The 136,566-nt window shown below is 49.0% G+C and overlaps 10 protein-coding genes and 1 pseudogene across 27 annotated transcripts in view; 4 read left to right on the forward strand and 7 right to left on the reverse strand.

Moving 5' to 3' along the window:
- Positions 1–1,066, forward strand: part of guca1g (guanylate cyclase activator 1g) — a 1,695-nt gene extending 629 nt beyond the window's left edge. The window contains exons 3-4 of the mRNA XM_068313097.1: positions 708–804; positions 939–1,066. Of these exons, the coding sequence (XP_068169198.1) occupies positions 708–804; positions 939–1,060 (219 nt within the window). The 3' untranslated portion in view covers positions 1,061–1,066. The remainder of the gene's footprint in view (positions 1–707; positions 805–938) is intronic.
- A 2,277-nt stretch (positions 1,067–3,343) lies between these two features.
- On the forward strand, positions 3,344–4,895 carry LOC137593946 (guanylyl cyclase-activating protein 2-like). Of its 2 annotated transcripts, none has more exons than XM_068313085.1 (4): positions 3,344–3,782; positions 3,877–4,026; positions 4,269–4,394; positions 4,496–4,895. In XM_068313085.1, exons 1-4 carry the CDS (start codon positions 3,582–3,584, stop codon positions 4,547–4,549), a joined length of 531 nt encoding a protein of 176 aa, XP_068169186.1. In that variant the 5' UTR covers positions 3,344–3,581; the 3' UTR covers positions 4,550–4,895. The 2 variants fall into 2 exon arrangements, with proteins under 2 accessions (XP_068169186.1, XP_068169176.1); XM_068313075.1 differs by having other exon boundaries at positions 4,269–4,368.
- Positions 4,896–5,497: 602 nt separating this feature from the next.
- LOC137593962 (golgin subfamily B member 1-like) lies at positions 5,498–31,027 on the forward strand. Its single transcript, XM_068313112.1, has 31 exons — positions 5,498–5,630; positions 6,510–6,568; positions 7,071–7,217; positions 7,337–7,471; positions 7,550–7,663; positions 7,749–7,901; positions 8,620–8,796; positions 8,878–9,000; positions 9,075–9,188; positions 12,092–12,371; positions 12,474–12,589; positions 12,910–13,027; positions 13,111–13,202; positions 13,278–13,419; positions 15,290–15,396; positions 16,228–16,339; positions 17,446–17,579; positions 17,736–17,783; positions 18,009–18,118; positions 18,494–18,662; positions 18,753–18,857; positions 18,941–25,447; positions 25,490–29,281; positions 29,445–29,497; positions 29,597–29,624; positions 29,708–29,836; positions 29,910–30,020; positions 30,114–30,199; positions 30,524–30,604; positions 30,685–30,790; positions 30,869–31,027. Exons 2-31 carry the CDS (start codon positions 6,524–6,526, stop codon positions 31,025–31,027), a joined length of 13,593 nt encoding a protein of 4,530 aa, XP_068169213.1. The 5' UTR covers positions 5,498–5,630; positions 6,510–6,523.
- Positions 31,028–32,174: 1,147 nt separating this feature from the next.
- On the reverse strand, positions 32,175–36,557 carry LOC137593931 (ras association domain-containing protein 8-like). 2 transcript variants are annotated; one of them, XM_068313063.1, is made up of 5 exons: positions 36,467–36,557; positions 35,709–35,828; positions 34,250–34,894; positions 33,906–34,174; positions 32,175–32,313 (listed from the first exon to the last, which is right to left on the reverse strand). In XM_068313063.1, the coding sequence occupies exons 2-5, from the start codon at positions 35,809–35,811 to the stop codon at positions 32,293–32,295; spliced, it is 1,038 nt and encodes a 345-aa protein (XP_068169164.1). In that variant the 5' UTR covers positions 35,812–35,828; positions 36,467–36,557; the 3' UTR covers positions 32,175–32,292. The 2 variants fall into 2 exon arrangements, with proteins under 2 accessions (XP_068169164.1, XP_068169155.1); XM_068313054.1 differs by lacking the exon at positions 32,175–32,313 and adding an exon at positions 32,871–33,102.
- Positions 36,558–40,021: 3,464 nt separating this feature from the next.
- LOC137599347 (serine/threonine-protein kinase BRSK2-like) lies at positions 40,022–66,832 on the forward strand. 8 transcript variants are annotated; one of them, XM_068320214.1, is made up of 20 exons: positions 40,022–40,239; positions 47,615–47,709; positions 50,369–50,454; positions 50,808–50,948; positions 51,160–51,276; positions 51,988–52,021; positions 52,316–52,384; positions 52,470–52,616; positions 52,844–52,875; positions 53,812–53,976; positions 54,053–54,150; positions 54,250–54,403; positions 57,133–57,193; positions 58,768–59,434; positions 60,265–60,313; positions 60,398–60,521; positions 60,597–60,777; positions 60,853–60,945; positions 61,987–62,034; positions 63,751–66,832. In XM_068320214.1, the coding sequence occupies exons 1-20, from the start codon at positions 40,146–40,148 to the stop codon at positions 63,975–63,977; spliced, it is 2,682 nt and encodes an 893-aa protein (XP_068176315.1). In that variant the 5' UTR covers positions 40,022–40,145; the 3' UTR covers positions 63,978–66,832. The 8 variants fall into 8 exon arrangements, with proteins under 8 accessions (XP_068176315.1, XP_068176358.1, XP_068176324.1 ...); XM_068320257.1 differs by lacking the exon at positions 61,987–62,034 and adding an exon at positions 62,653–62,735 and having other exon boundaries at positions 64,219–66,832; XM_068320223.1 differs by having other exon boundaries at positions 54,253–54,403.
- Positions 66,833–67,286: 454 nt separating this feature from the next.
- On the reverse strand, positions 67,287–72,780 carry LOC137600241 (ankyrin repeat and BTB/POZ domain-containing protein 2-like). Its single transcript, XM_068321760.1, has 17 exons — positions 72,324–72,780; positions 71,616–71,726; positions 71,305–71,485; positions 70,852–71,004; positions 70,609–70,774; positions 70,339–70,428; positions 70,167–70,268; positions 69,933–70,029; positions 69,725–69,860; positions 69,357–69,589; positions 69,108–69,289; positions 68,735–68,837; positions 68,552–68,654; positions 68,355–68,427; positions 68,221–68,289; positions 67,699–67,812; positions 67,287–67,608 (listed from the first exon to the last, which is right to left on the reverse strand). Exons 1-17 carry the CDS (start codon positions 72,664–72,666, stop codon positions 67,402–67,404), a joined length of 2,463 nt encoding a protein of 820 aa, XP_068177861.1. The 5' UTR covers positions 72,667–72,780; the 3' UTR covers positions 67,287–67,401.
- A 573-nt stretch (positions 72,781–73,353) lies between these two features.
- On the reverse strand, positions 73,354–79,329 carry LOC137600251 (USP6 N-terminal-like protein). Of its 7 annotated transcripts, none has more exons than XM_068321771.1 (13): positions 79,177–79,329; positions 78,683–78,756; positions 77,437–77,522; positions 77,300–77,339; positions 76,885–77,226; positions 76,483–76,592; positions 76,146–76,194; positions 75,919–76,039; positions 75,739–75,833; positions 75,599–75,664; positions 75,377–75,476; positions 74,855–75,007; positions 73,354–74,759 (listed from the first exon to the last, which is right to left on the reverse strand). In XM_068321771.1, the coding sequence occupies exons 2-13, from the start codon at positions 78,746–78,748 to the stop codon at positions 74,302–74,304; spliced, it is 1,686 nt and encodes a 561-aa protein (XP_068177872.1). In that variant the 5' UTR covers positions 78,749–78,756; positions 79,177–79,329; the 3' UTR covers positions 73,354–74,301. The 7 variants fall into 7 exon arrangements, with proteins under 7 accessions (XP_068177872.1, XP_068177881.1, XP_068177900.1 ...); XM_068321780.1 differs by having other exon boundaries at positions 79,245–79,328; XM_068321799.1 differs by lacking the exon at positions 79,177–79,329 and adding an exon at positions 78,926–79,118.
- A 256-nt stretch (positions 79,330–79,585) lies between these two features.
- LOC137596086 (para-nitrobenzyl esterase-like) lies at positions 79,586–87,338 on the reverse strand. Of its 3 annotated transcripts, none has more exons than XM_068316463.1 (11): positions 87,231–87,338; positions 86,428–86,641; positions 85,920–86,340; positions 85,701–85,808; positions 83,484–83,680; positions 83,214–83,413; positions 83,074–83,132; positions 82,826–82,993; positions 82,515–82,742; positions 82,245–82,445; positions 79,586–79,734 (listed from the first exon to the last, which is right to left on the reverse strand). In XM_068316463.1, the coding sequence occupies exons 2-10, from the start codon at positions 86,632–86,634 to the stop codon at positions 82,303–82,305; spliced, it is 1,731 nt and encodes a 576-aa protein (XP_068172564.1). In that variant the 5' UTR covers positions 86,635–86,641; positions 87,231–87,338; the 3' UTR covers positions 79,586–79,734; positions 82,245–82,302. The 3 variants fall into 3 exon arrangements, with proteins under 3 accessions (XP_068172564.1, XP_068172563.1, XP_068172562.1); XM_068316462.1 differs by having other exon boundaries at positions 82,222–82,445; XM_068316461.1 differs by having other exon boundaries at positions 79,586–80,013; positions 82,222–82,445.
- Positions 87,339–90,436: 3,098 nt separating this feature from the next.
- On the reverse strand, positions 90,437–93,728 carry LOC137596122 (para-nitrobenzyl esterase-like). The gene is made up of 10 exons (XM_068316465.1): positions 93,718–93,728; positions 92,935–93,148; positions 92,427–92,847; positions 92,207–92,314; positions 91,639–91,835; positions 91,369–91,568; positions 91,229–91,287; positions 90,981–91,148; positions 90,670–90,897; positions 90,437–90,600 (listed from the first exon to the last, which is right to left on the reverse strand). Exons 2-10 carry the CDS (start codon positions 93,139–93,141, stop codon positions 90,458–90,460), a joined length of 1,731 nt encoding a protein of 576 aa, XP_068172566.1. The 5' UTR covers positions 93,142–93,148; positions 93,718–93,728; the 3' UTR covers positions 90,437–90,457.
- A 2,139-nt stretch (positions 93,729–95,867) lies between these two features.
- LOC137599532 (para-nitrobenzyl esterase-like) lies at positions 95,868–100,375 on the reverse strand (annotated as a pseudogene).
- Positions 100,376–103,113: 2,738 nt separating this feature from the next.
- Positions 103,114–112,112, reverse strand: LOC137592349 (para-nitrobenzyl esterase-like). Its single transcript, XM_068310475.1, has 10 exons — positions 111,964–112,112; positions 109,558–109,828; positions 109,062–109,482; positions 108,859–108,966; positions 108,520–108,716; positions 108,250–108,449; positions 108,113–108,171; positions 104,198–104,365; positions 103,888–104,115; positions 103,114–103,811 (listed from the first exon to the last, which is right to left on the reverse strand). The coding sequence occupies exons 2-10, from the start codon at positions 109,819–109,821 to the stop codon at positions 103,669–103,671; spliced, it is 1,788 nt and encodes a 595-aa protein (XP_068166576.1). The 5' UTR covers positions 109,822–109,828; positions 111,964–112,112; the 3' UTR covers positions 103,114–103,668.
- Positions 112,113–136,566: the final 24,454 nt, after the last annotated feature.

Raw genomic sequence — 136,566 nt, forward strand, 5'->3', positions numbered from 1 at the left:
CTGACAGGAATGAGGTAATAATCTTACACATAGTTCAACAGTCATGTGACTTAAAACTGACAAAAACACTTTGTCATTCCGTTTAAAGTCATTGCAGTTTGTCATTACGGGTTAATTTGTGTGACAGGTCAGTCCACTTGGTAATTATATATTCTAATAATCTTTTGCTGTTTTCCCACAGTTATCAAGAAGTTGTACATAGAACCAATCCGTCTGCTCTTTTTACCACTTTTGTTAAAGAGACTCAATATTTCAGGACTTGTTTCCTAAGCCAGTTCAAAATTGCGACTAATCCCGTTTTTTTTTGCATCTATACTGAAATAATTCTGCGTCTGTTAAGTTATGTTTATTTTTAATTTGCTGAAAGGTTTCTGAATTTATAGCGTCTGAGAACTTCTGAATCCCTAGTTAAGTTCTTTCTTGATGGAGAATGTTTTTATTTTATTCCAGGATTTTAATGTATTATAACAAAATTAGTAGATTTGACATTTACCTTTGAAAAAAGTACTAACGATAAACTGTTGCCGTCTGATTGGTTGTTTTCTACGTTTATCCATGGATCCTGGTATAAAGGTAAATCTTGGCCTACGTCATTCTCGATGATACGCAGAAAAGCAAAAATCAAGTTTACGTCATTTTAGTCAACTTCTATCTATGATGATGATCATGAACGTTTCTTTAACGTCTTTTCTTTGCGTGCCACACAGATCCTTCATAAAATCAAGATCCAGACCAGCGACGTGAACATGACACCGACTGAAATCTGTGACCGGATCTTTGAGCTGGTCGATCAGAATCACGACGGTAAGTCAGCGGAACGCAGTTACCACCGGTGGAGTGATGTTCTCCAGTAGGACCAGGCTCTGCTGATAATCTGCTTTTATTTCGGTGGGACAGGAAAGAAGTTCAACTCTTCTTTGACTTTCTGTTGAACGCAGGTCAGATCACCTTATCTGAGTTCATGGAAGGAGCTCAGAAGGACGAGTGGGTCATGAACCTCCTGAAGCTGGACATCAACGTCACCGGGTGGGTCATCCAGAACTGTGGGAAATCTACGTGATCCGTCATTGGTGGGCTTCTCCGCCCAAGGGTTTTGGTTTGAGGCTGGCGCCGAGGCGTGGTCAACACACCTCAGGTCTTCATGTCGAGCTTCTTCTTGCTTGGAGGTGGAGCTCCAGCTGGTTCTGATGTTCTCTGAAGTGGTTTTTGACTGGGAACCCAATGTTCACAGAGAATACTTGAAGCTCCGTGAAGAACATTTTTTGCTATTGCATATTTATGAGTGAAGAAGTTGTAAATAGTCGACTTTATCAATTCCTACTTCACCAAAGAGATGTTTTTGTCCCGTTTTGACTGACCCAACTTTTTTTCTAATGCATCTCACGAACATGATGTGCAGAGGCGACGTTTTGAAGAGATGCGTCAAATTTCCCTCAGGAAGACAAAACAGATTTCAAGGGCAAAGCCATAATCTGGGATTCTACAACCTTCACCTGAGGAGCAGCAAACAAATGTCTTCAGGGGTGGAGAGGCTACGGATTTTCTGAGGCACTCTGAACACAACGTTCTGATACATCACGTTAGGATGTTGTTGTAATTTCCATTCGAGGAACCTTCACAGGTCATTATTGGAGACACAGCATTCAGGTTAAGCTTCGCTAATAGTGGGATAACTCCATTTATTCAATAGCAATCCAGTCTCTCAGGTGGTTTTGCTACTTTGAATTAGCTGCTAGCAGCTAACAGCTAACCTTTTCACCCCTCACCTGAGTCCACATGTAACCCATCGTCTGATGAGGCTCAGTGTTTTAATCCACTTTGTGTTGGTTTACAGGTGCAGATTGGAACAGAAAGTCTCATAAAGCTGCTTAGTAATTCAGAATGATTAACCTGATCAGGCGTCAAACTGGCATCAAACTCTAAAATGTTGTGCTGCTCGAAAATAGAATCATTGTGAGCGTAAAATGCTTTAGGACACAAGTAATACTTCAAGGATACTCCCTGTTTGCGAATGACGTCAACATCCGTTCAGTCGGACTCATGAATGTAGCTGACATCATAAAAAAGCTACAGATTCCGGTGGTTCCTGAAGAGCGCTGGAGAAGGAAAGACGATAAACCGTCCAGATTATAGACGGATGAAGCAGTGGCGGCGAAGCTCAGCCAGGAGATTACACAACCGTCCGACGACCGGTAACAACAATCAAATCAAATAATCGTAATAAAGTGATAAAATAATGGTTCAGCCCATTTCAGGAGAGTTTGTGCACCTAGACATAAAAGTAACATCAGAGGAGACGTGAATGTTCTTGACATTTGTCCCACCCACACGTTCCTTCCGTTCTGCAATGTGGAAGAATTTATGAAAATTAGTTTGTCTTTGTCAAAAAAAGAAATTCTGTATTTTTTTACATCTCTGACGATTTTGTTATAAAATAAAGATTTTTGTAAACATTATCATTTGTATTTTCATGAATCTGCCACTTGATGTCACCCAAGACCTATCTATCTATGTATCTATCTATCTATCTATCTATCTATCTATCTATCTATCTATCTATCTATCTATCTATCTATCTATCTATCTATCTATCTATCTATCTATCTGTCTGTCTGTCTGTCTGTCTATCTATCTATCTATCTATCTATCTATCTATCTATCTATCTATCTATCTATCTATCTATCTATCTATCTATCTATCTATCTATCTATCTATCTATCTATCTATCTATCTATCTATCTATCTACCTACCTACCTACCTATCTACCTATCTATCTATCTATCTATCTATCTATCTATCTATCTATCTATCTATCTATCTATCTATCTATCTCTATCTACCTGTCTGTCTGTCTCTGTACCTGCTTGTCTACCCTTTCCTATATCCTATCCTACCTTATGTTACCCTATCCTTCCCTACCCTACCATACCTTACCCTATCCTTCCCCATCCTACCCTATCCTACCCAACCCTATGCTACCCTACCTTACCCTATCCTACACTACCCTATCCTATCCTACCCTACTTTACCCAACCATAACCCTACCCTATCCTTCCGTATCCTACCCTATTCTACCCAACCTTACCCAACCATGACCCTATCCTATCCTATCCTATCCTATCCTATCCTATCCTATCCTATCCTATCCTATCCTTTTATTCTGGATTTGATTCAATCCAGAATCAAAGAGAACAGGACACCTTCTGTCCTGGTCTTCAGGGAGGCTTCATTGGATAAACAGTTTAAGTTGAACCCAGTTGAAGGTCATGTGACATCTAATCTCTGTGGCGCCTGGCTAAGAGTTCTGTTGTTGTCTTTCTCTCTGCTGGTAGCGACCCGTGAAAGCCCAGCAGTGAGTTCAGCGGCATTTTTCATCATTCTGGGGAAACACAAACACTGGACAGATAATTATCGCGAGGGATTTGGAGAAACTAACGGCGTCCATTGGATCTGGGCCAGCAGGTTATGTAGAAATAGGCCTGCTGTAGCCGGAGCCATGATCTCAGGGATGATAGCGCTCGACGACGTCTCTCCGCGTTTGTCATTATTTCAGCCGTTAGATTTATCTGTCTGGTGATTATGGGTCAAATGCAGAGCGACGCGGAGAAGGAGGTGGCTCTAAAAAACATCCAGCTACTCTACAGGAAGTTCACGAGCGAATGCCCGAGTGGAAACCTGCACCTACACGAATTCAAGAAGATCTTTGGAATCAACAGAAACTCCACAGAGGAAGAGTCGGCCTACACAGAAAACGTGTTTCGCTCCTTCGACACTAATAAGGTGATGTAACAGGAATGATTGGGTGAATGCGTGGGTGAGTGTCGGCCTCGTTCTCGTACTTTCCACTGGTTCCAACAACATGTCTGCCTCCCAGGACGGTCAGATGGACTTCATGGAATACGTGGCCGCCGTTCATCTGGTGCTTCGAGGGAAACTGGAGGATAAGCTGAGATGGTCCTTTAAAGTTTACGACCGCGACGGAAACGGCTGCCTGGACAAAGAGGAAGTGACTCTCATCCTCGCTGTACGTTCCTTTAAAATCATTTGTGATTTTATAAAGTTAAAAGAAGACATGATCTCAACTGATGTTGTATACATCCACCAACTAACAAGTCTCTGATTTTTTGCTCATGTTGTAAACAAAAACGTGAACAGATCGAAGGCTCGTATCTCGAAAAACTCGTATCTCGAGGTTCTACTGTTCCAGAAAATTGGTGCAGAGATGCCAGAAGTCGTGTGTTTTCTCTGTCTTTCCTTTCTTCTCAGATCATCCACAAGATAAGGACAAAAAATGACCCCAGCATCTCTGGAAACGTCAAAGACATCTGTGACCGCATATTTGAATTAGTGGACAAGAACAATGACTGTAGGCACATCACTCATGGCATTCAAGTAAATTCAGGACATGACATTTCTGGAACCTGATTAAATAGTTTATTAATGCTGAGCTGGCAGGTGGAGTCAGGCTGCGTTCCTCTTCTCTTCTTGTCCAGGTCAAATTTCTCTGGAGGAATTCGTGGAAGGGGCTAAAAAGGACCCGTGGGTGATGGACCAGCTCAAACTGGACATTGGACCTTGTGAGTGGTTCATTGAAAGCCAGAAGGAACCATCATGATGGGGCTGGGCTGTCCTCAGTGATGAACCCTGTTGACAAAGAACACCTCCAGGTCATCATCTGCCTTGTGTTTTCTATTTCGGAACACGGTGAAGGTTCTTTTCCAAGAGGAACAACCCCAGAGACGTCGTTCGTCCCTCGTCGTTTGGTTTATTTGAAAATTTTGGGTTTTAAAAGTGAATCTGAAAGTTTAACTGTCCAGATTTACTCCTGTGGGTTTTCCTTTGTCTCATATTCGACATGCCAGGAGATTGTTAGCCTAGCATAGCCTATAGCATACCGACATGACACAAAAGGGAAAGAATTAGCCTGTTTAAATAAAAAAGAAAAGAAAGAAAGAGCACTGGGAATGTTTCAGATTTTCTCTGACTTAAACACGTTGGTGTGATAAATAAATAAATAAATAATAAATAAACAAACAAAAAAATAAATAAATGAATGAATAAATCAAAAAACGAATAAATAATAAATAGATAAATGTTTTACATTTTTATTTGTTAAAAAATCGTGATCTTAAGTGACATGCAATTTAATTAATTTGTAAATGACAGATTTATACTGTTTTGGGTGGTTTGGGGGGCTGAAGCACCAAAATTAATATTAATTTTAATAGAAGTTCTCTAAAACTAAAGACAACTTTTTTTAACCTTTAAAACGACTAATAATAATAATAATAATAATAATAATAATAATAATAACAATAATAATGATAATAATAATCTAGGATATTTTTATTCTATTTTATTATTATTGTTCTTGTTATTATTATTATTATTATTAATAGTGTTATTACGTTATAAAAGATAATTACAAGGTGAAGAAAATGATTAAAAGTCATCGACGATCTACTTCCGGTATTCGTCATGAGCTCACTGCTGCGCATGCGCGTCTTATCTCAGTTGTGTGTTGACAAATGTGACCCGTCTATGGTCCCGTGGAAAATAGTGTGAGTTCTGGGGGTCCGGAGGGGGTCGCGGGTTTCCAGGTGGACTCTTCATGACGTCGTGATCACGGTAAGCACGTGAACGGTCAGTTTGAGTGACGTCACTCCATCCCGGTGAAGTTATTCCTGGTGCTAGCCGTGTTAGCATGTAGCCGCACACCTGACACGGCTGGACTAATGTTAGCTTGTGACTCGCATTAGAATGGAGTTCCGGACCCCCCCCCGCCCCCAAATCCCACCCCCCCCTCCGGATTCCGAGGCCTTCTGTTGGGTCAACCCTGTAGCTTTAAGCTAATGCTAGCTAACGTTTATAAGGGAGCTAAACCCAACTTTTAGCGAAGTTAGCCTGTTAGCATGACTTTATGTTTCTTTAATGGGACCGCCTGTGAAGTTAGCTTCACGTTGGCGGTGCAGGAACCGGTCTGAGCCGGTTTCCGGTTCATTTAACGTGACCTCAGGCCGCCGCTGTCGTTCCCCCAGACAGGGTTGGGTTTATTCCGAGTCTGCTGCGGAGCAAACATTTCCGGACAGGCTCGTGAATGATTGATCACGTGTCACGTGACCACCCGGGACCCGGATGTTCCACCTCAGGTGATCCAGTGTCACCACCGTGAGATGACGGATAATGAAGACCCAGACTGACCTGGGATCAGATTGTAGCTCAGGGGGATTGGATCCAGTTTCCTGTAGGTTCTCTGCCCCCCCACCCCCCCACCCAACCTGACCTACCCCCCCAGGATCAAGACGCATCATCAGACGCCGGTATTCCTGGAATGCCGCCTCGTTATTTTTCTAAGCGTTCCTCCAGGGTCACGAAGACCCGGATACTCAAAATTAACGCTGATCCCAATTAGAAGGGATGCGATTGGTCCGTTTGTGTCACATGACCCCAGAGAACCTCGGCCCGACAGAATTCTTGAATGTGTGTGTGTGTGTGTGTGTGTTCCAGGCTGAAGAGACACCATGCTGAAGTGGTTCTCCGGTGACGAGGGGCAGGCGGGCGCTTTAGTGAGTACTCACGTTTTGTTGTTGTTGTTGTTGTTGTTGTTTGTGTCGAGTGTTGCCGTCGGCAACAGAAGCGTATTCTTCATAGCTGATATGTGTGTGTGTGTCGGAATCCACGCTCACACACTCTGTCAGTCAATACCAAACGACCGCAAAGCCTCAGGAGGACGGTTGAGCCAATCAGCAGCCGGATGCGTGGCCATTGGATCGTTAGCTGTTAGCGCTTTGTGGCTATCGATCCATCGCTTTCCTTTATGTTCTCGATCAATCCCATGATGCTTCACTTTGTGGCTTTGACTTTGTGGCTTCGCTGTCGTCATGACACCAAATTCCACGATTGAAAAACCTGTTTGTCACCGACAAGCTCCGCCCAGTTTGAAACACGTCATCGGCGTCCGGCGAGTCCACGTCGCCACGGCGACAGACGTACCGGAACGCCGATGCTGCTCCGTCACCTCGACGTGATCTCAAACGCTTCCTGTGTTTCTGCCCCCCCCCCCATCAGGCTCCTGGGGGTCCCGTCGTCGGGGGCGGGGCTCCCGGGGACGAGGCGGCGGAGCGGCTCGTCCAATCGGAGCAGCTGGTCTCTCAGCTGAAGGAGCTGATCCGCGAGAAGGACGCGGCGCTCCGCGCGCAGGAGGAGCAGCTGAAGGTGAGGACGGTTTGGCCGCCGCCGCCACCAGTCAGGAGCTGATCATACGAGTGTGTGTGTGTGTGTGTGTGTGTGTGTGTGTGTGTGTGTGTGTGTGTGTGTGTGTGTGTGTGTGTCAGATGGAGAAGGAGACATGTGAGGCCAAACTCTCAAAGCTGCGTCTCCAGAACAAGGCCAAGGTGACGTCCCTCAACGCTCAGCTGGAGGAGCTGAAGAAGCAGCCGGGAGGGGCGACCCCGACGCACCACAAGAAGGTACACACACACACACACACACACACACGCACACACGCTGCTCCTCGAGGCGCTGCTTCATCCGTGTTGTGTGTGTAGGGCTCCTCAGAAGGAGGAGATCAGGCGAGTCGAGGGAAGATCGTCCTGCTGAAGAAGAAGAGCGAGGAGCTGGAGCAGCAGCTGGCGCTGAGAACCGAGGAGCTGGAGCAGCAGGTGAAGCACGATCACGGCGTCACGGCGTCCTCAGTCGCCCTTCATCTTCATCATTTCACGCTTTTATTCTGGAAACCTTTGTCAGAGGAAGGAAGTGGAGCGGCAGCGACGGCGAGGCGAGGAGATGGACGCCATGCTGACGGAGAGAGACAGGAAGCTGGCGGAGAAGGAAGCTTACATCGTCCACCTGCAGACGGCGCTGGCAGGAGATCAGCCAATCGCTGCCGCTCCTCAGCAGGTCTCGTTGTTTTCACCGTGATGCGTTTAAGAGCTCCTCAGACCGCCAGGATTTTGGGGCGTTTTGGCTGATTTTTTTTTAAAGTTTAGGCTTTTTTCATCAGGAGAAAAAGATTTATTTTGGATATTTAGTAGAACATCAGGTGGTTTATGTGCAACAAACAAAGATTTTGATGCTAATATTTTAGCTTCAGTGACGCCTTAAACATCTAAACCAGGGGGTTTTAATGGCAAAATAATTTATGAATAGAAAAGTACAGTATGTTCAACGTCTAGATTTGATTTTTTTAAATTTAAATTAAAATTTAATTTAATTTAAATTTAAAATATAATTAAAATTATGAAATTAAAACAAAAATAAAGTATGTTCAATGTCTTGATTTGATTTTTACATTTTAAAAAAATTTTAAATTAAAATTTAATTTCTAATTTAATTTAAAATTAAATTAAAATAAAAAAAGTATATCCAATGTCTAGATTTGATTTTTTTAAATTTAAAATAAAAATTTAATTTTAATTTAATTTCAATATAATTAAAATTTTTAAAAAAAAGAGAAAAAAAAGTATGTCTAATGTCTAGATTTGACAACAACGAATGATTTTCTTTTAGCTAATTTCACTGAAGCAGCTCTCGGGGATGAGATCCGAACCTCCTCCCATTCGTCCTTTCCATCATCTTTCCTCACGATCGTGACTCTTTCTGTTCTGTGTCTCCCCAGCTGGAGGACGGGGGAACCCCCCAGGAGCTACAGCTGCTGGTTCAGGGTCTGACCAGGAAGGTGGGCGAGTCGGAGGAGCGTTCCAGTTTGCTGCAGGAGCAGGTAGAGAGCCTGAAGGCGCTGCTGCTGACGGAGAAGGAGCAGTTCATCCAGAAGGAGAACATGTACAAACAGAATGTAGGTTTTTTTGAAACGGCGCCGCTCCGGAACGCCGGCTCTTGTCCGACGCCCGCTGAGGAATCCTCTGTTTGTCTTCAGATCCAGACGTTCAAAGACATCATCATCCAGAAGGACAACCAGCTGACGGAGATCAGTCAGATGCACGAGCAGGAGCTCTTCAGGCTAGCGGCTAAGTCCGACGCTAGCGCCGATTTGGAGCAGGTTAGCGTCTGCGGCGCGGAGGAACGTTGGTGTTTTATAACGTCGTCACACACACGTGTGTTTGTCCTCCTCAGCTTCTGAAAGCTCTGAAGCAGAAGCTCCATGAGAAGGAGGAGGTGCTGCTGGGTAAATCCCAGGTCATCGACGTTCTCCAGGGGGAGGTGGACGGCCGGGACCAGCAGATAACGGTCAGGGAAATGTTAAGAACTAAACGAAATGTTGAAGTTAGTTTAATGTTTTTTCTGTTGGGACCAATCAGGGATCAGCTCTGAGCCACTTCCTGTTTGCAGTGTGGTCTGCAGGAGCAGGTGGAGGAACATTTAGGAAGGTGGGGACATGAGGAATCAAGATTAGCCAAAGTCAGAGTATTTGTAGATAAATTAGAGGAAAAGGAAGAGAAGGTGAAGAAACACGGATTAGAGACAGTGGTGATGGATTTGAGACAGTGGTGAGGACAGCCATGATGGATGGATTAGAGACAGTAGTGATGGATTAGAAACACTAGTGATGGATTAGAGACAGTGGTGTTGGATGAATTAGAGACAGTGGTGATGGATTACAAGCAGTGGTGATGGATTACAAGCAGTGGTGATGGATTACAGACAGTGTTGACAGATGGATTAGAGATGGTGATGGATGGATTACAGACAGTGGTGATGGATTAGAGACAGTGGTGATGGATTAGACACGGTTGTGATGGATTAGAGACAGTGGTGATGAATTCCAAGCAGTGGTGAGGGATGGATTAGAGATAGTGGTGATTGATGGATTAGAGACAGTGTTAATGGACAGATTAGAGACAGTGGTGATGGACGGATTAGAGACAGTGGTGATGGACGGATTAGAGACAGTGGTGATTGATGGATTAGAGACAGTGGTGATGGACAGATTAGAGACTGGTGGTTGATGGATTAGAGACAGTGTCAATGGACAGATTAGAGACAGTGGTGATTGATGGATTAGAGACAGTGTTGATGGACAGATTAGAGACAGTGGTGATTGATGGATTAGAGACAGTGGTGATGGACAGATTAGAGACAGTGGTGATTGATGGATTAGAGATAGTGTTGATGGACAGATTAGAGACAGTGGTGATTGATGGATTAGAGACAGTGGTGATGGACAGATTAGAGACAGTGGTGATTGATGGATTAGAGACAGCGGTGATGGACAGATTAGAGACAGTGGTGATTGATGGATTAGAGACAGTGGTGATGGACAGATTAGAGACAGTGGTGATTGATGGATTAGAGACAGTGTTAATGGACAGATTAGAGACAGTGGTGATGGACAGATTAGAGACTGGTGATTGATGGATAACAGACAGTGGTGATTGATGGATTAGAGACAGTGGTGATTGATGGATTAGAGGCAGTGGTGATTGATGGATTAGAGACAGTGGTGGTTGATGGATTAGAGACAGTGGTGATGGACAGATTAGAGACGGTGGTGATTGATGGATTAAAGACAGTGTTGATGGACGGATTAGAGACAGTGGTGATGGACAGATTAGAGACTGGGTGATGGACGGATAAGAGACAGTGGTGATTGATGGATTAGAGACAGTGGTGATGGACAGATTAGAGACAGTGGTGATTGATGAATTAGAGACAGTGGTGATGGACAGATTAGAGACAGTGGTGATTGATGGATTAGAGACAGTGGTGATGGACAGATTAGAGACAGTGGTGATGGACAGATTAGAGACAGTGGTGATGGACAGATTAGAGACAGTGGTGATGGACAGATTAGAGACAGTGGTGATTGATGGATTAGAGACAGTGGTGATGGACAGATTAGAGACAGTGGTGATGCTCAGATTAGAGACAGTGGTGATGGACAGATTAGAGACAGTGGTGATGGACAGATTAGAGACAGTGGTGATGAATTACAAGCAGTGGTGATGGATGGATTAGAGACAGTGGTGATTGATGGATTAGAGACAGTGGTGATGGACAGATTAGAGACAGTGGTGATGGACAGATTAGAGACAGTGGTGATGGACAGATTAGAGACAGTGGTGATGGACAGATTAGAGACAGTGGTGATTGATGGATTAGAGACAGTGGTGATGGACAGATTAGAGACAGTGGTGATGAATTACAAGCAGTGGTGATGGATGGATTAGAGACAGTGGTGATTGATGGATTAGAGACAGTGGTGATGGACAGATTAGAGACAGTGGTGATGCTCAGATTAGAGACAGTGGTGATGGACAGATTAGAGACAGTGGTGATGGACAGATTAGAGACAGTGGTGATGAATTACAAGCAGTGGTGATGGATGGATTAGAGACAGTGGTGATTGATGGATTAGAGACAGTGGTGATGGACAGATTAGAGACAGTGGTGATGGACAGATTAGAGACAGTGGTGATGGACAGATTAGAGACAGTGGTGATTGATGGATTAGAGACAGTGGTGATGGACAGATTAGAGACAGTGGTGATGATCAGATTAGAGACAGTGGTGATGGACAGATTAGAGACAGTGGTGATGAATTACAAGCAGTGGTGATGGATGGATTAGAGACAGTGGTGATTGATGGATTAGAGACAGTGGTGATGGACAGATTAGAGACAGTGGTGATGGACAGATTAGAGACAGTGGTGATGGACAGATTAGAGACAGTGGTGATTGATGGATTAGAGACAGTGGTGATGGACAGATTAGAGACAGTGGTGATGCTCAGATTAGAGACAGTGGTGATGGACAGATTAGAGACAGTGGTGATGGACAGATTAGAGACAGTGGTGATGAATTACAAGCAGTGGTGATGGATGGATTAGAGACAGTGGTGATTGATGGATTAGACAGTGGTGATGGACAGATTAGAGACAGTGGTGATGGACAGATTAGAGACAGTGGTGATTGATGGATTAGAGACAGTGGTGATGGACAGATTAGAGACACTGGTGATGCTCAGATTAGAGACAGTGGTGATGGACAGATTAGAGACAGTGGTGATGGACAGATTAGAGACAGTGGTGATGGACAGATTAGAGACAGTGGTGATGGACAGATTAGAGACAGTGGTGATGGACGGATTAGAGACAGTGGTGATGGACACAGCGTCTCCCTCCTCCCTGCAGGAGCTGGCGGAGCGGCTGCGCCGGCTGCAGGTGGAAAGGGAGAGCCTGGAGTCCAGGATGGAGGCGGAGAAGCACGTGATGCGAGCGCAGCTCCGCGACCTGATGGACAAACAGCAGGGGGAGGTGCAGCGGCTGAAGGAACAGCATCAGCAGCAGACGGTCCTGATGCGGGAGGAGCTCCTGGACGAGCTGAGGAGGTCGCCGCCGTCGGCTCAGCAGGAGGCGCCAGGGAGCGGGAAGGCGTCGGCAGAGCCGGTCCAACGGATCGCTGAGCTGGAAGGTGGAGTGAAGCTGAGCTCAGTTTGAACCAATCAGAGATGATCACATGATCATCGATTTTTTTAACGCCGGTCGTTCACCCGGATCTATCGTTTATTAACAGCCCAAGTGAAGCAGAAGTCCAACGATGCGGAACGATCAGAGGCCAAGTTCCTGAAGATGAAGGCGTGGTCCAAGACCCGGATCAGACAGCTGGAGGAGGAGCTGAGGAGAAGTCAGGTGACGAAGGTTTCCCATGATTCCTCACGTTTTGTTTAGTCCGCCAAACGTAATTCAATTCATCCCTGTTGTCCTGTCAGAGGAGGAAGAGATGTTGAAGTCATGGAGGTGTTTTAGTGGGTTTGTGTCCACCTGGGGGGGGGGGGGGGGGCTTATTTAGAAAGGAGAAACGAGTAGGGAGTAGGGGATAGGGGGTAGGGGATAGGGAATAGAGGATAGGTAATAGGGGATAGGGGAAAAGGACTAGGGAGTAGGGGTAGGATAATCATGCATTCTGGTGCAGATTCCTGTCATATCTTGAACTTCTTGTCCCCCTCCAGGCGGGAGCTGCCCCCCCTGACCTGACTGCCCTGCGGTCTAGAATCACCGCCTTGGAGGAGGAGCGAGAGGAGAATCAGTGGAAAGTGGAACAATACGAGGAGCTGCAAGCTAAGAACGGTAAACTGGACCGCCAGGGGGGTGGTGAGGGGGTGGGGTCGGTTTGGCCAGAGGGGGCGTAACTGACTGTCTGGTTCCTGCAGAGATGCTGGAGGTGAAGCTGGTTCTTTACGAGGAGCAGCAGCGCAGCCTGCAGGCCGACTTGGAGACGTTCACCAAGAGGGCCGCCTCCCAGGTCAGAACCGCCCCCGAACAAACGGGTTCGCAGCCCCGCCCTCCCCCGTAACCCTACGCCCCCCCTTCCCATCAGGCCAGCGAATCAGGCAGCACCGACGACACCCAGAGCAAGGTGCTGGAGTGGCAGGTGATGGCGGCCGATGAACGCGACCGGGCGAAAGAGGAGAAGGCGGCGCTGAGCCTCCGGATCGGCCACCTGGAGGAGGAGCGAGAGGGTAAGGCGGGCGGGCGGCGCCGGCAGAAGGTTTCGTGTTCTCACCCCGCCTACAAATGACGCGGTTCGAACGGGTCGAGTAGAACGATCCGGTTTGAGCGCTTCACTGGCGTCACGTAGTTCCACCCGTCACGCCGGCGTCTCCATTTCCACCCGTTCCCATTCTTTGTCCTCCATCATGTTCTGTTCTCTCCTCTGATGTCTGAATGAACTCCTTTCCTTTATCATCTCTTCCTGTTACCGGGGGAGGCGACCAGCACCTACCTCCTCCTTTTTAAGCTCCGCCTCCAGGCTGCGTTCCAGGGATGGGAGCAGCCACACAGAAAACAGCGTCCCATCAGTTTTGTGCACGCAGGCTCGGCGCAGCTCGTCCTCGCTGTACTGCTCGCAGCTCGCCTCTATTTTGACTTCCTGTTGGAGGAGCTGCAGGCAGTGCAGCAGCAGGCTCCGCCTCCTCTTCCTCCCGTCTCGCCCCTCTTCATCACTCCTTCCTGTCTGTCCTCGTCTTCTTCCGTCCCTTTTTTTCAATTCATCTGATTTGCATCATTGTGTTTTGTGTATTCGCCGCTGAGCCTGACGGATTGCTCCGCCTCCAGCATGCCGAGGGGGCGTGGCCAGGTCCAGCAGGAGTCATTACCTCCATAGTCTTCGTCACGTTTTATCAGAGAACGTCGGAAAATTGGGGTTATTCTTGCAAATTGGATCTCTAGAACGAGTGGCGAATTTTTAAACGTGGATGGATAGCACAAAACAGAGACGTAAACCCCGCCCACTTAAAAATAAAAGGTTGTTTGGGTTTTTTTCTGTCACAACTTGGTTATATGTAGAGTTGATGGAGGAGACAACACTGTAAAAAATGCAGTGAAGCCTGGACAGGATATGTTTTTGCTCCTCCAGCCATCGGTCAGCTTAGCGGCTAAGCCGATTAGCTTAGCGCCGAAGGCTGTTTATTTATAATCTGGCTGTTTATTTATGTTCAGTTTGTTATTTATGTTCGGTTTGTTTATGTTTAGAGTCGTATTGGTTGTAGAAATCAACACGTCTGCTATGAAGAGTTTATATAATCAATCACTTGAGCGAAACGATCAATAGACAGCATTTACATTTACCTAACGTGGCGTGGGAAGGGGAAGTGGGCGGGGTTTATCTCTTGTCCATCTTGACCCATCCTCTAGGCGTTCTGGTTCTGTTCTGCTTTGACTCTTCTCTTCCTGTTATTAACCAGACCTGCCTGTTCTGGAGCCCTGGCTCCGCCCTCAATCTGACCACTCCTTCCGCCTGATAAACCCCTCCTCTTTTTGTTGCCCCACCTGCTTCCCCCTCCCCCACTAAAAATCAGCCTGTTGTCGCAAAACGGATGGGAACACGTTCTCACCCTAATCCTTTTGCTGCTAGATGAGACGCCAAGTAGAGATTGAACGCCACATGAATCTGCCCCGCCCCTTTAACTGCCCACTCCCCTTTTACTGGTGAAACTGGGCCACCTCCCCCCTCTCCATCACCTCTTCCATTGCCTCCCTCACTGGTGAATGCTGTTTCCCTCTGTCAGGTGTGAACAGCTTTGACCGGAATGTGAAGTCAAACCAGTTTATCACCTCTTCTATCCATCGGCCGCCGTCTCCACGCTTCCTTAAGTCTGTGGCTTTTTGTCCAAACTGTCGCGTTTAGAAGCTCATTTGTTCTTTTCAAAGTGCCTCATTTTCCACTCCATCACCCCTTCTCCTCCATCCTGTCCTCCATCACTCCATCCTTCCTGTTTTCATCCCTCCTTCCATCCATACGTCCATCCAAATCCAACCAACATCCCCCTTACCCCTGTGGCACAAAACTGATTGAGGATGACTGGTTCTTTCCTGGCTGCTCCGATCCAGCACTGGAAACCCGGCAGCAAGAGTTGGAGGAGGAACTGGCTCAAGCTGGGCGGCTCGGCCAGCGCAGGACCAGGAAGCTGGCGGTTCCAGCCCAGAGAAGCCTGCAGGTAGGTGGACGCGAAGAAGCCACGCCCACATATCGACCCAAAGAACACCATAATCTCAAAATGTACGAGCTGCTCAGTTTTTATTTAAAACTGGGGGAAAAAAATATATTTCACTGAAGTACAGGAAGTCCTCAACATATGAACACAACTGGTTCTGAAAGGATGTTTGTAAGTTGAATTGTTTGTAAATTGAATTGTTTGTAAGTCATTATTAAATTTCAATCTTTTGAGGTCATTTAAATGTCATTTACTACAATAAATACTAAAGTAATGTCATTACTGCTCTAAATACTAAAGTAATGTCATTACTGCTCTAAATACTAATGTAATGTCATTACTACTCTACTAAAGTAATGTCGTTACTACTCTAAATACTACAGTAATGTCATTACTACTCTACTAAAGTAATGTCGTTACTACTCTAAATACTACAGTAATGTCATTACTACTCTACATACTAACGTTCTATTCCCTCAGACTGACCAGAAACAATTACAGGACGTGTAGTTCCAGTATTTACCGTTTAGCGTCACTAGTGATTCACATGATCGTTTTAATCCAGATTAGTTTGCGGAAACTTTAATCCTGATAATGTAATCCGTGAGAAGAAGAAGAAGAAAACACTTCCAGGAACTCTCCACCAGTTTTTAAAGATCATCAACAACAACAGAGTCACTGTTGATGATCTACTGTAGCATGTAGCATGTAGCTTAGCTTGAGAACAAAGGAAGAGGAGGAGGGAGGAGTTACTGTGGGTCAGAGTCAGAGGTGTCATCACAGATATGGTCACCACTACCACTACCTTTAAACGTTTTTTTCTTCCACCTGCAGGAGGACTTTGAGTTTGACGCTTCGGACCAGAAGATCCACTCCGGGGGCGTGGAACCCATGGAGGGGGAGAACATGGGAGGTTGGTGGCCCGAGTTCAGTGCTCCCGGCACAGGTGTGAGACCCGCTGGACAGTTTCTGCTAGCATGCACGTTCCTGTTGGAAGCTGCCGTTCGTCGTGACGCTGCACTGGGTTCTGTTTTTATTTCACCCCCCCCCTGTTTGGTTCCCGATCGGGTTCTCGTGACCCCGGTGCCCCCCGGAGGCAGTTGCTCGTTCCTCCGTTTCCATCCCATCGGTTTGCAGTGTTTCTGTGGACGTGTGCATGCTGGTTGAGCTGGCTAGTGTATGTGTGTGTGTATGAGTGTGTGTGTGTGTGTGTGATAACGTCGAGATCAGGTGACGTGAGTGTGGGCGGAGCCACTTCGTCTGGGTAAGTTCCTGTTCTCATGGTTTGCATGTTCTGCACCCCTTTAATTTCCTCTCATCTGGTCTTGTCTGCTGCTTGAAACCACAAGATCCATCAGAGAGAACTGGAATAATAATCTCAGAGTAATAGATTAATAATGTAGAAGTAATAGAATAATAATCTGAAAACTAGAAATAATCCTGTATGGTTGGTAATTTTTTTTGATACTCCAGGATGGATGATAGTCCACTACTAATCCTGAAAAGATGATAATTCACTACGGATGATAAACCAGTATGGACTTTAATCCAGTATGAATAATAATCCACTGTGGATGATAATCCAGTTTCAATGATAATTGAGTGTGGCTGATAATCCATTATAGATGATAATCCAATATAGATGATAAACCAGTCTGGATGTTAATCCAGTATGGATAATAATCCACTGTGGATGATAATCCAGTATGGATGATAATCCATGATGGATGATAATCCAGTATAGATGATAATCCAGTATAGATAATCCAATGTGGATGATAATCCAGTATGGATGATAATCCACTATGGATGATAATGCAGTATGTATGATCATCTAGTATAGATGATAAACCAGTATAGATAATCCAATATGGATGATAATCTGATATGGATGATAATCCAGTGTTTCATGTGTTTCATAACTATCTCTTCCCCTTTCCTATCAAGCTTTGGATAATCTATCAACTCTGTGAATTTAATCTAATAATTCCCACCTGTCGTGGTGGGCGTGGCCGGTCTCCGCCCCCTCTAACCCCCCCCTGTTGGTTCCAGACGGGCTGCGGTCGGTGGTGGAGGAGCTGGAGCTGGAGAGGAATCAGCTGCAGGAGCAGATCCTGAGTCTGGAGGAGCGCTGCCAGGAGCTGGGGGACCGTCTGCAGCTGCAGGCCCGCATAGAGACGCTACAGGTAACCCCGCCCCCTGCCTCGACAGGCCCCGCCCACCATCACCTCCATGCTCCCAGCCAATCAGCCTTCTGACATCCTGTAACCTCATGACGGACGCGTGAACTGCATGTTCCTCCCCCCTCAGGAGTAGTTTTGTAACCCAGCCTTCTAACACAGGTGACGTTTGATGTAGATGAAGATGAGGAGCCGCTTTGGGCCCCCCAGGTCTGGTGTGTGTTTGTGTGTGTGTGTGTGTGTGTGCGCTGGAGAGCACCTCTGGCGGTGGCGGCTAACGGTGTGGAGTGTTTGTTTAATCTCATTCTCACCAGGTGTGTTCAGTCACGTTCACCTGTACCGATAAACTTTCCCACAATCCCTCTCTGCCGCTGTGTGCCGTGAGTTTCCATCTGTCACTTCCTGTTTGCACGACTGTCTTTCCTTCTGCCGCAGAACGAGTCGGAGAAACTGCAGAGCCAGCTCGCCGGCGCCCGGAGTCAGCAAAGCCGAGACGCGGAGAAGCATCAGCTGCTGGTTAACAGCCTGAACGAGCAGCTCAGAGGGTAACCAGTCGCTAACTAGTCCTGAAAGCGTTAGCATCCTCAGCTACAAGTGCTAAAATTCGCTTAAACACCAACGGGAACTGTTAGCATCCTCCTAAATTTGAACCAAAAAACCTCACAATCCCAAATCGATCGCGTTTTCGGCTGAGATTTTAGGTCAAGCGTTTATTTTAGTCGTATTATTTTCTTATTTTCAAGTGGATGTTTGTTTTTTTTAGCCTCAGAGGAAGTATTTGCTTTGAGGATGTTGATAGAGAAGTAAAGAGAAGGCCAGAGGGAGCTGCATTGTGTTTTTGTAGATCTGGAGAAAGCTGATGACAGGGTGTCCAGAGAGGAACTGTGGTATTGTATGAGGAAGTTGTTGTTTTTTTTTAGCCTCAGCGACACGCAGGAGTGTCTGGAAATCTCCCTCATCGAGAAGGAAAACACGTTAGCCAAGACGTCCGAGAAGCTGGAGTTCATCGGAAGCCTCCGTGAATCTCTGAGCGAAAAAGAAACGCAGCTGAAAGAGGCGTCGGACAAACTCCTCCAGACGGAGCTCACTGTGAGAACTCTGGTTCCTTTTCCTGGGTTTCTTCCTGTCTGTTGCTTGCTAAGCTAGCGTTAGCTGACGCTCCTGTTCTTTCTCCTGCAGCTCGAGAACGTTTCCAAGAGGTGCAGCAGCGCCGAGAAAACGTGCGGCGAGGTGAAAACGGAGGTGGACGACCTCACGCTGAAGCTGTCGGCGCTGAAAGAGAAGGTGTGATGGAATTTTGTGCTTCTGTACGGATGAAGACTGTCCGAATTTGCTCAATTCGTATCTGTTTGTTTTTCTCGTTTCAGTCACAAAAGCAGGAAGTAACCATAGAAACGTTGCAAACAGATCTGGATCAGACCACGGAGGAACTGGACAAACTAAACTCCACTTATTTGGAGGAGCGAGCGCAACTCATTCACGATCTTCAAAGCTGCGAACGGGAGATCGACAGTCTTAAAGATACGCTGTCGGAAAAGGACAAGGAGATATCGACGCTGTCCGGAAACGTGATGGAATACACAGAACAGGTGACGGCGCTGAAGCAGGAGCTCAGGATGAAAGAAGACAACCTGGTTCAGGTGGAGAACGCGCTGAGTAAGGCGGAACGCGAGGCCAAGATCATCAGGGAGTCGCAGAACGCCGATCGACAAGACCTGGACAAGGTGATCTCCGAGCTGGTGGGAAACCTCAAGGATGCTGAGACGAAGTTGGTCAAAGCAGAAGAGGAAAGAGAAGCCGGAGTAAACGAGGTGGAACTTCTGGTGAAGCAGGCCGAAGATGACAAGAAAAGCATCCTGGAGCTCCGAGGGAAGATCCAGAAACAAATCGTGAGCAATCGGAGTCACGTGTCCGAGAGCGAATCGCAGATCACGTCGCTAAAGGAGCAGCTGGCTTCAACCAATCAGAGACTGCGGGAGTCAGAAGAGCGTCTCAGGGAGGAGATGGAGCGACAGCTTCAAGGTAAAGAACGGAAGCACCAGGAAGAACTACGATCCGCGAAAGACAAGTATGAAGACGAAGTGACGGCGTTGTCCAGACGTTTGGAGGAGCAGGAGAAGAGCGAGGAGATCATCAGGAAGCAACTGGAAGCCGCTGGCGAACAGCGGGAGAAGTTCATGTCCGGAAATGAGAAACTAAGCCACGAACTTCAGGAAAAGTCTGAAGAAATCTGCAAACTCAACGAACTTCTGAAAGATGTCGACGCCGAGAAGAAGCGGCTGCGAGAAGAAGTCGCAGCGCTGATGGAGGAGATGGAGCTGCAGAAGCAGAACGAGCGTCGGCTTCAGGAAGGGCAGAGCAGTTTGGACGGACAAATAAATGACCTCACGAGTCAGAGAGAGAAGCTCGAACTGGAGTTAAAAGGGCGCGAGAAAACACTTTCAGATGTTGAAAAGCAAAAAGAATCGTTGGAATCCCAAATATCCGCAAACAACGCGATAATCAGCGGACTTCAGAGGGATAAAGAGGAGCTAACGCTACAGGCTAACGAGCTACAGCGAGTCCTGGAGCGGAGCACACACTCGAACTCCGAGATCCTGCTGGAGAAAACCAACGAGTGCGATCGTCTCAACGTCCTCCTGAGGGAACGGGAGGAGAACGACGCGCGACAGCAGGAACGAGCGCTGGAGATGACGTCTACGATAGAAGGGCTGCGGCACGACGCGGCGGAACAGGAACACCGTCTGAGGTCGGAGCTGGAGGTGAAGGAGGAGGTCCTTAGAGAGAACGGCGGTTTGAAGGAGGAAGTGACGCGGAAAGAAGAAACGGTTTTGAAGCTACGGGAAGAAGTGGAAGCCCTTCGTGGAGAACGATCGCAGGTTCAGCGGCAAATCGAAGACGGAGAAGATGCGTTGAAAGACGTGAAGCAGCAGTGTCTGAAACACAAAGACGAGCTGGATGAAGCAAACAAGACGATTCAGCGTCTGAGCGAACAGATCGGCGTCATGTCTGGCCTTGAAATACAAATCTCGGAGAAGGAGATGAAGATCGACGGCCTGTTGAAGGAGAAGGAGACGCTCACGACGGAAGCTGACGACTTGAAGAAGGTCTTAATGGAAAAAGAACTTTCCAGCTCAGCAGGTTTGCTGGAGAAAACAAACCAATGCATGAAACTCTCGGAAACTGTGGAGGAAAGAGAAGAAGAACTCAAAAATCTGCAGGAACAAGTGGAGAACTTGAAGAACGAAGTCAATCTTCTCAACATCTCCTTGAAGGAGAAAGAACAAGCTCAGCAAAACCAAGTGCTTCAACTCCAAGACACCGTTTCCATCCTTCAGGAACAGACGTCTGTCCTGGTGTCTGATCTAAAGGAGAAGGACAGACGGATCCAAGAGAAGGTGGAAGAATGCGAGGCGTATCAGAAGGAAGTTACGCAACAGAAAACGGTCTTATCGCAGATGCAGGAAGAGGCGGAGTCTCTCAGGCAGGAAGTGAAGCGACTGATGGATCAAACCGCTGCAGAAATCACCGACCTGAAGATGACGGTGCAGAAACTCACGACGGAAAACCTGCGGCTGACGCAAGAGGAGAGCAAAAGGACGGCAGAGGCGACAGATTTCAAAGATGACATTCAAGCGTTGAAGGAGCAGAGCGGAAAATTAAAGGCCGAGCTTCAGAAGACTCTGGTGGAGCTTTCCAAGGAACGCCAGGAGGCCGAAACGGCGTCCGCGGAGAAGGAGAGGCTCCGATCGAACCTGGAAGCGAAAGATGAGTCGCTGGAAGGACAGCAGACGTTGATTCAACAGGTCAACCGTCGGGTGGTTGAGCTGGAGGAGAAGCTGGAGCAGAAAGCGAACGACAACGATCGTTTAAACGCTCAAGTTTCCGAGCTGAGAGCTCAAATCGACAGTTTGGCGTTGGAGGCGTCCGTCCTGAGGAATAACTTGGAGGATAAAGAACGGTCGAGCTCGGATTACGAAAGTTTATCCAAAACTGCCGTCGAAAATCTCAACTCGGATCTAAAAGCGAAAGATGCCGAGTGTGAGAGCCTAAAGGAGAAGATTTCACACCTGGAGGAAACGGTAGCCAAGCTGGACAACGCCCTGCATGTACGGATATCCGAGGCGGAACATCTGAACAAGTCCTTGCAGGAAAAAGATGCGGCCATTTCCGAGCAGGCGAAGCGTCTTCAGGACGTTCAGAGATCGGCCGACGAGGCGTTCCTCTTCAAGACTCAGTTCATGGAAAGTACGGAGTTGGTGACGCAGCTTCACAATCAGATTCAGTTGCTTTCCGCTGAGTGCGGAAACCTCAGAGCGTCAGCAGACGAAACGCAAAGTGCCTTCAACAACCTGCAAGAGAAGTTTGTAACCAACTCAGAAGAGCTGCAAGATTTTAAGAAGCAACTGTCGGAAAAGTCCGACGAGGTATCGCAACTTCGGAAGTTGCTGGACGACACGGATGATGAACATCAAATGGCAAAGAACACGATAGAAACGCTGAAGGAGGAGTTAAATAAGATTCAGCTTCAGCTGACGGAAGCAGAAGACCGGAACTCCAGTCTCTCGAAAGAAAAGGACGAATCTTTAGCTTCGCATGAAGCTAGCGTGTCGCTGCTGACCGTGGAAATAGAAAGACTGAAGTCTCAACATCTTCAAGTCGTCGGACAAATGAACGCCCTGACAGAAAACCTGGAGCAGAGGGAAATGGCTCTGCACGCGATCAATAATCAATACTCGTCCCAAGCCAAACAAGCGTCTCAGCTCGTTTCGGAAATCCAGAAGCTGGAAGAGCAAAATAAGAGACTCGGCGAGGATTTGGTTTCGTCTAAGGATGAGCACCAGGAAGCCGTTACTCATTTACGAGACGAAGTCCGAAAAGTACTGGCGGAGAAGGAAGAATTGGAAAAGAGGAATCGTCAGATTCAGGCGTCGCAGGAGGAGCTGTGGATTAAAATGCAGCAGGAAGTGACGTCCGAGAAGGAGGGGCTTCAATCTAAGGTTAGTGCCAAAGACGAAGAGCTTTCTCGATTAAAAGAAAATGTGCAAAAGGTAGAGCAAATTCTGCAAGACTCTGAGAAAGAGTGGCTTTTGGTTCTGGATAAAGAGAAGCAGGAGAAGAATCTGCTGGTAGAACAGTTGATAAGCTTTGAGAATGAATTGAAATCCAAAGACGTTAAAGTTGATGCTTTGAAGCAAGACTTGGACAGTCTTCAGGACAAGCTAGTGGCGGCGTCTTCTGCTATTAGACAGGGTTCCGATCAGCTGAACGCCAAACAGCTGGAGGTGTCGGCGTCTAGGATTCAACTCGAGAAAGTGTTAGCGTCTGTCCAGGAGAAGGAACGCGACAACGACGATTTGAAAGAAGTTTTAAAAGCAGCAGAACTCGAGTTAGAAAGACTGTTAGCGAGAAAAGACGACTCCGATAGCGAGTCGTCCGTTTCAACGCAGAGATCGGCTTCTTTACATGACATGCTAAAGCATTTACAAGAAAGACATCAGTCTGAGGTAGAGGCCTTGAGCAACGAGTTGAACGCAATCGTCCCCCAGTTGCAAAGAACGCAGAAAACTCTTTCTGAAAGAGAGAGAAGTAACGAGGAGAACGCCCAACAAGTCATCCTTTTGAAGGAGATGGTGGAGCATCTGCAAACTCGACTCAGCGTCGAGTCCGATCACGTGAAAGACGCGACCGCAAGACAGTCGTCGTTACTCAGAGAGTCGCAAGCAAAGGACGATCAAGTCAACTGCATGAGCATTCAGATAATTCAGCAGAAGGAGCTACTGGCTGGGCTGAGTCAGCAGTTGAAAGACAAAGACGCTTCCATCGCCCAAATCGTGGAATCTGCCTCCAATGAAAGGATGAAATTTATCGAGGAGAAAGAATCTCTGGTTGTTCAGTTGGACAACTTGGAGCAAGACTATAGAACCTCCCTAAAAAGAATGAAAGAGATCTCTGAGACCAAGAACTCAGAGAATCTTCAGCTAATTCAAGAGAAGGATGCGTTGAAGAGTGAACTAGCTGTAGCATGCAAAGAAAAAGACGCAATAAAGAAGAAGCTTCAAGCAGCTCTCATTTTAAGAAAGGAGCTCTCCAAAAAAATTCAGCAATATGAAAAGGAAAAAGAAGAGAGTACTATCAATAACACGGAGGTTTCACTTCTACAAGACAAGATACAGGAAGCTGAAACCGCTGCCAAGGTGTCCGGAGAGAGTCTTTCTCTCCTTGAAACGAAAATTCAGGAAAAAGAAGGAGAGATTCTCACTCAGAAAACAGAGTATGAAAGTCAACTGGAACAATTGGAGTCTGAAAAGCAAATTTTAGAAGCCACCATTAATGAAAAAGAGGTCAGTTTGAGTCAAACCTTGCAAACACTAACGGAGAAGAGCACCATTTTATCGCAGGTGCAAACCGGAGTCATAAAAAAAGAAGCAGCATTCGAGCAGGAACGAAACGACTGGATGCAGAAATTAGACCAACTTGAAAATGAAATCAAGACATGTAAAGAGGAGCTGAAGGATAAAACTTCCTCCGCTGCCGATTTGGAAAAAGAGGTCGCACAATTGAAGCAAGAAAAGGCAACGTTACAGAAGAAGACCCAGGCTGCCCTGTTGGCTCGGAAGGAGACAATGAGGAAAGCTCAAGAACAGGAAAAGAAGTTAACTGAAGAACTGACCGAGCTGAAAGAAAAGTACGAGACCCAACTGTGTCAGCACACAGATGAGATCAGCGCTGTCCAACAGAACCTGGACAAGAAGATCTTGGAACTGGAGGAGCTCGAGAGAACCTCTGTGTCTGATGGAGGTGAACTGGACGGTTTAAGACGGCTGGTTGAAGAAAGGAATCAAATGGTTGAGGATTTGATGACGTCTGTGGCCGAGAAAGAGAATCAATGTCAAAGTCTCTCGAACGTACAAACGGAGTTAGAAAACGTAAAAGCCAAATTCGAGAACGTGTCCATTGAGTTGGCGAATAAAGACCAGGCTCTTGTGGTGGTGGAGCGTAGAGCAGAAGCTTTGAAATCCAAACTTGATGTGGTGGAGGATGACTTGGAGAAAGCTTACATGGAACTAAAAGACAAAATGGAAGACGTCCAGAGGTATCTGGTCGCGATTGAAGCTGTTGAGCTGAAGGTCCAAGCCTTGCAAGATGAAAACGTTCAGCTGGAGACTCGACTGAGAACATCTGAGTCTGCGCTCCAAGCAAAGGAGGAAGAACAGCGACTCTTGCTGGAGAAAAACAAAGAACTTCTGAAGCAAAGCCAATGGATGAAAGCGGAACTGGAGACTACCGTCGGTTTGGTTTCCCAGAATTCTCTAGAGGTTTTAAACATTCAGAAGACTTTGGAGGAAACCCAACAGCGGCTCTCCAAGGAGCTCCAACAATCACAACTGGATGGAAATGAGAAACAAAAGAGTTTGGATTTGTTGAAGCAAGAAAAAGAAAATGCTTCATCGCTAATCGATGAGCTTCAAGGTAAACTAACAACCCTGACGAAGCAATTAAAGGATGTGGAGAAAGAAAAGGCCGACAATCTAAAGGAAGACGGCTGTTTGTCTTGCAAATGTGCAGAAAACTTTAAAGCAAAGCAAAAGCAGTTGGATGAAGCTTTGTTGGCTTCCCAGGCTCAAGTTTCAGAAAAGGAAGAACTGATTGCTGCACTTGAGGTTCAATTAAAACAGCAAGTTAAGATACAGGAAGTTGCCATTGAAAGGTTGAGAACCGAGGCTGCTGAGCTCCAGAAAACTGTAGAAGAAGGCACAAAGGAGAACGACCAGGACAACAAAAGCAAAATTTCTCTCTTGACTCGGAAGCTTCAAGCAGCTTTGGTTTCCAGAAAAGAACTGATGAAGGAAGTTGTGTCCCTGAAAGAAGAAGTGGAAAAGCTGACAGCTGAGCATGATGCTAAAGAGGAGGAGAAGTTGGTTCTGGAATCGTCTGTGGTGACGCTGAAACAAGAAAAGACGGACCTGGACAGGTTGGTTTTGTCTTTGAATGTGGAGAAGGAGAAGCTCAACACCCAGGTCGATGGCGTCCTCGTTGACAACCGCAGCCTGACCGCCGCCTGCGAGAGCCTGAAGCTCACCATCGAGAACATCACCCAGCAGAAACAAGCCTTTTCCTGCCAGCTGGAGTCTCTGAAGGACTCTCAAACGGACGAGTTGTCCAAGTGGAAGCTGAAGCACGCCGAGCTGAAGCAAGAGTATGAGTCGCTCCTGCAGGCTTACGAAAATGTCAGCAGCGAGATGGATAAGATGAGGCAGCTTCTGGAGGGGTCCAAGAGGGACCGACAGGAGGCCCTCAGGAAGATCCACAAACTTGAAGCGGAGATGGAGATTATGGAGAAGAAAGCAAGAGAGACGGAGGAGGAGAGTTGGAGATTTAAAGAGAGGATGGAGGAAGTTTTCAAAGAGAAACAGCAGAAGATCGAAGAGCTGGAGAAAGAGAACGAGAAAACCAAGAAGGAACTGATTGAGCTTGAAGGAAACCATAAAACGATGACGTGCAACTTGACCGATAGAAATCAACAACTGGAGGACGAGATTTCCAAACTCAAAGTGTCAACGGACAATCTCAAGGCGATGAATGGATTAGATGGACAACCTCCAGAGACGTTCGAAGGCTCTTTGGTGGAAAAGAAGCACCTGGAATCAAATCCATACGCCAACAACATGCAGCTGAAACTGGACGAATCTCTCAGTTTGAATAATTCCTTAACCGCCCAGATTGAAGCCCAAAAAACTGAGATCGGTGCTCAACTGGAAATCACCGTCTTGTTGGAAAAGGAGAAGCAAAGTCTTTCTGAGAGGATTGAAAGTTTGCAAAGTGAACACGAAGTCCACCTGGGAAAGAAAGAGGACGCCATTAAAGAGCTGAAAGACCTGATGAACAGAAACAGCCAAGAGACTATCAGCCTCAATGAGAAGGTGAGAATCCTGGAGGATGACAAGTCCCTCCTCCAGGAAGAGCTTGAAAACGTCCAAGAGATTTCAGACAAGGTGAAAAACGAGAACGAATATTTGGAGACTGTCATCCTCAAAAACGCAGAAAAGATCGACGAATTGACCGAATCCGTCAAACTTCTGCAAACCCAGAAGTCTCAGCTGTCCTCACAGCTGGTGGCTTGCGAAGAGATGAGCAACAGAGTCCGTCAAGAAAAAGAAGATGAGCAGATCAAGTTGGTAAAAGAGTTTGAGGAGAAGTTCAAGACGGTGAAGCGCGGCAGCGAGGGCTCCAAGAATGTCAATAAAGAGCTGCAGGAGTTACTGAAGGAGAAGCATCAGGAGACAAATCAGCTGCAGCAAAACTGCATCAAATACCAGGAAGTCATCTTAGATTTAGGGAGCTCTCTGAAGTCTACCCAGGCAACCGTGGAACGCTTGGAGAAAGAGGTGGGTAAAGCCTCAGAGAAGGTTTCTCTTTTGGAGGAGAGAAGGAACCGTGTCGAAGAGGAGCTGACCGTCCAGAAGAATCTCCTGAAGCAGGCAGAAGAAAAGATTCTGAGCATCGAGTCGGAGAGAGACCAGCTGGCGACGAGTCTGGGGAATATAAAGTCTGAGGAGAAGACGAAATCCCCGCCATCAACACACGAGAAACAGTTGCGTTCCTACATGGAGAACCAGTTGGCGTTGCAGCAACAGATAGACGACCTTCAGGTCTCGAAGGACAGCGAAAGCCGTAAAGTCGGCAAACTCGTTCGGCAATTGGACGCTCAAGAGCTGCAGCTGACGAATGTGAAAAGAGCAGCCGAGACTAACGAGGCCAAGCTAGTTGCTTTATCCGCCGCACCTGAAGGCGCGGAGGCGACCGAGCTCTGGAACGGGTTGTACCAGAAGACGTTACACGAGAAGGACAGCCAGCTTGTGGAACAGGGTTTCGTCATCAAACGGTTTCTCGAAGACACCAGAGTCCGGGAGAAAGAGTTGAGCGAACTACGAGCGGCCAAGTCGCGACTAGAGAGATCACTGGGCGACTACTCCGTCGCCGCTGCCGCGCAGCAGAGGCAGCTGTTCGTTTTGAGCGCCAACAACACGGAACTGTCGGAGAAGGTGGAGCTTCTGGGCGCTCAAGTGAAGGAGCTCGGCACTCGGGCCGAAAGATTAGAACAAGATAAAAATGCGCTGAAGCGACAAGTTGCCGACAAAGACGACGCCATTTCTCTAACGCAGTTGAGTCTCCAGCAAGTGGAGGAGATCAACGCCGACGCCGATGCTCAGCTGCTTCTCCTACGGTCTCAAAACGACAAACTTGACGCCGACTTTGAGAAGCAGGAGGGAATTTCTTTACAGTTGAAAACACTCTTGCAGAATAAAGATGCTGAGATCTCCTCCTTGCTGTCCTGCAGAGACGGACAGATGTCAGGATATCTGGAGCAACTCCAGGCTAATTATCGCTCCCAGTCAGCAGTGTATGAGGATCGGTTAGCGTCGATGCGCTACAAGCGAGAAAAGGCCGATGGAGAGCTGAGAACGCTGGAAGCCAAGGTCAAAAGTCTGCAGATCCAAGTCGGTAGATCCAACCAGGACAAAGAGCAGATGGTTGCCAAGATGGAGTCCTTCAAGAACTCAATGGTGTCCCTGCAGAGCGAACGGGAGCGGCTGATATCGGAATACCGAACGCTGGAGGCAAAGAGCCAGTTGGGGTTGGCGGGAAAAGATGGCGGCGCCGATGGGGAAGGCGGCGCCTCCAAAGGCCTGAAAAATGAGATCAGGAAACTGTTGCATCAAATGGACGATCTCAACTCTGAGAACGCGATGCTGAGGGCGCAGTTGGTTCGTTACCGAGAAGATCTGAATCAGGTTTTATCCCTGAAGGACAACCAGCTTAAGGTGCTGCTGAAGAAGCAGCAAGACGTGATCAAAACCCTGGAAACCCAAAAAGTGTCGGCCGAAAAGCAGCTGAAGGAGTCGCGGTTGGACCTCCAGAAGGAACAGGAAGTGAGAGAAGCTTTAAGGGTGGAGATTGTCCGTCTCAGCGCTGAGTTTTCTGAGAAGGAAAGATCGACGGCAAACGAAGGAAGAAAAATGGGCGATCTTCACGAAACGGGCAGGAAGCTAGCTGAAGCAGAGGATAAATACAAGAATGAGTCGAACACCTTGGAGCGCCCGGTGGAGCTCGAACAGGAAGTGACCAATCGGAGGATGGCCGAGCTGGTAGACGATCAATACGTGTTGGAGCAGCAGTTAGCCGAGGCAAGAAGGCAACATAAGGACGCCAAGACTCAAAACGAGTCGTTGTGCAAAGCGATGGCGGCGCTTCAGGACAACCGCGACCAGCTGATCGAAGACTTCAAGACCCTGAGGAGCCGGTACGACGAGGAACTCCGTGCGAGCCAGCGAGCCTTGAACAAGGTCGAGCGCCGCCTGGAGGACGCCGCCGCTGCCTTGGCCGCGTTTGACCACGAAAGGGACATCTTAGTTCGGAAACTGAAGGCGTTGGAGAGCAAAGATTCCAACGCGGAGTTGAACAAGTTGTTGGACGAACTGACGAAGGGCTTGTCGGAGAAAGAGCGGGAACTGAAGCGGGCGGCGGTGGAGAATCAGGCGTACGGCAGGCAGCTGTCGGCGTTCTCCAGGTCCATGGCGAGTCTCCAAAACGATCGCGACCGCTTGATGGACGAGTTGAGCGGCGCCAAACGATGGGTTGAATCCAGGCAAGGTTCAAGCCCGGTGGCGCCCAATGGGAGCGGCGTCCAGGTTGAGGACGGGCCGGTGAGTCTTGCTTGAGTTGTGATTGGTGAACAGCATGCCGGGTGGGCGTGTCCTTGCCGTGCAGTTGCTTTGACTCGCATGCGGTTTTGTTTGGTGTCACGTTTTTAGCGTTAAATCTTTCGTCCGTTGGTTCTTCCTGACGTTTCTTGGGGTTTTGTTTCAGGAGGCGAGGCAGAGGAGCGAAAACACCAACGAAGAAGAAAAGGACGTCCTGAGGTAAGAGCGGTCACGCGCACGTGGGCATACCGTCGGATTCCTCTTTGTTGCCATGGAAACAATTCAGAACCTCCTGGTCTTACCTGTTGTGTTTCGTAGGTGCGACACAGGGAGGAAGGACACACCGGTGAGTCACATGACCAGAAGTCTTCCTGTGTGTGGTTGGTGGTTCTAATGTTCTGTGCGTGTTTGTGACTCGCCGTGTGACAGGAAACGGTCCAATCGGACGAGGCGCTGCGCCGGTCGGAATCCGAGAACATCCGACTCCACCATGATCTCCAGCGCTGCGCGGACGAGATCCGACGGCGAGACCACGCCTTCCAGAAAACCAGCGCGATGGTGAGAACCCAAAGGGGCGTGGCCTTTGAAGGAACAAATGTGTGAATTGAATGTAACTCCGCCCCCCCTCCAGCTGCAGCAGGCGGTGGAGGAGAAAGGTTCCGTGGCGGCGCAGCTGAGGAGCGTCTCCCAGACCCTGAGGGACACCCAGAACCGCTGCCAGTGGCTGGAGCCTCAGCTCCAGGTAGGTGACCCCGCCCCCTGGTGGCGGCCTGCGGTAACGCATCAAAGCCCAGCGGCGCCTGATTTACGTGTACCGCTGCGTTTTCACCAACAGGGGTCAGCGTACGCTGAGGTCGCACCCGGAGCCCCACATGAGAGGAGCGACGCCCCCACGGCAGAGAGCGCCCCCTTAAGGGAGAGGTGTGTGTCTGTATGTGTGTCAACGTGTGTGTGTTAACGTGTGTGTGTGTTCACGTGTGTGTGTGTTCACGTGTGTGTGTTTTAACGTGTGTGTTAATGTGTGTGTGTTAAGGTCTATGTGTTAACATCTGTATGTGTGTGTGTGTTCACATGTGTGTGTGTGTGTGTGTGTGTGTGTGTGTCTTAACGTGTGTGTCTGTGTGTGTGTGTGTGTGTCTTAACGTGTGTGTCTGTGTGTGTGTGTGTGTGTGTTCACATGTGTGTGTGTTTGTTAACGCGTGTGTGTTAACGTGTGTGTGTGTCTTAATGTGTGTGTGTGTTCAGGCTGCTGGAGCTGGAGCTCAGTCTGGCCAATGAGAGGGCGAGGAGAGAAACCGCTGAGTCGGCGCTGCGTCTGTCTGACAGGTGAGGCCCCGCCCTCCAGACGATGTCAGCTCCACGCAGCGTTGTACGTTTAACCGTGTGTGTGTGTGTGTGTGTTCCAGCGTGTCCAGGGACCCCCAGAGGGACGTCAGCATCGAGGTGGACCTGGAGGAGGGGGGGTGGGACGCCGTGGGCCTCGACCCCGCCCAGCCCCTCATCACCAGAAAGGTATTGTCTGGCTCCGCCTCTGTCCGCGGCGCAGTGGGCGGAGCCGTATTTCTCTTACCTGGCTGTTCCTCCCTCCAGGTGAAGGGGGGGGCGGTGGCGTGCCGGAGGTGGCTGCGTGGGCGGAGCCTGTACTTCTCCAAGCTGCTGACGGGCCGCGCCCGCTCCCGGTACTTCTTCCTGGCCTACCTGTTCTCGCTCCACGTCCTCGTTCTCCTATGCCTCACCGGCGTCCTGTAGCGGGGGCGGAGCATCATCAGGCTCCTCCTCCCACGGCTTCTCTTCCTGTAGCCTATCAGGTGACGGCGTTGGGGCATCGCCTTCGATCTCAGGTTATCCTCCCGGAAGCCCCTCCCACCGGTCCGCCAGTGCGCGGCGAGCTCCTCCTTCAACGCCGGCGACGACGCGGAACGTCTGAGCTTCACTTCTGTCCAATCAGCACGGAGCTTTTTCCTAAGGGGGTGGGGTCAGTCAGGACTCTAAGAGCGAATCGCATCGACTCGCTGCTGTTTGAGCGGGAGACTCCGCCCCCGCCCAGGTGTTGGGAACTGTTCTGGTTTCTCTTGAAGGACATTTGTGTTCGTATTGACTACTGACCATTTATTGATAACTGATCATTTATTGATAATTGATCATTCATTGATAACTGATAAATTATTTAAAATTGATCAATTATTGATAACTGATTATTGATAATTGATCGTTTATTGATAACTGATTTTTTTATTGATAACTGATCAGTTATTTATAAGTGATCAGTTATTGATAATTGATCATTCATTGATAACTGATCATTTCTTTTTTATTGTTTGATTAAAGTTTGAAAGTCAATCAGCACGCCTAAGTAAAAAGTAAAGTTTAAGAAATGAGATTTGTTGATGTTTTCTGGCGTCGGCTGATCTTCTGATTGTTGCTGCTGTCGCCATGGCGACCTGTACATAAAGGTGTGACATAATGAGTTGAATCTATTTATGAAAACTTCCTATTTTCTGTCCTGGCTCGGTTTCCAGGACGATGGACGAGTCGGTGCAATAAAGTGTCAGAGGTGAACTTTATTTAAACGGGTCGGACGTCGTTCTTTATATTCAAACAGGCAGCAGGAGGACGGCTAAAACAAATTTAATTAATAGCATTTAATCTTTACAGCGACAATTATTAAAAAATGAGAGGAGTTTAAACTCCACACCGGGTTCAACAGCAGGTTGGAATCCGGTTCGAACCGGATTCCTTCAAGTATTGTCATGAGGACCCCCCCCCAAACACACACACACACACACACACACACAGGCACATATGGACACAGGTGTGTTAAATGTCTCTGAATGAAGCTCTGGCGCCGCCTGGTGAACGAGATGAACTACAGCCAAGACCACGTGATTAAAGTTCCTTTAAAGCCCATCCGTCTGCCAGAGTTCATCTGCATCAAAGTCGGTTGACGTCGGTTGACGTCGGTTGATGTCGGTTGAAACACGCCGCGTCCGTCTGGACGTCCCGGGGGCGGAGCTTCACACGAAGTCCACGAAGTTCTGCAGCAGAAGCAGAACCAGAATCAGACGGGGTTCAGTTCAGAACCTGGTTCTGTTCACACACACCCCCCCACACACACACTCACACACACACGCGCGAGCATCACTGACTTCATTGGCGACGCCCTCACCATCCCTAACCACGCCCCCGCTCTGATTTGTGGGCGGGGCCCGGCCGCAGGTTTCTGTCCCATCAGTGGTCGAACCTGTGTCCACCTGGAACAGGGAGGGCGTGGCTCCGCCTGGGGGAGCTGTGATTGGTGGAAATCCGGTGATTGCACAAAAGCAACTGGGTAAAGACGACTTTGGAGGAAGGACGTCTGCTGCCGACCAATCAGAAGCCAGAAACAGTTGCAACAGCTTCACATTTCGTTGACATGGCTGAAACGTCCACGTATTGATTAACTTCATGCAATTTCCTCCGGGATTACTAAAGTATCTATCTATCTATCTTAGAGGTAATAATTAAATGTTCATGGAAATATTGATTGATTGATTGATTGATTGATTGATTGATTGATTGATTGATTGAAGATGGACGATAAACAGCGTTCTTCCTCATCTTCAGGAATAAAAGCTCCGAACTTCCTGGTTTGGGCGTGGCCAACGAGCCGCTGCTGGAGCTTCAGTATCGCTCTCCGACAGCGACAAGCGTTCTGATGAGGGATGGCGGCTTGGATGCGGAGCCTCCTTGATGCCGGCGTTGCTAAGGTAACGGTCCGGACCGGCGGTCAGGACCCGACACTGCTTCAGCTCCTCGTTCAGGGCCGCAATCACCTCCCATTTGTCCTGGAGGATACAGGGAACGTTAGAGGGACACGCCCACCGCCTCCTCAGGGTGTCTCGTCCTCCATCAGCCAGTGGGAGGGTGGGGGTTCTACGCCCAATTTCAATATTAGCAATAAGGCCCAACGATATCATCATCAGTCCCACCGTGACCCGCTAGCCACGCTCTGTTAGCACGAGGAGGCGGGATCCTCAGGTTTTTTCATGTTGATTTACCAACTTAATGTCCGTTAGAACTCGCATCCATCCTTCATCCATCCTTCATCCATCCTTCATCCATCCGTCATCCATCCTTCATCCATCCTTCATTCATCCATCCGCTACTTTTCTTCCAAATTCATAAAAACTTTGAAGTTACTGTTGTTAAAAGAATCAGATGAACCAACAGCAAGCTGGTGACACACGAGTGAACCTGGACTGTTTCACTGTGTGAACCTGGACCGTTTCACTGTGTGAACCTGGACTGTTTCACTGCGTGAACCTGGACTGTTTCACTGCGTGAACCTGGACCGTTTCACTGTGTGAACCTGGACTGTTTCACTGCGTGAACCTGGACTGTTTCACTGCGTGAACCTGGACTGTTTCACTGTGTGAACCTGGACTGTTTCACTGCGTGAACCTGGACTGTTTCACTGCGTGAACCTGGACTGTTTCACTGCGTGAACCTGGACTGTTTCACTGTGTGAACCTGAACCTGGACTGTTTCACTGCGTGAACCTGGACTGTTTCACTGCGTGAACCTGGACTGTTTCACTGTGTGAACCTGGAGTGTTTCAATGTGTGAACCTGGACTGGCGATGCCTCACCTGGACCGTCTCCTCCGCCGCCTGCAGCTCCTCCTCCGTCTCTGACAGCTCCGCCTCCAGCTGCGCCCCCTGCTGGCGGCGGTGCTGCAGCTCCTGCTTCAGGGGCCTCAGCACCTGGTCCGGCTGCAGGCTGGAGGCCTCGGAGTTTCTTCTGTGGACTCGGGGCTGGAGATCTTCTTCTAGACGTGCCGACTGGTCCTGGAGCTCCTGGATCTGCCGGTCGTGGTCTTCCACCCTCGATCGGATCTGATCCAGATGTCTCAGCATGTCTGTGGACCAGAACCTCATCAACAACGACGCCCGACCCCTGAATGTAGAACCTACGAGAAGATCTGACCACCCACCTCGCTCCCGGTCCACCTCCGTCTGGAGCTGCTCCTCCCACGTCTGCCTCTTGAGAAGCTCCGTCTGGTTCTGGATCAGCTGCTGCTCCAGTTCCTCCAGTTCCCCTTCAGAAACCGGACTGGGAACCGGGTCGGAGAACTTGAGCTCCCAGACCTCCGTCTCCCACTCCAGAGCCTCCAACTGGAGCTCCAGGTCCTGTAACCTCGTCTGCTGCAGGAGAACCCGTCTGAAGACGTTCTCCTTGGCGGGGGAGTACCGCCCTGACTTCACAGGAGGAAGAGAGTCCCAGGAAAGGGCAGGGGAGACTTGAGGTTCTGGGGAGGCAGTGGGCGAGGGGGACCAGTCCGTTGGGGGTCTAGTTTTTCTGGGACTCGCTGAGGGACCCAGGTTGAAGGTGAGGGCTTTGCGTAGCTCCCCGTGTTTGAGCGGCGGCGGTTCTGAAGGTTGTTGAAGTTGAAGACGCCTCTCTGTGGTCGGGGTCCCTGAACTGAAGTCAAGGCTGGGACCGGTCCGCCGCAGGACGAACTGCACCTCCGTCCCCAGCTGCCCCATCTGAGCCACGTACTGGAGGGGGCAGTCGTCAGCGACCAGCGCTCGCTCCGCCCCCCGTAGCCTTGCGATGAGGACGTAGCGACCCGTCCGACCTGCAACCAGGATGAGTGAGACGCCGCGGAAACGCCGGAAGCTTCAAAACTACATCAGTGTTAGAACATGCTATTTAAACACAGGAAGTCCTCAACATATAAACAAAACTGGTTCCTAGAGGTTGTTTGTAAGTTGAATTGTACTGAAGTTAATTCGTTTTTAAGATCATTAACAACAACAGCCAGAGTCAGCTGTTGATGTTGATGATCCACTGTAAGCTACTGTAGCATGTAGCCTATAGTCAGCTGTTGATGTTGGTTCACTGTTCACTACTTTAGCTTGTAGCATGTAGCTATATGAGACGCCGCGGAAACGCAGGCAGCTTCAAAACTACATCAACTTTAGAAAACACTATTTTAATGCAGGAAGTCCTCAACATATGAACGCAACTGGTTCCTAGAGGTTGTTTGTAAGTTGAATTGTTCGTAAGTTGTTATTTAATTTTTAAGATCATCAACAACAACAGTTAGTGTCAGCTGTTGACGTTAATGATCCACGGTTTGATACTTTAGCACGTAGCATGTAGCATGCAGCCTAGAGTTTGCTGTTGATGTTGATCCACTTTAAGCTACTGTAGCATGTAGCATGTAGTCTAGGGTCAGCTGTTGATGTTGATGATCTACTGCAGGTACTGTAGCATGTAGTATGTGCTTAAAGTCAGCTGCTGATGTTGATGATCCATTGTATGATACTTTAGCATGTAGCATTTGGCTACATGTTAAAGAACTGCAGTAGTTGGATATGGTGAAGCACGTTTGTTCGTATCTTGAGGACTTCCTGTTTATGTAAACATTTTCACACCGAGCGACTCACCGATGGCTTGTGCAAGAGCGATGACGACGTCCTGACACGGCGTGTCGAGGGACAGCCCACACACCACCCTGACCACGCCCTCCACCCACACCCTCAGCTCCATCGCCGTCACAGCGCCACCTGCAGGAAGACAAACAGCAACGGGTTCAAAGGTCAGTCATCCTCGGAGCCACCAAACCGGTGAGTCGACGAGGGGCGGTGTGTGTGTGTGTGTGTGTGTGTGTGTAGACACACAGGTTTACTGGCAGCAGGAATGCGGTCAAACACGCCGACATTCCTGCAGCACTCAGACCCCGCCCACCAGAACCTCAGGCTCCGCCCACAGATACCTCCACCTGACTGCCTCCACTTTCAGTGTTGTTTAAAAATAAAAAGAAAGAACGCGTCGATCGTTCTTCAATTAAATAAATCTGAGTGTGTGTAAAATATTTATACTTTTTTAATTAATCTTTAAATATTCCTTTTGTTTTTTTTCTTTCCTTTGATGAAAATTTGCCACAAACGTAATAAAATCTTATCGTCATCGAGCAGAAATATTTTGAACACCATTAAAGAATCCAAAAAAAATCAAACAAGGAAGTTCTGATCCCGTCATGAACACTTTTAAAAAAGATAAAAATAAAAGCTTGAAAGTCAAGTTTGCATCAAAAACGAAGCAAATTTAAATTTCGAGGCTGGAATTCAAGTTTTTTTTTCATCTTTTAACAGGAATTAATTTGGGTTTAAATCGAACCAGGAGAGGAAGTGAAGACGCTCACCTGCCGGTCGGTTAATCCCACTTTCACTGATGGTCGTTTTCCTCGTCGGCGTCGTTTCTGAGCGGGAAACAAACTGTGGCCTCCAGTCAGAGCCGAGGAAGAGGAGGAGGAAGAAGAGGAGGAGGAGGAAGAGGAGGAGGAGGAGGAGGAGGAGGAGGAGGAATGAAGCTGTGGAATGCAGCTCGTCTGGATAAAACCTGACGTCACTCCTGAAGCTGTGATTTACTTCTTCCTCTTCCTCTTCCTTTTCCTCTTCCTCTTCCTCCTCGGAGGAAAACCTTCACTGCCTAGAATGGTTTTGAACTTTGATGCTAATGCTACGCTAGCCATGTCCCCCACCCCCACCCTCATCTCTGCCTTTTCAGTGATGTCATGTGACCCAGCTCTCCCTGTGAATACCCAGCATTCCAATCTGCACCTGAGCTGAAGTGTTTATACTTTTGCCCCACCCCTCTCAGGTGAGCCCCCGTCCCACCCCCACCTGATGTTTTCTACCACCTACCAGAGTGACCTCTGCCCCCATGGACGATAAGTTCCGCCCTCACACACAGCTGGTAGCTTCCTGTCAGATGACCTGAACCCCTAAGGGGCGACGACGCCCCCTGGTGTCACAGAAATACACGACATCCGTAGCGGCTAAAAATTAGCCTGTTGTAGATTATAGATTATAGCTTCCAAATTCAGTTAAATGAATGAATGAATAATGAATGAATGAATGAATGAATGAATGAATGAATGAATGAATGAATGAATGAATGAATGAATGAATGAATGAATGAATGAATGCCATCTGCAAGTTTAAACATACAAAAATGTTTTTTTGCACTTTTAACATGTGACTAAACGTGATTTAAACGTGTTAAAAAACATGTAGAACAAAAGCATTAGAATGATACAACCGCCAACGCTAGTTAGCATACATTAGCTCAATGGTTAGCATACATTTGCTCAGTGGTTAGCATACATTAACTCAGTTGTTTGCATACGTTACCTCAGTTGTTAGCATGCATTAGCTCAGGGGATTAGCATACATTAACTCAGTGGTTAGCATACATTAACTAGTTGTTAGCATGCATTAGCTCAGGGGATTAGCATACATTAACTCAGTGGTTAGCATACATTAACTCAGTGGTTAGCATGCATTAACTAGTTGTTAGCATGCATTAGCTCAGGGGATTAGCATATGTGATTCAGTAGTTAGCATACAATAGCCCAGTGGTTAGCATACATTAACTCAGTTGTTTGCATACGTTACCTCAGTTATTAGCATGCATTAACTCAGTGGTTAGCATATGTGATTCAGTAGTTAGCATACAATAGCTCAGTGGTTAGCATACATTAACTCAGCAGTTAGCATACTCAGTAGTTAGCATACATTAGCTCAGTGATTAGCATACGTTAACTCAGTGGTTAGCATACGTTGCTAAGTAGTTAGCCTCATCACTTTTCTGCTGGTGTTTTCACTGAGATCTGATGTTTTCTTGATTACTGATGATTGATCAGTGATCAGTGATCAGTAATCAGTGATCGATGACATCACAAACATTTAAAAATTTAAATCTGTTCCCGTCTCCTCTCAGTTATCCATAGCGGTCCTGTGTGTGTGTGTGTGTGTGTGTGTGTGTGTGTGTGTGTGTGTGTGTGTGTGTGTGTGTGTGTGTGTGTGTGTGTGTGTGTGTGTGTGTGTGTGTGTTGGCCACAATAGCGCTGACTAACGCAGAAACATCCTGCAGGCGAAGCCTCTTTCTACAGAAACCTTTCTATCTCCACCTAAGGAAACGCTCACAACCCCACCGTCAGGGTGAACGAATGAAACACCTCCATCATCGACTGATGTGTGTGTGTGTGTGTGTGTGTGTGTGTGTGTGTGTGTGTGTGTGTGTGTGTGTGTGTGTGTGTGTGTGCCTTCATAGGATAGCAGCAAATAAGCAGGTGGCACAAATCTGGGAGAAATCTAATTATTGATCTGTGGATGGGTCAGAACCTCCCCCATTGTTTATGCAGGAGGGGGGCGGGGGTGGGGTGGGTGGGGCATTAATTAACAGGAAGTAATTTGGGGGAACGCCGTCCCGTGGAGAGCAGGGCTCCAGTCCCCCCTCTTTGTTCGGGAGGTAGATACGGATGGGGGATTTGGCGGATGGTTGATGGAGGAGGGGGGGTGAGGGGGTATTTGGATGAGTGGGGGGGGGTGACATCTGCTGCTCAGTCTGAAGGCTTTTGTTGTGGAGTGAGGACAGATATGACTGTCCACCGATTTAATCAGGTGAAGGTGTCCCAGTGGCCCCGCCCCCTCAACCCCCCCCCATCGTCCCCCTCAGATCCCCCCACCCACACTGATCCATATCTGATCGATCTTATTGATGTAAAAAAAAAAACTGGATTCATGACTGCAGTTAAAAATAGTGCCGAGACTCTCCCAGAGCATGCTGGGATATTTCTGACTCGGCACGTGCTCTCATTGTTCAATCAGTTCGATCTTTTTTTAGATTCTCAGAGTCGCGCACTCCCGATCGATGACGTCATCCAGTCTCATTTAGAAATCTTCAACCTGCCGCTGGGCGTGGCCTCCTCGTTATCACCCACCTGCAGGGAGCTGCGGGGGCGTGGCCTCCCACCATGTCAACAACCCCCCCCCCCCGCTGGACTCTCCGGAAGAGAAGGTCGCGAGCCCACCGGATGAAGGAAGCAACGGAGCAACCGGTAAACAACTGTAAACAAAGACCCCTGTTTATTCATTTTTGTTTTTTATTTTTATTTATTTTATTTATTTACATTTTATTTATTCTTAACACTTCATCTGACTTGTTTACGTGTTTGGACAAATAAATCCACTCTGACGAGTTTAACGGCGCTTTAGCTGTGACGTCATCGTGTTCGTGGAAATTCGCACATTTTTTTTCCTCTGCGGATAAATAAGCACATTTACGCACATTACCCCCCCCCCCCGCTACGCAACTTTTTTTTTTTTTTTGTGCGTAACATCCTTCATAACGAGGCCGCTGGGAGCCCCGTTCAATCAACCGACAGCCAGGCGTGTGATTTGCGCATGCGCGGTCCTGATTGAAGCGAGAGGCATCCCGGAAGTCTGACTGGCACCTTCAAAATAAAAGCTGAGCTAAAACTTTTGAACAAAAAAAACAACAACGCAATTTTACAACATATCCGGCGCTTTGCTGCTATTTTTACACAATCGTGGAATAAAACCGGAACCGCGCAACACAAATTCGCTTCAGTTTTCTTCTTAAAAGTGACTTGTTTTGTGCGCGTTTGTGGCTTTGCTAGCTTTGACGTCCAACTCTAGCGTCGCTTTTACTTCGAAGGGGCCAACCGGAAATGGGGACGCGCACCTCCATCCCGTGCTGACGCACTGCTGGAGCGGCAGGCGTGCGGCAGTAGCTGCTGTCCCATCGTCAGATCACGCCCAACGGGGGCTGCAGCGCACCGCCTCTCCGGCTCCAGCACCATGACGCCCGGATCCTGAACCGCAGCCTGAGTCGGTAACCCCCCCCTCACCCCCACCCCCCAACGGAGAACCGGGACCGGGACGCACAGGCACACGCACTGGAAGACGCGGCGTTTGCAGCCTATAAAAAAAATTAATAAATAAAGAGGGGGGGACGCCGAACCGACGCGAACTCTGCGGCGGAAGACAACCAATCGACCCCCCCACCGCAAAAAGATGTCATCGTCGGGGAAGGACGCAAACAGCGGGCATTACGCCAACTACGTGGGACCGTACCGCCTGGAGAAGACGCTGGGGAAGGGACAGACAGGTGAGTGGAAGCCCCAGGACCCCCCCATCCCACACGCACACCCCCCACCGGCACGTCGGGCTGCAGCTTTTGCGTGATGAATGCGGGGACAGCCGCTGAGGGAGGGGGCGGTGGTGGTGGGGGGGTCACGGTGGTGCTGATGCTGGGATGATGGCGGTGGAGGGTCTTTAATCCTTGTTGTCAGGCAGACGGGGCTCGCGGGCTGATGGGCCCGCGTGATAGAATTCGCCAGCACCCCCCCCGCGCGTGCCGGCCCGGCCACGCACGCGAGTGTCAAGCGGCAAGCCGCAACGTGACGCGCGTGTTTGCTGAGGTCACAGCGGGTGGAAGGTGTAGGTCAGCCTCACGTGATCTCCCTCTGTGTTGGTGTGACGTCACGTTTGAGTCAGCTGCTTTAGTGTGGGGTTGTACAGCTGGGGGGGCATCAGGTGCGACCCCCCCCCCCCTTCAGTATGGAACCATGCAGACCATATTTGTGCTGCAGGTTAAAGGTCACAGGAAGCTGGAGGCGGGCCTTCTTCAGGTCCTGACTGCCAATGCGAACGCGGAGGTGACGTCAGGTGACCGATGGTTGCTATGGCAACGTCCGACAGGAAACAACAACCATATTTCAGGCTGTTGCTGTTTACGCCGCCACACACTCGCGCAAAGCTTCACCTGGAACCCGATTGGTCGATTTCTGTCGGGACGTTCTGCCGGAGGTGTTTAGGCCCCGCCCCGACGGGATCTGGGGTACCTTGAAGGCATTCCTGATGGCCCGCCCAGCCGGAACGCGATCACGCCGTCGGATGAGGCTCGCCGCCGCCGCGTGAATAATTCATTAGCATCCAATTAGCTTCCTGCTAGCTAGACCGGAACAGCTGCTGTGTTAATTAAACCACACGTCTGTTTAGCGACGGGAACGCGCTTCGACTCGCCACGGCGATCCGTTCCCTTCGTTTTAAACCGGATAGGAGAACGTGAGGTGGAGCTCCGCCTCCGACTCCGCCCCTCCCGGCAGCACCAATCATTGCCTGTATGGTAATCATCGCCCCTGGCGCTCCGTCCGCTTCGGGGGCGAGGTGGAGCTTTTCTGGATGTATTCTCCTGGATGCCCCGCCCACAGAGGGACGATGATGATGATGATGATGATGATGATGATGATGATGATGATGATGTCACATCCCACTGAGAACACCTGTGATAGACGTCAATTTCTGAGGTGTAGATCGTCATGGTGACGGCGTATCAGTGTGGATTACTGTGTGTGTGCACTTCTAGCCATTATCCTTAATTGTTAGCTTTAGCTGTTAGCCGTTTTGTTGTCTTGTGCTCTGACTGTGAAGGAAGCTGGTTGCTATGGCAACGCCGACAACAGTTTGTCCCCGCCTCCAGCGTTCACATCGACAGGAAAGGAATCGGAGGAGATTCTCCTGGTGTGACGACACCAGATTCATTGATCCTCCACCGTGTGTGTGTGTGTGTGTGTGTGTGTGTGTGTGTGTGTGTGTGTGTGTGTGTGTGTGTGTGTGTGGGCAGCGGGGACAGCCCCGACACAGATGGCTGCCTTTAGGTGGCTGAAATACGACTTCATTATCAGCAGGTTGCAGGTGGTAACGCTCTCATGACTCACTGTGTGTGTGTGTGTGTGTTTGTGCATGTGTGTGTGTGTGTGTGTGTGTGTGCGTGCGTGTGTGTGTGTGTGTTCCTCACTGGAGGTATGAAGCGTCTGCAGCTTCAGCTCTTCCTTTGAACGCTGGCTGGTGATTGGTTGTCCGACGCCAATGTTGTGACAGCGTGTTGGAGGCGTCGGCTCACCTCCCGGCCACTGCCGAGGCGCCCTTGAGCAAGGCGCAGTCCCCCCTACAAGATGCTCTTGGGGTGCAACCCTCGTGCGCGACCCGTCACTCCGCCTCCTTTGTACCTCTGTATGTCCTCTCTATACTAATTGCAGCCTACCGGCCCCCAGTGTGTGTGTGTTCAGGGGCCGGTAACCTGTAACCCCTGTGCGTGTAATTAACACATACATGTACATGTGAAGTGTAAAAAGAATTTCCCCAAGAGGGACAATTAAAGTACTGATTATTATTATTAGTGTGAGTACTTTCTGTTTAGTGCTAGTGTGAGTACTTCCTGTTTGGTACTTGTGTAACTATGTCCTGTTTGTACAACTATAACTACTTCCCATGTTGTACTAGTGTAACTACTTCCTGTTTGGTAGTAGAGTACTTCCTATTTGGTACTAGTGTAACTACTTCCTGTTTGGTACTAGTGTAACTACTTCCTGTTTGGTACTAGGGTGATTACTTCCTGTTTGGTGTGTGACTTCCTGTTTGGTACTACTGTAGCTACTCTGTTTGGTTCTATAGTGAACACTTCTTGTTTAGTACAAGTGTAACTACTTCCTGTTTGGTTATAGAGTGAATACTTCCTGTTTGGTAGTAGTGTAACTACTTCCTGTTTGGTAGTAGTGTAACTACTTCCTGTTTGGTACTATTGTAGCTACTTCCTGTTTGGTAGTAGTGTAACTACTTCCTGTTTGGTAGTGGTGTAACTTATTCCTGTTTGGTAGTAGTGTAACTACTTCCTGTTTGGTACTATTGTAGCTACTTCCTGTTTGGTAGTGGTGTAACTACTTCCTGTTTGGTAGTGGTGTAACTACTTCCTGTTTGGTAGTGGTGTAACTACTTCCTGTTTGGTAGTAGTGTAACTACTTCCTGTTTGGTACTATTGTAGCTACTTCCTGTTTGGTAGTGGTGTAACTACTTCCTGTTTGGTAGTAGTGTCACTACTTCCTGTTTGGTAGTGGTGTAACTACTTCCTGTTTGGTAGTGGTGTAACTACTTCCTGTTCAGTCGTAGTGAGAGTTTCTTTCAGGGAATCATGTCTGATGCCTCTTTGCACCCATGGGGGCAATAATCCCAGAATTATGGCTCCTGTCAACCCCCCCCCCCCCATTCCCCTCCTCCTCCTCCTCCTCCGTATCCCTCTGGCTCCCCGCCCTCACCCCTCCCAGAGGACTGCTCAGTTACCATGGCGATTGGGGGAACGCTGTGTTTGTTGGAGCCATTAAGCAAAGACGGAGAAACTACCCCCACCTACCTCCACATCTCCATCACTCTCAGCCCCCCCCCCACCCCCAACATCTCAACCTTCCAATTTGCCGTCCCGATAGAAAACGTCTCTGGATTTTCCTCCGACTAATTTAGTTTTCGGAGTTTTCGTGTAAATTTCGTACAAATCCTGCTTCACAAAAAAACTCCCCTCCAGAATCCGTCTGGACACTGGTGCTGAGTTAGCACTTCCATCCTCCACGACCGCGGCGGATGGAAATTACCGTTCACTTCCTCCTCCACATCCACTTCCTCACATCATTTCGTTTGGGAAATGGCGTTTTCTGGGGATCTCATATTAGATAAGTGAGGTGCTTTTGCTTCGCCAGGAACAGCCCCTGACTGGTGCATGATGGGAAGGTGGCGGCGAAGGGAATCCATAGAACTTCCTCTGCTGCCGTCGGAACGAATGTCGTACATCTTTTGAAAGTAGCATTCATGAAAAAAATGGAAATTTAAATTTGGAATCGGCGAGTTAGCAGCTACAGCTGTGCAATGCTAGCGTTACCACGGCAACAGAGACGGAACCTACTGAGGGGAGGGGACTCCGTCCAGAACAAGTCCCAACACCCGAAAAGTTCAGGAGCATCAGATGATGTCTTATTCCCAGGTTTCATTTCTGAACGCTGCTGGCTGCGCTGTGATTGGTTAGCCTGGGATGCAGGGGGGGAGGTAAAGGGGGCGGGGCTAGTGGCAGCAGGTTAGCGCCGCTGGACTCCCGATGGAGGAAGCGGCGAGGACAACCGAAGCTAAAAATACGAGCCAGACAAAGACAACGCTGCGAGCGAAACTGGAACTAAAGAGGCTGGTGGGCGGGGGGCGATGGGGGTGGCAGGATGGAGTGAAAGGCAGGGGTAGAGGGGGAGGGGCACACATGGCGGATGATGAATAAAAGCCAACGGGGGGAGGGGAGGGATGGAGCGGCGCTGGCAGAGCGAGCCGTAATGGAGTAACTACAAGAAAGACTGATCTGAGTCGCGACGTCATTGATGTAGACCCAATTGGCCAATCACAGCTTGCCAATCCCACGTCCCAGAATGCAATGCCTGCAGCCGCAGACAAGGGATGTCAGACGAATCGTTAAAATAAAGTTTCAAACAAATCATTTGAGTTTCTTCCCGTCTTTTTGACGGTATTCCGGGTGAAATCTAGTCCGAACCCAACACTGCCATCACCGTTGGGTCATCATTACCCAGAAGACACTGCTCCTTGAGGCTCCTCGATGGGAGGTCGGGGCTAATTGGCCGGCGTCCCGCGTGTCACACAATGAGGCTCTTTCAGCGCCGGCGCCGAGCGGGGGTGAAGTCTGTTTGGCTTTCATTCGCACAAAGAGAGACTCTCCGGAGTCCTCGACTGCCTGAAGGAGCCGGAGTCGTTCGCTCGGAAGGAGCCGGAAAAACCGCCGGGAAAATGAACCAGGAAACACACACAGGCTGACGGGGGTGTGTTTGAACTGGAGCCGGTCTGTTGTTCAGCATCCGTCATCGAGATCAATAAAGATAAACAAACAAACAACAACATCAGAATGTTCATCAGTTTTTTTCACTTAGGTTTGAAGTTTCATAGATCACACCCTACAGTACTAGATCACACCCTACAGTACTAGATCACACCCTACAGTACTAGATCACACCCTACAGTACTAGATCACACCCTACAGTACTAGATCACACCCTACAGTACTAGATCACACCCTACAGTACTAGATCACACCCTACAGTACTAGATCACACCCTACAGAACTAGATCACACCCTACAGCACTAGATCACACCTTACCGGCTAGCTATGCGTTAGCGATGGTTAGCTGCACTCTGTACCTCAGATCTACAACCTGGTGGCGCATGCAGATGTTACGGCAAAACCTTCTGAGGTCCCGTCCTTGCCCCCTCCTCCGTGACACCCTGAAGTGATCTTCGTCCTGGGGGGCAGTTATCGATCAGTCGATCGACCAGTGAAGGTTTTCGTCCCTAGACGCTGTCTCCCCCACCAGCCCCAGATTACCCAGACCCGGATCCACCCCAGGGGGGCGTAGGTATTAACTGGGACCAGTGCTGGGGGGCAGGGAGAGATTTGTGGATTTATTTTGGTGTGCAGAAAGGATTGTGGCGGAATGAAGCACCCCCCCCCCCACACCAAAAGCCCTGTTTTTGTACCAGTTCTGGTGGGATGTAGAGCAATGGCAGCTTAACCCCCCCCAATACACACACACACAGATGCTGTAAACCCCCCCCCCCCACACACACACCATCACTGTGAAAATGAACTCCTGCTCCACTTTCCTTTTGGCTGCAGACTCGGGGTTCCCCTGTGTGTGTGTGTGTGTGTGTGTGTGTGTGTGTGTGTGTGTGTGTGTGTGTGTGTGTGTGTGTGTGTGTGTGTGTGTGTGTGTGTGTGTGTGTGTGTGTGTGTGTGTGTGTGTGTGTGTGGTTGAGCATGAGACCCTGACACACTCATTATCACAAAAAGAGAAATTCTTAATTTTACCAAAAAACAAACAACCCCCCCCCCAAAAAAAAACGATTTTAAACGACTTAGAATTTAAAATTTGACATTTTCAATCCTGGAAATTTTCCCCGTTGCCATGACAACAAAGATCAGCTGTTGTTGGGGTTGAATTAAATTTATAATCTCTTTGTTTTTCCTGTTTCATCCGTCGTTTCTCATCCGATCCGTCGCTCCCGACTCGTCCGTCCGGATTAAACCAGGATGAGGATTATTTAATCCCCCCGGCGGCGTCTTCCTCTCTCCCCCCCCCCCCCTCCATCGTCCAATCAGGTCACTCATCTGCCCTCACAGCTGATGGAGGGATGGAGGGGTCGTCGCTTCCTGTCTGTCCTCTTCATCCTGGATGGGGGGGGTGGTGATGCGTTTGCGGTCCTGATGATGTAATGTGATGATGTAATCAGCTGTTCAGACGTCTGTTAACAAGAACGTCTTCTTCCTCCTCCTCTCTCATGTCGTCTCTCAGCCAATCAGAGCGCAGCGTTTGGCAGACAGGCAGCAGTGGTGGAATTGGGTCACGGCAGCGGGATGCCGACTCGGCAAATACAATCAATGATAGATTGATTATTTGTGGTTGTTGATAGAAGCAATCGTCTGATCATATAATCACATGTCTAACCCCCCACCCCCACCCCTCAAGGGTGTGTGATGTCATCACCCGAGGGAGGCGGGGGCTCATTATCAGCAGGCGAGTCGAGTCACGAGCCGCGCTGGAAATTAATTTACACTGGAAGTGTGAGGGGGTGGGGGGGTGAGACCACAAGAGGATGAAGCTGGGGGGGGGGGCTCTATGTTAGAGGATAACTTGTGTTTAGCGAGTTCAAATGTACCACCTGTTCATAAACCGACCAATGGGGAGTCAGCACAGAAACCTCGATACGCAAACTTCCTGTTTCTCTTGAAGGAACTCCCTGAAATCCAGTCTGCAGGTGATTGGCTGACAGACAGGTGATTGGCTGACAGACAGGTGATTGGCTGACAGACAGGTGATTGGCTGACAGACAGGTGATTGGCTGACAGACAGGTGATTGGCTGACAGACAGGTGATTGGCTGACAGACAGGTGATTGGCTGACAGACAGGTGATTGGCTGACAGGCCGACTCCATCATCTGTTGCTTGGTAGATTTTTTTTGGTGGAGAGCCAATCACTGGTGTGTTCTCCTCAGGCCCGCGCCTGATTGGATGGTTCACGCTGTGATCAGGGTCAATGATCGATCAGTTTCTGGTTTGTTCAGTGCTGGGGGGGCAGGTCTGTTCTGGTCTGTACCGGTCTGTAGTGGTCTGTACTGGTCTATTCTGGTCTGAACTGGTCTATCCTGGTGTGTTCTGGTCTATCCTGGTCTGTTCTGATACGTACTGGTCTGTCCTGGTCCTTGTAGTCTCTCTTAGTGTTGTATTCATGAGCTGCTGACACCAGGATCCATCCCATCACTCAGTATGTAGATGTACAGCAGACGTAAAGACCCCCCCCAGCTGTGAACACCCCCACCAGCGGGGAAACTTCCTTCAGACGACCGGCGGCGGGTTCTCCCGTGTGATGAAGGCGTGCATATGCGCCCTGGCATTTACGCCACCTTCAGTACAAAGTGGGACGCCCCCCCCCGCTAGCAGAGCTTTGATGGGTGGAGGCTGTTAGAACACGATGGGACTGTGTGCTGACATTTGTGTAACATCAGGAGAGTCTTCATCACACACACACACACACACACACACACACACACACACACACACACACACACACACACACACTGGGTTGACTTTGATGTCTTGTGTCTCAGGTCTGGTGAAGTTGGGCGTTCACTGCGTCACCTGCCAGAAGGTCGCCATCAAGATCGTCAACAGAGAGAAGCTGAGCGAGTCGGTCCTGATGAAGGTGAGACCAGAAACCAGAGACCCAAGACCAGAGACCCAAGACCAGAGACCCAAGACCAGAGACCCAAGACCAGAGACCCGAGACCAGAGACCCGAGACCAGAGACCCAAGACCAGAGACCCAAGACCAGAGACCCAAGACCAGAGACCCAAGACCAGAGACCCAAGACCAGAGACCCGAGACCAGAGACCCGAGACCAGAGACCCGAGACCAGAGACCCAAGACCAGAGACCCAAGACCAGAGACCCAAGACCAGAGACCCGAGACCAGAGACCCGAGACCAGAGACCCAAGACCAGAGACCCAAGACCCGAGACCCGAGACCCGAGACCAGAGACACGAGACACGAGACCCGAGACCAGAGACCAGAGACCCGAGACCCAAGACCAGAGACCCGAAACCAGAGACCCGAGACCAGAGACCCAAGACCAGAGACCCGAGACCCGAGACCAGAGACCCAAGACCAGAGACCCGAGACCAGAGACCCGAGACCAGAGACCAGAGACCCAAGACCGGAGACACGAGACCAGAGACCAGAGACCCAAGACCGGAGACCCAAGACCGGAGACCCAAGACCGGAGACCCAAGACCGGAGACCCAAGACCGGAGACCCAAGACCAGACATCAGAGATCCGAGACCCGACTCCGACTCTGACTCTGACTCTGACTCTGACTCTGACTCTGACTCTGACTCTGACTCTGACTCAGTCGTGTTTCTCATCAGATGTTCGCTGCCAGTGGTTCCGACACGTGTTAGCATCATTAGCTTACCCCTGTCTCCGCGGCGACGCGTCCGTGGACAGATAACAGGCAGGTTTCCACGCGTCCAGCCGTGAACACGTGTCCTCCTGAGATGAACATCGTGACATTTTACCGACATTTCGCCCGCCATCAGGTGTCAGCGCTGGCATTTACGCCGCTACTAACAGAGGAGCTCATTAGAGGAAGCAGCTAGCGTTAGCGGCTAGCATCACACGCCCACGCCCACTGTTTTATCCCACAATACTGCTGGGCGTTCGTTTCCTGCACAGACGTGTCGGATTACAGTAAATAAAAGACGAATCAAACAAACTTGTTTGATTACGGTTTCAGTTTCAGATCATTGATCGATCGTTTTCCCTGAGGGACGATTTAAAGGAACGGATCGATCAATAAACACAACATCAACACGAGACCTGAATCATTTATGAGGAATTCGATTAGCAACTCCATCGCTGCTCAGAACTGATCGGCGTTCAGCTTTTAGCTTCTATTTTAATGTCTTTTTAATGACATCAAAGCCGCTGGAAACATTTCCGCTGATTCGGCTCCATGTGGGGGGAGGAGCCTTCTCCCAGCAGGCCACACCTCCTCTCTTACCACCCCTTCTCCTCTCTTGATTACCTCACATTAAGGAACCATATTGGTCGTAATCAAACTCGCTAAATGTCAGCGGCGCCGCTCATGCGGGAAGGCCACAGGTCGGATGTACGCTCGCCGTGTACACGTGTTTAATTAGCCTCCGCCGCGCCGCTGGAACGCCGTTGGGTCGTGCTGCTGCTGGGAGACGCTAATGAGGGTAATTAGACGCGAGCGCAGGAGGACGGGGTGCATCCGAGCCACGAGGCGCCGCCGCCGCCACCTGCAGGCAGGACGACGGATTCAGCCGCGTCTGGTTCTCTAGTGGGGTCGGATGTGACGCGGCGCTGACGGTCGATGGGCGGAGCTTTTACAGCCGCCTAGCGTCATTTGACGTTGACGAATGTCATCAGCTGCAGCGGTTAGCCTTGAGCTGCTCACAGTGGGAAGATTCAACAGTCATGATTAAGGATAAAAACTAGACCTGAGACTAACCCTACTCCTGGGAGTAAAACTACACCTGGTACTAAAACTACATCTGGGACTTAAACTAACAACTAAAGCTAGACTTGAGACTAAAGCTACACCTGGGGTTAAAACTAGACCTGAGACTAAACCTGCTCCTGAGACTAAACAACTTGAGACTAAACCTACCCTTGAGACTAAAACTAAACCCGAGACTAAAGACATACCTGGGGTAAAAACTAGACCTGAGATTTAGCCTACTCCTGAGAGTAAAACTACACCTGGTACTAAAACTACATCTGGGACTTAAACTAAAGCTGGGACTAAAACTAGACCCGAGACTAAACCTACTCCAGACACTCAAGGTAGACCTGAGACTAAACCTGCTCCTGAGACTAAAACTAGACGCGACACTAAAGCTACACCTGGGGTTAAAAATAGACCTGAGAGTAAACCTACTCCTGAAACTAAAACAAATCTAAAACTAAAACTACAATTGGTACTGAAACTATACCTGGGACTAAAACTATACCTGGGACTAGATCTACACCTGGTACTGAAACCATACCTGGGACTAGATCTACACCTGGTACTGAAACTACACCTGGGACCAAAACTGTACCTGGGACTAGATCAAAACCTAGTACTGAATCTACAGCCAAAACTAAAACTACTCTTGGGACTAAAACAACCTAATACTTAAACTACACCTGGGTCTTCCTGACCAATCACACGTCCCCTGTGTTGTGTGCTGCTGGTTAGTGGGTGGAGCCTTTGGGTCACTCTACCTGTGCTTTCTCTGAGTGAAGTAGACGCCCCCTCAGGTCTCGGGGGATCTGATTGGCTCTTTGTGTGCAGGTGGAGCGGGAGATCGCCATCCTGAAGCTGATCGAGCATCCCCACGTCCTGAAGCTGCACGATGTCTATGAGAACAAGAAGTACCTGTAAGTACGCCGGGCTCCGCCCCCTGACAGGTACGCTGCTGACGTCAACAGAAGGGGCTGGACTTAGGGCGGAGCTTTAACAGTTTTAAAATCGACAGTCCTGATAACTGTCCTGCCAGAGCTAACTGTCTAGCTAGTAGCAGTTAGCCACTAGTAGCAGTTAGCCGCTAACTCAAAGAAGAAGAAGGAGGTTCCTTCAACAGGACACCATCATGATTACATAAACCCGTTTCTGAACCCTGACCTGGTTAGCTTAGCAGAACAGCATAATAATTATAAATTAACTCTGCTAACAGTTAGCATTAGCGCTGTACCACCTGTCTCACAGCACCCTGTCCGTTGTCTCGCTGCAGGTACCTGGTGCTGGAGCACGTGTCCGGCGGCGAGCTGTTCGACTACCTGGTGAAGAAGGGTCGCCTGACGCCCAAAGAGGCCCGAAAGTTCTTCAGGCAGATCATCTCAGCGCTGGACTTCTGCCACAGCCACTCCATCTGGTGCGTTCAGTGGTGGTCATGTGCCCAGTGGGCGGGGTTAGGGTGGGACCGTGGGTGGGGTTTCCCCTATGGGAGGGGCTTCCATCAAAACTGAGGAGCCTCTGAATGCAGCAGCGGAAACGAGGTGTGCTAGTGCCCCACTGTTGTGTAGAGGTTAGCGGTTAGCGGTTAGCTGTTTGTGATGGAGACGTTTCTTCTCGTCTTCCTGCAGCCACAGAGATCTGAAGCCTGAGAACTTGCTGCTGGACGAGAAGAACAACATCAGGATAGCGGACTTCGGCATGGCGTCTCTGCAGGTCGGGGACAGTCTGCTGGAGACCAGCTGCGGGTGAGTATGCTAATGCTAGCGTAGCATTCGATTCCATAGAGACGGCTAGCAAACAGTCGGTCACGGGACCGGAGCCCGTCTTCAGACCGCAGCTGACATGAGCACATCTGTAGCTAATGTTAGCACATCTATTGCTAATGTTACCATATCTGTAGCTAATGTTAGCATATCTGCAGCTAACGTTAGCACATCCGCAGCAAGCAATCGAGTTTTTTCAGGAAATCTTTTTATTGTGAAGGAGGAACAATATTAAAAAACACTTTTTTCAGCCTCCAATGAAATGCAGTTTTTTAAAAATATTTGTTTATTTGTTTGTTTGTTTGTTTGTTTGTTTGTAGGATTTTTAAAAATTTTATTTCCTTGTTGTCATTTCGAAGAGATTGTCAGTCCTGACAACTATTGTTTTTGTTTTCTCGGAGGGAGTTTTCCATTAGTACCTTCATTTAGGTTACAGGGCGGGGCATGATGAGGGCGGGGCGGGATGTGGGTGGGGCCTGATGGAGGCGGTGGCGGAACACGGACCGTTTGTGCGTGATTCAGCGAGAAACGTCATCAGTGGAGCCGCTTACGTAACGGGAAGCACAAAGAACATGTTGTGTGTCCATTGAAGTGATGTCACACCAGCTGTGTGTGTGTGTGTGTGTGTGTGTGTGTGTGTGTGTGTGTCTGTCTGTCTGTTGTGTAACTCCGACCTCTTTGCCTGTCTTCCAGATCACCTCACTACGCCTGCCCGGAGGTGATCAGGGTAAGAACTCGCCGTTTCCGTCGTCCATGCAGTGATGATGCTCTCAGTGGCCCCGCCCCCTCCCTGTACACTGCCCCACCCCCTTTATTTCTCCTATTTCCTGGTCCTAAAATTAAAAAATTCCTCCAGTTTTACATATTTCTACCTATTTTATTTTCCCTTAATTGTCCAAATGGACAAGAACGATTGAAACAGGAATGTGGGAGGTGTTACCCCGCTTCATCCGTTCCCATAGCAACAGGTGAGGTCGGTGTGAACCAATCAGGTCGTCTCATCTTTGTCCGTCTCCCCCAGGGGGAGAAGTACGACGGGAGGAAGGCTGATGCCTGGAGCTGTGGAGTCATCCTCTTTGCGCTGCTGGTGGTGAGTGACCGCCCCTAAATGAACAAGCCCCGCCCCCACCTGACCTGGACCTTCCCACCCTGATCTGGTCTCCACCCCCCTCCAGGGCGCTCTCCCCTTCGATGACGACAACCTGAGGAACCTGCTGGAGAAGGTGAAGCTGGGCGTTTTCCACATGCCCCACTTCATCCCCCCCGACTGTCAGAACCTCCTGCGGGGGATGATCGAGGTGGACGCCGCCAAGAGGCTGACGGTGAGGGGTCACTGGGGGTCATGGGGGGTCACGGGCTCCAGAGGGACCTGCAGGATGTTCTGAGGGACGGCGGTTCTTCTCCAGTCGAGATGATCGTCATCAGAGTTTAAATTCAGTGGAACGTTGTTGTTATTTTGTTAAAACTCTTTTCTGTGAATCTGATTGGACTATAAATAAGCCCCGCCCCTTTTTCTGAATTTTTGTGTGTGTGTTTTTTTCTGTTCCAGTTAGAGCAGATCCAGAAGCATACGTGGTATCTGTAAGTAGTCCCAGGTCTTCTGTCACTGCATGTGCTGAATGTAGAGTTTATTCATACTGTCACAATTCATAGGCTGCTCATAGCCTGTTCATTGGCGGTTCATAACCCTTTCGTAGCCTATTCATTGCCTGTTCAAAACAAGTCCATTGCTCACTCATGTCTCGTTCATTGGCTTTTCATACAGTGTTCATAGTGTGTTCACAGTCTGGTAAAAGCCTGTTCATAGTCTGTTCATAGCCTATTCGTAGCCCATTCATAGCCTGTTCATAGTGCATTAATATATTCATCGGCCATTCATAGCCTTTTCATGATGCATTAATAGTCTGTTTATAGCCCTTTTGTAGCTGTTCATATTCTGTTCATAGCCTTTTCATAGGTTGTTCATAGCCCATTCTTAGCGTCTTCATAGCCTGTTCTTAGCATGTTCATAGCAGGTTAATAGCCAGTTCTTGGCTTGTTCGTAGTGTGTTCATAGCCAGTTGGTGCTATCTTCATAGCCCTTACTTAGCCAGTACATAGCCTGTTCATACCCCATTCATAGCCTGTTCATAGCCCTTTCACGGCCCATTCATTGCCTGTTCATAGTCTGTTCATAACCCGTTATTACTATCTTCATAGCCCGTACATAGCCCTTACGTAGCCTGTTCACAACCCATTCATAGCCTTTTCATGATGCAATAATGGTCTGTTAATAGCCCTTTTATAGCCTGTTCATAGCCTATTCTTAGCCAGTTCATAGCCAGTTCATGGCCTGTTTGTAGTCTGTTCATAGCCTGTTATTACTAACTTCATAGCTCCTACATAGACCGTACATAGCTTGCTCATACCCCATTTGTAGCCCAGTCAAAGCCTGTTCATAGCCCGTTCATAGCCTGTTTCTTGCCCTCGTTCTGTTCCCTGCCGGCGGCTCTAAATGTTCCAAACGTTCCGCCTCAGAGCCGGGAAGAACGAGCCGGAGCCGGAGCAGCCGGTTCCCAGGAAGGTGTCCATCAGGATGTTGGCCGCGTCCGAGGAGATCGACCCCGACGTCCTGGAGAGCATGCACTCCCTGGGCTGCTTCAGGGACAAGGACAAGCTGACCAAAGACCTGCTGTCGGAAGAGTGAGTGAGGGGGAGGAGCCAGTGGTGTGGTGGGAGGGGTTGAAGGCGGGGTCATCAGTTTGGTTTCTGTCTGCAGCGACAACCAGGAGAAGATGATCTACTTCCTGCTGCTGGACCGTAAGGAACGGTACCCCAGCCACGAGGACCAGAACCTGCCGCCACGCAACGAGATTGGTAAGCCGGTCCGGTCCAGTCTACCCCCACCTGACAAATTCAGTCCCACCCCTCCTATCGTTCTCCAGTTGACCTTTGACTCCTGGCCTTGCTTTAAAGCAGACCCTCCCAGGAAGCGCGTGGATTCCCCCATGCTGAGTCGTCACGGCAAGCGGCGACCGGAGAGGAAGTCCATGGAGGTGCTGTGCGTCACGGAGGGGGGGTCCCCTGTCCCGGTGCGACGAGCCATGGACATGGCGGCCCACGGTCAGAGGTACGCGCCGCACGCGTGTCCGTTAGCATGACGTAAGCGCCATCAGGAGGACATTACTCCGTGTGTTGATGGTGGTCAACCGGTTCTGGTTCCGGTTGGGGGTGCATGAGCGGGACTCAGGTGCTGGTGGGGTGCATGGAGCATGAAGAGGTCGTGACCTTAAGTGTCCCGTATCGGATACCTTTCTGTTGGACACGTCTGGGACCAGAACGTCTGGAGAGCCGCAGGAAAGCAGTCTCTGGAGACGTCCACTGAACCTTGACCTCTTCTGGTTCCTCCTGGAGGATCCGGTAGCTTTCCTGGTCTAGATGGTGTGACTGGACCCAGAAGACCTCCAAAGGGAGGAGACCAGGAGGAACCCTACCTCCTCTGGAACCTTTCCAAGCACTGTTGACTCCAAGATCTGTAAAGCGGAGCCCTGCCCCCCAAAAGAAGCCACTGATATCCACCGTTCTTGGCCCCCGGTAGTCCAGACCTCATGACCAGAGGTTGGTTTGGTTCCTGGTTGATTCTGGATCAGGTCCCCCAACAGGTCTTGTGTTTGAACGTCCCACCAATGCAGCATGACCCCTGAAGGTGTCTTCTGGCGTCCGTCTGAGCATGATTAGCTCTGGTTGTGTTTTAAGGTTCTGCACCTGATCCCGGTTTGGTTTCTGGACCCGTTGGTGATCCCTCTCTGTCTGTTTGTCCGTTTTCTTTCTTTTTAGCAAATCTGTGTTCAGTAAAAGTTTGGATATCACAAACGCAAACTGCAGCAAGGACGAAAGGTACCGGCGCCGCTCGTCATCCGTCTCCATTCCAGACCCATTCCGTTCCCTTGAACGCATCGTTTGTGTCGTGCCTGAGAGATGCCGTCACGTCGCATGTCATTGAACGCCTCACGAACCAGCGTAGAAGGAAGTGGAGGTCTTTATTTTAGAGATGAATAAAACATTCGGTTATCCTCACCACCGTCACCGAGGGAGGGGGCGGGGCCTGAGCTGGGGGGGTGGAGCTGTGACGGTTCTCCTGATGGAGGACCTCCAGATTCCAGAGCACATTTCACCTGATCACCTGACTGAAAGGCGTCTCATTGGACGGTAGCGTAGGGCAGGATTAAACGCCCCCTGGAATATTTAAGGTCAAGGGTGTTAGCATGCTAACATGCTAACTACTGAACAACTGTGGACACCAGCTAGGCTAACCAGGAGAACCTGTTAGCGTGTTAGCGTCTCGTGTCTCACTTTGGACCCTAGGGGGCGTGTCCTCCAGCCCTACGCTACCGACCAATGAGATACCTTTCAGTCATGTGATTAGGTGAAGCTTGCCTCACACAGATGTGATTGATTCGTTGCCACTGTGTCACTCACACAGTTGTTTACAAACAAGTTTGTCAACAAAGAGTAAAGATTTAAAAGGGAGACGACGCCAGATGGAACTGACAACCACGGAGGGATAAGGAGACGTGTCGTCCCTCCGATGTTTCTCCAAACATCTTTAATGATGATGCACTGGTTTCATTTTTCACCTCCAAATCAGCCGAACTGTGTTTGGAGTAATTAAATTCCACCGTCTGTGAACGCATCACGAGAACGACGGCGAGGAAGACGAGAGGAGTTAATGATTCAGAAAAGAGAAATGGAAATGAAGACGCGAGGGGGGGGCTCATCAATTATGTCCTGTGTGTGTGTGTGTGTGTGTGTGTGTGTGTGTTCTGGGTTTTTGTCAATAACTATTTTGATGTTTTTCATCCATATGTTGTTGTTTTAAGGACATAAATCTAAAATCTTCATGAGGTTTTAAACTATTTGTATTCTTGTTGTCTTTTTATATTTTTTGCATTTTTACGTTTTTATTTTGTTTCAATATTTTATGTTGTGTTTATATATTTTGTGTTCTTATATTTTTATATTTTTGTGTCATTTTTATATTTCTACATTTTTGAGTTTTTATATTTTTATAGTTGTGTTTTTATGTTTTTGTTTTTTTTATATTTTTGCATTTTTATATTATATTTTTGTGTAGTTTTCATATTTTTGCGTTTTTATATTTTTCATAGTTATGTGTTCTTATGTTTTTGTGTTTTTTATAGTTTTGCATTTTTATATATATTTTTTTATCTATATTTTTTATTTTATATTTTTGTGTTTTTATACTTTTATGTTGTATTTTTATATTGTATTTTTGTGTTTTTGTGCTGTTTACTCTTTATTTTTATTCAACGTAATAAACACAGCTTCTCTCCTAAAACATCTTTACATCAGACGTGTCATCTCCACGGTTCAGTTGGTCTTTTTAAACGCTGACTCGTGTTCTGGGCATCGCCAACACAAGCTCCGCCGCCTTTTTTAACACATAAAACGGCTAACGTTCCCGTCTGAAGGCTAACGTTCACGCAGTGGCAGCGTCGTTTCCCGTTGTCTGTTCGCCGCTCAGTCTGGTTAAGTGGGTGTCGACCTCAAACCTCAGACGGTCTGTCGCCGCAGCTTGTGCTGCGATTAGCATGAACGTTAGCGTGTCGACCAACACTGTGAACCATGTGCTGTTAGCGCTAAGCTAACACGACCAGCTGGTCTGAGGGGATGAATGAGAGCAGCTTCAATCTGCTGTGTGTGTGTGTGTGTGTGTGTGTGTGTGTGTGTGTGTGTGTGTGTGTGTGTGTGTGTGTGTGTGTGTGTGTGTGTGTGTGTGTGTGTGTGTGTGTGTGTGTGTGTGTGTGACAGCACTGATCAGACTCTGTGTTTGTGCAGATCGCGGTCCATCAGCGGCGCGTCCTCCGGTCTGTCCACCAGTCCTCTCAGCAGCCCCCGGGTAAGTCTTCCTGTGGTTTCCCACAATGCACCTCAGCAGCCGGCCTCTGCTGCCACCTCAGGTTCACTCGGCTGCTCCGTCACCGCTGAGGGCCGGCGGACTACAAACCTCAGGTCCAAGTCCCTCCCTTTCGAGTCCCTCCCTTTCGAGTCCCTCAGGTTAGAGTCTTTCCGGTTAGAGTCCCTCAGGTTAGAGTCCCACAGGTTAGAGTCCCTCAGGTTCCAGTTTTTCAGGTTCGAGTCCCTTAGATCTGAGTCCATCCAGTTCGAGTCCCTCAGGTTCGAGTTTTGAGTCCCTCCTGTCCAAGTCCCTCCGGTTCGAGTTCCTCAGGTCCGAGTACTTCAGGTTCGAGTCTCTCTGGTTTGAGTACCTTAGATCCAAGTCCCTCCAGTTCAAGTCCCTCCAGTTTGAGTCCCTCAGGTCCGAGTCCCTCCGGTTTGAGTCCCTCAGGTCCAAGTCCCTGTGGTCTGAGTCCCTCAGCTTGAGTCTCTCAAGAACAAGTCTCTAAGGTTTTAGTCTCTAGAGTCTCTAGAGTTGAGTCCCTCTAGTTGAGTCTCTCAGGTTCGAGTCCCTCCGGTTTGAGTCCCTCAGGTCCGAGTCCCTCAGGTTGAGTCCTTCAAGTTCGAGTTCCTCCGGTTTGAGTCCCTCAGGTTCTAGTCCTTCAAGGTCTGAGTCAATGCCCTCAGAGTAAAGCTGGAGAATTAATGCTATCAGTTATGCTCCGCCCCTGGGGCGGAGCCTAACCCCAAGTGAGGTGAGGAGGAGATGAAGAGTTCAAGACTCACTCAGACACAAACCTGCACAGCAACTCGAGTTTAAGTTAAACTAACTCGTTTTAAACTAGTCTACGTTAAAAACACTAATGTTCATTTTTGTCCAGCTTTTATTTTGTTAACTCAATAACTCGATACAGAACCAGGATTGGTTCCTGCTCTCGACCCTCAGCAGTGACATCACACCGGTCTGACCAATCAGGGCTCTGCTCATTCATTCCCAGCGTTCCCATCAGGGCTGCATGCGCTGAGGCCGCCTCCCCCCTCCGGAGGCTAAAGCTAAACCTGTTAGCTTTGGAGCCGCTTCACCTGCTTTAAGTACGAATGCACCGACGGGTCAGGATGAAGATGATGATGGTGATGATGATAAGCCAATCAGAGGACGAGATCAGCCACCATGTGACAGAAACAGGAAGTGATTTAGCGTTGTAGCGACAGGAAACAGAGAAACCCTCACAGGAAGCTTTTCCATTTATTTCAAAATAAAAGCATCAGGATAGAGAAAATTAGCTTCGCATATGTGTTACCATGGTAACACCGGTCGGATCCGGTTGCTGTGGCCTCGGTGCATCCCTACATGCTGCTGCCTCCTGATTGGCTGATCACTCTGCTAATGGCATGTTCTTTTTTTCCCCTCCCTTTCTTGCACTCTCACCACTTCCTGCCTGCTCCCCTCCCTCCCCCATCCGCTGCACTCCCCCCCCATCCTTTTTTCTTTCCTGCTGTGTGTTATCGCTCCGCCGGCCCCCCCTTCATTGGCCGGCCCCGCCCTCACGCCTAACGGTGCATGACCAATCACAGCCCACCCGCCGGTTTTTCATCCCGCCCCAGTCCCCTGACTTTTGCCAGTCCCCCAACTGTAGCCCCACCCACTCCCCGGAGGTCCGCCTTAATGGGGTGGGGCCACGGACGCCCAACTCATACCAGCCAAAGATGGGGTCCCCCCTCATGCACCCCCGCACCCAGACCCTCCCCGCCAAGCCCCGTGCGTCGGAGAAGCCCCTGCAGACCACCAGATCCAACCCCCTCCCCAACACGGCCCCGCCCCCGACCACGCCCAAATCCGAGCCCACCACGCCCAGCCAGCCCCTGGCGCCCTGTTTACCCATCAGCCCCCGGGTGAGACGCCACCCCCCCCTCACTGTCCCCCCCAAACTGTCCATCCCGCTGTCGCCCGTGCCGACCATGTCCCCCCGCCGCCGCCACCACCACCCCCCCCCTCACCCTGACCACAACGGCAAATGTGTCCCCGCCCTACAGGTGACCCCCCACCCCTCCCCTAGAGGGAGCCCCCTCCCCACCCCCAAAGGCACCCCGGTGCACACGCCCAAGGACAGCCCAACGGGGACGCCCAGCCCCACGCCACCGCCCAGCCCCTCCCTTGGGGGCGTGCCCTGGAGGACGCGCCTCAACTCCATCAAGAACAGCTTCCTGGGGTCGCCCCGGTTCCACCGCCGGAAGATGCAAGGTGGGTGTGGCCTCAGCGGGAGAACCGCTGAGTCAGGACGGCGTTAGCTTCACTAAATGATGACGTCTCGTTAGCTCGGCGCTAACAAATGGTAGGGCAGACCTGAGACCAGATCTAAACTGAGACCAGATGCAACCTTAGACCAGATTTAACCTTAGACCAGATTTAACCTTAGACCAGATTTAACCTGAGACCAGATTTAAACTGAGACCAGAACTGACCTGAGACCAGATTTAACCTTAGACCAGATCTAAACTGAGACCAGATTTAACCTTAGACCAGATTTAACCTTAGACCAGATTTAAACTGAGACCAGATTTAAACTGAGACCAGAACTGACCTGAGACCAGATTTTACCTTAGACCAGATCTAAACTGAGACCAGATTTAACCTTAGACCAGATTTAAACTGAGACCAGAACTGACCTGAGACCAGATTTAACCTTAGACCAGATCTAAACTGAGACCAGATTTAACCTTGGACCAGATTTAACCTGAGACCAGATCTAAACTGAGACCAGAATTAACCTGAGACCAGATTTAAACTGAGACCAGAACTGACCTGAGACCAGATCTAAACTGAGACCAGATTTAACCTGAGACCAGATTTAAACTGAGACCAGAATTAACCTGAGACCAGATCTAAACTGAGACCAGATTTAACCTGAGACCAGATTTAACCTGAGACCAGATTTAAACTGAGACCAAATCTAACCTGAGACCAGATCTAAATTGAGACTAAATCTAAACTGAGCTTTAGTCTCAGGTTGGAGTCCCTCCGGCTCGTTATCGCTCCCTAATCAGCCTCTGTGTGACCTTTGACCTTTCCAGTTCCCACCCAAGAGGACATGTCCAGTCTGACTCCAGACTCGTCTCCAGAGTGAGTACCTCCCCCTAAGCTCCTCCCCCTCCTCCTCATTAAAGTGGGCGTGGCCTGATGCCGCTTGCCCCTCCCCTTTCGCAGGCTGGCGAAGAAGTCGTGGTTCGGGAACTTCATCAGCCTGGAGAAGGAGGAGCAGATCTTCATCGTCATCCGGGACAAACCGCTGAGCTCCATCAAGGCCGACATCGTCCACGCCTTCCTCTCCGTGAGTCTCCTCTTCCTCCTTCCTCGCCCCTCCTCTGATCCGTTTGATGACGCCCTTTTGGCCCCGCCCCCTCAGATCCCCAGCCTGAGCCACAGCGTCGTCTCCCAGACCTCCTTCCGGGCGGAGTACAAGTCCGCCGCCGGCCCCGCCGTCTTCCAGAAGCCCGTCAAGTTCCAGGTGGACATCACCTACACCGAGAGCAGCGGCGCCACCAAGGACAGCGGCATCTACTCCGTCACCTTCACCCTGCTCTCAGGTAAACCAGCGCCTCCTGATTGGTTCTCGACGTCTCCAAGCCCCTCCCCTTCTCACCTGACGTTTCCCGCTCCAGGTCCCAGCCGTCGGTTCAAGCGGGTGGTGGAGACGATCCAGACGCAGCTGCTGAGCTCCAACGAGCAACCCGGCGTCCAACCGCAGCTCTCTGGTGAGTGAAGCCCCGCCCCTTCCTGTTTCCTCTACTTCCACTTCCTGTTCCTGTTCCTCCTCCCCCCGGCTTCCTGGCACTCCTCCCAGCGCAGCCATGGCCGGCCTCCCGCGGCTTTAGCATCTCCACGTGCATGCTGCCACACACACACACACACACACACACACACACACACATACACACACACACACACACACACACACGCCGTTTTACTTGAACGTGATTGGACGTCCAGGCTGCCTGTAAAAACACGGAAGAAAAGAAGGAGCGCTTGTTTGTGGTCGTTAGTTTGTTTTTTTGTTCTGTGGTTATTTACTTGATGACGCTCCCCTCTGGTGGTGAAGCCGAGGAACTACAGCTCGTCTCCACTTTGATGACAGGGGTGGGCGTGGAACCCCCCCACTGCCACAGATGGGAGCAGTTATCATTCACCCCGCCTTCATGACACCCGCTTTCTGTCATCAGCTTCCCTCCGGCGCCCCCCGGTGGACCGGATGACTCGCATGCAGAAATGAAAGCATGTTGTAAACGGTTCCTGTGAGAACAAACGCAGGTCGCGTTTGTGGTCTGCATGTTTGTATGTTGATACCTGATTGTCGGATTCAAAGTGGGCGTCGGTCAGTCGATATTTAGCTCCTCCTACTGGTCGTGGGCCGGATTCTCAGGTCTGAAACCGAGTCGACAGGCAAGAAACGGAACCTGAACATACAGGGTTAAATTAAGTTGATTTAAATTTATTGGACTAAAGTTAACAAATTATTTATAATATAAATATTTCAAAAAATAATAAATAAATCCTAGTTTATAATTTAAAAGTTTATTATTAGGCTAAAAAAGAGGCTTTCTGCAAGTCTAGTGTTTCAGTGGGTCATTAACCCCTGAATCCAGACTGACAGGAGCTGGATTTTGACTGACGGCGCCCCCCCTCACCCACACCTGACCGTGGGGGTGTGTTTGTTCTGTGCTGTGATGTCTCCTGACTGTTGGCGCTCGGGGCCTTCGGGGGGGGGCGGTGTTTCTGACACTGTCCTCTGCTCTCAGACGACCCTCAGCGGCCCCCCAGCCGGCCCGGTAAAACCTCCAAGTGTGGTAAGACCCAGAGCGACCAGGACCCCCCCTCCCAGCAAAACCCCCCTAATGCTGACTAACACTCCGTCCCCATCGAGGTCCTGGAGGTCGTAACTAAATGTTTGCACTAACACTGCAAAACTTTAAAGGAAACAAACAGACCTGAATGCATCACGTGACGCATCGCTAGGCTAACGCTAATGCCAAAGCTAGTGTTAAAGCTAAAGCTAGCTTTTTATCGCACTGTGGGATCAGAACAGTAATTAAATATTGAAGATAACTGATTTCAAAAGTAATTAATAATTAGTTACCCACTGATCATGCCATCATAATAAAGTATTGTTTACAAATAAATGCAATAATCAATAATGTTCATTTATGGTTTCTTCAGATCAAACATAGTTTAATGACAATAAATGAAAAGAAAGGAAAAATATTTGTTTTGGCTTTACAATTTACCGTCCAAGAAAATTAAATCAGCTGACTTGATTGATTATAATACTGATCGATCAGCTGATCGATCGAATGAAGGTTCTGTCTTTTGTTTCTTCTTTTAAAGTTCAATAACCGGATGAAAAGTCATTAAATATTAACAATAATAACAATTTAATAATAAAGGTGTGCCTTTGCATGTTGAAGATGCCCCGCCTCCAAAAAACAAAGCCCCGCCCCCAAAAGTCAGCCAGCTGAGGTGCGCTCGTTTCGCTGTTGGACAGAAGACGGTGAGTTATGGATGTGGCTGTGAACTGACCTGCAGGTGGCGCTCTGATGCATGTTTCAGTCAAGCGTCCGGACGCCATGTTGGATGTTGATGCGACGGAGAGCTAAAGGAGCTCCAGAAAAACAAACATTTAAATCTGACTCAGGCGATTTGCCGTTAGCACACTAGCATGCTAACGACGTACTCTCCACTGATCTGTGACCCTTAATCTGATACCAGAACGTGCCTCATGGCTCTTCTAGCATGTCCCATTAGCGCTACCCTTAGCGCTCCGGTTAGCGCTCCTGTTAGCAGGCCCATTTGCGCTCCAGTTAGCGCTCCTGTTATTGCTCCAGTTAGCGCTCCCGTTAGCGCTCCTGTTAGCAGTCCCATTGGTGCTCCAGTTAGCGCTCCCGTTAGCGCTCCTGTTAGCAGTCCCATTGGTGCTCCAGTTAGCGCTCCCGTTAGCGCTCCTGTTAGCAGTCCCATTGGTGCTCCAGTTAGCGCTCCCATTAATGCTCCCGTTAGCGCTCCAGTTAGCACTCCTGTTAGCGCTCCTGTTAGCAGTCCCATTTGAACTCCAGTTAGCGCTCCCGTTAATGCTCCAGTTAGCGCTCCAGTTAGCACTCCTGTTAGCAGTCCCATTTGAACTCCAGTTAGCACTCCCATTAGCGCTCCTGTTAGCAGTCCCATTGGTGCTCCAGTTAGCGCTCCCGTTAGCGCTCCAGTTAGCACTCCTGTTAGCGCTCCTGTTAGCAGTCCCATTTGAACTCCAGTTAGCGCTCCCGTTAATGCTCCAGTTAGCGCTCCAGTTAGCACTCCTGTTAGCAGTCCCATTGGTGCTCCCATTAGCGCTCCTTTTAGCTCTCCGTCCAGCAGGGGGAAACGAGGCTCTCTGTTCCCTTCGCCCCTCGGCTGGAGCCTCGTCTCCTCCTCTTCCTCCTCCTCTTCCTCCCGCCCCTCCATCTGCCCCCCTCCCCCGTTGACCTCATGGCTCATCTGTTTGTTCTCTCTCTTCTTCTCTTCCGTCTGTGTAGGCAGCCCGTTGAGTAACTTCTTTGACGTAATTAAACAACTTTTTTCAGACGACAAGAACCTCCAAGCGTCCCACCCCCCCGGTGCCCCCGCCACGCCTAGCTCCCCCGCCAAGCATGCCCCCAGCAGCAAGCCCAGCCAGCCCCCCAGCCAGAGTGACTCTAAATGCCCCCCCGGCAAAGACAAAACAAAGATGGCGGCCGGCGGCAGGACGCAGGAACAGCCTTAAAGTGGGCGTGGCCGTGCATGAGTAGCCTCACCGCTGGCGTCGGGTCGCTAACGCTAACGCCAGGGCAGCGCTTAGCTAAGCTAGCTAGCTGGCTGTTTCAGTTCGTTTTACGAGTAGCAGATGTAGCTTCGCCGTCCCGACCCCGCCCCCTCACCCCTCCCTCTCGGTGACCTTGGGGGGGCGGGGCTATCCGAGGGAGGGGGGGTGTTTCACATGTGTGATGACTTGTCTCTGCCACCAGGGGTCATCCATAATAACTATTAACCTCTTCAAGCCCGGCCGACAAGCCGCTGCCGCCGCCAACCGGGAAGTCCGCACCTGAAGATCAGGACACGCCCCCTCCTCCTCCACTCATTGACCCCGCCCCCCACCCCAGGCTGCACAGGTACAGCCCCCCCCATCAAACCAAACAGACATGTAAAAGAAAAAGCCTTAAGACAGTGATATTTTTCATCTGCACAAGCCCCTCCCCCTTTGCCCTTACCCCGCCCCCACACATGTACATAAACACACCCGTACGTACGCCTCATGACTTCTTCTTCGTGGGATGTAACGACTCGCACACGCCGACAACAGGAAGCGACGGACGGGAGGAGGGGACGGCTGGATTGTAGTTCTTTTTTTTTTCCCTATGTTGAAGCCACACCCCCCCAACCTCGGACAACAGGAAGTGGTTTTTATGGACGCGAACGACGGATTCTGTTGTACAGATTAAATGTTGCTATTTGTGACGTTAGCTTTTAGCTTTGTGTTGCCATATTTGGTTTGTGTTCCCGTGTGGGGGCGTGGTCACACCAGCACATATTCAACAGGAATTGAATTCCCGCCAATGGAAGCTAAAGTTAGCTTAGCTAACAAGCTAAAGCAACGCACGTTTGTAGTGTGAATTTAGCAGGGGTGCTATTACATCAATCTGTCGCTAACCAGGAATAAGCCATCGTCACGGCGCTACTTTTAGCGTGTTAGCTTTGTGATGTCATCGTTTATGTAGCCTCGTTTGGATTTGTTTACTTATCGCCATCTTGCTAACAGCTTGCTGAGTTTCTTGCTGTTACGCTAACAGTCATTTGGCAGCTTGTTGCTAACTGTGAGCAACGTGACCTGACTTTTGCTAACTGATGCTATCACAGTTAACAACAGGGACTTCCTGTCTTGTTGCTAACTGCGAGGTAGCAGACTTGCCAGCATGTCCCAGAACTCTGGCAGCGGGTACATAACCTGATACAGGTAGGCGGAGTAATAATATGGCTGCGTCCAATCACGTACTTCCTGTGGCTAACGACCATGTAGCATATGCTAGCTCAAACCGAACACTCCTTTCTACTTTCATGAATGTCACGTCACCACTAAACGTGCGCTGGTGTTTTCCTGAAGCTCAATGGAATGTGATCCCTTCCCCGACGACTTGCCCTGCTACAGCTGGCTGGCCACACCCCTTTTCTGAGCCGTCCCGCCCCCACCTGGATGTACGAGGAACACCTGAATAAATACCACAACCCTCAATTTTTCCTGAATGTGTTCAAGGGTTGTTGATTAAAAGTTCGCACGTGTAAACAGTATATTACAAGATGCTAACATGCTAATGTAATGTAGCATGACGTGTTCCTCTCAGGGCGATGGGATGGGAATTATTTGACAACCACTTTTATATTGTTATATTATGGTATATGTGAGTGTTAAAGCTGCTAGATGTACTTTATTAATTTTTATGACGTGCTAACGCATTAGCTCCCCCACCGCTACTTCTGTTAGCCCCTGAATGGCTAGCACTTGAGATTCCCCCGCCCATATTTTGACTCATTAGCATGAATGTACTCATACCCTCGGACAGCCAAGGGAAGTACGTGATGAGAGATGCAGCATTTTATGACGCTAGAGCTAGTTAGCATATTATAGCTCATAAGCTAACAGATGTTCCTTTCTGGTGTGACCAGGCCTCAACAAACCAAACGTCTCCGTTTTTCCTACCGAAACGAATCAGATTCGGGTTCTGTTGCGTCACGTCTGCACATTTTTAATTTTAATTTTTAATATTTAATTTTTTTACGATATCAAACTGCCGTGTATATTTTTATACTTTAATGTATTTGTCTTTTTTTTAATTTTATTTATTCTGTTATTTATAAGAAAGATGTAGAGAATGTTTGTTAAAGACAAACTATTTAAGGATATTTTTGTCTAAGTTATTTGAACACAGAAAAATGTTTGTGAGGTTTGTAATAAACGACTTAAGCTAATGGAAGAATGTAGAATTAGCCTCTGCGAAGAGGAACCAACCCCTCCATGAAGACTGTGGTTCTTCTTCTCCTCGGTGTGTACGACCAATCAGATTTCACCAGGCACTCTGTAAATAAGCTGAAATAATTTACCGACGGGCTTATTTAAAAACAAACAAACAAACAAAAAAAAAACGGATTCCTTCTGGGCGTCGACCTCCTGCGGTCGTTTGCATGTTCAAGTATACGTCTTTTATTTGCATGTCTTTGTCGGAGTTGTTATCCCCGTTGATTTCCGTTCTTTTTTTTGTGCTTTTCTTTCTTTTCATTTGCATTTTTCTCTATTTTTTTTGTCGATTCTTTCTTCGTCGTCTTGCCTCTTTCTCATTCTTTGACGAGCGAGCGATGGCGTCGTCGTCTTCGTCGTCGTTTTTCTCGAATAAGGACCTCTCCGGCCGTCTGGTTATCGGAGGGAAAAATCAAAGCAATATCTTTTCATCGTTCGCTTGTCCTCTTTTTTCTACTGGGGGGGATCCATAGCACACGGAATGGACTCGGAGCACTAACCTGAGCAGGAAAAACCACTGGCAATGTATTCCCTTGTGATGTTACTGTGAACAACTTCAGTGCTAAAGGAAATAAATCTGTTGACTTTGGAGTGTTTGTCCTTTTTCTGTTTCCACGGTGAATTTTTACGCATTTTTAGATGTTTTCTTACACACTACAGCAGAAAAACAAGACATTTAAACCAGCTGATCAGCTGATCGGGTTGTCAAAGCCAGGTTCATTCGCAAATGTGTTAGCGTAGCCTGTTAGCGGCTAATGAGATAAAACTGATGGTTTGTCAATTAGGTCTGTTGTGATTTGATTTAAGAGATTAAATCATCAAGTTAATCACTTTATTTAGACAAAAGTCTGATATAAAAAATGTTTAATTTATTTATCAAAAACTGCTTTATTTAAAACATTTATTAGAATGTTTTATTAAAAAAACATTTTAAATGAGATTTTATTGATAATCAAATGTTTCCTGGTTTGGTCTCATATCAGCTCTAGTAAAAAGCATTAATGATAAAAGTATGTTTAGGCGTGTTTGATCTACTGCCGTAGAGGAGACAGGTATTCAGTCTGGGTCCGCCTCCTGGGGGAGGACCCCTTTAAAAGGAGGCGGAGCTTGGAAACAGTCCAGGTTCGGGTTTGTTCTGCCCTCATGTGGAGTGGAGGGAGGAAACTCTCTGGATTAACGTTGTTTCTAAAACCTCTAGCAGACCCGGCGGCCCGCCATCCTGAGGCTCCGCCTCCTGCCTGGCTCCGCCCATCAGCAGGCGGTGGAACCGGTCCTGTTCCAGGAGCCACTCCATGTTCTTTAGGAAGAACCCTTCACAGAACCTGCAGAGCTCCGCGGCGCCGTGGCGCTGCAGAGGAAGAAGAGTTCGTTTAGCTCTCAGCCAATGAGAAACAACGGACGAGGCGTTCGGCGCTGAGGGCGACGCCCACTGCTGCACCTTGGCGGTCTGGTAGACGCTGACGGCGTTCTCCAGCGTCAGGTGACCTGACAGCTTCACCTCGCAGCACCGGATCAGAACTCTGAGCTGGAAGAACGAGGCTAACGGCAGCAGCTAGCAGGAGACAGGAAGTTAAAGACAGAACAGCTGTCTGAAGAAAGGAGACTCCACCCCTTTGAAGAGTCTCCGCCCCTTTGACACGATGCCCCGCCCTTTGACGTGAGTGTCCTCCCCTTTGAAATGAGTCTGCGCTTTGTGACATGGGTCTCGACTTATTAAAATTAGACTCCTCCCCTTTAACATGAGTCTCCACCCCCTTTAACATTAGTCTCCTTCCCTTTGACATGATGCCCCGCCCTTTGACATGAGTCTCCTCCCCTTGGAAACAAGCCCCCCCCTTCTGACATGTCTCTCCGCCCATTGAAACCAGTCTCCAGACTTTCCATTCAATTTTTTAGTAATTATTAAATTGTATTTATTTGGACGGGTACCCCTGCCGGACGCGACACGGGGGGGCGGTACCTTCATGGCGTCGGCGTGAGAGACGGTCGGTCCTTCGGTTCCCCCACAGTACAGAGACTCCATCATCATCTATGGAGAACCAGACAATCAACTGACGGAGAACCGTTACAGGAAGAAGTCAACAGGTGACCTACCTGGAACGTGCTGTAGGTCATGTGACTGATGTGGATGATGTCATCAGGAGCGCCGCTGAGCATCTGTCGAAACCTGAAGCGTCAGATCACGAGTTTTATTTACCAGTTCAATTATTTTAATCTGGACGTCATGGGTTCATGATTTACTGTCTCTTTAAGAGTTTAAATGATTCTGGACAAAGTGGGCGGAGTCAGACCGATCAGACGCCGACAGCAGCAGAACCCGGTGGGCGTAGAACGGACGTCCGTCCACCAAGAACGTCACGTCTGACATCTCCGGGTTGTTCAGGAAGTGGACATCTGAGGACAGAGACATGCCTGTCACTTGATTGGCTCACCGGGTGAGTGGGCGGGTCACATGATCGCGGCCAGGAAGTTACCTAGCTGAGTGGACAGACTGACGTCCATCGGCGGGACGGGGGGAACCGGAGATCCGTAGCAGTGAGAGATCACCGCCGCCAGCCGGCGCGTCGTCAGGTAGTCCTGTGGAGAACAGCGTGGGATCATGGGAAATGTCTCGATGGATAGGCTCCTCCCACTGACTCACGGAGGACAAGCAGTGTCTCCTTGACAACCTGACCCTCCCATCAATGACAGCTATTAGCTGACAATAGCTAATGGGTTGATGTTCGATTCCCACCTTGAGTCACCATGTGAACGAGGTCTTAATCTCGCTGTTGCTTGTTGCACAAGAGACTTCTAGCTGCTAGCTGCTGCTAGCTGTTAGCATCTAACGAGGGGCGTCGGCCTCACCTGATTGGTTTCCAGCATCCTGAACAGCAGCGGGACGCCCGTGGAGAGCAGCTCGGCGGCGGCGTCGTTGTCCGTCTCGACGGCGAGGAACTCGGCGAGGAGGGTGGTGACGACGTTGCCTCTGCCCAGCTGTCGGGCGCGCCGTAGAGACTCCACCCACACGTGGAGGCTCCAGGGAACACCTGAACACATGACGGGTCACATGACGCGTCGGGGGCGGAGACTTTGGGTGGTTCGGGGGACACTCACCCATCTCCCTGAGCTCCAGGGTGACGTCCAGGAACCCGTGCTCGGCGCTGTGATAGGACGCCTGCTGCAGGGCGTTCATCCTCGCCCGCCGCCGCCGGGGGGCCGGGCTGGGCGGGGCCAGACAGGAAGCTCTGCCCTCCTCGTCCTCCACCCCTTCAGCCAGGATCTCCTCCAGAGACAGGATGTCCTCCGTCCCATGATGCATCTGCTGCTGCAGCTTCCGGACGACGTTCCTGCGGCAGACAGGAGGTGGATGCTGGCGCCGAAATTCAACTTGTAACCATGGCAACACAAACAGGTGATGGTCTTGAAGTTGGGGTGCTGTTGTCATGGAGACCTGCGTGACCCTCCTGTTAAGCTAAGCTAACCTGTGTCCGTGCGCCGCGGCGTAGCTGAAGCAGTTCATGTCCTCGTGCAATGGCGGCGACAGCGAGTTCCCATGATGCACTCTGAGCAGCGGGTCGGCGCCGTGGCGCAGCAGCAGACTCACCATCTCGTAGTCGCCTGGAGAGACGGAACAGTTTGGTCGGGAGACGTGAGACGCGTGCGGCGACCAACCAATCGCTGACGTCACACCTGCGGCAGCGGCGAGCTGCAGTGGTGTCTCGGCGGAGTGTCCCCCGCAGTCCAGCCCGGCTCCGCCCTCCACGTCAGAGCCCGCCTCCAGCAGCAGCTGTCAGCACAAGCAGACCGTAACATGTTAATCCGTCCATTAATACACCTTTATGTCACCATGGCAACAATACGCAATAAAAAAAAAAATTGATGTTAGCCGTTAGCCTTTAGCTCGTTAGCTTCAGACGGTCTCACCTGAGCTACCGACAGGTGACTGTGCAGCACGGCAAACGTCAGTGCCGCCCAGTGCCGGCTGCCGGGGTGAACTGAAGGGTGATGGGCGGAGCATCCTGAGACCTAAACACACACACACACACACATGTTAGCAGCTAGCTAGCATTCTGGGTGCTCAGCTGCGATGGTTTACCTGCAGGTCCAGGTGAGCGCCGGCCTCAATGAGCGTCTGAACCAGAGCTTCATCGCCAGCCGCGGAAGCGTACATCAGCGGAGTCATGCCCTGAAGCGACACAAGAAGCGTATCGCATCACTTCCTGTTTCCTGTTTTGCATGTGATTTGTTCTATTAGCGTTAAAAATCACATCGTCGCAGTTTGGTCTAGTATTTAATTACAGCGCTAGCCGATTCACTTAGGGTAGATGCTAACAGTAGCTTTGGTGTTTAGCTCCTCCCCCCTCACCTGGTCGTTCATGGCGTCCACGCCCTCGGCCCCCAGCAGCTCGGCGGCCCGCTGGACCAGATCGGCTCGGCCACACGAGAGCATCCTGAAGCCCAGGTCCAGCCGGAAGCGGGTGGAAGCGGCGTTAGCATCCAAACCCTTACAGGACCGGAAGTTGCAGTCGCACCTGAAACGTGAAGCCGCTTCCACATCAGGAGTCGGACCCAGACACACCCTTGACCTGGTTGCTGATTGGCTCCTTACTTTAACTGTCTGGGCTCGCAGTCCAATCCCGGGAGGAGCTGCCTGGCCGTCTGTCTGACGTCATCGCTGTCCACCAATAGGCTGCGGCGATGCTCAGCGTGTACGACGGCGACTCTGATCCACTCCATGAGAGGAGGGAGGAGCAAAGGGGCCCTGGATGGAGGCGTGGTCACAAACAGGAAGTCCTCAACATACAAACAAACGCTCGCCGCCAGATCCGACTACTGCAGTTCCTCTTTCTGCTTAAAAGCTAAGCTACATGCTACATGCTACAGTACCGTACAACGAATCATCAACATCAACAGCTGACCTCAAATGGTGATTATAGATTGACATTTAATAAATAACTTACGGATAATTCAACTTATGAACAACCTCTAGGAACCAGTTGTGTTTGTATGTTGAGGACTTCCAGTTCTTTATCTGAGGGATGCGTGACTGATGGAAACACACCTGTCTTTATTCAGGGTCGGGGTCTCCAGAGGCTCCACCTGTGGGCTGGACAGGAAGTAGTAGAGCGTCTGAAGGGCGTCTGGCGACCAAGACAGCTGATTGGCTGAGGAGGCGGGGCTTGTGGGCCGGCTGCAGCTGCCCAGACGCTGCATGTGGCGCGTCGCCCGAGACACCAGATCACCTGCAGGAGGGGTAGGGGGAGGGGAGACGTCACCTCAAGGCCTGGCGCACACACACACACACACACACACACACACACACACACACACACACACACACTCACACACACACACACACACACACACACTCACTGAGCTCACTGATGCTGCCCACATGGGGGGTGAGGAGCTCCTGCTCCAGGGTCCTCAGCTCCAACTGGATGTAGGGGTCGTCCCTGACGGTGGCCGGTAGCGACAGCCCACCTAAACACACACACACACACACACACACACACACACACACACACACACACACACACACTCCCGTAAATCTCGATTTACGCCCCCCCGTGTCGGGTTGTCCACACAAACACTGGCGGCGTTATCCCGGCGTCTCCCAGGAAACAGACCGGCTCCAGGTCACCGGCGAAGGAAACGACTTAATGGGTCTGGCTGGGGGGGTGGTGGGGTGGACACAGGTAGAGACCCGGCGCCGTCCCGGTGTGTCCCCCTGAATGGACGCTTGTTCTAACGGAGTGTCGCCCCACACCAATTATCACACCCACACTCGCCCCTTTGTTCCAGGAGAACCCGACGGGGGTCAAGAGGTCAAAGTGGGCGGGGCCAGCCTGGTGGCAGGAGGAGGGGCCGAGCAGGAGGCAAACGAACTTCATTCAGTTTGTAAAGTTTGTAAATCTTGATTTAAAATTTTGTATGAATTGAAAATTTTGAAATAAATTAAAAATGTTTGAACGAAATCTTACAGGAGGGGGCGGGGCTACTCCTGCTTGGATAATAATAAACGGAATAAACCGTCATTTCTAAGTTTCGGTTCATCCATAAAACAGTGACGTCACTCACCGTGAGCGTTCTTGCCCCCGGTCAGGTGCTCGTACCCCTGCAGCAGCCCCCACAGCTCCGCGTCCTTCTTGACGCTTCCGTCCAGCAGCTCCGCGGTCACCGTGCGCGCCGCCGCCGCCGCCGCTTCCTCCTCCTCGGGCGTCACGCTTGCCGCCCGCAGCGCCCGTCGGGCCACCTCCTCCATCAGACTCTCCACGCAGGCCGCCAGGCTGATCGCGGCGTACTCGTGCACGCGCACCGACACGCGCGTCTCCACCATCCACCTGAAGAACCGTCCCACGGACAGAACCAGCCCGCACCGCGCGGACTTGCCGCGCAGCCGCGCGGTGGACCCGGAGCTCATGCTGTGCAGAGACGCGGCTCTGACCGCGGCGGTGACGCACCTGTCGGCCAGACCCCACCTGAGCACGAGCCGCACCGCCGTGTGCACCTCCAGGCGCGTGCACCGCCGGTGGAGTTCGCTCAGGCGCTGCGCCTCCCGGGAGACGCGCACCGCGGGGCGGCGCAGCAGGACGCACAGCCGCGTTACCGCGCCCGCGTCGAACCGCGCGTCAGAACGCGCGACGCGACGCACCACCTCCCGCACCTCCCGCTCGGTCCAGGGGTACTCCTCCAGGTCCGGGAGGCGGGGGCACGTCGCCAGGGTGTCCCCCGCGTCCTCCTCCGGTGCCGCGTCCCGGCCGCACGGAGACGCGGCGCGCTGCCACCGGGTGCGCCGGTGCGCCGCGTCCGCGGACGGGCTGAAGTCACCCGCAACGACACCCGGAACCAGGCTCAGGTCCTCTAGAGGGGTCGCCAACATGGTGGAGGGCACTTCCGGTCTGGTTGGACCAGTAGGTCCACTATGTAGGGGGGTCTGGGTGAGACTGACCTGATCCACAACCCCACATCCAAACATTGGAGGGGGGGGGCGGACCAATCCGAACCGCCCTCCGGTGAGGTCAGCGCGCCCCCGTGTGTTCAAAACGCGACATGGTTTTGTTATTCAGGAGTTCTCCAGAATAGAACCCGTTAAAAATGACTCATAATAAAATATTCAAATTCGATCTTTATTTAAATAAGAAGTTTGCATTAAATAAAAGTCACGTGAGCTTTTCTGACGTCACCCTGGAAGCATGTCATCATCACAGGTCTTAGCATCCAAGCTACAATCTAAATAACATTATTTACATTCTTGTAGTAGTAAATGTAATTCGATTACTTTCCATCAAAAATAAGCTGGTCGTTATTTACATATTGATTATTGATTCGTTTTTGTTTTTTTTTCAGATTCAGATTTAATTCTTCGTCTCTGTAAACATTAACCGGGGATGCTAACTGAGGTTAGCTTAGCATAAACAAAAACCTGTTTCTACATGGATTAACAGACAAAATCTAATCCGTCACAATCCCAGGGATTCCTCTGATTGGCTGGAGTCTAATACCATCACGTCACTGAGCGTCCAATCATCACTCCGTTGGCGGCGTCAAAACGGCGCCCGGCGAATCAGAACTGATCCGATAAGGCATACAGACACGAGTACCACAAAAATAAAACTCTGCTGGCAAACGTTTTACAAAGAGCACGTTTGTGACGTTCAAAACTACAAAAAAATACGAAACGACAGCGTCCACCGTTTCCGAAACGGCGATGACATCACTTCCTGGTGTCGCCGGTGTCCACATTCACACGCCGAAAATGAGATGAGGAGTCGACGTTCCCACCTAAGCCCTGCCCCTTTTTGGTGTAACAACCCCGGCAGGTTACACCAAAAAGGGGCGGGGCTTACGTGTAAACTCTGCTGAGGGGGCGGGGTCTGACCTTAAACCCGATGACTGTAGATCAGTTCACTAAAGCAGCATTAATAACAACCAGCAGAGGAGAAACAGCGCCCCCACCTGGTTGCTATGACGTCACGACCACGGCGACAGTTTGTTTACAAACAACACGATGACGTCATGAATTGTTGATTTACAAAATTTGACTCCAAGAATCCGATCACCCCTCCACTGTGGTCGACCCCTCCCGCAATGTTTCACCCCCCTCTTGGTTCTGGTTCTGGACCAGGGGGCGGTCCTGGTGGCGGTCCGGGGGCGGAGCCGACTGGCTCCTCGGGACCGTGCAGGAGGTGGGTTGGTCGTCGTCGGTGACGGCTGAGGGGGAATCACTTGTGGCGACGGGTGAAACTGCTCGGACCCCCGGGGGCTGGTAGGGCGGGGGCCCCGTCAGCGGTGACCCGTCTGGGGTGGGCGGCGCCTGGCGGTGGATGATGACGGGGTCGGGGGACGGAGGAGGCTCCTCTTCGTCCAGGTCCTGGGGGTCTTTAGAGGGGCTCTGGTCGGGGGATCCGGGCCGGGGGGCCCTGATGTGGAGGCGGGTTAACCCCCCAGCGGAGGACGGCGCCCCCGGGAGGGGTCCGATGGGACTCAGCAGCCTATGAGGAGACTCCTCCTTCCCTGATGGAGAACAACATGTTAATAAACCAACCAGAAGCAGGTGGGTCCAGGTGGGTCATGTGACTCATCATGTGACTCATCATGTGACTCAGCACCTGGGGGAGGAAGGTCCAGCTTCATCTTCCTCAGTTCCATCATGGAGGCCTGCAGCTGCTCCACGATCACGTCGTCGCCGTGGAGGAAGGTGTGGGAGATCCTCTCCTGCAGGAACTCCCTGAGCTCCTCCAGAGGCATCTTCATCAGGCGCTCTGCAACCACCAGGGGTCAGGGGTCACCCGCGAACCGGCTACAGGCTCACCACAACTAGTTTAATCCTCACCTACTAACCCTAACCCAGCCAACTAGTCTCTAAACTAGTAAACTAGTTAAACTAGTCTCTTCTTCAGGTGAAACGTCACCTGACATGGAGGTGAGACGATAACCTGGTTAACTAGTCCTTTAAAGTCTAACCTTGAGTCTTGTGATCCTGAGGTTTGTGACCAACCAGAAACCAGAAATTGTCTTTATTTTGTGCTAGGCTAGGCTAAGCTAACATTCCATGAACATTACAAACATCAAACATTTCGTGGGAACACGGCGCCGGGTGGCCGTCATCTGGAGGAGGCGGAGCTTCTTACTCTTGTGGACCTTCAGGACGGTGTAGGACATGGCGGTGAGGAGCCTCTCGCCCTCCAGGATGAAGATGTCCCAGAGGCGGAGCGTCAGCGAAAACGGCGTCTGCGGGAACACGAGAGAACCTGACGTGAGCCTAGGGCGTGATCGGAGCACTTCCTGTTTCCCCTCAGGCGTGAGCGGAGCACTTCCTGTTTCCTGTGATGGGAGGAAGTGAGGTTCCTCACCCGGTCGATGAAGCACTGCAGGAACCACTTGGTGCTGTAGATCCCGGCAGACATCTGCTCCCTGTCCTGCAGAGGAGACAAGATGACATCATCAGGTCGACGCCCACCAGATGCCGAGCGTTGGGGTCATGTGACCTCACCAGGTGCTTCTTCAGCTTGGGGAGGAGTTTGGTGACGATCTGATCGTGGTGCGCCTGGAACCGCTGGAGCTTTGGGAACCCGGGAACAAAAAACCCTTGAAGACAAAGAGAAAGGGAGGAGCTTTTAATGTGATTGGCTGGCGCGGGTGGCGCCTGATGGTGGGCGGCGACGGCGCTCACCGTGCATGGCGTGTTTGTGATTGGTTAGCAGCTGCGACAGCGCCCAGAAGGCGTCTTCCTCGTTCATGAACATCAGCAGCAGGGCGGCGACCTGACTCATCCCCTGGCAGTAGCTCACCTCCTGGGAAGCACACGGACCGGCGCTCAGCGACGGCCCCGCCCACATCAGAGACGGGCCTGTCGCCATGGCAACGGGTCGGGCAGGACGTTGATGAAGAGCCACTTACCGGATTGTAGACCGAATACGCCGAGAGGACGTGGAAGAGAGACTGCTGCCTGAGGACAGGAAGGAAAGACGGACGCGTCAGATCAGGAACCAGACAGGAACCCAACCAGAACCCAATCAGAACCCGACCTGAACTCAACCACAACCCAACCACAACCCAATCACAACCCATCCAAACTCAACCACAACCAAACCAGAACCCAACCACAACCCAATCAGAACCTAACAAGAACCCAACGAGAACCCAATCACAACCCGAGATCACAGACTGACCCATCCACAACTTGTCCAGGACCCGACCCGAATCAGTAACCACAAGCGATACACCTGAAACCTACTTGACTCCGAAGCGGTCCATGAACATGATGTGGTTCCTGAAGGTCCGGTTGATGTCCAGGTCGATCTGCTTGATCTCAGACGAGGAGAGTCGGGCCCGAAGCTTCATCTCCTGAGCAGAAAGAGGAGCCTGAACTCAGAACGCCGGAGGCATCAGGTCCCGCAGACCTGGACCTGTTAGACTTGAGTTCTGATGACGGACCCGATGGGGTCCAGGACGTTAGCTCAGCTAATTCAGTATGAAGCTGGAACATGTTGGATAGGGTTAGCTAGCAGGATGGGTTAGCTAGCAGGTAAAAATGCTATGGTGGTGCTGATGTATTGATACATGGCTGCATATGGTGCTCTGGTAGCGTTAGCGCTAACGTCTGAGGGTCACTTCCTGACTTCCTGTCTCCACCCACCTCGTACGTCCCCCGGTTCTGGTCTTTGGTCCGGTCCACGTCCAGCATCAGCATCCAGGCCCGGCCCCGGAGCTGCAGGGGGAGGCCCTTGTAGACCCGCTTCACCATCTGAAGGTAAGAACCAGAGTGTGTGTGTCTGCGTATCAGTGTGTGTGTGTGTGTGTGTGTGTGTGTGTGTGTGTGTGTGTGTGTGTGTGTGTGTCTGCGTATCAGTGTGTGTGTGCGTGTGTGTGTGTGTGTGTGTGTGTGTGTGTGTCTAACCCTGTCGCTGTTCCGGTACTTGTCCCACCTCTTCATCATCTTCAGCCACTTCTCGGTTCTCTCCACCTCCACCTGCTTCCTCTGTGAGGCAAACATGAGTCAGCAGAATCTCTCTCTGTTCTGATTGGCTCAACGGTCCCATCGCCGCTGTTACCTTTTCCTCGTATGGCGTCGGCGCCGGCAGCTCATCCTCACTGGAAAAACGAGAAAGCACCAAAAGTTACCTGTCGACTTAGAAACACCCCCTTCAGCAGGGGGGGCGGGGCAACGGAGGAAACAGGAAGTTCTTACTGCATGAAGCCGAAGCGGTCGATGACTCGGTAGATGCTGTAGTCGGGTTCTTCCCACGGGTCGACCTCCACGCCGGCCTGTCGGCCCTGGAACCACAAAGACATCAAAGCCCTCAAAGCGACGCCACGGCTGAACGCTGACGATGTCATCACGCCCTGAGCTCAGGCTCCTCCCACGCCAGCACACCGGCTGGGTGGAGGCGGGGCTTCTAGTCGTTCAATAAGGGTGGCCTCAAGTACGCCAACGTTAAACATGTGCAATGAACAGCTGAGTCACGACACGACAGCTGAGTCACGACACGACAGCTGAGTCACGACACGACAGCTGAGTCACGACACGACAGCTGAGTCACGACACGACAGCTGAGTCACGACACGACGGCTGAGAAACGACACGACGGCTGAGTCACGACACGACGGCTGAGTCACGACACGACGGCTGAGTCACGACACGACGGCTGAGTCACGACACGACGGCTGAGTCACGACACGACGGCTGAGTCACGACACGACGGCTGAGTCACGACACGACAGCTGAGTCAAGACACGACAGCTGAGTCACGACACGACAGCTGAGTCACGACACGACAGCTGAGTCACGACACGACAGCTGAGTCATGCTGACAGACGCAGCTGTACTAATCGGCTTCTTTAAAGGCCTGATGATAATTTTGGGGACGTCCGTCTGTTGTTTACTCATGTTGTTTGTTTGTTTAGAGGATGTTTTGTTTACTCCACCAATCAGATGGACAGATTGAATTCTCTCCGCCTCAGTCAGGAACTGTTTTTTCCTTCTCTGACATCATCCCCGGAGCGCCGACAGCCCCAAACTCTTTCCATGTGTTTCCCGCTGCTTGACCGCCGTCCAGCCAATGACGCGTCAGCGCTGTGACTCGGAGGCGTCCCTGATTGGCTGACGAGGATCAGGTCTGTTATATCAACAGATCGTAGCTGGATGGATTTTCCATGACGGCGGCCGAATGGCACCCGTCTGGATCGGACGGGTTAACCCTTTAAAGGCTAGCCGTTAGCGTTAGCATGCGTGAAGCTGAGCGCTGCTGATGGCGTGATGAGACTTGTCCTTCATCTTCATAATTATTATTTCAAAAATAAAAAAAATTATAATCATTTTTTATTGTTAGCATTAGCATACCTGCAGCAGGTAAAGCTAATGGAGTGAACTGTGATTGGTTCAGACACACCTGGCTTGAGAGGAAGTGGGCGCTGATTGGTTCTCGTGGACTCACCGTGGCGTACTTCAGGATGATGGCGGCGCGCTCCTCGGCCACCAGAGTCTCCACGTCCTTCTTCATGCCAGAACCTGCAGACAGAAGGTTTCTTGTTCTGAAGCGGGTTCGAATGTGTGAGGCTGCAGAATAGTGACGTCATACGTGTGACGCGCACATCAAACCATCTCTAATTGGGAGCCTCCATAAAACACGTGACTATTATTATAATTAAAGGAGACGTAAAAGCCATCGCGCTCCTACAATCACTCCGGTGCTGTGATGTCCCAGCGGACCTGAACGCGGCTGCTGCCTTCAGGCTGAAGGATGCTGATCCGGTTCGGTGACGGTCCGGACAAAGACCTGGACCTCGTGGACTCACGGAGCCCCTTTGTGGTGTAAACAAACCCGCGTCATCAGGAGACCTCGCGCTGCAGAATCACGCGAGATTTCTTTATTCTAATGAGAATAAGAAACAAAAGCAGGACAACGGGGATCGATCCCGGTCTGGTTACCGGGTGGGTTTTTTCTGCTCTATCCGTGCCGGAAACGCCGCTCCGGTTTCTCCCCGATGAGAACACACCTCCGGTGGACCCGACGGGCGGCTCCTCCGTTAGTCCATCCCGTTACCGTCAGACGGTGAGACGCGGCTGCTCCTGGTCCCGGAGCCGACGAGCGGCACTGAGCAGGCGCCGCGGCGGCGGGGGTGAAGGGAGACTCGGCCTTAAAGACACAGAACCACCGGGGGCGTGGAGGAACCATCCGGGTCTCAATGGGCTCTGCTGCAGTTGTTTTGTTTCTTATTTTATTTTATTTTTTAAAAACTAGTTCCAGTTCTGATTGAGTTCTTGAAACTAAAACTAAAAGCTTAACTAAAAACTAAATCTGTTCAAAGGAGGAAATCGTAAATCAAGCAAAAACCACTGCAGAAACAACATGTTTTATTATACAGAATAATAAAAAAAATAACAAGGGAGACGTGCAGAGTTGTGGCAACTACAGAGGAATAAAGCTGATGGAGGAAGCTGATGACAGGGTGTCCAGAGAGGAACTGTGGTATTGTATGAGGAAGTCTGGAGGGGCAGAGAAGTCTGTTAGAGCGGTGCAGGACATGTATGAGGACTGTAAGACAGTGGTGAGGTGTGTGTAGGTGTGACAGAGGAGTTCAAGGTGGAGGTGGGACTGCATCAGGGATCAGCTCTGAGCCCCTTCTTGTTGCTATGGTGATGGACAGGCTGACAGACGAGGTTAGACAGGAATCTCCTTGGACTATGATGTTTGCAGATGACATTGTGATCTGTAGTGAGAGCAGGGAACAGGTGGAGGAGAAGCTAGAGAGGTGGAGGTTTGTCCTGGAAAGCAGAGGAATGAAGGTTAGCCGCAGTAAGACAGAGTACATGTGTGTGAATGAGAGGGACCCAAGTGGAAGAGTGAGGTTACAGGGAGGAGAGATCAAGAAGGTGGAGGATTTTAAGTACTTAGGCTCAACAGTCCAGAGCAATGGAGAGTGTGGAAAAGAGGTGAAGACGCGTGTCCAGGCAGGATGGAATGGGTGGAGGAAAGTGTCAGGTGTGATGTGTGATAGAAGAGTTTCAGCTAAAATGAAAGGAAAGGTGTACAAAACTGTGGTGAGACCAGCGATGTTGTTTGGTCTAGAGACAGTGTCCCTGAGGAAAAGACAGGAGACAGAGCTGGAGGTAGCAGAGATGAAGATGCTGAGGTTCTCTCTGGGAGTGACCAGGATGGATAGGATCAGGAATGAGTACATCAGAGGGACAGCACATGTTAGAGGTTCTGGAGATAAAGTCAGAGAGGCCAGACTGAGATGGTTTGGACATGTCCAGAGGAGAGATAGTGAATATATTGGTAGAAGGATGCTGAGTTTTGAACTGCCAGGCAGGAGGCCTAGAGGAAGACCAAAGAGGAGATTTATGGATGTAATGAGGGAAGACATGAAGGTAGTTGGTGTGAGAGAAGAGGATGAGAAGACAGGGTTAGATGGAGGACACTGATTGGCTGTGGAGACCCTGAAGGGAAAAGCCGAAAGGAAAAGAAGAAGATATGCAAAGAAATCGTGATCAAATAATCAAGCCTTAGTGATATCTGCAAGTGAATTTTATGAATTTCCCAGTTGGGGATCATTGGAGTATATCTAAAAATCAATCTAAATATAATTCTAAAAAGTTTGATTTGGTTTCTGTTCACATCTGGAATAAATTCAAAAGTTATGACTCAGCAGGCTGACAAAAACAAACTTCCTGCGACTCAGCAGTCTGTCAGTGCTGGCATATCCCACGTTCTCCTCTGACCACAAACGTTTCCCTGAAGGCCCTTTAAATTTGCATCCCAGTCCAACGCGCCGGGTCTGGTTCTGAACCTACTAAATATGTTTAACGTTAGCATGGAGACGGAGCAAGTTTGTAAGCTAATGTGTTTTCCTTAGCTTTAGCGTCTGCTAATGTCTTCTAGATGAAGCAGGCTAATGGACTCCCACCCATGGAGGGTGTGGGTCTCAAAGACCCCGAAGGATTTGGGTCTGTTCTATATGATCATTTCTAAATTTGTCCGTGATCATCAGACATTTAATTGCTTTAAATAATTATAATTTTGGCCGAGTTAATGCTTGTGTCATAAGTCTTACCAAGGTGTCTGTGTAGGTTCTCATTCATCCAGTTCATGCTTGTTCAAAGTTGTTTAAATCAATCCACTGGACTATAAAAAAAGCTCCTTGAAGATGTTTCACCTCTCATCCAGGAGGTTTCTGCTGCTGGTTGGTCTTGTCGTTGCTTCTGGACTCTGTGAGGTGTGGTCAGTACTAGTTATACTCCAACAACTGTTGCTAAGACTCACCTGGATCCTCAACGGTTGTCGTTGGGAGTGTCCATTGTTTATGAATGATGAATTTCAAGGCATCATTGAGCATTGTATGCTAATGGGTGTCATTAGCATGAGCAAATTCACATGGGTCAATCTACTGAGTAGTTCTTTTGGGGAGTTTTGTAAGGACCTGGTTGTTAAACGGTGAAAGGTGATGTCACAGACCACCACCCCCCTGCTCAGAGATGGTTTCTCTACTTTGACATGGGTGGCTTCTTTGACTTCTCTCTCAAAACATTTGTCCTTCCTGTGAAGAATCTAAACATCGAAATCCTAACATGAGTGTCTCTCTTCCCTGAGGTGAAGAAAGACTGTTGAATCCTGTCCTGACAAGTTGGCTCTTCTGTGTTGAGCCGTACGATTCTTGAGTGGTTATTTGGGTTTTCCTATGTAGACATCTGAGCGTTGCTGGCTTCCTTTAACTGCATCCACCAGGTTGCTCTTCTGGCTGATGTGGGGTCTTCCTTCACCTCAAGGAAGAGGGACACTCATATCGTTGAGGATCCAGTTGGGTCTTGACAATGGTGGTTGCAATATGACTAACACTGACAACAACTCAGTTTAGAAGTTAAGACAAGAGTAACCACCACTATAAATGAAGAAGCCTCCTGTATTAGAGGTAAAACATCTTCAAGGAACTTTCTACAAATCCAGTGAGTTGATTTAAACAACTTTGGACCTACCAAACTGTGTGCTTTTGCCATGCCTTTGCTAATGCTGACAAAGTAGAGTTGAACTCCTGAAGCTGTGGGGCGGCGTCAGCATTAGCCAGACCAAGCATAGGCAAACATGCCGTTGTCTTTCCACAGCTGACACCGCTCAGGTGTGTAGTTCTGGACCAGGGACAGCTTGTCGGACAGGAGAGCAGTGGCTTCTGGGTATTCTGGCCAGTCGTCAGTCATCTTGCCTGCAACACCGAGGTGGAGTCTCATCAGTTCTGTAATGAGCTCTGTATCGAGGTGAGAAAAATACGAACCAGTTCTGGCGAAATTGATGAGGTGTTGGGTGATGAGTGCCGTGAACATCTTGTCGCCGTCAGAGAGGGGTTTCCCCATGAGGGGCTCCATCCATCCCAGGAAGGAAAAGATGTCCAGACAGTGGTAGGAGAAGATGCCTGGGAATGGCATGATACTCCAGTCGGTTTTGGCCGGGTGTGACGGTGTGTGGGTCACCACGTACCGGTACACTGGACTGTTAAGGGCCGCTGCAGATACAAGCAAGTTTAACCGAACCGCCTTGAAGGAACAAATAACTTGGTTGACTACAAAAAAACGTTCATGAGTTCACCTGCAGCCCTCCAGGCCAGGTCGCTCAGGGGGCAGGTGGAGCTGATATCGGACAGCATGGTGGTCAAGGCCCTCTCTGGGCAGCGGTCTATGGTGGGGCAGGGGTCGGAGGATGGGTAAAGATCCAACGCCTGTTTGGGTAGACTCTCGTTGAAGGTTTTCAGCTTTTCTGTGTGGAGCAAAGACGGGATGAAGCAGATCACATGACCAGAGGGACAAAACCACCAAACATACTGTCACAAATGTTACCTGTCACGTGCCACCGGTAGTCCTCCCAGGTCCACATGGTGATGTTGTCAAAAGGAGGACTGTAGAGGAAATGAAGGCGGTTGGGTTTGAGTCTGGTAACAGGTGATTGGTGGTGAAAGCTGGAGCAGGTGAGTTCTTACCTGTAGTCGCTCTCCTGCGCTGTTGACCCGACAACAAAAGGAACGTCGCTATAGTCTAACTTCTTCTCCCAAACCTCAAAAGGTGGAGCTTGAAGGACGTACCCGTCCACCACTGGAAGCGAACCAACAAAGAGATCTTTGGTGGGGAGGTCACCCAGGGCATCCATAGCCCAGTAGGGGTACTCCTTCCACGGGATGGCCTGGAGGGAACAAAGAAGTCTCAGTAGTGATTTGGTGATTTCTGTGTTTGACAGACTTTATTTTATTGACCTGTAGGATCTGCGTGATGGAGAGGTGGCGAAGGCAGGCCAGATCTCTGCAGCCTGTGTTCCTCAGGAATACCAGATTGTCCTTCTCAACCTGCTGGAGCGTTGCCGTGTAGACGTATGAGCCACTCATGTCCACCACGGCCCGGAAGAGTCCCTTCGCCAGTGGAGACATCATCATAGTCCAGACAGACGTACCGCCTTTGAGGGAAAGAAAGCAGATTATTAGAACAGTAGTCCCTCTCCTTCCTCGGTTGTTTATGTTCAAGCTCAGAATAAACAGGAAATCAGAAAATAATCATCCATCCATCCAGCTGTCTACAACCGCTTAGCTGTAGCCGCAAGGGCAACAGTCTAAGCAGGAATGTTCATTCTTTCCTATCCCCAGACACCTCAACTAGCTCCTCTGGGAGGATCCCAGGGTGTTCCCGGGAGATATAGTCCCTCCAGCATGTCCTAGGACTTCCCTGTGGTTTCCTCCTGGTAGGAGATGCCTGGAACACCTCCCCAGGGAGGCGTCCAGGAGGAATCCGGAACAGATGCCCGAGCCACCTTAGCTGGCTCCACTTGATATGTAGGAGCAATGGCTCTGGATACGTCAATAGATCGGCAAATCAAGACCTTTGTGTTTCGACTCAGCTCCTTCTTCTCCAGAACAGACCTATACAACAACTGCATCACTGCGGAAGTTGTATGGATCCATCTGTCAATCTCGCGTTCAGTCGTTTCCTCATTCGTTAACAAGACACCTGAACTCCTTCACTTGGGGTAGAGCCTCCCCACCAACCTGGAGAGGGCAGACAACCGTTTTCTGGTTGAGACCCATGGTCTCGGAATTGGAGGTACTGATTCTCATCCCACTCGCATCGCACTCAGCTGCAAACCGCCCCAGTATATTCTGAAGATCCAGGTTTGATGAGGCTAACAGGACGTTATCTGCAGAGAGCAGAGATGAAATCCTGACTCCCTCCGCCCAGCACCAGGTGGGCGGATGGGTCCATCTGAGACCTCTGCTTGCAGTGGGATTGAGGAGATCCTCAATGTATTCCTTCCTTCTGATAATATCCTCAGTAAGCAGTGTTGACAGTGCACCGCTTTTCCTTTATTGAGATGTCAAAATGGTTGCTAAAATTTCTTTGAAGCCGACCTATAGTCATCCTCCATGGCCTCCCTGAACTCCTTCCAGACCCGAATTTTTGCCTCCATACCCTACTCAGGCCTTGGTAAGCCTGGCCGGACCGTACCTGTCAGCTGCCTCCGACGTCCCATAATTCAACAAGATTCAGTAATACTCCTCAGGGCTCGAAATTGCGCCCATTTTGGTCGCACATGCGCCCAAATTTTTATCAGTGTGACTATTAAGTATATTTGGGAGCACCGGTGCGACTAGGAAAAAAATCCGGTGCACCTTTTTTTGTGAGACTGCGGTCCTGCGGTCCTGCCAGGAAACAATGAGAGCGCAACTGCAAAAGTTGATTTCGAGCCCTGCTCCTTCATCAGCTTAAAGGCATCCCTTACTTCCGATGTCCACCACCGGGTTCAGGTGTTGTAACCGCGACAGGCAACGGAGACCATGCAAGCACAGCTCTGAGCAACCACTTCAACAATAGAGGTGGAGAACGTGGTCCACTCTGACTCAATGTCCCCAAAAAAGGGGAAAAGCTCCACCCGAGGGGGAAGTTAAAAACCTTGACAGAGGTTTCCACCAGATGTTCTCAGCAGACCCTCAAAACATGTTTGGCCCTGCTGGGTCTGTCCGTGATGCCCGATCCAGCTCACCAACAGGTGGTGATTGGTTGACAGCAGTTCTGTGACTTCTTCACCCGAGTGTCCGAGACACGTGGTCAGAGGTCTGATTCTACAACAACAAGGTCGATAATCGACCTTCGGCCTAGGGTGTCCTGGTGCCATGTAGATAGATATACTGTTTACTTTATTAATCCCGGAGGAAATTGCACATATACACTCATGGACATCCCTGTTCTCAAACAGGATCCTTGTTAAGTACAAACTATGACTAACACAGAAACCTAATAACAAAACATCAGTCGTGTTCAGATTGGGAAGGCTGTTCATCCCAATCACCCCTTTCCAGGTCTCATTTTCATTGTCCACGTGAGCGTTGAAGTCTCCAGGAAGAACAATGGAGTCCCAGTTGGAGCACTATTCAGTACCCCAACCAGGGACTCTTAATCAGAAAATCCTGTTTTTGTTTTCACACCTGAACTCTGTCCAAGTATGGTGACCTTCTCAGGATCTCCTCCAAACATGTGGATGTTCCTCTGGACCCACTTCAGAGCCGCGATCTGGTCCATGAAGCCATAGTTCCCTGCGAAAGCGGAGGTATAGATTAATGTTTGATGGTACCAGGCTTTCTTTCATGTAAACACTTTAAAGCCTGAAAAGCACCTCCAGATACACTATTGTCCTCGACACCAACCTGAGGTGTTGGTTGGAGAACCTTCTCTCAGAATCTCCAGAGCCATGAAGCCAAAGGCGTTGAGTCTGTAGTTGAAGCTGACGTAAACCACCCCCGTGTCGGCGGCGAGCTTCTCCGTGGGCCTGTAGCCGTCTTCTCCTCCACTGAACATCTGAAGTGACCCCCCATGGAAGAATACGATGACGGGCAGCTTGGTGTCGGGCTGCAGGGTGGGCGTCCACACATTGATGAAGAGGCAGTCCTCCTGGCCCATCACCTGCCCGGTACTCACTAACGGTTGAATCTGTGCACACACGCTACCAAAGCGGCTGGCATCCGTGATCCCCTTCCTACACCTTGGTTCAGTTGGGGGGGCCCAACGCAGGTCACCAACGGGGGGCGCAGCATAGGGCATGCCCTTAAAGGAGTAGGCGCCATCAATCTGAAGAAGATGGATTCAAAAGGGACGTGAAATAACGCCGGTAGATTAATGCGGTGTATATACGTACTGGAGTCTGTCCAAACTCACACGTCTTCCTCTAAACTCTCCACAGTCAGTCAACACATTGGCGCCGCCCGGTGGTGGCGTCTGGGCTATGCAGACCTGGTAGGCAGCGATGGAGAGGAGAGCAACTACGACAGAGCTGATGAGTAAGATGCAACGCCTGGAGACCACCAGCAGGGGGCTGACATAGTGTCGATGATGGACGTGCTGTAACTCCTCTCCTTCATTCATCTTGATTCTGGAAAACACAAAACTGAGATGAGTTGTGGGATGAGATCGTACCTTATTGACCCCGTGGGGTAAATTGTTTGCACAGCCTACTACTGAGGTGTACTGGGTCGGTCCACCTCTAAGGGGCGCCCCCGTGCTTCACCACGCTTCCAATAAGAAGACACCAGTCACATGACGGGTGAAAGGGAGAGCAGATTTGTGTGTAAGTTATGTCTAAAGTCCAATGTTTATGTTGGTCTTTTGTCGTAAGTCCTTGATCCAGATGACACCACCTGAGAGTCAACAGTCGGTGTCAGCGTAGGGCTGGGCTCCCCATTTTCCCACCGTCTACGAGAACACATTAACAGTAGTGCTGGTTGCAGAGAAGGTACCATTGGCTACCAACCACAGCCCCCACTTTCCCATAAAGGTCACGGGATAGGATCGGAGTGTGCGAGTGCAAAGACGCAAACAATGTAGAAACACGAGTGCAGTGAAGCTTCAGGGTTCATGATCCCTTCTGGTCAATCAGAAATCAATAATCAGTCAGTAACGGTTGTGCCCGCGGGCGGTCCAACGGTCAAACTCAAACGAACCTCTGACAGCAGTCTGCTTACCTCTGAGGCGCAAACTTTCTCTCACAGCTGAGCTCGTGGACGTGGGGCGCATGGGGGGGCTACAGACTGGAACCCACTCAGGACGGTCTGCTGGAGGAGACGTTCAGACGTTCCATGAACACCGGGGCGGGTTTTTCTCCACCCTATTTACCCTCTGGACAGGGGGCGGAGACAAACGGGGTCGTGACCCCTAGTGGATGAAATCACCAATCTGAACAGCTCTGTGGACGTTTTTTATTTATGTAGACCAGCGGTCTCTGACCTTTTTTGATCCACAGACCGGACCAAAGTCAGCATTTTCACCGACCGGCTTTCATTTGCTTCAGAAAATTCTGCTTCACAAACACAAGAGGCTGGAAATCAAAGCAAGGTTTGTAATGCTTTTCAGGATAATCTGTCTTGACTTTAATCCAGAACACTGGCATAGTTGTGGGCGCTGAATTCTGGGGTAACAGCTGTTAACCTGTCATGTGACCGAGACCTGTCAAGAGGCACATGTGCATGGATTCATCAGTGCGTCATTCCGCACAGACGGGCCCACTGTAAATTCTAACACATGCTTTTCTTAAAAATCTCGAGTTTTCTCAGCTTGGTTTTTAACAAAACTCAAGTTACGTCGGTGACATGCACTTAAAAATCGGAAAGATTCAGCTCACTCAAGATTTTTAAGTGAAGCTAGCATAAAATGCAAATGTTGAGGGAGGAGCCTTTTGTGAAACGAGTCAGACATTCGCAGCTCGGCTCTGAACTCTCCAGAATTTTTCCCGGGCAAAGACGGTCAAGCAGGAGGACATCTTTGAGACGGTGTAATTGGGGTTTTTTTATGCTATCAACGCCTATTTTGTGAGTATTTTCTTTACCCTTTCATATATTAGAGAAAAATTAATTATCTCAATCATTTTTGTGGTAATGCCAGAAGTTTGCAGCTGAAAGGAAAGAAGAAAATGACCTTATTCCAGAAATAAAATGTAGTTTCCTCCACAGCTTTTCATTCATAAATCTTAACAGAATGTCATTTTAGGTAAAAGTGGCATATGCAGTCAAATGTTCACGTTAGTTTCTCTGAAGGATTTTGTGTTTGTTTGTTTTTTAAAGTGGTAAATGGGTCCGGTTATACTGTGAAACGTTCAGCGCCGTGAAGTCTGCGCTCTTCCTGTAAGACTTTGGGGATTCTTTCTGCTGTACCCGCAGGAAGCATAACACTGTATAAGTTACCATCATTGATTGTAAAAGTTAATAACGCGACTGATGCTCGTCAATGGGACATTCCATTGTATGTTAGCATTGGGCTAATCGCTTGTATTCCGCCATTATGTTTTGTGAAGTTGTGTGTGCGTGCGCTCACGCGTGTGTGTGTGTAATACGTGTAAATCCATATTATACGTGTTGGTCCGACCGCCTTTTTTTAAACATCTTTTAATGAAGGGATTAGTCACAAGTGGACTGTGTAGTGTGATCACCTGCAGCCAATGAGGGTCAAGCAGGACGCGTCATCACGAATGCTACGTGTCCGGTGTGTGTTTTACCCTCAGCCGAATAACCCCTGAGACTGAGTGTCCAACTCAACCACCGACTTTGTGTGTTTGTCCGTCCATCCACCAAATATCTGCACAACCGCTGCAGATAGAAAGATGAAACCAAAAGCACATTACTAGAGTGGCAAAGGGGACGAAAATGATGACCTTGAGAAAACTAGGTCAAGGTCAAGTTTCAATTTTTGCACATTTTTTCCTCACATACCTCAAGAACCGGATAGGATGGGAAGGTTGAAACAAAAGGCAATAACATAATATATAATCACAAAACAAAAAGCAATATTCAGGAAGCCAGAGCCACAAAAATGCGATGATGACCTTCACCTTTGGAAAACTAGGTCAAGGTCATGCTTGATATTACAATATAGAATTCATTCCTGCAACCATTATGAAAGTAGGTCAGAGTAAAATTTTGAATTCAGGGGTGTTGCGGGATGTTGCAGTCTCCAACTGCTTTGTTGCCTCTGCAACCAAGCTCCGGATAAGAGGATGGATGGATGAATGGATGGATGAGTGGATGGGTGGATGAATGGATGGATGAGTGGATGGGTGGAATTTGAGTTTACAAGAAAAGCATAACCACAGTGATGACATTATTACACATTCTTTCTCTCTGTGCAGGATACAGCAACGGATGAGGTCCTGGCATCTGTCACAGTTGGCGTACAAAGTGTTCTCAGTGAAGACAGTCCTCCGAAGGGTTCCGTGCATCTTCAGCCCATCTCAACTGCCATTGTACTTGAGGGAGGTATAGTCGTCAACAACATTAAAGACTTTCCTCGTGCAGTTTGCTTGTTGTTTGGACTTACATATACTTTGCATTTGGATTACCCAAAATGTATGGCAAATACATTCAAATTTATCCAGACTGTGATGCTTGGATTGGGGAACAAAACCCTCCCATCAAAACTGCTCACTCTAAAAAACAAGCTCTTGTAGCAGTAAAGTGTCATGAGGCATAAAGTAATATGGGGTAGCATTGAGAGACCAGTTAGAAACCCTTGTTGAGAGAAATGTTAAAAGAGAATGCACCTTGTTGTAAAATAAAATATGTTAGGCCGGTTTTGAAATGTCCTCATGGGCTACTTTGAGTTTTTTGAAATGGTGCAGCTTAATTTTTAGTTTCAATGGAATTTTTTTGCAGTGGTTACAATAAGATGTCCCTGTGGCTGCATTTATTTTCTCATTGTATTTTTATTGTTAAGTACTTTTTCATTTTTTTACTTTTTTTGCCAGTTTGAAAATAAATGTCACAATCCTTGTAAATGCTTTTTTTGGATTATTATACTTAACACAATATGTTTACAAAATTAAGTGTTATAATTGTTTATTGTCAGCATATTTTATTTTACAATGACCAGGTTGCTCTTCTGGCTGATGTGGGGTCTTCCTTCACCTCAAGGAAGAGGGACACTCATATCGTTGAGGATCCAGTTGGGTCTTGACAATGGTGGTTGCGATATGACTAACACTGACAACATGTCAGAGTTTAGAAGCTAAGACAAGAGTAACCACCACTATAAATGAAGAAGCCTCCTGTATTAGAGGTGAAACATCTTCAAGGAACTTTCTATAAATCCAGTGAGTTGATTTAAACAACTTTGGACCTACCAAACTGTGTGCTTTTGCCATGCCTTTGCTAATGCTGACAAACTAGAGTTGAACTCCTGAAGCTGTGGGGCGGCGTCAGCATTAGCCAGACCAAGCATAGGCAAACATGCCGTTGTCTTTCCACAGCTGACACCGCTCAGGTGTGTAGTTCTGGACCAGGGACAGCTTGTCGGACAGGAGAGCAGTGGCTTCTGGGTATTCTGGCCAGTCGTCAGTCATCTTGCCTGCAACACCGAGGTGGAGTCTCATCAGTTCTGTAATGAGCTCTGTATCGAGGTGAGAAAAATACGAACCAGTTCTGGCGAAGTTGATGAGGTGTTTGGTGATGAGCGCCGTGAACATCTTGTCGCCGTCAGAGAGGGGTTTCCCCATGAGGGGCTCCATCCATCCCAGGAAAGAAAAGATGTCCAGACAGTGGTAGGAGAAGATGCCTGGGAATGGCATGATACTCCAGTCGGTTTTGGCCGGGTGTGACGGCGTGTGGGTCACCACGTACCGGTACACTGGACTGTTAAGGGCCGCTGCAGATACAAGCAAGTTTAACCGAACCGCCTTGAAGGAACAACTAACTTGGTTCACTACGAAAAAACGTTCATGATTTCACCTGCTGCCCTCCAGGCCAGGTCGCTCAGGGGGCAGGTGGAGCTGATATCGGACAGCATGGTGGTCAAGGCCCTCTCTGGGCAGCGGTCTATGGTGGGGCAGGGGTCGGAGGATGGGTAAAGATCCAACGCCTGTTTGGGTAGACTCTCGTTGAAGGTTTTCAGCTTTTCTGTGTGGAGCAAAGACGGAATGAAGCAGATCACATGACCAGAGGGACAACACCACCAAACATACTGTCACAAATGTTACCTGTCACGTGCCACCGGTAGTCCTCCCAGGTCCACATGGTGATGTTGTCAACAGGAGGACTGTAGAGGAAATGAAGGCGGTTGGGTTTGAGTCTGGTAACAGGTGATTGGTGGTGAAAGCTGGAGCAGGTGAGTTCTTACCTGTAGTCGCTCTCCTGCGCTGTTGACCCGACAACAAAAGGAACGTCGCTATAGTCTAACTTCTTCTCCCAAACCTCAAAAGGTGGAGCTTGAATGACGTACCCGTCCACCACTGGAAGCGAACCAACAAAGAGATCTTTGGTGGGGAGATCACCCAGGGCATCCTTTGCCCAGTAGGGGTACTCCTTCCACGGGATGGCCTGGAGGGAACAAAGAAGTCTCAGTAGTGATTTGGTGATTTCTGTGTTTGACAGACTTTATTTTATTGACCTGTAGGATCTGCGTGATGGAGAGGTGGCGAAGGCAGGCCAGATCTCTGCAGCCTGTGTTCCTCAGGAATACCAGATTGTCCTTCTCAACCTGCTGGAGCGTTGCCGTGTAGACGTATGAGCCACTCATGTCCACCACGGCCCGGAAGAGTCCCTTCGCCAGTGGAGACATCATCATAGTCCAGACCGACGTACCGCCTTCAAGTGAATGAAAGCAGACCGTCAGAGCAGTGATCCCTCTTCCTCAGTTCTGTATATTCAAGCTTAGAATGAACAGGAAATCAGAAAATAATCATCCATTCATCCAGCTGTCTACAACCGCTAGCTGGAGCCGCAGAACAACAGTCTAAGCAGGGATGTTCATACTTCCCTATCCCCAGACACCTCAACTAGCTCCTCTGGGAGGATCCCAGGGTGTTCCCGGGCACGCCGAGAGATATAGTCACCCCAGCATGTCCTAGGACTTCCCTGTGGTTTCCTCCTGGTAGGAGATGCCTGGAACACCTCCCCACTATTCTGTACCCCAACCAGGGACTCTTAATCAGAAAATCCTGTTTTTGTTTTCACACCTGAACTCTGTCCAAGTATGGTGACCTTCTCAGGATCTCCTCCAAACATGTGGATGTTCCTCTGGACCCACTTCAGAGCCGCGATCTGGTCCATGAAGCCATAGTTCCCTGCGGAAGTGGAAGTATAGATTAATGTTTGATGGTACCAGGCTTTCTTTCATGTAAACACTTTCAAAGCCTGAGAACCACCTTCAGATACACAATTGTCCTCGACATCAACCTGAGGTGTTGGTTGGAGAACCTTCTCTCAGAATCTCCAGAGCCATGAAGCCAAAGGCGTTGAGTCTGTAGTTGAAGCTGACGTAAACCACCCCTGTGTTGGCAGCAAGCTTCTCTGTGGGCCTGTAGCCGTCTTCTCCTCCACTGAACATCTGAAGTGACCCCCCATGGAAGAATACGATGACGGGCAGCTTGGTGTCAGGCTGCAGGGTGGGCGTCCACACATTGATGAAGAGGCAGTCCTCCTGGCCCATCACCTGCCCGGTACTCACTAACGGTTGAATCTGTGCACACACGCTACCAAAGCGGCTGGCATCCGTGATCCCCTTCCTACACCTTGGTTCAGTTGGGGGGGCCCAACGCAGGTCACCAACGGGGGGCGCAGCATAGGGCATGCCCTTAAAGGAGTAGGCGCCATCAATCTGAAGAAGATGGATTCAAAAGGGACGTGAAATAACACCGGTAGATTAATGCGGTGTATATACGTACTGGAGTCTGTCCAAACTCACACGTCTTCCTCTAAACTCGCCACAGTCAGTCAACACATTGGCGCCGCCCGGTGGCGGCGTCTGGGCCATGCAGACCTGGTAGGCAGCGATGGAGAGGAGAGCAACTACGACAGAGCTGATGAGTAAGATGCAACGCCTGGAGACCACCAGCAGGGGGCTGACGTAGTGTCGATGATGGACGTACTGTAACTCCTCTCCTTCATTCATCTTGATTCTGGAAAACACAAAACTGAGATGAGTTGTGGGATGAGATCGTACCTTATTGACCCCGTGGGGGGAAATTATGTTTACATAGCCTATTAGTGAGGTGTACTGGGTCACTCCACCTCTAAGGGGCGCCACCGTGCGTCACCACACTTCCAATTAGAAGACACCAGTCACATGACGGGTGAAAGGGAGAGCAGATTTGTGTGTAAGTTATGTCCAATGTTTATGTTGGTGTTCTGTTGGAAGTCCTTGATCCAGATGACACCACCTGAGAGTCAACAATAGGTGTCAGCGAAGGGCTGGGCTCCCCATTGTCCCACCCAAGAACACATTAACAGTAGTGCTGGTTGCAGAGAAGGTACCATTGGCTACCAACCACAGCCCCCACTTTCCCATAAAGGTCACGGGATAGGATCGGAGTGTGCGAGTGCAAAGACGCAAACAATGTAGAAACACGAGTGCAGTGAAGCTTCAGGGATCAAGATCCCTTCTGGTCAATCAGAAATCAATGAACGTTGAGCCTGCGGGCGGTTCAACATTCAAACACAAATGAACCTCTGACAGCATTCTGCTTACCTGAGGCGCAAACTTTCTTACACAGCTGAGCTCTTGGACGTTGGGCGCGTGGGAGAATGGCTGGACACTCGAACCCACTCAGGACGGTATGCTGGAGGAGACGTTTATTCAGACGTTGACTGAACACAGAAGTGAGTTTTCCTCCATTCCATTTAACTTCTCGACAATCCGTCCGGACGGGGTTGTGAACATTCCAGACAGGCGGAGTCAGTGAACGCATCTCAGTGGAACTAAACCACCTGTGGGTTGGGTAAGCTTCTATTCTTTAAATGGAGGAGAATGAAGTGTTGAATGTTTCAGTAAATATCCTGTTTCTAAAATACTTTCCATCTTCATCGAAGTGAAGAGGAGGAGGAGACAAAACACCACAAAGATCAATCTCTCAGCAGCAGAAGAAGGTGGTGGCCTCTGCTGTAGATGAAGAGATGAAGGTGGATGGATTTTAAGGGTTATCAGCATGTTGCATATCGACCCCCCGAGTGCATTTCTTACAAAACGTTCAAGGTTGAGGTTGAGGGCAAGAGTTCCCAACGCCCAATCCAGATGAAGCACCGAGAATTGTAGTAAATGAGAGGTAGGTTGACTTTTTAGGATGCACAAATAATGAAAGTAAATTTAAAAAAAGGGTTGTTGCTATTTACTAGACAGATAATTGCGATACGAATTTTTGCAATCAGAAAACTGGACCATGTTGCCCTCTAACCCTCAGAGCACTAAGTGAACAGACTATTAAACTATTCATTCTTCTTCCATATAATTTTAACAAAACTCAAATATGGTTTCTACCAGTGTAGAGGCTTCATTACCACATCCACAACCAAGCACCTTAAGGGAATGGGAGGACAGACCTTCCGTCAAATCGCTGTCAGATACTGCCGAACGACACAGCAGATGGCTATGTAAAAAAGAGAAAGGACCCGAACTGGGCTCCAAAATTACCATTCAGGGGTAAAAGCAGGGGGGGTACACATGGGACACTCAGTATCACCGTTGAGCCCTCTGGAGGTGTCTTTGTTCGACCAACAAAATACCAGGGAAAGAAGGTGCCAACCGGAAGATCCCAGTGAAGCACTTACCCCCAGCCCCCACCCAATCAATACCCAGTGCTGATCAGTCTCAGGGATTGTACTCTATAGTCCTCTGAGCTCATCTTTAAAGAAAATTAAAACTATGACACCTGGAGACGGGTTCAAAGCAGGAAATGATTCTTCAAACAAAAACCATCACAGAAAAAGACTGCGTTTTATTGCATGTGCAAAGAAAACATGATCAAATCATACTCTAAAGTGCAAATCAAGCGTTAGTAATACAGTGCCCCCTCACCCATTCACGCATCAACGCTCACGACTTCACCTCATCGCTGATTTTTGGTAGGTCGTCACATGATACCGTACCCACATTCTATTGGCAGGCGGCATCCGGAAGCGTGCTACATTCTGTGAGTATGGGAATGCAACCCACTTCCGTGAGACACAAAAGTTCTTTAAACAGTCTATCAGATTATGGGAAAAGGTAATAAAGATTACAAGGTGGTTTAATATCAGTATGGGGAGGGTTCATAAACGTTTGAAACACCGTATATAACAAGATAGTTTGTCGCTATATCGAATTCGTTATTCGCTTGTGGTTCCTGGAACATATCAACCGCACTGTATCTGCCCACATCATGGAGCCAGGCATGGACCGAGGGCCTGTCAGCGAGCACCTGGTGGCAGACCACCCGCAAGGCAGACCAATAGTTTTTCTGTGTGAACTGCCAGGGGGGTCACAATGGAGAATTGGGGCAGCAGGAGCAGGATTGCAGTTGCTTTATCGTACTGTTACAACAAAGAAGCAGCTAAGTTGAGAGGCAAAGCTCTCCATCTACCGTTCAATCTTCATTCCTACCCTCACCTGTGGTCATGAGCGATGGGTCATGACCGAAGAAACGAGATTGCGGATATAAGCAGCAGAAATGGGTTTTCTCAGGTGGGTAGATGGTATCTCCCTTAGAGATAGGATGAGAAACACTGCTATTTGTGAGGGGCTCAGAGTAGAGCCGCTGCTCCTTTGCATGAAATGGAGTCAGCTGAGGTGGTTTGGGCATCTGGTGCGGATACCTCCGGGGTGCCTCCCTAGGGAGCTGTTCCTGGCAAGTCCATCTGGGACGAGACCTCTGGGGAAGACCCAGGACCAGGTGGAGTGATTATATCTCAACACTGGCCTGGGAACGCCTTGGGATCCCCCAGTCAGAGCTGGTGGATGTGGCAGGGGAAAGGAAAGTTTGGGGCTCCCTGTTGAAGCTGCTGCCCCCGCGACCCGACTACGGATGAACTGATGAATATGGATGGATGGATTATTCTTGTGTTACAAAACTTTCCAAGGTGTGTGTTTCTGTCATGCTAATGCTAATGCTAGCAAACTAGCGTTAAACTGCTGAAGCTGGGAGGTGTGGAGGGTGTCAGCGTTAGCCCACCCAAGCGTAGGGAAGCATGCCGTTGTCCTTCCACAGCTGACACCGCTGAGTTGTGTAGTTCTGGACCAGGGACAGCTTGTCGGACAGGAGAGCAGTGGCTTCTGGGTATTCTGGCCAATCATCGGTCATCTTGCCTACAACAAAGAGGCGGAGCCTCATTAGTTACGAGTTTGTTTGCTCTCTCTGTGTGGAGGTAAGAGAAACACAAACCAGTTCTGGCAAAGTTGATGAGGTGTTGGGTGATGAGCCCCATGAAAATCTTGTCACCATCAGATGGGGGTTTCCCCATGAGGGGTTCCATCCATCCCAGGAAGGAAATGATGTCCAGACAGTGGTAGGAGAAGATGCTTGGGAACGGCAAGAAATTCCAGGCGGTGTTGACTGGGTGTGACGGCGTGTTGGTCACCACGTACCGGTACACTGGACTGTTAAGGGCCGCTGCAGATACAAACAGGTAAATCCAAACCCCCTTGAAGGAAGAGCTGATTTAGTTCACTGTGAAAAAGGTTCATGAGTTTACCTGCAGCCCTCCATGCGAGGTCATTGAGGGGGCAGGTGACCCTGATGTCAGATGCCATGGTGGTCAAGGCCCTCTCTGGGCAGCGGTGTTTGGTGGGGCAAGGGTCAGAGGATGGGTACAGAGCCAACGCCTGTTTAGGGAGATGCTTGTTGAAGGTCTTTAGTTTTTCTGTGTGGAGCAGAGAGGTCATGAAGCAGGTCACATGACCAGAGGGACAAAAACACCAAACATACTGTCACAAATGTTACCTGTCACGTGCCACCGGTAGTCCTTCCAAGTCCACATGGTGATGTTGTCAGCAGGAGGGCTGTAGAAGAAATGGAGGCGGTTCAGTTTGATCCAAGTACAAGTAAACGATGGTGAAGCCTGGAGTAGGTGAGCTCTCACTTGAAGTCGGTTTCTTGGGCTGTTGACCCGACAACAAAAGGAAAGTCGCTAAAGTCTAACTTCTTCTCCCAAACCTCAAAAGGTGGAGCTTGAAGGACGTACCCGTCCACCACTGGAAGCGAACCAACAAAGACATCTTTGGTAGGGAGGTCAAACAGGTCGTCCTGAGCCCAGTAAGGGTACTCCTTCCACGGGATGGCCTGGAGGGAACAATGACGTGATTTGGTGATTTCAATGTTTGACATATCATATTTTCTGGACTATTTGCCGTCCCACAGTATAAGTCTTATCAGCCAAAAAATGCATAACTAAGAAAGCATACTGTATCTAAGAAGCACTGAACTAGAATTCCAGTTTTTTAGGGGAAAATTAATTTGAAACACAGTAACACATTCAAACAACCCCACTAGGAGTGGATTTGTTCAGTTGGGACAAGTTGTTGGTTCTGTTGCCATGTCTTGGTTAAACAGAGAAAGTCTAGCTTACGGTTGTTGAGGTTGTACTAAATGAGACCTCCCTTATCTCTAAGTGAGCAGATGTTGTGCAGAGGGAACATGAGTGTGGTGTTGTCGCAACTGGTGTTGGTGCTAGCTGACTGAGCTAGGTGGACTAACATGATGTGGCCAAGAAGTTGGCTGGTGGATTGTGGACGGTGTCCAGAGCTGGACCAGATGGACTTTATTGCTGCTGATCTTCTGTGGTGGAGATTCTGACAGGACTCTTGGTGGATGTGTTGTTGGAGGGTGATGTCTGGCTGGAGGTTGAGTGCTGCTGGCGCTGGTCCAGGCAGGTGATAGCAAGGATGAGTACTGGAGCAAACCCATCACTAGCAGGTGAACAGGCAAGAAAAGGAGCCAGACCATAGGAACCAATGTATGTCCTATCGGCCCACATTGTTGACAAGGACTCAGATGGCATCAGCCTCCATGTAAATGGCACGTGACGCTCAAACTTCGGCTGGGATTGAACAGGTAAGCTAGCGCTGGTTTGGGCTCGCACAGACTGTAGTGCTAGTAGATTATAAAAGTATTCCAGTCTGTGCCGGCAGATCGCAAAGCTGGCACAGACTCCGATTAGGCCATAAAACCATGAAATTGTTTCAAAGGTTAAAACTTGAAGCTGACCGGCGAGCAGCGGCAGCAAATTGCACCAGCACTCACTCGTCAGCTGAAACAGAAGTGATATGAACAATTATTCAGATAACTATAGCATAAACAACATAATATAACTTGTTCACCAAACTCTTGATCTCGCTCCAAATCAGTAAATCCTTTGAAATCCTCATCCTCTCTATCTCTTTTGCGCAACTCCATCAACCCTGGAAGTCAACAGTTTTTGGGACATTATTGTTTGTGCTCCGATAGAGAAGCAGTTGCATTACATGGAGCGGTAACGCCACGAAGATCCTCCCGCAAAGTCATGCATATGTCATCACCTTGGCAACTACCTGGGCATGGTTGCATAACTACACCTTTGACAGCATCTCCTTGTAGCATGTTGTTCAAGCACTCATTTGTGAACTTTTTCCTCTAGTTGTGACTATCTAGCTTCAAGCCTGATTTTTTATTTTCTTCAATTTTACATTGTTTGATCACAGATTGCCGGTCCCTCACAAGTTTCTTGCTCATTCAAAACTTTCATTCTGCTGCTTGATTATAATGTTTGGCCGCATATTTCACTACTTGCAGCTCGTAATTTGTGATGTGATTTTCTTTTTGGAGGCATTTGTATTCAGTTTTGCTCAGTTTACTTTATAAGGTGATGTTTCAAGTTTAAGTTTTCAGTGGTACAGGTGTAACAGTAGCAGATACTAGCACAAAATCCCTGAACCCCATCTTGCAACTGTCAGTGTGAAAATGACAACCGTTAAATTATATATTTTAATATACAAGTTGCATCTGAGTATAAGTCGCAGGACCAGCTAAACCATGAAAAAAAAGTGTGACTTATAGTTTTGAAAATACGGTGCTTGACTCCATCTGCGTGATGGAGAGGCGGCGAAGGCAGGCCAGATCTCTGCAGCCTGTGTTCCTCAGAAACCACAGGTTCTCCTTCTCAACCTGCTGGAGTGTTGCCGTGTAGACGTATGAGCCACTCATGTCCACCCCAGCCCAAAAGAGACCTTTCGCCAAAAGAGACGTCATGAAAGTCCACAGCGATGTGCCGCCTTTGACGGAATGAAAGCATACCATCAGAACGCTGGTCCTTCCTCCTCCTCTGTTGTTTAAGTAAAAAACTAATCCAGCGCCCAAAATAATAAATGTAAAAATCATCCCCAACGAGAAAATCCAGTTTTTGTTTTCACACCTGAACTCTGTCCGAGTATGGTGACCTTCTTAGGATCTCCTCCAAATGCATGGATGTTCCTCTGGACCCACTTCAGAGCAACGATCTGGTCCATGAAACCATAGTTCCCTACGGAGGTGGAGGTGCAGATTAGCATATGATGCTGCCACATTTTCTTTCACCTGAGAACTGCCTCCAGACACACATGCTGTCCTCGACACCAACCTGAGGTGTTGGTTGGAGAACCTTCTCTCAGTATCTCCAGAGCCATGAAGCCAAAGGCATTGAGTCGGTAGTTGAAGCTGACGTAAACCACCCCCGTGTCGGTGGCGAGTTTCTCCGTGGGTCTGTAGCCGTCTTCTCCTCCACTGAGCATTTGAAGTGACCCCCCATGTAAGTAGACAATGACGGGTAGCTTGGCGTCAGGCTGCAGGGTGGGGGTCCACACGTTGATGAAGAGGCAGTCCTCCTGGCCCATCACCTTCCCCGTACTCGCTAATGGCTGGATCTGTGCACACATGCTACCAAAGTGGCTGGCATCCGTGATCCCCTTCCTGCACTTTGGTTCAGCTGGGGGGGCCCAACGCAGGTCACCGACGGGGGGTGCAGCATAAGGCATGCCCTTAAAGGAGTAGGCGCCATCAATCTGTAGAGGATGGATTCAAAAGGGACGTGAAATAAAACCGATAGACTAATGCCATATAAATGAGACCTTAGCTCAGCTTTAGTGTTAGCTGCTCATAGAACATTCATAGCTTTAGAACAGCTTTGCAGACATACGTCTTTGAATACAATGTGGAGTCTGTCCAAACTCACGTGTCTTCCTCTAAACTCGCCACAGTCAGTCAGCACATTGGTGACCCCAGGTAGCAGTAGACAGTGATGGAGAGGAGAGCGACTACGATAGAGCTGATGAGGAAGATGTAACATCTGGAGACCACGAGGGGGGGTTTCACATAATGTTGATGATGGATGTAATGCGACTTCTTCCCTTCTTCCTGCTCGTTCATCTTGACTCTGGAAAACACAAAACTGAGGAATGAAGTTCCATTAAAGAAAAAGTTCATCAAAGTAATATTACACTTTCCATCCTCCAGCTTCAGACATGTAGGATTTCTTACAATGGGATGATCACTGAGAATAAATTGTTGGGCGTAAAGGACATCCTGCTCGTTGGGTCACTGCTCCCGTCGGTGGTACATAAACCAGATCTGTCAGGCTCCTGACTGACTTAAACACTAAATTATTAAGTGTCACCCTTGATCGACCACCTTATCCTGATAGGTGAGTTGAGTGCCCGGATGTTCCTTGGAGCTATATTGTTGGGGGGTTTATGCTACTGGTAGGGTCTCCCATTACCAACATGTCTTAGGTGAAGGGACAAAATAAGAAAAGTTAAGAAACCCCAATGAATAAAACAAATACAGGACCATGACATTGCCCAATATGGTGCAACCGAAGCCCTTCGCTGGCGCCAGGCCCCAGGATAGAACTTGTATACAAGCGCCTGGTGGCTGGGTCTCTGGTTAGGCTCAGTCCAAAAGGATAATGGCCCTATCCCTGGACAATGAGAATGGCTCTTGGGAATTGGAATGTCACCTTGGTAAGGAGGGGTGGAGCAGGAGCTTGTGAGGGAAGCTGAAAGATACGGTCTAGAAATATTTGGGCCCCCCGCCACCCACAGCTTGGGATCTAGAACTCAAGTCTTTGAGAGGGCTGGGCTCTCCACTTTTCTTGTGTTACTTCTCTTGAATCATGGAACCCTCCGTCAACAAGGCTTCTCCCAGATCCCGCAAGACATTGGGGACATTGAGTCAGAGTGGACCTTGTTCTCCACCTCCATTGTCAAAGCAGCCACTTGCAGCTGAAGTCGTAAGGTCTCCGGTGTCTGTCGCGGCGGTAACCCCCGAGCCCAGTGGTGGACACCGGAAGTAAGGGATTATGTCAAGCTGAAGAAGGAGTCTTATCGAATCTTGATGAATCGTGTCTGGGAGAAATTCGAGGAGGCAATGGGGAATGGGGATCGGATTGGAGGAAGCAGAGGCTGAGGTCTCAGAGGTGGACTTGTCCATCACCTGAGCTGAAGTCACAGATGTGGTTGCCAAGCTCCTCTGACAGGGCACTGGGGGTGGATGAGATTCTCCCTGAGTACCTCAAGTCTCTAGATATATCGGGATTATCTTGGTTGACACGTCTCTGTAATATCACTTGGCAATTACATGGACAGTACCTCCGGATTGACAGATTGGGATGGTTTGTCCCCCTTTTCAAGAAAGATGACTGGGGGGTGTGTTCCAACTACAGTGGATCACTCTCCCCAGCCTCCCGGGGAAAGTCTATTCCAGAGGTCAGGGGGACACAACGTTGAAACATGAGAACAACAAACCTTCACAGTTCAGGGTCAGTATTAATTATTAAATTCATCAAATAATTAACTAATCCTTCAATCAATCAGTCAATAATTGATTAATTAACAAACTGTTAAGTAGTTATAAATAGCTAATTAATAATTAAGTAATTAATTCTCCGGGTGGTCCAGTGCTGAAATTCAAACAAACCTCTGACGCTCTGAGGCTCAAACGTCCTCGCGTGGCAGATCTCGTGGACTGGAGCTGGAGACTCGAACCCACTCAGGACGTTTCTACTGGAGGAGACGTTCGTTCAGATGTTCAGTCGTCCTGGACCTGGACAAACCATGAGGGTTTCTTCTGGACGGGGGTTGTGACCCAAACTGGATGAAATCACAAATCTGAACAGCTGAGACTGGTCAAAACGTTCCAGACAGGTGGAGTCAGTGAACGCATCTCAGTGGAACTAAACCATCTGTGGGTTGGGCCAGTTTTTATTCTTTAAATGGAGGAGGAGGAGAATGAAGTGATGATTGTTTCAGTAAATATTCTGTTTCTAAACTGCTTTACATCTTCATCGAGGTGAGGAGGAAGAGACAAGGAACTACGGAGGGCGATCTCTCAGCAGCAGAAGAAGGTGGAGGCCTCTGCTACAGATGGAGAGATGAAGGTGGAGGATGTAGAGAAGGCCACGGATCCGTTCATTTAATCTGAAGCCAGGATGAAGGTAATCCCTACATTCACTGTAAAAAAAAAAATCCTTTACGGTTATGAAAACAATTTGAATCTACATTTTCTCCAGATTAGACTGAATTGATTTAAGGGTTATCAGCATGTTGCATATTGACCCCCCCAGAGTAGCAGTTCTTACAGAACCTTCAACGCAGATGAAGCACAGATAGTTGTAGTAAGTGAGAGGTAGGCTGAATTTCTAGGATGCACAAATAATGAAAGTAAATTTAAAAAAAAAGTTGTTGCAATTTACTAGAGATAATTGCAATACGGATATTTGCAATCGGAAACTGGACCATGTTGCCCTCTAACCCTCAGAGCACTAGGTGAACAGACTAGTTAAAGGGATGTGTCTAATACCAGGATAGGTAATCAGGTGAGTACGTACAGGTAAGATACCGCTCAGGGTAGGGGAAATACGACATTTTATAACTTTGACCTTACAACTGGAGGGGTCATGGTCCGATCAAAACACAATGGACGATGCCCACCCGAAGACACCAGTGAAGCACCTACCCCCAGCCCCCACCCACTTAATACGGAGTGCTGATCAGTCTAAGGGATTGTGTTCCACAGACCCCTGAGCTCAACTTTAAAGAAAGTTTAAACTAAATCTGCGACACCTGGAGACGGGTTCAAAGCAGGAAATGATTCTTCAAACAAAAACATCACAGAAAAAGAGAAAAGTTTTATTGCGTGTGCAAAGAAAACGTGATCAAATCTTACTCTTAAGTGCAAATCAAGCGTTAGTTATATCTAAGAAGATAGATTTGGTTTCTGTTCACATCTGGAATAAAAAATAATTCAAATGTCGACTGAGACTGAAGGAGAGTAGAAAGACTTTTGACTTTCTGAATACGCATTAAAGTTACGACTCAGCAGGACGACCTAAATAAACTTCCTGTGACTCAGCAGTCTGTCGTGAAGTGTCCAACGTTATCCTTGGATGACAAATTCCCCTGAGGTCCCTTTAAATCTGCATCCCAGCCCAGCGCGCCGGGTCGGGCTCTGAACTTACTAAATATTTTTAATGTTAGCGTGGAGATGTAGCAGGTGTGGAAGCTAATGCGCCTTCCTTAGCTGCAGTGCCTGCTAATGCTTTAGCTTAAAGTTTGTCTTCTAGATGAAGCCGCACTTCGTGGGGGTTGGGGGCCCATCAACATCAGCTTCATTCTTCCTCCTCCAGACCTACTGCTGGTCCAGAAACCCCAGAAGGTCCAGCGTTAGCCCACCCACGCGTAGGCAAACATGCCGTTGTCCTTCCACAGCTGACACCGGTCAGCTCTGTAGTTTGGGACCAGGGACAGCTTGTCGGACAGGAGAGCAATGGCTTCTGTGTATTCTGGCCAGTCGTCGGTCATCTTGCCTGCAATACAGAAGCAGAGTCTCGTCCGTTATGAGTTCTGTAATGAGCTCTGTTTGGAGGTAAGAAAAACACAAACCAGTTCTGGCGAAGTTGATGAAGTGTTGGGTGATGAGCGCCGCGAACATCTTATCGCCGTCAGAGGGGGTTTTTCCCAGGAATGGTTCGATCCACCCCAGGAATGCAACGGTGTCCAGACCGTGGTAGGAGAAGATGCTTGGAAATGGAAAGAAATTCCAAGAGGTGTTGGCCGGGTTTGACGGCGTGTGGGTCACCACGTACCGGTACACCGGGCTGTCTAGGGCCACTGCAGATACAAACAGGTTGAACCGAACCGCCTTGAAAGAACAACTGACTTAGTTCACCATGAAAAAGGTTCATGACTTTACCTGCAGCCCTCCAGGCCAGGTGATTGAGGGGGCAGGTGACCCTGATGTCCGACCCCATGGTGGTCAAGGCCCTCTCTGGGCAGCGGTCTTTGGTGGGGCAAGGGTCAGAGGGTGGGTAAAGAGCCAACGCTCGTTTGGGTAGACTCTCGTTGAAGGTCTTTAGTTTTTCTGTGTGGAGCAAAGAGGTGATAACGCAGGTCACATGACCAGAGGAACAAAACTTCTGGCTACAAGTCGTGCTTTGGGCACAATACCCTTGGAAGTTTCTTTGAGACTACAGACCCTACAGATCAGAGACTACAAATCAGGCTTTAAACTTAAAGATAACAAACTGAAAATATTTTTCAAGAATCAACAACATATGGGACACAATCGTGAACGGAAACCAAATTTTTTCAACATTTTATATTATGTTTACAAATAAAAAACTGAAAAGTAGGACGTGCAAAAGTATTGGCCCCCTTTGAGTTAATACTTTGTACAACCTCCTTCTGCCGCAAGTCTTTTTGGGTATACTGTATCTCTAAGTTTTGCACATCTTGAGACAAATATCTGCCCATTCCTCCGTACCAAACAGCTCAAGTTCCTTAAGGTTAGATTGAGATCGAATCTGCACAGCAATTTTCAGGTCTTTCCACAGATGCTCTATTGGATTGAGGTCTTTTGCTTTTGCTTGGCCATTCTAACACCTTTATATGGTTAATTTTAAACCATTCCATTGTAGATTTGGCTTTACTTTTAGGATTATTGACCTTTTGGAAGGTGAACCTCTGCCGCATCCTCAGGTCTTTTGCAGACTCCAACAGATTTTCTGCCAGAATCGCCCTGTATTTGGCTCCATCCATCTTCCCAGTCCCTGCTGAAGAAAAGCCCCCCCAGAGCATGATGTTGCCACCACCATATTTGACTTTGGGGATGGTGTTTTCAGGGTGATGTGCAGTGTTACTCTTAAGCCAAACGTAACATTTCACATTCAGCCCAAAAAGTTCTATTTTGGTCTCATCTGACCAGAGCACCTTGTTCCACATGTCATCTGTGTCTCCATGTGGCTTCTTGAAAACTCCAAACGGGCCTTTTTATGGTTTTCTTTCAGAAATGTCTTTCTCCTGCCACTCTTCCATAAAGGCCATTTATGCAGAGTACGACCAATACTTGTCTTATAGACAGACTGTCCCACCTCAACTGTGTATTTCTGCAGGTCATTGCAGGTTATACCAGTTTTTGTTTTTCCTTGCAGCTTTGCCTGCCCTGCCTAAAACTCTTGCTTATGTTGAAAATCAACATTCTTGTTCTTAAATGTTACCTGTCCTGTCTTTAGCTTAAAAGCAGCAGAAGACACAGTGTCAGTACATACTCGGTGCTCTGTTTCAGTGGGTGTGACACCACCTTCCTTTGTGGGAGAATGCATCAGTTTTCCTGTACTCACCTCCTTGTCGTTGGTATTGTCCTGTTCATAGTCTGTATTTTGTTCACTATCTGCTGCAGTGCTTGTAACACCTTTCTCAGTTTCTATCTTTCTGTTAGAAACATCTGGCATGGCTTGCTTTACCTCATCCTGTGTATTTACCTTGCAAAGCCTAGATTGATGGACTCTAAGAAGTCCACTATGCCTTACAAATACAACAGCTCCATCAAGACCAATAACCACTCCGGGACCTTTCCACTCAGTGCAATCTGCACGTTTAGTGAATGAATGAGTTCACAATCTCAGAGGACTTTTTTGTCTTCACAATGTGTCCTGCACTGAAACGTGTGAAGTGATCAATGATGTGAAGATACCATATCCCTGGTTTTAACTCATGTACGTCCACTGCTACTGTCTCATTATACTGTGGAGCTAGAGGTAAGCCTACCGCGGGCCTGGGCTTAGTCTTGCTGTACCTCTGGCACATGTCACAGTCATGTACTATTTTTTTAGCATAGTGGCACATTCTTTATCGTTATTTCCAGAACTTTGAATGAGTCTCGGTAGTTGATCTGCTGATGCGTGGCCAAATTGCTTATGAAGTTTTAAGAGGACCTTATGTTTCTCATTTTCAGACATGTTTTCAGTAAACACACAAGAACTTCTTCTTCCGCCTGACTCTTGTCAGTGTCTTTGTCTCTAATGTCCACACAGTAGTGCCCGGAACCAGTGAACTCAAGACGTACCGGTTGCTTAAACATCTCCACCCTTTCATTTTTCAAGTCCAAAAGAGTTCCTGCCCTTTTCAGGGATGTTTTACTCAGCAGCAATGGAATATTAACTGGAACTACTTCAGCTTCAACATAGCATTTTATCTGTGCTATTTTAGCAGGTAGTTTCACTTTTCTTGTGAAATATACTATACAGGTAGTCGCCGACTTACGACCGCGATTGGGACCGACAGATCGGTCGTAACTCGACTTGGTCGTAAATCGACTCTTACGTAAAAATTAAATCCAGCAGCGCTGGTTCTTGGCTGGGGGTCGTCCGGATCGTCAGCTGGGGCAGCGTGTGGGTTGGTGGGAGCGGGACACGATCTTTTCATAATCATTGTGAGCTTTGTCTGAATTGTTCGTTTCTTTTTCTCCTCATAAATTTCACGATATGGACGGAAAGCATCGTTTGCCATCCGTTCAATCCTTGCAAATGTTTCTATGTTCTATGTCCATTTCTTCAAAGTGTGCACGGAGTTTATTTAACAGGGAAAAGCCTTCTGAAAAGCCTTTGGTGGTGAACATTTTTTCTGTTTCCTCCTCTTCTTTCTCTGCTTCTCTTCTCTCTTCTTCTTCCACTCTTTCTTCTTCCAGAGCGATCAGTTCTTCATACAGCGCGATCATTCGTGAGTTCTCCAAGGAGAGGTTTTTTGCCAGTTTCACTATTTTCTCTCGAATCTGATCAAGTTCTTCGTCACTTTCAAATCCAGCAGAAGAGTTCACGTAACGCTTGACAGTTTTTCCATACGCCATTCATACATTTCTCCGTCACAGCCTCCCAAGCAGCCCAGCCCATCAGCAGTGGGCTGGGCTGTTGATCTCAGTGTGACTGAACAGCGTGTGTGCGCCGTGGGGACTGGAGAGAGCGCGGGAGGCTCAGAGCGTGAGTACTGTGGCTGGAGGGAATGCCCCGCCCTACCCGGACATTGTGGTCGTAAAGTCGATCGGTCGTAAGTTGCACAGGTCGTAAGTCGGCGACTACCTGTATTTGCATCTCCAAAACGAAATGGTCTGCAGCTGTGTACTTCACTTTGCAGCAGCTGACTTACTTGATCTTGGCTGAGGTCTATCCTGTAATTCCCATCTGATTGTATCTCTGTTTGAAATCCATAATGTAGTCCGTCATGGACACAACACTGTCTTTAGAAACGCCATCAAATTAGGAGTATGCCTCGTATGCTCGGTCTTTCTCCTCCTTTAGGAACACAGCGTCCAGCTTCGTTAACAATTTGGTCATACCGTCATCACTGCCCAGTTCGTCTGCAGGTATTTCCATGGCCGTCTCCCGGGCTCGTCCTTAAAGCGCCAAAGCCACGGCGAGCGCCTGTTTCTTTTTATCCAGCTCCGTGACTCGTCTCCAGACGCTGACTTTGTTTTTCCAACTCTTGTACGGCCTAGCTTCGTCGAACTTCAGCGGAACTCTACAATTAGCAACAATCCTCTGCTACCAATGTTAGACTTAATAAACACGACGTTTATATTTCTTCAGAACTTTATTCGCTCTTGACGTGAGCAACATAGGTCCGCCACGACAGCATCAACGTAACAGGTGCAACTGCCGCTCCCATGCATAAAGCCCCCCCACCTCATTTACCATAAAGCACCGAGTACAGGAGCAACATGTTAACAGAGACTATCAATCTGAAGGAGCTTTCACTTTTAGTTTCTTCCCCAATGAGGGAGTTGCTGATGTGATTAAGTGCTATGCAAATAAAAGTTGATTGATTGAAATGTTACCTGTCACGTGCCACCGGTAGTCCTCCCAGGTCCACATGGTGATGTTGTCAGCAGGAGGACTGTGGAGGAAATGAAGGCGGTTCACAAGCCTGGTAACAGGTGAACAGTGTTGAAAGCTGGAGCAGGTGAGCTCTCACCTGAAGTCGGTCTCCTGTGCTGTTGACCCGACAACAAAAGGAACGTCGCTGTAGTCTAACTTCTTCTCCCAAACCTCTAAAGGTGGAGCTTGAAGGACGTACCCGTCCACCACTGGAAGCGAACCAACTAAGAGACCTTTGGTGGGGAGGTCAAACAGGTCGTCCTGAGCCCAGTAGGGGTACTCCTTCCACGGGATGGCCTGGAGGGAACAAAGAAGTCTCAGTAGTGATTTGGTGACTTTAGTGTTTGACAGACTTTATTTTATTGACCTGTAGGATCTGCGTGATGGAGAGGCGGCGGAGGCAGGCCAGATCTCTGCAGCCTGTTTTCTTCAGGAACCACAGGTTGTCCTTCTCAACCTGCTGGAGCGTTGCCGTGTAGACGTACGAGCCGCTCATGTCCACCCCGGCCCGGAAGAGACCCTTCCCCAGTGGAGACGTCATCATAGTCCAGACAGACGTACCGCCTTTGAGGGAATGAAAGCAGACCGTCAGAACGATGGTCCCTACCTCTTCCACGTGAAGAGAAAGTCAGAAACTAATCCGGCGTTTAAAATAAAAAATGGAAATTCATTCCCAAGCCAGAAAATCATATTTTTGTTCCCACACCTGAACTATGTCCGAGTATGGTGACCTTCTTAGGATCTCCTCCAAAAGCGTGGATGTTCCTCTGGACCCACTTCAGAGCCGCAATCTGGTCCATGAAGCCATAGTTCCCTGTGGAGGTGGAGGTGCAGATTAACATTTGATGCTGCCACGCTTGCTTTCACCTGAGAACTGCCTCCAGATACACAATTGTCCTCGACACCAACCTGAGGTGTTGGTTGGAGAACCTTCTCTCAGTATCTCCAGAGCCATGAAGCCAAAGGCGTTGAGTCTGTAGTTGAAGCTGACGTAAACCACCCCCGTGTCGGCGGCGAGCTTCTCTGTGGGCCTGTAGCCGTCCTCTCCTCCACTGGACATCTGAAGTGACCCCCCATGGAAGAAGACGATGACGGGCAGCTTGGCGTCAGGCTGCAGGGTGGGCGTCCACACGTTGATGAAGAGGCAGTCTTCCTGGCCCATCACCTGCCCGGTACTCACTAACGGTTGAATCTGTGCACACACGCTACCAAAGCGGCTGGCATCCATGATCCCCTTCCTACACTTTGGTTCAGCTGGGGGGGCCCAACGCAGGTCACCAACGGGGGGTGCAGCATAAGGCATGCCCTTAAAGGAATAGGTGCCATCCATCTGAAGAAGATGGATTCAAAAGGGACGTGAAATAACAATAACAATATATACGTACTGGAGTCTGTCCAAACTCACATGTCTTCCTCTAAACTCGCCACAGCCAGTCAACACATTAGCGACACCCGGTGGCGGCGTCTGGGCAATGTATGCCAGGTAGGCAGCGATGGACAGGAGAGCGACTACGATAGAGGTGATGAGGCAGATGCAACGCCTGGAGACCACCAGCAGGGGGTTGACGTAATTTCGGTGACGGACGTACTGTAACTCCTCTCCTTCATCCTCCTGCACCAGGTAGCGGTACTCCGTCCTGGCCGGGACCAGGTACGGATCGTCATTCATCTTGAGTCTAGAAAACACAAAACTGGGGAATGAAGTTAAAAGAAAAGACTCTTCTCCCAATCAACAATCTAAGCAGGGATGCCCGTACGACACCTTCTCCAGCTCGTCTGTAGAGACCTTTGAGGAATACTTTGAGGATGCCCTCAAAGTATTCCTAAAAGTATTCTTTGAGGATACGACGGACGATTTGCCAAACTTTCTTTGACGCCAATCAGTAGTCCTCCGTGGCTTCCCGGAAGTCCTGCTAGAGGTTTTGCCTCCATGACCACTCGGGCTTCGGTATGCCTGGCCTACCTGTACTTGCCAGCTGCCTCTGGAGTCCCACAATTGATCAAGTCTCAATGAGACTCCATCTTCCGCTTGATGGCATCCCTTACGTTTCGTGTCCACCACCAGGCTCCAGAGTTGATACTGCGACAGGCACTGGAGACCTTGCGACCACAGCTCAGAGTGGTCAGTCCAGACTGACTTATTTTCCCCAACCTCCAGTGAGATCTGGGAGCAGCTCTTCTGGGGTGGGAGTTAAAGACCTCGCTGGCAGATCTTGCTGACAGAGGGTTCCATATACCTGTAAACGTTCCCAGCAGACCCTCAAAACATATTTGGACTTGTTATGTCTGTTCGGGCTCCCTCCCCTGCCAGCAGATCCAGTTCACAATTTTAAGGAAAACAACCTGGAGGTCATTCTGTCTTCTGCGAGACAGAACTTGTACATAGGCAAAACAAGTGCGATGCACGAGCATCTGAAAACAAAGAACATCGTGGCTCCTGACAATGATGAAGAGAAACCGTTGTCTCCGTAAGGTAACTGGCTAGTTAGCTGTCAATATTAGCGTAAACAGGGAGCTAACTTACTACTTAGTCATATAGCTGTAAACGTTAACATTAGTGATGAGGATTTATTTCATTAGCTTAGCACACAGATTTCATGTTTTCTGTAACGTTAATAATAATAACTTCTTAGTTACAGGTGCGGACCTCATTGTTACCATGTTAAATGCCAAAGTGCTCGTTGTAGAGAAGCTAACATTACAATGCTGCCCATAAAAAAGCTAGTGTTAGCTGCAGTGGTGGTTGTAGGAAAGCTAACATTAGCTACAGTGGTGGTTGCAGAGAAGCTAACATTAGCTATGGTGGTGGCTGAGGACCATTGCTGAGGAGCCAGATGGGTTTCAGCTATGGTTGTATGAATGTGAATAGCAGTACCACACCCCACAGGGTTGATAGGCTGGGACAAGACCAGACACCTTCAGAACTGGAGAAGCCTCTTGGATGAGAAGAGTAACGTCTTCAAGAAACTTTCTTAAAGTCCACTGGATGGATTTAAACAGCTTTGGATAACCACGATCTGTATCACTGAGAACCTACAGACATCTGGGGAAGCTAACGTTAGCTACAGTCATGGCCGCAGAGAAGCTAGCAACAGCGTTGTAGAAAAGCTAAGCTACTTGTTCTGACTGTAGATGTAAACCTTTAACCTTGGGGGTCCGAGGGGACCAGAGGACCTACTCCAGGGTCCAGTTGGGACCCAGTAGGACACGTTCTCTGGTCACCAACATTACAGGTTCTGCTGAAGTTCTAATTCGGTCTGACCTTTCGAATGTTTTCGATCAGAACATGTTAGCGTTTATCACGACGGAACGGAACGACCACTGGCAGACGGGTTGAGCAGGTAAAGGTAAAGGAGTTCCCGTCGGGATTTGTTAGTGGCACCCCCTGGTGGTGGACCCCAGTGTTACAGTCAATTTAAGGTCAGCGAGCAACACTGTGTATGTTTATCTGTGTGTGTGTGTGTGTGTGTGTGCGTGTGTGTGTGTGCGTGTGTGTGTGTGTGTGTGATGTTTTCAGCAGATACTGCTCGTTTCTCCACTAAACAGGTTGAACATGTTTGACCACGCCACCCCCATCCTGCCACCCCCATCCTGCCCCCCCCCCATCCTGCCCCCCCCCCCACACTTCCCCTTCAAGTTCACGCGGACAGGAAGGGCGCCCGCGCGCCTGCAAACACGCGAACAACTTAACAACACGAGCGCAGTGACGCTTCAGGTTTCACGGTCGCCTCCGGCCGATCAGTTAATCGATCATCAGTCAATAACAGTCGCGCCTGCGGGCGAACCTCTGACGTCACGGCTCTCTGTTTACCTTTCGGACGCAGACTGCCTCGCGCGGCTGAGCTCGTGGACGTGTGGCGCGTGTGGAGTTGGGGGGGGGGCTCGAGCCAAGTCAGGACGGTCCGCTGGGGGAGACGTTCGGTCTGACGTTCAGTCCGTCCCGGAGGCGGGGTTCCTTCTGACACCCCGTCGGTCCTAGACTCCGCCCCCCCCGCCCAGGTCATCTGGCGGGCGCGTCCATCCCCGGTTTGGACACGAGGGGGCGGAGACAAACCACGTGGGTTCCCGTTCGGATGGGGTCGTGACCCAAAAAGTGGATGAAATCCCGAATGTAAACAGCTCCCTGGATGTGACGTCACTTCCGGTCAGTTTTTAAGTTATTTACAGAGTTTTTGTTTCACAACATCCGGGACTGGAGGAGTCAGTGAACGCATCCCAGCGCTCCAAGAAATCCTCTCTGTTGTGATGTCAGTGTTCGCCGCTGGATGGCAGCAGCGTGTCTGGAATCTCCGGAGTCCGTTTGGTTCATCTGCTGCTAGAGATAGGACACCACTGAGGGCCAGCAAGCCCCGCCCACCTTTGGTAACCATAGCAACTGCTACAACAAATGTATAGCAGTGATTTTAATATCAACTACAATCCTGTGGTGCTCTTTCTATGTGAAAACAGAGAAGCATCATCGGCTCCAGACGACCTGCAGGCGACCTTTAGAGACGACCTCTAGAGACGACCTCCAGATGACCTCTTCCTCCTCCAGAGGGAAGGAGGAAGAGGTGCTGGACACTGAGATCGATCCATGATTCTGGGTTTGATTTAGAGGGTCTGTCCCAGCCAGAAAGGGATTGGTTGCAACTTTGACCTTTGGTGTAACCATAGCAACCACCAAAACCACAGGAAGAAGGTAATTTAACTGATTTTACTGCAGAGTTTGAACCTGCAGTCAGTTATTGATCAGTGATCAGAGACAAGATTGATTATCTGTCCTGAGCGTAAGAAGCTCCGCCCCCAAACACCCCCAGGATGAAGATCTGGAACTCCTCACCAAACCCTCAGGAGGGGAAACGTCTTTCAGCATCTCACGACTTCCTTCTGCTTCCTTCTGCTTCCTCCTGCTCCAGTCTACTTCCTTCTGCTTCCTCTTGCTTCCTCCTGCTTTGTCCTGCTTCTTCCTGCTTCAGTCTACTTCCTTTTGCTTCGTCTTGCTTTTTCCTGCTTCCTGCTGCTTCTTCCTGCTTCAGTCTGCTTCCTTCTGCTTCCTCATGCTTTGTCCTGCTTCCTGCTGCTTCGTCCTGCTTCAGTCTGCTTCCTCCTGCTTCCTCCTGCTTCGTCCTGCTTCAGTCTGCTTCCTGCTGCTTCTTCCTGCTTTAGTCTGCTTCCTTCTGCTTCCTCCACCAGACTTCAGCTTCCTCCTGCTTCATTTTTCTTCCTCCTGCTCTCTTCTATTTCCTTCTGCTTCACTCTCCTTCTTCCTGTTTTCTTCTGCTTCTTCCTGCTTCCTTCTACTTCCTCCAACTACCTTCTACTTCCTCTTTCTTCCCTCTGCTTCTTCTTCCCACTTCCCACATCTTCTTCCTGCTTCAGGGATCTTCTCCTCCTCATCTCCTCCCCCCCCCCAGGCTGAACAGATGCCGGTCTACGCCCCGGTTCTGCTGGGGCTCCTCTGATTGGCTGGTTCTTTAATTGTCCCCGCCTCCTGGTCCATAATGGATGCTGCTCTCACTAAGTGGGTGATGAAACTTTAAAGAGACGGAGAACACGCCAGAAAGAATCTGAAGCCGGTCAGTTCATCAGTGCTCATGTTCTGGATGCTCTACTTAGCACGACCCCCCACCCCCCCATAACCCCCGCCTCCCAGTGCAGATGAGTGGCTTCCATTTGTTTTATTCCCTCATCTCTCCCCTGATAAATTTAAAGCTGCTTCAACACATTAAATAGAAAAAGGGAAAAAAACCCACAAGGAGGATTAAAACCTTTAAAGCTCCAGATTCTCTTTCAGGCCTCAGCTGGAAAACGAGAAACGAGTTTATGGCTCGTCTACCGGGTCTATTTGGTGTCATAATAAAAGAGAGACGTGTGACGTTTGTTCTGATGGGAGTTTCAGCGTATTTATATGTTTCTGTCTCTGAAACGATGCGGCTGAAGCTGAAAAAAAACAAATCAAAGCGAAGAAAAACAGATCTCGTTCTTTACCGCGTGTTGGCGGATGTATACAACGTCAGTGAGATGGGATCTCGTTCTTTACCGCGTGTTGGCGGGTGTATACAACGTCAGTGAGACCGGATCTCGTTCTTTACCGCGTGTTGGCGGATGTATACAACGTCAGTGAGACCGGATCTCGTTCTTTACCGCATGTTGGCGGATGTATACAACATCAGTGAGATCGGATCTCGTTCTCGATGGTGGAGTAAAGACGTAGCTCGTGTGTTCTCGTGACTTTTGCGTTTCTTTTCGTTCTTTATTGTTGTTTACGTAACGTATTTATAATTAATTATACACAGGTAAAATCTGCGTGTCTATTGGTTGATAAAAACGAACACTTTTTTTTCATAATCTATATGTTTCGGAGCGTTTTTACAGGCAGAACGGATTAAACTCGTATCTCGAGGTTTGACTGTTTACACAATCAAAAAATAGCGTTACGCCTGTAATTACTGAGTTTAATCGATATCTTTCTATCAGACGGGCTGTGATCATGTGATCAGCTTTCCGTTGTTGCCCCTGACTGAACGACCCTCCTGCGGGGCAGAAGATCTCCGATACGTCGTGTCAATCAGTTTCGCTGGGGTGAAACTGAAGGGATTGTTCTCGGCGTTCCGCACCTGGCTCAGGATAGAAATAGAACTCCGATAGCGGCGGCGACTTTCCAACAGCTCTGACTGTGTGTGTGTGTGTGTGTGTGTGTGTGTGTGTGTGTGTGTGTTGTAATGCTCCACGCTCTGCCTCACTCGCTCAGCTAAATGGGTTCTTGGAAATTGATGTTTCAGTTGGACTTGTCAAAAGAGGAAGAGGGGGGAAAAAAAAAAAGAAGCTTATAATTAAATTTTGCTCTTGTGGTTTTTCTGCCGCTGCTCGTTCATCACAGCTTTGTGCCGTGGGAGGTCGTCAAAATAATGTTTATCTCCATGAAAATGTGCAGAAATACCTAGAAAAACCAGCCGCGTTAGCTCGCCCGCTATCGCGTTTAGCATTCATGAAGAATCCCGACGCGTGAACAACTGATATTTGTGAATAATTACGTGAACCCATTTGCATTTCCACCACCTCAGGCAAAAAAGGGAAACATTCTTCTTCCTTGAGGGGAGGGTGATTTTACAAAATCCCCCAGAAGTCAAAGGGAAGCATCAGTATGCTGCAGGCGGTGGAGGACCTTTGTGCAGCTCAGTGGAGCCAAAGACTCGCGCTGGACGGCTGGCGTCCGCCAGAACCTTTAACATTCGCCGCCAGATGAAAGAAACAAACTGACATCACCTGAAAGCCCGACGGAATAACGCGTCAACGCCGCGTGGTTTGATCTGTAGCATCAAACACGCCGGCGAGAAGTCAAGCAACACGTGTTTGAGTCACATGACGTCCAAACACGCATGTTTTGAACCCAAATGATCCAAAAAAATATCTAAAGATGAAGACTTTAGTGTCTGTTTCCTGTTTTAATGTGAAAGTTCTGTCCCATTTCCGATCTCCACCCTCCCTGGTGGTGTCGAGGTCCACCTGTGTTCCTGTTGTTCCCCTCGTGGGCAGAGTTCCAGCTTCTCCTGATGAGTTTGGTTCTTGACGTTTGCTGGTGTATGTTGGAGCCAATCAATCCTGAGATTATAAAATCAACGAAGTACCTACCTACCTACCTACCTTCTCTACCGGGTTAGCTGTCTACCTAACTACCTATTGAGCTATCTACCTATCTAGCTATCTGTCTGCTGGTGAAGACTTGCGTTAGTCCTCCTTTTACTTTTTTTACCTCCCATCAGGTCAAACTGTAATCTGGCCTGTGACTACTAGCCTGTAGAGCTAATAGCGTCCCCATTAGCCTTGGCTATATTGTGTTACTTTCATAACTGTGTGTTTTGGCAGCGTTCACTTGGCTTCGTGTTGAACTGAAGTGCTTTCGCAGCAAACTAAATAATGAAGTCGATGACTCTCCTTGAGTCTGGAATCCACTCGTCGGCGTTCGGAGGTCCTTCAGCTTCAGTAATTAGGAGATCAGGAGGTTTCATTCTGAAGGACTGCAGCGTTCTCTGAGGTTCCTCTTCCTCTGGAACACGGTTGTCATCCTCGTTTTCATCATCATAACGGTTGCCCTTCATTGGCAAGATGTAACTGAGACGGTATAAATGGAGCTAAATGTAATGGAAAATCGAGGCAAGTAGACCTTAAAGCATGAAGCATGAAATTATTGCCAGAAAAATCAAATTTTCGAAAATAAGGTCTAATGGAAAATTCTGACAAATGTAAAAAATAAATATATATATATATAATTTGTATATGTAGGAGCTTCAATTTGTGTAATTATGGCTGAATCCAGAATCTTTTTGGTCACAATTTTCTTTATTCTTCCTTATATTGTTCATGATTTTGATTTGAAAATCTTGACTGTGACTCGTGATGGTTGTAACTCAGTGTGACTCTTGATGTCTCTGACTCGCTGTGACTTAGAGTGGCTGTGAATTGTGATTATTGTGACTCGTCATGGCTGCAACTTCTGATGCTGTGACTTTTGATAATGATGCTGTGACTCTTGATGGCTGGTACTTGTGATACTGTGACTCGTGATGGCTGTAACTCGTGATGCTGTGACTCTTGATGGCTGTTACTCGTTTTACTGTGACTCGTGATGGCTGTGACTCGTGATGCTGTGACTCTTGATGGCTGTTACTCGTTTTACTGTGACTCGTGATGGCTGTGACTCGTGATGCTGTGACTCTTGATGGCTGTTACTCATGATACTGTGACTCGTGATGGCTGTAACTCTTGATGCTGTGACTCATGTTTGCTGGAACGGATGATGCTGTGATTTGTGATGGCTGTGACTCATGATTGCTGTGACTTATGATGACTGTAACTCAGTATAAGTCTTGAATGCTCTGACCCGCTCTGACCCGCTGCTATAACTTGTGATGCTGTGACCTGTGGTGGCTGTGACTCGTGATTACTGTGACTCGTGATTACTGTGACTCGTGATGGCTGTAATTCATGATGTTGTAACTCATGATGCTGTGACTCGTAATGGCTGTAACTTGTGATGACTGTGACTCGTGATGGCTGTAACTCAGTATAAGTCGTTATGGCTCTGACTCTCTGTGACTTGCTGTAACTTGTGATGGCTGTGACTCGTGATTACCATGACTCGTGATTGCTGTGACTCTTGATGGCTATAACTCCTGATGTCTGTGGCTCGTGATGGCCCTGACTCGCTGTGGCTCGTGACGGCTCTGACTCGCCAACTGGAGCTCACATGGAGTCCCGCCCACAACAGCGCAACCTTTACTGACAGTTCCCCCGGCTTCAGACGGCCGCTATCCTCCTTCTGTGGCTGTAATCAATAATAACGATCATTTTTATCACTGATGAAGTTTGTAGACTCTGACTCTGAACCCACAGGAGTAGTCCGTTCTGTTGTTAACGTAAAAATTAAAAATTGTCTTTGACCTCAAAATGAAAAATAAAAAAATAAAAAATAAAAAAAGGTTTGAACAAAATAAAATTTGGATCTGTGTTTAGAAATTTCCAGGTTTGATCTTTGTCTGAATGTGAGAAGAGAATTAATTCCCGGCGTGTTTCCTGTCAGGTCGTGATTCTAATTGCTTAAAGGTCATTTTGCCTCCAGGAGGACGATTGAATCCAGCTTCACTGTTTTGTTTCTTCTTCACTTGTTTCATTCCTCCTCTTCTTCACTGGTTCTACTGAATTCCCCTTACCATGCTCCCGGCGAGGCGCCTCAGACCCGCGGGAGCCTCAAACATCCTCCTCCCAGGACCGAGACGCATGAATTCTAATGTAATTGCTTATCGTTTAACCCCTCCGTCGTATCGCATCAACGGCGTGGCGCTTGTTTTTCACATCTCGCCGCTCCAGAGGAGTGGAGCTCTGGGATGTAACCGGGTGATTTACTGCCTTCCTGTGGGAGAAGAGCCATTAATCAATTTAGTGTCAGAGGCTGTAAAAGACTGGAAGAGCATCAATCACCAGCGGAGGAGCTAACCAACAACGTGGAGCGATAAAGGACGACTGGGGGGTTTAAATCTTGTTTTTTTGGGGGGGGTATTTTACCTTTAATTAATAGATACGTGGTGGGAATCGAACCCCTGACCACCGCCGGAGACGCTGCAGGAGGCTGGATTTAAAAGTTTCATCAGAATGAGTGAAACCACGTTTATCCTGCCAAAACAGGCGCTAATCATTAGCATGTGAGGCTAGTCGGCTTCAACCTAAAACACGTTCGTCACAAAGTGGAAAAGAAGGAAGTTTTAATATTTATAAAAGAGAAAAAGAGACTAAACGGGAAAAAAAAACTGTAAACAAAAAAATGAACTCAGCTGCAGCCCGTCCTCCATAAATCACCGCCCCCCCCGCCCTTCAGGGTAGAAACGTCCCCCCACGCGGGAAGGAGAACCTGGTTCTGGTGAAGCTGTGAATTCTTTTTTGTGCTGGTTGACATGAATTATAAATGAAGACACTGAATTCATGATTTCATCCGGCTGCTTCTGGATGATTTGAGGTTTTCTTTGTTGTGTGTGTGTGTGTGTGTGTGTGTGTGTGTGTGTGTGTGTGTGCGTGTGTGTGTGTGTGTGTGTGTGTGTGTGTGTGTGTGTGTGTGTGTGTGTGTGTGTGTGTGTGAGGGGGTGGGGGTGGGGGGCTCTAGCTGGAATGTGAGGCTGTTTGCTAACAGTAGCAAATTTAAAATTTCAAAAAAAAACCTCACTGGAAACCCAGACGGGTTTGTTAAAACCAGGATGTCTAAAGCCTGACTTCTGTCAGCGCTAATGTTAGCATGTCTACAGTCAGCTAATGTTAGCATGTCTACAGTCAGCTAATGTTAGCATGTCTACAGTCAGCTAATGTTAGCATGTGTACAGTCAGCTAATGTTAGCATGTCTACAGTCAGCTAATGTTAGTATGTGTACAGTCAGCTAATGTTAGCATGTCTACAGTCAGCTAATGTTAGCATGTGTACAGTCAGCTAATGTCAGCATGTCTACAGTCAGCTAATGTTAGTATGTGTACAGTCAGCTAATGTTAGCATGTCTACAGTCAGCTAATGTTAGCATGTCTACAGTCAGCTAATGTTAGCATGTGTACAGTCAGCTAATGTTAGCATGTCTACAGTCAGCTAATGTTAGCATGTCTACAGTCAGCTAATGTTATCATGTCTACAGTCAGCTAATGTTAGCATGTCTACAGTCAGTGCTGCAGCTAATGTTAGCATGTCTACAGTCAGCTAATGTTAGCATGTCTACAATCAGTGCTGCAGCTAGTGTTAGCATGTCTAAAGTCACTGCTGCAGCTAATGTTAGCATGTCTACAATCAGTGCTGCAGCTAGTGTTAGCATGTCTAAAGTCAGCTAATGTTAGCATGTCTACAGTCACTGCTGCAGCTAATGTTAGCATGTCTACAGTCAGCTAATGTTAGCATGTCTGCAGTCAGTGCTGCAGCTAGTGTTAGCATGTCTAAAGTCAGCTAATGCTAGCACTTCTACAGTCAGTGCTTCAGCTAATGCTAGCATGTCTACAGTCAGTGCTGCAACTAATGTTAGCATGTGATCAGTCACTAGTGCAGCCAATGTTGACATGTCTGCAGCCAGTCAGTACCACAGCTAATATTAGCATGTTGGCAATTAATGGTAGCATGTCTGCCTCCATTGTTTTCATGTCATCAGCCACTACTGCAGCTAATATTGGCATGCCTTTAGCCAGTGCAACAGCTAATATTAGCATGTCTACAGTTAGTGTTGGCATGTCGTCGGTCAGTACTGCACCTAATACTAGTATATCTGCAGCTAACGTTAGCATGTGATCAATCATTACTGCAGGTAGCGTTAGTATCACTGCAGCTAATGTTAGCATTGCAGCAGCTGATGATGGCAGCAGCATGTTTGCAGCCAGTGTTTGCATGTTATCAGTCCTGCAGCCAACATTAGCAATTCCGTTAGCATGGCTGCAGCCAATGTTAGCGTGGCTTCAGTCAGTGCTGCAGCTAACGTTAGCATGTGATCAATCACTACTGCAGCTAATGTTAGCATGTGATCAATCACCACTGCAGCTAATGTTAGCATGGCCGCAGCTAATGTTAGCATGGCTGCAGCTAATGTTGGCAAGGCTTCAGTCAGTGCTGCAGCTAACATTAGCATGTCTGTTAGCATGGCTGCAGCTAATGTTAGTGTGACTTCAGTCAGTGCCGCAGCTAACGTTAGCATGTGATTAACCACTACTGTAGCTAATGTTAGAATGACTGAAGCTAATGTAAGCATGGCTGCAGCTAATGTTAGTGTGACTTCAGTCAGTGCTGCAACTAACATTAGCATGTGATCAATCACTCCTGCAGCTGATGTTAGCGTGGCTTCAGCTAACGTTAGCGCGCCTTCAGTCAGTGCGGGGCTCGTTCTGATGAACCTTAAAGTGGGCCGTCAGCAGCTTAATGAAAATCATTATTCAATAATTAGCTGTCTGGAGATAACAGCGCTTCTGTTTGCTCGTTAAATCTCAGACCCGTGACGGCGGGCGTGGAGCGACAGAAGCGACGCGAGTTTGCGCCGAAGTTCCGCCGCCGTTCAGGTGCTGTCGATTTTAATTACACGCTGGCGCTTCACGCTCGCCGCTCCGATCCATCTACACATCCAAACCCACTCAGAACACCACCTCCTGACGGCGGCTTGTGATCGCCTCCGTTACCGGTGGGAGGGGTCGGGAGTTGATGGAACAGCCTCACGTAACAGCCGGTGATGTGAGTGGTTTTTCCAGAAGGTCGGCCGGCTTGAGTGGCGGCGTCAGGACGCGGAATGACACAGCTGGAGAGCGAGGAGCTAATTATTTTATGAGCGCTCCACGCGAGGAGGGCTTCTCCTCGGCTTCAGCCTGTTGTCAGTTTGTGGGGGGGGAGGGGCTAAGATTCTCCGAGTCAAGTGAAAACCCTTATCTTGACGAGATTTCATCGCGCTGGGTTCTTGTCAGGTTTGTCGTCTCCTGAACAGCCAGCGCTGGATTTCAAGAGTTGGGGTGTCCGTCTTGCCGGTGGCGCCGGCCTAATGAGCTATCTGGGCTGGCGTTGAGTCAAACATGTCCGAACCGGGACGACGAAGCTAAGCCTGCTGGGTTAAGTAGCGCTAACAATGATGCTAGCATATCTTCTTGTCGACAGGTGTGGACATAAATAAACGGAACGGAGATTTTGCACATGAAAATAGATTCTAGTGGGAGAATCCATCAAGTTGGACTTCTTGGAGACACTCAGCGTTGCTAATTATAAACCTAATGAATGACGAGAGGGTGGCGCAGTGGCACAGGGTGTAGCACTGCTGCCTCATACCCGTAAGTCCGCTGTGATAGGCTCCTGCAACCCCCGTGATCCAGGACAGTGGAGGTTGCCGTACTGTAAGTGAATGAACTCGTCAAACGAGTCGCCGGATCTGAAATAAGAAGTCGCGAGTTCGCGTGAGGGCGGGGTAAACCCCTGAAGAGTCCATCTGAAGCGCTGACCATCATGCAAACGGCCCGGTCGATGAAGCGGCCGGTTGGGCGGTCGTGATGGAATGAGAGGAGACAGCGAGGAGATTGGTTTGTCCGGCGCTGCCGCGGTGATGGATGCAGGAAGGACCCGCACGCAACCCGGCGTCCCGTAACACCCACGTCCAACCGGACCGCAACGCGATGAGGTCGTACATCTCAATCAACCCGAACCACAACAACATCACAGGCGTGATAAAGAGAATCCAAGGAAGGGCTCGCCTTCCTGACCCCCCCACTTAGATTTTCTAAACTAAACGATGTAGAGTCTAGTCACACAGAATCCTGACTCGGTCGTTGTATCTGGATTCGCCCCCAAATTCCATCAAAAACGTGCCCCGGTAATCCATCAAGGAATCAACAGGCAAACCAACGGAACTGGTGATCTGAGAAGTTTCTCACTTAAATCTGACGTAACGTTCACAAGAAAGGGATGCAGTAGAAGTTCAGCAGCACTGGTAGCACAGCTCCCTGGAGGCAACAGGAAATGACTGCTGAGCCGTTGACCAATCAAACCCGCTACTTCCTACAGTTCTGTTTACGTGAACCAATGACTGTGTCTGATTCAGAGACTCTGCCCTCGTTGACGTGTGACATCACCTGTAGTGCATCATGAGGATTTATCAGGCGGACGGTAGCATTACCGTTTCACTGTGTGAACCTGGACCGTTTCACCGTGTGAACCTGGACTGCTTCACTGCGTGAACCTGGACTGCTTCACACACTTGGACCAGCCTGAGCTCCGTCTCAGATGAGGTCGTCCGTTTAGAGGTCGGTCAGGAGCCATAATGTTGTTTAAAGATGGTGTCAAAGAGCCCAGAGGTTACATCCCTTCACTGATTGGCTGGAGGCTGATGATGTCATCACAGAGCAGCGGCTGCTGACGGATGATTCAGGCGATGGTGCTGGAGGCGGGATGAGTCATCCGTCCTGTTTATCAAATCAAAGGAACATCGCTGACACATCCGGAGTATGACGGTTCTGATCATCAAAGGGTCACGACTTTCTACAGAGGTCAGAGGTCAGTTGGTTCTTCAGCTCCTCCCCAGATGGTTCTCTGAGTCTTCCTCAGAGATGTTTCCTCTCCTTCTCTTCCTCCTTGTCCGTCTGGGTTTTTCTCAGGAGGAATGAGCTAACATGACAACCAGCAGTGGAACATGTGCTGGTGTTCTCCTCTAGCGGGTCTTGATCTGAATGAAGTGGGCTTTGATGTCACATTTGGTGCTTCAGATGTTTTCTAATGGGTGGAGACAAAAGGATAAGGATTTTTTTTTTTTTTTTTTAGTTTCGTTTACGGCGACGGAGAAGTCCAGGGTGACGCTAACATTACAACATGCAGCAGCGTAATGTGTGCTGATGTTCTCTGTTAGCGGGTTCTGATCTGAATTAATCATACTTTGATGTCACATTTAGTTGCTTCAGATCTTTTCTGATTAGTGGAGACAAAAGTTGGTGTCTTTTTTTCTTTTGGCTCGTCTGGGGTATCCGAGGAGTTCGGGGTGATGCTAACATGACAAAACGCAGCAGTGGGACATGTGTTGATGTTCTCTTTTAGTTGGCTGTAATCTGAATTCAGCAGGCTTTGATGTCACAGGGATGCTTCAGATTTTTTATCTGATTGGTTGAGACAAAATCAATTTTTCGCATTTGGGGTATCCGAAGAGTCTGGGGGTAACACTAAGTTGACAACACCAGTAGGGTAAGGTGTGCTGATGTTCTCCTTTAGCAGGTTCTGATTTGAATGAAGTGGGCTTTGATGTCACAATTGGTGCTTCTGATGTTTTCTGATTGGTGGAGACAAAAGTTTTGTTTTTTCTTGTCTCGTTGGGGCTGTCGGAGGCGTCCGGGGTCGGGGACACGTGCTCCTGTCGGAAAACGATGAAGAGGTGCTTTGTGGGACCTTTTAAAGATGACGCTAGCTGTTAGCCCGGCGGGGCGCGGATGACGGATGACGCCCCCCGCTGCTCTGTAATAACTTTCTGAGCCGAGTGCTCGGCGGCTGCTGGGAGGTCACAACTTTTTGGAGTTGTTGTGGTCGTCCCGCTGCTTCGGCGGCGTTCCTGTCAGCGTGACAAATCACTCAGCTGATTCCAGACCAGCGCCTCTCTGATGGGACGCGACTCATTTAGGGGACAAATTGGACGGATTTCTTTCCAGATTGCTGCTGAAGCGACTCTCAGTCATGTCGAGTCGAGACGACGGCATCAGCATTTTAACGACGTCACGTGACATTATCCGCCCCGCCTCCATCACTGTCACCGGTCCTTCCTTCTCCCTCTTCCAGAGTTGCATCCGTTCCCGTCGTTATTTCAGTTCCGTCTCCAGAAACTTTCTTCTCGTTAGAGAAACGAGACATCTTACCTGTTCGAGCAAATCGTCTGAGAATTTTTAAATTTTGTTTTTAATAAATCCAGTTTCTTCTGTCTGTTAGTCTTTCTTCTTTTCTTCCATCCTTCCTTCTGTACTCGCAATTTACGTGACAACACTGTTTTTTGCCTTAACATCAGATGTCGCTTAAAACTAGAATTTGGTTTCTATAAAATGACAAAAGACCTGAATAACTTTCGGAACATCTGGTGTTACAAAAATGTCCTGTGGACTTTAGTTGATGATCAACTCACTCTTGCAAACTTCCTGATATAATTCACTAATTTTTAAACTGTATTTCCTTTTGTTTATTGGTTTTTAGTGTTTTTGAAGTCTCATCTGATGAAAAACTGTTAAATGTTCTAAATGTTCTGATTGTGATTGAAGTTTTTTTTTGCAAAAAATCTCCTTCTTCTGAAGCACTTTAGTGCTTTCATCTAAAGTAAAATTGTAAAATGTTTGAATGTTATTAAAGTGTTTTTGCAAAAATAAAAAAAAAAGCCTTCTGTCCTTCCTTCCTTCCTTCCTTCCTTCCTCACTTCCTTCCTTCCTTCCTTCCTCCCCTCCTTCCTTCCTTCCTTCCTCACTTCCTTCCTTCCTTCCTTCCTCCCCTCCTTCCTTCCTTCCTTCCTCCCCTCCTTCCTTCCTTCCTTCCTTCCTTCCTTCCTTCCTTCCTTCCTTCCTTCCTTCCTTCCTTCCTTCCTTCCTTCCTTCCTCCCTCCCTCCCTCCCTCCCTCCTTCCTGCCTTCCTTCCTGACCTGAGGATCAGTTCAGATCCTGTTCTTGACCAGGATCATCGTCTGGATCTTGGTTTTTTATTTTATTGTCTGTCAATCAAGATTGTTGTTGTCGTCCAGACTAATAAAGTTTTCTGGTACCCTCTGCTGCCCCCCCCCCCCCCCGGTGGTGCTGCCGGTAACTTCTTCCTGTGGTTCTAGGAACATTTGAATGTCATATTTAGCTTCTGCTGATGGTTAATTGAGCTCGTCCAGCGCCGCCGTCTGCTGGCTGTTTACTGACCCCGGGGGGGCGGGGCCTTAATGACCGCACGCCGCATCATCAGCCGGCACGTTAAAGCTTCATTTGCTGTCATTATAGTCCCAAAAAACACCGTCCAAATTAATGTTCCATGGAGCGCGTGCAGACGACGCCCTGTCCTGACCCCGGTGGGGAGGCGGGCCGCGTCGCCGCCGCCTTTAAGAAGTGATGACGTCATCTTAACCTGTCCGCCATCAAGAGGAGGGGTCTCACAGAAGCACGCCTGTTAGCATCCATGTTAGCGAGCCGCTGCTAACGGCGTGACAGTCGTATTCATTTCCCTTCAGTGATGTCACACCGTGCCAGAGCTCCCATCATGCATCACTTCCTGTCTTGACAACACCATCTGTCTTGCAGAGACTCGTGGATCTGGTCCAGAGGAAGGGGATCCTTTTGCCCCTCTGGGACTGGTTCTAAGGGAGCGCCTCGCTCCAGAACCTCCAGACGTTCTCACGTTCCAGCGGATCCCCACTCAGATGAAACATTAATGTCGCAACGGCGCCGGCGCTCTGAATATTGATGAGTGTGAATGAGTGTGTGTGAGCCAGAAGATCAGCCTCAGGCCCGAGTTCACCATCAACAGGTCCAGGCTGACGAGTCGTCACCGAGTCACGGAGCATCTTTCTTTCCCTCTGTTTGTCCGTCCGTTCATCCTTCCTTCCCGCTTCTGTTCTTCCTTCCTTACGTCCTTCCTTCCTTTCTTCTTTCCATCCTCGGGTTCTCGATCACATTACTTTCATTATTATTGATGATTGATCCAGACCGGATTCTGGTGTGCTGGATCTGATGATGATGTCATCGGGTCATTTCTGTCCAATCCTCGTTGACGTCACCCAGGAAGTTAAGGGTTAAATCTACCAACTGTCCACACAAAACCTTTAACCACCGTCTGGACCTAGAACCTGACGAACCGTACCTGACCTCTGACCCTGACTGTTTGACACGACCACTCCTGGAGAAAATAATATTTGCTGCCCGTTGACAACAGCTAATATTAGCATCCAACCACTTCTAGGCTAATGTCGGCGTTTGGAGAGAACGCTGAGGCCCACTTGAGGTCTGGACCTCCTGCCGGTTCAAGCCCCCGGGGGTCTGGGGGTTCACGCCACTATTTTAACACCACAACTCTGCTGACTCGTACATACAGTACCTTCATTCCGAGCTCTGATTGGTTCAGATCCGTCTCAGGGTCTTATCTGACTTCTGTCTCGGCTAGTTACCCATCAGTCGGACCTGGTCGCGTCCCAACTTGGCGTCAGAGCTTGTTCTGTCTGACACGGTTGTCCTGAAGCAGCGAGACCACAGGCTAATTACAGCTGTGCTATTTTCAGCTGAGGCAGCGATTTCTGGCCCGTCATCACAAGCAGGATCCGATGTCAGTCTGTTTGAAAGGGGCAGACGGGTTCACGGAGACCTCGTCTCCAGACATGTTTGTCCCTGTGGGATCTGGATCGAGTCCCACGGCTGCGTCTGAGGCGGATCACAGTAACATAGGCCTCAAAATAAAAACAGTTCTTTCCACCAGATGATAATGGAACGAACAAAACCTTTCTAGCTAGTCTGAGGTCCTGACCCAGGTCCCTGGAACCAGAATTCACTGGCGCTGTAACAGGTAGCAATTAAGAGCTGTTGGGTCCAAATGTGGGGTTGAGTTTCACGGACTGTCCAGGGTTCTAGTGATGCTAAAGAATGTGAGCTAATGGTTCCCCTAATGGTTCCCCCTCTTAGAGGTGGATTTACTCCATTGCTCCTCCTGAATGAGTGGCTTGTCAGGTTTTTGGCGAACCCAAATCCGGGCAGTTGGAGGTTCATCAAGTCCATCAGTAGATGGTCCACAGAAGAATATTATCGATATTGGATTCCTTCATTTTTCTCCCAATGCAGGTTTATATCGTGTCTTTTGTTCACAACTTGAATCTACAGGGAACACGTTTTGACCCGATATCCAACTTCAGATGTGAGTCTTGTTCTTATTCTTATTTCCTCCTCTCTTCCTGGTTTGGTGCTTCCTGATTGGGGCAGAAGCAGTGCTCCTATTGGCTGTTGACTTCATGATTGAATGTTTATATTTTCATGAGCCGAGACTCAAGGTTTATAATAATTAGCAGGCGGCTCGTGTAAATAGTAGGTAGGGAGACTAGGTCAAAGCCTTGATCTACTCTCCTTTGATTGTATGTATGGCATGAATTGGTTGTAGAATTTACTCTCCTTGGGATCTGGTCTACATTTTTTTTGTTGCGTTATTGATGTACAGTTTTTGTTATAGGTGTGCCCACTAGCAAACTAGCTAGCTAACTAGCGTAGGGACAAGTGCAGTTATAATATTGGTTTTAAATCATTCGTGGAACTGTTACACGTTTATTACGTCGTTGGGTCTTTGTCTCTCGGGATGTTGTTCGAGTGGCAGTAATACCTTTTTGCCACCAGGGGGCGATGTGAATGACGCTGATGTGATGTGAGGGTAATCAGATATCAACTTGAAACACGTTCATGTTCACCAGAGAGTCAGAAATATAACTCCTGGAGACGCATGGAGGGGAATGTCGATGGGATGTTTCAGAGCGGAGTCTATGATTACCTGACATTTGGAGTCTCGGCTCCTCCCCCAATCAGACGCAGTCACCTTGATTCTTTGACTGCTCGCACGCCTGGATCCATTAAACTAATCGCTGTCTGTCCTCCCTCAAAAATTGGATTTCAGTGACGCTGCTCTCGGGTCAGGACTGATTTTCAGATCAGACAAGAATCGCAATCAGCACAGCCGTGTCAGGTGGTCGTTAGAAATACCAGACCTCCGGGGGAGGGAGGCGGGGCTCCCATGGAGGCGGGTCAAATCGACCCAGCAGGAGAAACTAACTGAAGGACGGCGTCAAGGACTTGTTACGCTTCTCCACAGCGATTTCCATTCAAGTGATTCTCCTGTTTGCTCTCCCACTATCGTCCATTGGTTTAGTCACCGCAGCGCCATGGCAACCGACTGTTGAAATGAGAGGTCCTGATTGGCTGTAATTTAGAAGCCTGCGCTCTGAATGACAAAAGACCACAGAGGAAACCTGCTGCCGTGACGTATCTGAGGATTCGGTTAAACGTTGTGGGAGACAAAATCAAAAGTTTGAAAGAGGATGTGGGTCAAAGTGGGGACCTCGGGAGACATGAGACAAAGTGGGGACCTCGGGAGACATGAGACAAAGTGGGGACCTCGGGAGACATGAGACAAAGTGGGGACCTCATGGGTGACGTGAATCAAAGTGGGGACCTCGAGTGACATGAGACAAAGTGGGGACATCAGGAGACTTGTCAGACCCCCCTCCCCCAGATATTGTCTCCATCTTGGTCATTATAATACAGTTCAATTACGTTATAAAGTAAATCTTAGCAGTTAGCTCTTAGCAGTTAGCATGCGGATGCTCCGTCCCCATGATGTTCCACGTCCTCCTTCGGTGGGGATCAATGGATTCTGACTCCTCACCTGATCAGGCTTTTCGGCTTGTTGTGCTGTGAGCTAAAACCACACGCCTTGATTTATGAGACGGTTATGAAGCAGATGCACACACGATCATCTTCCTGTTTAAACTAATGAAACCGTTTCTTCTCAAGCATCTGTTGCTGCTCCAGCCAGTGCCTAGCGGACGGCGCTAGCTCCAGGCAGCGCTGCAGGATTAATGAGTCCGGATGGGTCCTCTCATCCCTGGATGCCTCCATCTGTCCTACCACCTTAAAAAGAGCGCTCCTCTGAGGGGGAGGACCATCAGGTGGGGAGTCTGTTTGCTTTGTTTCTATAAATATGATCACCTTTACTGTCAGGATGAGGATCCTTTACCATTGGAATGAAGATCCTTTTATACTTTAATGTCATTCTAGACATATTCCGCGTATTAATCCATTACTGATATTTAATGCCGCCTTAAAATGCCTGTCTGTTACCGTGGAGCTGTTACAAAAACCTTCCTGTTGTTTTTTTTATACTCCATAAATTCCAGGTTTCATCTTTTCAAAGGTGAAGCATCAGAGGAGTTCATCCCGCATTATTCGGGTTTAAAAAAATTAAAAACTAGACCTGTAAAACGTGCCTCCTTCATCGATGACATGAAACAGCTGATATAAACGGAGCTTTTAATGTTCTCTCTGCTGCAGAGGACATTAAAAGCTCACAAATAAATATTGAATCAATGAGACGAATCAAGACAAACGATCTCAGAATGTTTCCCAAATCTGTCAGGATTTAATAAATGATTCGGAGTCTTTTACCCAAACCGGCCTCAGAATCTTTAATCCTTATCTCCAGACTATTACCGGATTGTTAGACCAATAAAACGGTTCTAAATCCAGGATGGCCTGACACCCCCACCCTCTTCCTCTTCCTCCTCCCTCATCACGTCTTCATCATCTGCTCTCAACTCGTCTGGCCTGCAGCGGAACCAGAACCAGGAAAAATTACTTGCTCCTCCTTCAGAGCAGGTTCTCCCAGCAGGATGCGCCGCCTCCTTCTGACCCGAACGCGGTTGGGAGTCCTGATTCTGGACGGATCAGGCTGAACCAATCACCTCCCAGCTTCACAGAGTTTTGATTGGTTGAGGGAAGGTGAAGGAGGTCAGAACCCTTCAGAACCCGCCGGGAGCATCGATATTTACCGGTTCCCGGTGCGGCTGGAGGTCACAAAGGATCTTTTTCTCATTTGGTTGGAACCGACTGTCACATCTAGTTTCTGCTAAAAGTTTCCGTCCCGTTAACCAGCGCCGCCTCCGTCGCCTTGATGTTCCGCGTCCTGCAGGAACCCGACCGGACCTGAATAATTCAGGCGACCAGTACTTTGGGCGGAGAGCGAAAAGTTTGTGGAGACAGCCAACACTCTTCATCCGAACATTTAGCTCACGCATGATGTCCTCCTCATCCTCAGGAGGTAGAGGAGGGTCGAAGTCAGACTTGCATCGCCATGGAGACCGATGCTTCTCTGAAAACCTTTCATGGGGTGTCCGTCCGTCGGTTCATCGGCCGTCACAGGTTTCTGACGGTCGATGGTTCGATCACTTCCTGCTTCCTCCAGGAAGCTAACAGCAATGCTAACCACGCCTCAATAACACGACACCAACACACAGATGGGGGGAGGAGCTATGCAAACAGACAAATAAACGCTTTGTTTATCTCGTTTAAACAGCAACACAACGGACTCCAGGGGGTCGTGTGATCGCAACGTGGTGGCGTGTTTAAAAGTGACTTACTGCTGTCGCTAAGGATTAGCGCTGTGCTGTTGCCCCCCTCCCCCCACGGAGAATAATTCAGGCTTAATTCTGATTCTCATTGATGAGCTCGGAGTTAAGAACGTGTACGCACAACGCTCCCGACCAAAAACGTCCTCAGGGGGAGTGAAACAGGAAGTAGATTCACCTCGAAGTTGGTTTCATTCTGGTTTGGCCGGTTCAGAACTTTAACGCCGTCTTTTCCTCCACTGGTCGTATTTGAAGTTGTTTCTCATGATGAAACCTGGTCTTGGACTTTGGATGGTACCAGGTTCTGACAAACAAGGCCTACATTACCCACAATCCAATCCGTCAGTGGGGGTGTCCCAACACTTTTGGCACCAGATTGGCAAATTTGCCCATAAAAACATGTTATTATCGATATTTAAACTTGACGTGATGAGCATTGAAGGAATCTGACGGGGGGAGGGGTCTCCTGGGAGAGGGTCGGTCGCGGGAGGGGGTGCGTTTACAGGGATTATGTGGAGATTTTATGGGATTAATTATTCACAACAAGAGAACAAAGATGAATAATTCGGTAATGTGCGATTTAACCGGGTTTCAGATCGGATAGAAGACAAAGCCTTGACGCGTAACCCGTCAGCCGTGTCGCATTAACGCGCCACACTCCGAAGGAATCAGGCACGTTTTCGGATCGGATCCCTTTCCCGCGGCCCCCCCCAGCGGGGCGGCGGCTGCTGTTTTATTAATGGAACCCGAGCGCTCAGAGATGTCTCATTACTTTTTCATGTTTACAGGGAGAAAATGAAATGTTCTGCGGCTTCGTTCCCGACCTCTCGGTGAGTGGCAATCAAACCGGAGGCCACACCCACCTGGGAGAGTGTCGACGAGCTCCGCCCCACCCTGCGCTACAAGGAGGTTCCTGATTACACCGCCCACTTTAGACGTGAGGTAACAAAATCAAACTCCACCAGAAACATCGTCAAGGACACTCCCAGACCACGAAGTCCCCACTTCTCACCATCTTTGACAAGCCTGGGCGGAGCTTATCACTCAGCAATTGGGGGAGGAGTTCAGCTGGCAGGTAGGAATGATGGATCAGGACAATTCCCGTGACCAGAGTCAGGATTAGATGCCCCCTCCCTTGCGGGTTGCCAGGTTGGGAAGCGTTACCTGTTGGTTCCTTTAGCATTTATATAGCAACCCAGATGCCTGGGAACTTTCTTTAACCGGGGTTTTTGGGTAATGGTTTGTCCTTGAAGTCACTTCTAATGATCTCATAGGAAGTCCTCCGCCAGTTTAATCCAACTCTTCTCTTGCAAAGCTAAACAAAAGAAACGCCGTCTGTCTGCTGGCACCAATTGTTGATGACTTAAAGTTGACAGAAGTGGTTGATGGTCCAGAGAAAGCTGAGAACCTGACATCAGAAGCTGGACTTCCTGCCCTTCAGGTCCCGGTTTGGACTGGATAGGAACAACATCCAGGAAGAGCAACTTAGGGAAACGTCGTGGTCCGGAAAGAAAGAAGAAGTTTGACCCAAATAGAAACTTCCCTGTCTGGGACAAAGTCCAGGCTGTTAAAAGCTGTGTTCGCTCAATAATTCAGTTTCTCTCCTAACTTTCAGCCGTTGAACCAAAAAAGCTCTGGAGAATCGACGTCTTCTCAAAAAAGAGACACTTTCATTTCCTGGAGGTTGCTGTGGCGATGTTCTCGTCTAATTAGTCACCTAAAAAGAACGGGTCGGAGCTTCTGAGATCGGATCTCGCACGATTCAAGTTGTGGAAGGAGACCCAGCAGGGCGTTGAGGGCCAATGCTAGCTAGCATCATCACCTTAAACCTCAGTAGGCGGAGCCTGGAGGTAATCAGAACTCACCTCAAAGTAAATCCCAATCAGAGACCTCATTAACTATGTTCCGGGTGCTCGCGACGCTCCGTCCTCCAGCTCCGCCTGACCTTTATCTGTGGCTGACGAAGCAATGAGCTCCATCATCCCAGGAAAACCTTCCAGCACGCTCTCGGTGACCTTTTCCTTCTTTAATGAATGATTCCCACTGGAGCATCGACGAGAGAAACCGGAGCGAGGATAAAGAACTCCCTGGAAAGAAGCCCAGCTGATGAAAGTTGAGGCCTTGTCTCTAGAAGGTTGCCTGTTAGCTTAGCGCTAACGGTTTAGCGTGAGATCATGAGACTCTGATGTTACCACGGCAACATTTAGGTAAACACAAATGTTAATAGTTAATCGTCCACTGAGTGAATATTTGGCGGTATCTCCGGGTTGTGACATCATCCGGCAGTGTTTTTCCGATGCCAGCAGAGAACTTTGATGTTCAGCGAAGCGACCCGCTTCAAAGTTCCTCGCTGCAGGATTAGCCGTGGAAGGAGATTACTGTAATTGGGGACTAGAGAGGTGGAACAAAAGGTGGTGGATGTCATACAGTCAGAGCTCCAAGTGGGGGATGTTAAAGGGAGCAGCTCCTCCAGTGCATTAGTCCTGCTGGTTTATTAAAAATGGTTCCTGGAGGAGTTCACATCGAGATTCTGACAAGGTAGTGGCGTGGAGTGGCGACGCCACAGATATGGTGGAAGTGTTTTGCGAACATGGATGACGGAGGCTCCGCCTCCTCTAAATGAGACGTCCTGAAGACGAGGCGCCCCTCTGTCCCCGAGCAGCAAGATCCTCAACCCCAAACCTGAAGACTTTGGTGTCTGCAGAGAAAAGTTCTCTCAGCTGGACCGAAAGTTCTGGTTCTGAAACGCATTTTTGGAGGCGTGCAGTTTCGACTTACTTTCCTTTTATTGATGCATTTTACCGTACGTGTCTGTGTGTTAGCTTGTCAGTGTGTATTAGCTTATCAGTCTGTGTTCGGTGAGTAGTCTTTGTGTTCGCTTAGCGGTCTGTATTTTAGTACAGGGGTCTGTGTGTTAGCTTGTTGGTGTGCGTTATATTATCCGTATGTGTTAGCTTAGCAGTCTGTACGTTTGGGGACTCGTCTTGGCGTTAGTTCAGCGGTCTGTATTTCAGCATAGCGGTCTATATTTTAGCATAGGGGTCTCTGTGTTAGCTCATCGGTGTGTGTATTGGCCCATTGGTGGGCATTAGCTTATCCGTGTGTGTTAGTTGTCTAATAGTCTCAGGTCTAGGGAGCTTTAGCCTTCACAAGTGCCAATGCTGCTGGGAAACAGGAGGCGGTGCAACAGCGACGCACTGGAGCGTAGGAATAATTTTCCAGTTGATGCTGCTCTGTTGTTTATGCTCATTTGGGCGGCGAGCCGTTGAGGAGCTTATTGATATCTAATTGTATAGATTATAGACTGCGCGGCACTGATGAAGACCTCAGTGATTCGCTACTGCCTGGCGGCTCCCCAGCGATCAGCTCATGTGTGGAGACACAGGTTCTCTGATCAGATTATTGACCTCATCAGTAGCAGCTCAATGATGCTGAGAGGAGGCTGATTGAATAAACCCCGTGATGGAGATGACACATTAGTGGAACACTCCACGGTACTCATCCTGCACCGGAGTGAAAGAGATTGTATTCTAGTTAGTGAAATATAATGAGCCGTGGATAAAGAACCCACCCAGCTATTTCTGTCAGAGTGCTTCCTGTTTATATAATGTTCTATTTTCATAATGTTTCAGGTTCCTTTTCTCCATTTTCAAGATTTTAGAGTCGTCTCTACATGGATGGAGAGGAGAGGGTAGCAGAGGTGGAGGAATGTTTGAGGGTCTGGTCCGGTGGCTATGTGTTCAACACCTGGATGAAGATCAAAAGGTACAGAACTCGCTCGAGGGACTATATCACATGCAGTCTGGGTTGAGGTTAGAGTTAGGGTTAGCATTAGAATTGGGGTTAGGAGTGGCGCTGGAATTAGAGTTGGGTTAGCTTTGGGATTTGCGCTGGGTTAAGGTCAGGGGTTGGTTTGGGTTTGGTTTGGTTAGGGTTTGCAGTGGGGTTTGGGTTAGAGTTGAGGTTAGGTCTATCTCTGGTTAGCCTAGGGGTCAGGGTTGGGGTTTGGGTTGGGTTAGGGTTTGGTTTGCCTGTAGTTAGGATTAGGGTTAGGGTTGGGTTGGGGTTAGCAGTCGGGTCAGGGTTTGGTTTTGGGTGACCATTTGGGGTGGGGTTAGGGCTACGATTAGTTTTGGGATTAGAGTTGGGTTTGGGTTAGGGTAAGGTTAGGGTTGGTTTTGGGTTAGGGTTTGGATTTGGATTGGATTAGGGTTGGGGTTGGGTTAGGTTTGGGGGTCAGAGTAATGTTAGGTCCGCCTCTGGTTAGGGGTTAGGGTAAGGTTTAGGTTAGGTCTGACTCCAGATCAAGTCGGATGGAACCTGTGGTTCTTATTCTGCCTTCATTTCATCTTCATCTCTACATGTTTTCTGAAAGCTAGACAAACTGGGGCAGAACCATCAGGAACCTCTGGGGGAGCTGTCACCAGCTTCTACCCCCGTCACTGCGATGCACCTGAAGGCCTCGCCGTCCACGGCCGCCATCACTCTCCTGCCTGATGGCTGAGACTCTGCTCTAGTCCACCGGTAAGTCTCCGCCCTCGTGTGTCCGATTCGCTCAACACCAATAGAATGGACTGGATGTTTGTTGACGTGAGGGATTGAATAAACCCATCTTCATCTTGCCACGGATGCCACCCGGACCCGGTACCAGAGCTGGATGGACTCCACCGAACCAGTAGAATGTCGGAGAATTAACGCAGAGATTGGTTTTAAAGGAAGCCCCTCGACTGTCACAGCTGACCGGTGGAAACCCATTCCAGGGTAATGACAGTGTTGGAAGAGGGAGCATCCTAACGGCGTCTGGTTACAGGGGAGCGACAGTCTTATCACCAAATGAAGCAGTTTCCTGGTTGTTGATCCTGACACGCGTGTTTCTGTCTGAGGCGTGATTTCCCTCCCTGTTTGAGATTCATGGCTTCAGAATTGGACCTAAAGTGGAAACCGTTTATAAAGCAGAGAAGAATCCTGTCTGATGTTTAAAGTCCAGAGGCCGACTGAAGGCATCCAAACCACACATCACAGGCTGTCACTGCAGGTACAGGAAGTCCTCAACATACAAACACAACTGGCTCCTAGAGAATGTTCAGAAATTGAATTGTTCCTAAATTGTCATTTATTAAATCTCAATTTATAATCACCATTTGAAGTCATTTAAATGTCATTACTACTATAAATACTAAAGTTCTATTCCCTCAGACTGACCAGAAACAATTACAGGACATTAAAACAACACAGAATAAATAAAATACAGAATCAGGTCGTTTAGAGTTCGGTTGTTCTGATTATATATCAGTTTAAAACATAAAAATCTAGTTTAGGTCGTTTCTCTGGAGTAACGTCTGTCCACCACAAATACTGGACTCTAAAAATCACCAGAAAACCATTAAAAGCTCATAATATCCTGTTAAGAAAGTATCCAAGGTAGGAAGCCTGACGCTCTGAGATGCTAACAGACCTTCAGATGTCACATGACTCACATGCATCCAAACCGAGCCGTTAACAGGTATCGTCATTGAGATCGTATGAAATAGTAGAACAAATGTATTTATAGGTCTAAGTCATGACAGGAGGTTCCACATGCTGCAGGCAAGAGAACATCCAAACGGAGAAGGGCTAACATGATGTCACTCTGAACATGACTCAGGAGTCTGATGAGTCACATTACATAAATGCTAACATAGATGCGAGGACTCCTCTCTCTCCCCAGTTTCCATCTTTTAATTTCTCGTCACTTCAGGCTCCAACCTTCAGTCATAGATTTCTAAGATTGGAGGTTTAATAAATAATGAAAAAACACCTCATTACAGACAATTATTATTCTCAACAGATGGGACATAAGTCACCGGGTTCAGTGATCGTCGAAATAAAAAAGAGTCCAATTAAAATCCAACTTTTCCTGTCTAGAGGTCGTAGAGCAGAGAGGACAACACCAACAATGACATCATGCACTGTTTCACTGAGTGAACCTGGACTGAAGCCCCTCCCCCCCCCCCTCCTCCTCTCCCTCTCCATCTTCCTCCTTCTCCAGTCCGATGGACAGACGATTGGCCCCAGGGGTTTTTCTCCAGGTAAATCTTTTTCTCCACGCTTGACTTCTGTCAAACTTGGAGTTGTTATCATCATCATCATCATTATCATCATCTTCCTCATCATCATCGACTCAAACGTAACATCGATGCGCTTCATCCCCGGATGAGAGCGACAGGTCTGATTACTGCCTCTCTACCAGAACCAGACTCCATCAGACGCTCCCCATCAGACTCTTCATGAGAGTCTTCATCATACTCTTCATCACCCTCCACCTCGGA

This window comes from Antennarius striatus, chromosome 1 (assembly GCF_040054535.1).
Source record: "Antennarius striatus isolate MH-2024 chromosome 1, ASM4005453v1, whole genome shotgun sequence".
NCBI classification, from domain to species: domain Eukaryota; kingdom Metazoa; phylum Chordata; class Actinopteri; order Lophiiformes; family Antennariidae; genus Antennarius; species Antennarius striatus.

What these genes read in the sequence shown, in the direction of transcription:
- LOC137593946 (XM_068313075.1), top strand. Translation starts at nt 3,582, where the DNA reads ATGGGTCAAATGCAGAGCGACGCGGAGAAGGAGGTGGCTCTAAAAAAC. An exon ending in AAGTGACTCTCATCCTCGCT is followed by an intron (nt 4,027 to 4,268) that starts GTACGTTCCTTT and finishes CTTTCTTCTCAG; the next exon opens with ATCATCCACAAGATAAGGAC. An exon ending in AGTGGACAAGAACAATGACT is followed by an intron (nt 4,369 to 4,495) that starts GTAGGCACATCA and finishes CTTCTTGTCCAG; the next exon opens with GTCAAATTTCTCTGGAGGAA.
- LOC137593962 (XM_068313112.1), top strand. Translation starts at nt 6,524, where the DNA reads ATGCTGAAGTGGTTCTCCGGTGACGAGGGGCAGGCGGGCGCTTTA. An exon ending in CCCCGACGCACCACAAGAAG is followed by an intron (nt 7,472 to 7,549) that starts GTACACACACAC and finishes TTGTGTGTGTAG; the next exon opens with GGCTCCTCAGAAGGAGGAGA. An exon ending in GGCTGGAGCCTCAGCTCCAG is followed by an intron (nt 30,021 to 30,113) that starts GTAGGTGACCCC and finishes TTTCACCAACAG; the next exon opens with GGGTCAGCGTACGCTGAGGT.
- LOC137593931 (XM_068313054.1), bottom strand. Translation starts at nt 35,811, where the DNA reads ATGGAGCTGAGGGTGTGGGTGGAGGGCGTGGTCAGGGTGGTGTGTGGG. An exon ending in CGCTCTTGCACAAGCCATCG is followed by an intron (nt 34,895 to 35,708) that starts GTGAGTCGCTCG and finishes TCCTGGTTGCAG; the next exon opens with GTCGGACGGGTCGCTACGTC. An exon ending in CGGCGGAGGAGACGGTCCAG is followed by an intron (nt 33,103 to 33,905) that starts GTGAGGCATCGC and finishes TGTATCCTCCAG; the next exon opens with GACAAATGGGAGGTGATTGC.
- LOC137599347 (XM_068320214.1), top strand. Translation starts at nt 40,146, where the DNA reads ATGTCATCGTCGGGGAAGGACGCAAACAGCGGGCATTACGCCAACTAC. An exon ending in GCGAGTCGGTCCTGATGAAG is followed by an intron (nt 47,710 to 50,368) that starts GTGAGACCAGAA and finishes CTTTGTGTGCAG; the next exon opens with GTGGAGCGGGAGATCGCCAT. An exon ending in GCCGCCACGCAACGAGATTG is followed by an intron (nt 54,151 to 54,249) that starts GTAAGCCGGTCC and finishes CTTGCTTTAAAG; the next exon opens with CAGACCCTCCCAGGAAGCGC.
- LOC137600241 (XM_068321760.1), bottom strand. Translation starts at nt 72,666, where the DNA reads ATGAGCTCCGGGTCCACCGCGCGGCTGCGCGGCAAGTCCGCGCGGTGC. An exon ending in GCCGCGGCGCACGGACACAG is followed by an intron (nt 69,590 to 69,724) that starts GTTAGCTTAGCT and finishes TGTCTGCCGCAG; the next exon opens with GAACGTCGTCCGGAAGCTGC. An exon ending in CCTGGAGCTCAGGGAGATGG is followed by an intron (nt 69,290 to 69,356) that starts GTGAGTGTCCCC and finishes TCATGTGTTCAG; the next exon opens with GTGTTCCCTGGAGCCTCCAC.
- LOC137600251 (XM_068321771.1), bottom strand. Translation starts at nt 78,748, where the DNA reads ATGAAGAAGGACGTGGAGACTCTGGTGGCCGAGGAGCGCGCCGCCATC. An exon ending in CGTATTCGGTCTACAATCCG is followed by an intron (nt 76,040 to 76,145) that starts GTAAGTGGCTCT and finishes TGTGCTTCCCAG; the next exon opens with GAGGTGAGCTACTGCCAGGG. An exon ending in CCAAGCTGAAGAAGCACCTG is followed by an intron (nt 75,665 to 75,738) that starts GTGAGGTCACAT and finishes TCTCCTCTGCAG; the next exon opens with GACAGGGAGCAGATGTCTGC.
- LOC137596086 (XM_068316463.1), bottom strand. Translation starts at nt 86,634, where the DNA reads ATGAATGAAGGAGAGGAGTTACAGCACGTCCATCATCGACACTATGTC. An exon ending in CCATCACGCAGATCCTACAG is followed by an intron (nt 83,414 to 83,483) that starts GTCAATAAAATA and finishes TGTTCCCTCCAG; the next exon opens with GCCATCCCGTGGAAGGAGTA. An exon ending in CTACCGGTGGCACGTGACAG is followed by an intron (nt 82,994 to 83,073) that starts GTAACATTTGTG and finishes TGCTCCACACAG; the next exon opens with AAAAGCTGAAAACCTTCAAC.
- LOC137596122 (XM_068316465.1), bottom strand. Translation starts at nt 93,141, where the DNA reads ATGAATGAAGGAGAGGAGTTACAGTACGTCCATCATCGACACTACGTC. An exon ending in GCGCAGGAGAGCGACTACAG is followed by an intron (nt 91,288 to 91,368) that starts GTAAGAACTCAC and finishes TTTCCTCTACAG; the next exon opens with TCCTCCTGTTGACAACATCA. An exon ending in CATCAACTTCGCCAGAACTG is followed by an intron (nt 90,601 to 90,669) that starts GTTCGTATTTTT and finishes TCGGTGTTGCAG; the next exon opens with GCAAGATGACTGACGACTGG.
- LOC137592349 (XM_068310475.1), bottom strand. Translation starts at nt 109,821, where the DNA reads ATGAATGACGATCCGTACCTGGTCCCGGCCAGGACGGAGTACCGCTAC. An exon ending in GCACAGGAGACCGACTTCAG is followed by an intron (nt 108,172 to 108,249) that starts GTGAGAGCTCAC and finishes TTTCCTCCACAG; the next exon opens with TCCTCCTGCTGACAACATCA. An exon ending in CTACCGGTGGCACGTGACAG is followed by an intron (nt 104,366 to 108,112) that starts GTAACATTTCAA and finishes TGCTCCACACAG; the next exon opens with AAAAACTAAAGACCTTCAAC.